Source organism: Mytilus edulis, chromosome 9 (genome assembly GCF_963676685.1).
Source record: "Mytilus edulis chromosome 9, xbMytEdul2.2, whole genome shotgun sequence".
NCBI lineage: Eukaryota > Metazoa > Mollusca > Bivalvia > Mytilida > Mytilidae > Mytilus > Mytilus edulis.
The window spans coordinates 86,235,237-86,347,222 of record NC_092352.1 but is presented as its reverse complement, the minus strand read 5'-3'; the positions used below and the strand labels follow the sequence as shown (position 1 = coordinate 86,347,222).

The 111,986-nt window shown below is 31.6% G+C and overlaps 5 protein-coding genes across 7 annotated transcripts; 2 read left to right on the top strand and 3 right to left on the bottom strand.

The window, feature by feature from the left end:
• Positions 1-14,078: 14,078 nt before the first annotated feature.
• LOC139489279 (pre-mRNA-splicing factor RBM22-like) lies at positions 14,079-31,985 on the bottom strand. Its single transcript, XM_071275550.1, has 9 exons — positions 31,864-31,985; positions 28,393-28,446; positions 27,898-28,060; positions 27,157-27,257; positions 26,194-26,363; positions 24,434-24,634; positions 22,854-23,104; positions 19,405-19,572; positions 14,079-14,409 (listed from the first exon to the last, which is right to left on the bottom strand). Exons 1-9 carry the CDS (start codon positions 31,915-31,917, stop codon positions 14,240-14,242), a joined length of 1,332 nt encoding a protein of 443 aa, XP_071131651.1. The 5' UTR covers positions 31,918-31,985; the 3' UTR covers positions 14,079-14,239.
• A 48-nt stretch (positions 31,986-32,033) lies between these two features.
• Positions 32,034-55,597, top strand: LOC139489280 (WD repeat domain phosphoinositide-interacting protein 4-like). Of its 2 annotated transcripts, none has more exons than XM_071275552.1 (12): positions 32,034-32,130; positions 42,764-42,867; positions 43,439-43,513; positions 43,877-43,981; positions 44,935-45,034; positions 46,623-46,717; positions 47,948-48,021; positions 48,410-48,532; positions 52,337-52,422; positions 53,189-53,290; positions 53,910-54,028; positions 54,561-55,597. In XM_071275552.1, exons 2-12 carry the CDS (start codon positions 42,822-42,824, stop codon positions 54,665-54,667), a joined length of 1,032 nt encoding a protein of 343 aa, XP_071131653.1. In that variant the 5' UTR covers positions 32,034-32,130; positions 42,764-42,821; the 3' UTR covers positions 54,668-55,597. The 2 variants fall into 2 exon arrangements, with proteins under 2 accessions (XP_071131653.1, XP_071131652.1); XM_071275551.1 differs by having other exon boundaries at positions 32,034-32,189.
• On the bottom strand, positions 37,177-42,051 carry LOC139489281 (uncharacterized). Its single transcript, XM_071275554.1, has 2 exons — positions 41,948-42,051; positions 37,177-38,236 (listed from the first exon to the last, which is right to left on the bottom strand). Exon 2 carries the CDS (start codon positions 38,225-38,227, stop codon positions 37,211-37,213), a length of 1,017 nt encoding a protein of 338 aa, XP_071131655.1. The 5' UTR covers positions 38,228-38,236; positions 41,948-42,051; the 3' UTR covers positions 37,177-37,210.
• Positions 55,598-58,067: 2,470 nt separating the features above from the next.
• LOC139489269 (dnaJ homolog subfamily B member 12-like) lies at positions 58,068-82,597 on the bottom strand. 2 transcript variants are annotated; one of them, XM_071275532.1, is made up of 11 exons: positions 82,438-82,597; positions 75,509-75,689; positions 74,713-74,858; positions 74,245-74,355; positions 73,276-73,332; positions 70,925-70,948; positions 69,621-69,700; positions 66,468-66,577; positions 65,970-66,133; positions 62,578-63,949; positions 58,068-59,848 (listed from the first exon to the last, which is right to left on the bottom strand). In XM_071275532.1, exons 1-10 carry the CDS (start codon positions 82,568-82,570, stop codon positions 63,840-63,842), a joined length of 1,116 nt encoding a protein of 371 aa, XP_071131633.1. In that variant the 5' UTR covers positions 82,571-82,597; the 3' UTR covers positions 58,068-59,848; positions 62,578-63,839. The 2 variants fall into 2 exon arrangements, with proteins under 2 accessions (XP_071131633.1, XP_071131634.1); XM_071275533.1 differs by lacking the exon at positions 70,925-70,948.
• A 6,183-nt stretch (positions 82,598-88,780) lies between these two features.
• On the top strand, positions 88,781-98,102 carry LOC139489268 (alpha-(1,3)-fucosyltransferase 10-like). Its single transcript, XM_071275531.1, has 6 exons — positions 88,781-88,908; positions 90,083-90,143; positions 94,191-94,363; positions 94,847-95,250; positions 95,906-96,080; positions 97,451-98,102. Exons 1-6 carry the CDS (start codon positions 88,825-88,827, stop codon positions 97,964-97,966), a joined length of 1,413 nt encoding a protein of 470 aa, XP_071131632.1. The 5' UTR covers positions 88,781-88,824; the 3' UTR covers positions 97,967-98,102.
• The last annotated feature ends 13,884 nt before the right edge of the window (positions 98,103-111,986 follow it).

Below are 111,986 nucleotides of genomic sequence, written 5' to 3'. Positions count from 1 at the left end.
TGTTATGACCGTCGGCAGTCTTTAGAGGTCACCTCAATTTTTTTTTAGGGAACGTCCAGTCAGTAAGTGTATGATATTTATATGTATAATGTTATAATTATATAGAAAGCAATCTCTATATAGGTTGCAATTCTGTAAATATAGATAATGCAATTTCCCATAGAAACTCACTTTGCGGCGACATCTCTCCCAATTTTACTAGAAATTTTCATACAAAATGATACGCCAGTACGGAAAATTGATATGCACTGCTATTTCATTCAAAGGTCAAAATATAGGGCTGTGTGGCATATTTTCAACATTATATGCCCTGAACTTTTAAGAGTTTAAACTTATATTAAAATTCTATACTCCCTTTACCTCCATTTTTGACCCTCTTAAGAATTAAATTTTAGGTGCTATCATTTTTTTCTATACTGGTAACATTTGCATGTTATGTCTCCATGAATTGAAACACAGAGCGCTATCTTTGAACCAGTACGAGTTAACAAATTGACATATCCTATGATTATAAAATATCTCTCCAAAAGATGCGTGGCTTGTGAAACAGCTGTATTTACAAAGTGAAAACCTGTAGAAAGTAACTTTGGCTGTGTATTTATACATACAAAACATTCGAAAAGAATACAAATTTAGTTATGTTTTAATTTGTTAATGACAAAATCGATAGTTTTGCCAATATAAAAAAATACTTAAAGATCTTATAACAAATTTGATTAGATTGACTATTAATAAGTTTGTTTAATGGTGCGATGAGTTTACACTGATCGTATACCGGTAGTGATTTCCCCGCTTAACGTACAACATTACCATAAAATTTAGGATGCGATATACCGTTTTTAATAAATACATCCAAATTTACTTATCAAATCTTTGTATCTATGAAAGAATTAAGTAAAAGTTTTAGGTAAATTATGGTAACGAAATCCCCAACTTTGGTAGTGGCCTCATGTGCAAGTACGCACGAAGAGGATTAAGTAAGTAAGTTAATCCCTGACTTAATGATTGACCAGTGATGCATTGATTGCGTTCGTTTAAACTATGACATCACTTCACACACAGGCATAACGAACGAGTTGGGATATATAAACACCGTATGATGAAGTCAATGGAACATCGCCGTCTAATAAAGAAAAATGAACAATAGGGAATAAAAAATCTTCTCTTTTATCGTACATGTCAGTATAGAGTTTATCTTTAGAAATTTAAATGTCTAAATATGGAAAAGGACAACTTCTGTTGTTTATGTTAAAAATATATAAAGTAAGTTCATTTGGGTAAATTTCAGTAGTATATTTAGAGAACTCTAGATTATTTAACGAAAATATATCATCAAAATAACGGTAGTTTTTGTGGGTTACACTTATGACTTATGACTAGTGATTGATAAAAAGGTTTTTTTTTCGTTTGGTCCTGTCATTGTCGAATTGGTCCTGCCATTGTCCTGTCATTCGGTCAAGTCATTAGTGTAAACCAAAAAGCTTTTGAAAAATAATTCTTAATTTTTTTCTTAAATCTGTGTATTAAATGATGAAATGTTATTATATTTCAAAATTTAGATTAACATATATAATTTTGAAATAAAAATGATATTAAATAGAACTCCGTGTACATCGAATATAACTTACCCTTAAAGTTCAGGAAAAGCATCAAAATACAAACCAAGCTAATGAATCAAAGATAACATGTGTATAAAAAGGAAGATGTAGTATGATTGCCAATGAGACAAATGTCCAAAAGAGACCAAAATGACACAGACATTAACAACTATAGGTCACCGTCCGGCCTTCAACAATGAGCAAAGCCCACACCGCATAGTCAGCTATAAAAGGCCCCAATAAGACAATGTAAAACAATTTAAACGAGAAAACTAACGGCCTTATTTATATAAAAAAAAATGAATGTATGTTATTTTTATTTTCACAAAACTTTTTTTTTTTTTTTAAATATTTCAAACTTATCTTTCTTAACTGAAATCCATATTTGCATGGCAGTGACAAACTATTGAGCTGAACTGAACTCGCGCACATTAAGATAGCTATATTATATCAGCTAACACTGACAACTTGCATAAATTAGCATTAGCCATAAGCAAATTGTAAACTCATGGTTCCTGTAGAATTCCTCCCTAGTTTAACTTAAATTTAGTTTTCTATTAAAGTTATATTTGTAATATATCTTACCATATATAAAGATACGAATATATAAATGTACCTAATGTAACCAATTTCAAATTAATGTCACAATATTACTAACAGTGTACGAGTATGACCATATACATATTTATTGTGATTATAGGGTGGCAGTTGATAATAACTGTACTAGTTATCATTCAGATCATTCAGATAACTATTGTATATAAATATATATTATATATTATATAATGCTGTGTTTAGAAATTTTAAAATTGTACCAGCGTCTGTGGTGTCCGCTTAAATTGTATAAACGTTCAAGATTTTGATAGTGTCTCAATTTGAATATATTGACATGATTCATTTTACATCGTGCTATTACCGAAGAAGGATATCTGTTATCCGAAATATCTAATATTTGTTCATTTTATAGTTATTTAATGGTGATGTTGTACCCTTTTTGACTTGTTATATATTATATTTTGTAGTGTACAGAATCATATTACATGATCCATCGCCCTGTAAGATTAATCGTTGACTATTTATTCAGTCATTTTATATATTATATAAATATATTGATAACAGCAATGCATCTTTATATTTATAAATCATCTTTTCAAATGTAATAGTATGATAATTAAATGTTATTTTGACTACTATTGAATGGTTGCCTCGAAATTGAACGACCACCTTTGATGATTTAAAAAAAGGAATATAAAGAACTTTAAAAAGAAAAAGTGAAGTAATGTAAAAATATGTGTTCCATTACTGACTTTTCATATCTGTCAACTTGAAGAACATGTCACGCAGAAAAGTAATTTATTTTCTTAAAATCTACTTAGTTTTGTTTCATTAAAACTTTTTGTGAAAACAAAAATAACAAACACCATGCTATCATTGGTTTATTGACTGCATGGGTTTGCTTTTTGAAACTTTTCCTGAACGTTAAGGATAAGTTTTATTCAATGTACACAGAGTTCTATTTAATATCATTTTTGCTTCAAAAATATTCATGTTAATCTACAATTTGAAATATAAGTGACGCTCAAATCCAAAAAAAAGTTAAAAAGGCCGAATAACGTATGATTTTGAAGAGCATTGAGGACCAAAATTCCTTTAAAAAAAACAAATACAGCTACGGTAATTTAGCAAAAGCATAAGGTAGAAAAATATTAGTATTTCAAAAATTCAAAATTTTTGGGAAACAGTTAATTTATAAATATAACCATATCAATGAGTATAATGTTCCTTTGCATATACATACATTGTAATAGGGTCATAATTAGTTCTTGAAGCTCAATACCAGTGATTTCAACATAACTGGAATAGATCATTTCGACGATAAATACTGTTCGTGTTCGAAGAGGGAGGAGCTAATGGAATGAGTTGTGATATTACAATATTAGTATAAAAAAACCAATTTAATTGATACCTATAGTAATTTCATGTGTTATTCATTCGAGAACGAATGCGATAGATAAGCTACTTATCATAAATTTAAGTGTTTATTCCTAAAATTATTGACACAAAATTTACCTAAATTTCATCACCAGCATTGTATATCGGTGAAAAAAGACAAAAAAATAATAAAACAAAAGTGTGTTACCATCACCAAATCCTTTCCAAAGGACGATCAGGGGGAAAACTGGGAAAAAACAATTAATGTTTAACTACAATGCGTGATTTTGAAGAAAACGACTGGACGGGAGGTTCCTGACTTGGAACAGTGTGTTAAATTTTCAAAATACGACAAAAGCATGCCATTTTCTGAAATAAACTATGTTACAGTAAAAGGGTCGTCGATTACAATACATGTAAGTACCATTGGTTTTTTTTTAATGGGTTCGTAACCTCATTAAAACGTCTTAAACTTGGTCATACGTTCTTGTTGATATATGTAAGTGAGTGATATCTGATACAGTGTTTACTGGGAATGTCTTTATTTATATACCACTCATTATCTAATCGCTGTTTTATACCTTTAAGTTCATTTCAGTATTCATTTTCTAGGTGTTTAGGGTATCAATATATTGGCAACACATCTTTCAAATTTAGTTTTAGATATATGCAGGGATATCCACGACCCTATTTATCATAGCGTATCGCCATCATAAAATGCTCCCCGCCGTCGTCCACTGATTTCCGCTATTGATTTATAACTGTTTTCTTGAAAGGTGTAGCCAAAATTTGTTTTCTTTCATTTCTGTTTTGAATTATATTCAATTGCAGGTAAATGCATTACCCCTATTGTACTATAATCAAAAGGGTCCTTCTGATAAGTCTTTTAAGGCATCGAGAGATACCCGGCTAGTAATCGCTGATCTCTTCTCTGACAAGCGATCAGAACACTTGATCAAATTATACAGGTATTTATATTATTTCATTACTTTTCAGCGAATGATGATTGAAAGTTACAGTATATAAAGTAACAATTAAATGCAATGGTTCAACAAGTCGAATATGTGCTTTTATTGGTTTATACAAACGAGTACAATATTATATTTTTAATCATAAAAAGGAACTTTATTTCATGCAACATGTGCAAATACCACGAGTACAACAGTTCGTGGGACAAAATTTAATTGACAATGTTTAATAAGGCTTCTATCTAATATTTATATAAAAATTTTCATGTCTGACAATCGATGGGTTGTTTTCAAAATAATGTAGGAGGTAGATCATAAAATGCGGAAACATTTTAATCTTATCTTTGTGTCCAAAAAAAATTGGGCCAATATACAAGTATTATTGTAAACTTTTGTTTCACATACGACTAGAATACTCGATACATACAAAAAAATAAAAACTGTTTTTTTTTATTTTGACCGATATTTTTAGAATATTTATAAGTAGAGTCCTTTTTAAAATCCAAGAAATATAAATATACAGTATACAGTACATGAATATAGTACAAGTTTATGTGTACATATTTTTTGAATACAGCTTGACATGAACTTTATAGTTTAAACGTGACCTTACCTTACAAGCCAATTTTTATAAAATACATTAATTCTTCATTTGGGCAATTTTTCTGTAGAGGACGAAAATAATACATTTGACACACAAGTACTCCCAGTCAACATTTCATGCATCGAGTTTGTAAATCCGTTATTAAAGTCTTTTTTAACTGATTTAAACCACTGTTAAACCACTGTACAATGTTAGGGGAGGGTTGGGATCCCGCTGACATGTTTAAGCCCGACATATTATGTATGTATGTGCCTGTCCCAGGTCAGGAGGGAGTCTGAAATACAGATGTTGTCGTTTATTTCTGTGTTACATAATTATTTTTCGTTAAAAAAATTCGTACATTTTGGAAGTTATCTTCTCGTTTAAATTGTTTTACATTTGTTATTTTGGGGACTTTTATAGCTGACTATGTGGTACGGGCTTTGCTCATTGTTTAAGGTCGTACGGTTACCTATAACTGTTAATTTCTGTGTAATTTGGTGTTTTGTGGAGAGTTGTCTCATTGGCAATCATACCACATCTTCTCTTTATACATTTTTTATATATCTATTAATAACCGATTTATCATACCAATTTTGTAAAAAAAAAAAAGCGGACTGAAATTGTTTAAAACATTGAAATTCTTAAAGTTCAATATTTTCATTTTTGAAAATTGAAGTCCACTTTATAGTAGATGCTTAAATTTGCGGAAATATTTTTGGTCTGGTTGTATTTTCCGACCCATGTATGCATATAGAAAAACATGACCTGCCCAGTGTCATCAATAGCAGTCAGCTGTTTTGGGCGTTGGTAGTTCGATGAAATTTTTTGTCATGTTTCCAACATCAAAAAAAAATAATGAGAATTTATTCCATTTTCTGTGTTAGGATATTCAGACTGAAATTTTATTCTAGTCATCATAGACTGTGAGAGTCCAAAAGCTTCTCTTTTATTAGAAAAAAAAAGAAATATTAAAAAGAATATCAAAAAAATGACAAATAACGTGCTTTGTTGTCTTAACTTTTTTGTAGAAGAAACGCACATCTGGTGTATATATGCCTTGTATTTCTTATAAAATTTTATAGTTGTGTTGAGGTCGCTTAAATTTAAGTATGCATGTCCTTATATTCACAATCAATTTTTCAACATTTTATAAAAAAAAATATGGACAGATTAGGTGTGTATCATTTCAATAACCTACAAATGTAGATTGCACTTTGTTAACATTTATAAATTTTGACAGAAAAATTATATTAAATGACATTCCGTGTACATCGAATAAAACTAATCCTTAACATTTAGGAAAAGCATGAAAAAGCAAACTCAACTTATAAATCAAAGATATCATGGTGTATGGTTTTCTTTTATTTTATTTTCACAAAGCATTTATGATAAACTTATTTATTTTAACTTTATAAATCAATATTTGCATTGCAGCGAAAAAGATTTTCAAAAAAAAGAGATTGAGCTGCACTGAACTCGCACACATAAAATAGCTATATCATATCAGCTAACATTGACATCTGACATAGATCACCATTAGCCATAAGCGAATTATAAATTAATGCTTCCTGAAGAGTTCCTCCCTAGTGCCAGTTTTCTATTAAAGTTATATTTGTTATATATCTTACCATAAACAGAGAACAAAAGAAGATACAAAGGTACGTATAAATGTAATCCATTTCAAATTAATGTCACAATATTACTATCAGTGTACGAGTAGGACCATATACATATTTATTGTGATCATAGGGTGGCAGTTGATAATAATTGTACTAGTTATCATTCAGTTCATTCAGATAAATATTGTATAAATTATATAAATATATTTATAAAAGCAATGCATCTTTATATTTATAAATCATCTTTTGAAATATGATAGTATAATAATTAAAGGTTGATTTGATAACCATATCAATATATGGTTTTCTGAAAATTGAAAATCGAATTAATGAAAAATAAAATATGAAGTAGTGAAATAATTGTCATTTAAATTTTGTTTCTTCCATCACCGTCTACTTGCATGAAGGGACGTCCCTTTATGTCATTTTTTTTCTAATATTGATAAAACATGGAGAAAAAATGCACAGATAAGCTACTTCTGGCGTAGGACACACATTTTGGTTTTTTTTTTTTTTTTTTTTTAAAGAAGACACTGACTTAGTAGTAGACTAACAGCCTACAAACGTTTATTGATGTTTGGTTTTTTTGCTTGTAACTTACAGAAACATTACATGTTGAATTTTCATAGTTTGCTTTTTTTCAATTTGGTGTGTCTTAGTTTTATCAATGAACCTGGAATCTTTCACTTTTGTACAGTTCCAGACAAAACATATTCATAGTGCTAAATGTTCCCTAGCACATACAACGATGTAACATGGTATGTTAAAGCTAATCCACGGACCAATTCTTCCAAAGGATTTGTACAAAGCTCATGTATTTATAGAAACTTAAGATAAAAAATAGTTTAAGATGTACTAAGATCTATCGTAATTAGTTCATGGGAAGATCAGTCCCATGGATTTCAAAATAAATGGAATTCATTAGTTCGATGTAAAATACTGCTAATTCTTGCTCGTGGAGAGACGCGCAAAGGGAATTTGTTGTTAGGTCACAACATTAGTTAAAGCCGATAGAACCGGTAGCTTGTAAATTTGATATAACAGAATTTTAGTGTTTATTTCTAAAGATGTTGAAACAATTTACCTTTTCAGAACTAGCATTTCATATTGGTGAAAATGTCGACCAATTGATGAACAAATTAAGCCATGCTACCATCACAGAATCTCCCCCAAAAGGAAAAGAGAAGAAACGGGTGATAGGGGCGGGGGTGGACAACAAAAAGGCGTGATTTTGAAAACAACGATTTGATAGGTTCCCGACTTGGAACCGTGTGTTTTATCTTTAAAATACTACAAAGGTATACCCATTTCTGTAGTTAATCTCAAAAGGGGTGTCGATTTCAAATACATGGAGTTACCACAATTTTCTGAAAATGGGTTCGTCACCTTATTAAAATGACTTAAACTTGGTCATACGTTCTTGTTGATATATGTAAGTGAGCTTTATCTGATACAGTGTAAACTGGGTATGTCTTTATTTGTTTACTACTTTTGTTGACAACTGATATAGTTACCTAATTATTATAGTTTATATCTTCAAGATCATTTCAGTATTCAACTTTTAACATGTTAAGTGTTTAAGTGTTTACAGTATTATTGGCCAGTCCTTCAGGTCACGGCGTAGTAATTACCAATACTTCTTTTCGTGATAATTAATAGACAGTTTTATTAACTTAGAAACTTGTCAAAAACTTGACTGAGGTCAAATAGATACTGATTTGTCAATCATCATACGATGGTTATCAACTGGGATAGTACTGATAAAAGATCAACATGTCATGGATGCATGTAAAGTATAATCTGAAATTTGCGGGACGCTTTAATATTTTCGTACCATTAGGTCCATTAAAATACTTTTGTTTCAAAATATATAATGACGTCAAGCGTCAATCATGTTAAAAATTTTGTGAGGAAAGTTTACAGACCCAATGAGCAGAAGTTATATTAAAAGGGCTAGTATTCATTATAGATTTTTTCATGTAAATGTTTCAATCCCTATGGTGGAATAAGAATATTACAGCCTAAACCATAATCTTAAAATAATTTAACATTTATGCATGTTTCAAATCATACAAATGTAATTATGATTTACAAGTTGCATTTTTCTTCACAGCCTCATTGTAACAATATGGCGTTAATTTTTTAATAAACTGTTATCACAGAGATATCTCCCGTTTTTTTGTAATTTTGTTTATGTAAATGTTGAAATTGAAATAGCAATACTCTAAAAAGTTACATAAATTATGCAAATATTCAAAGTCAATGAACCATGACTGAAGGACACGGCTAAACAATCTTCATGTAAATGAGATGCACCATTGCTAAAACATTGACTTTTCATAAGTCTTTCCTTTTTAACAAACCGACAACACAAACATTAACTTGTCATCTAAGGTTTCAAAGACAATGAACCATGAAAAGGGAGTGGGACTCTGTAATCTCCACAGAGTCGATACTTGTAAATGCCAATTAACTTGCATACCAAATATCATCGACTAAACATTAGTAGTTCATCTTAAAATGTTCTAACCACAAACTAATACATGTAAACTAAGCAAAAGTTTCAACGTAGATAGACCATGACTGAGGGGTTGGGCCAAATATTCTCGATGGAAATGAAATGTGCTGATGCTTAAACAACTGATTATCAATTCACATTGGCCTACCACTTTAAACTGACCTAATCACTAACTAATACATTAACTTAGCAAAATTTTCAGTCAATAGACCATGACTAAGGTGGCAGGATCAAATTATCTCCATGGAAATGAGATGTGCCAATGCTAATACACAGCATACCAAATATGATAGATCCACCACTTGTGGTTCACCACAAACCACTCACAAACTAACTTTGTTGACAGGGCGTACTGGTCCTGCTTTTTGACTCCCTCAAGGCGGGACAAAAAGACAGACAAAGGTCAAAATATCTAAAAATATATTATGCTTTCTGGTCTGTGTGTCTGACCTTTCATTCGTCTATTCTCAGGTTGTAGGTTTTTGGTTACAGTAAACTATTATGAAGTTTTTGCATATTAACTTTAAAATTACTTCGAATGTGCATTATGGCATGAGCTTTTTAGTATGCTTAATTACATTTAAGGCCCTGATTTCACGATTCACCAAACTTCATTTTCTCTTGTTAAGAGTTATGGGTTAGGGAAGTTAATCAAGAAGTTTTGGTCACATCATGTTTAAGATATCCTAAACAAAAAACTCAGCTGAAATACCAAAACCTGCCAGATACATCAAAATAGTGCTGTTTGGTAAGTGGTTGTAACAGAAAGCATACAGGACTTTGCTAACCAGCTTATGTGGTCCTTATGTAGCATGTGTTAGTTTTTTACTGATTTTTTTTTACACTTTCTAAAAAGCTGCCATTACAATATTTATAATTTTGACCCGTATCTATATGTTGAAGCCACTCTTATTCAGTTGGATGATTTAGAAAAATAAACAGCTGTGGCATGAGCACAATGAGCGCTTGATACGCCTTTCACATTTTCAAAGAATAAAGTTCAATTACTTCTCAATGTCATATTTGAAATTTATAAAAATTAAAAGGGAGCTTACATCAATGATATAAACAATTCACCAAATTTTCATGAGAATTGCTGAAAGCTTTTTGGGGTTTATGTCTAAAAACTGGAAAATCCCCCCTTTTTGTGAATAAAACCCCATGTAATGGAAATGTGAAAATCTATAAATTTATAAAATTTCAAAGGGAGCCATCAATAGATATAAACAATTCACCAAAGTCACCCTTTTTTAATGAGTAAAAGCTTATAACCGGTAAACGTAAAATCAAAAGGGAGCTCATGTCAATAGATATTAACAATTTATCAAAATATCTTGCAAGGTGGTGATAGCATTTTTTAGTTATTGTACGAAAACTGAAAAAAAAACTTTTTTAAAGAATAGAACCCCATAACTGGGAAACGTAAAATCTAAAATTTATAAAAAACGAAAGGGAGCTCACGTCAATAGATATAAACAATGTACCAAAGTGTTATGTAAATTGTTTAAAGCGTTTTATGAGTTCATGTCCGACATGTTGACAACGAACAGACTTTCAGACAGACAACTGTATACCATTATACGTCCTGCAAACGGGCAGATAAAAATTCAGGGAGGATAAACTGTAATAGATGAAGATTATGAGTGGATATTTTTATGGAAGTGATTTTCTTTTTATCTTTTAATTATAAGATTATGTCAAGTTTTTTAGGGGTTTGAATAGAATGAAGAGTGACTCTTATAGCCTATCCCTTTGCTTGTACACCAATGTTATAGGTTGAATGACAATAAAACAATTTATTGTACATTCAGTTATTTCTTTTATTACACAGTTACTTTAAAAACAACTTATATCGTCAATATTGTTTACATAAATCTTTTTTCATTCAATGTATTAAAATGACATGACAATTTCACATTGCCAAGTTCCAACATTCACTCTGAAGCAGGCAGGATTTCAGTTTTTCTGGTACTGCTCCCATTCTTGTAGGATCCTGTGATGGATAGTGGACTGGTAACTGGTGCCTCTGTTGCTGCTGCTGTTGTTGTTGTTGCTGCTGTTGGTGATGTAGGGGAGGTCTCATTGGCATCATACCAGGAGGAGGTGGAGGAAGTCTCATTCCTAGAAAAAAAATGCACATGTTATTTCTGGTGTTCAAATAGTATCTGCCAATTATATATTTGTTACTGAAAAATGAAAATTAAAACTGATAAAAGAAAATGTTTCTGACAAATGTTAAATGTTTATATGGAAAATGTAATTTTGGCAGTAAATTTTTATGGACAAAATGTAAATTGTGACTGCCAAATATTAATTGTTATTAACAAATTTAAATTATTACTGACAACATAAATTGTTATTGATAAACATAAATAATTACAGACAAATAAAATTGTTACTGAAAAGTGTAAATTGTTTCTAAAAATGTTTCTGACAAATGTAAATTGTTTCTGACAACATAAATTGTTATTGACAAACACAAATAATTACAGACAAATAAAATTGTAACTGAAAAATGTAAATTGTTTCTGAAAATGTTTCTGACAAATGTAAATTGTTTCTGACAACATAAATTGTTACGGACAAATGTGAATTGTTACTGACAAATGAAAATTGTTTCTGACAATTGTAAATTGTTACTGACAAATGAAATTTTTTTCTGACAAATGTATATTGTTACTAACAAATGTATATTGTTATCGACAAATGTTAATTGTTACTGACAAATGTAAATTGTTTCTGACAATTGTAAATTGTTACTGACAAATGAAAATTGTTTCTGACAATTGTAAATTGTTACTGACAAATGAAAATTGTTTCTGACAAATGTGAATTGTTACTGACAAATGAAAATTGTTTCTGACAAATGTGCATTGTTACTGACAAATGTGAATTGTTACTGACAAATGTAATTTTTTTCTGACAACATAAATTGTAACTGACAAATGTAAATTGTTTCTGACAAATGTAAATTGTTACTGACAAATGTATATTGTTACTGAACCATGACTGAGGTACACAGCTTGACAATCTTCATGCAAATGAGATGTGCCATTGTTAAAACAGCTGCATACCAATTATCATTGACTTATCATAAGTCTTTCCTTTAAACAAACCGAAAACACAAACATTAACTTGTCACCTGTGTAAACATATCAAAGTCAATGAATCATGAAAAGGGGTTGTGACTATACAATCTCCACAGAAACAATACTTGCAAATGCCAATTAATTTGCATACCAAATATCATCGACTAAACATTAGTAGTTCATCTTCATGTGCTGAATACCAATTATCATTGGCCTACCACTAATGGTTCCCTTTGAACTGACCTAATCACTAACTAAAACGTTAATTAAGCAAAATTTTCAGTCAATAGACCATGACTAAGGTAGCATGGCCAAGTTATCTCCATGGTAATGAGATGTGCCAATGCTAATACAAAGCATACCAAATATGATAGACCTAACACTTGTGGTTCACCACAAACTAAACTGACAAACTAACACTTTGTTGACAGGGCATACTGGTCCCGCTTTTTCACTCCCTCAAGGCAAGACAAAAAAACAGACAAGGATCAAAATATCTAAAAATATATTATGCTTTCTGGTCTGTGTGTCTGGACTTTCATTCGTCTATTCTCAGGTTGTTAGTTTTTTGGTTGCAGTGAACTATTATGAATTTTGTGCATATTAAATTTCAAATTACTTCGAATGTGCATTATGGTTTGAGCTTTTTTGTATGCTTAGTTACATTTAGACCCTGATTTCAGATTCACCAAATTTTATCTTCTTTTGTAAAAAGTTATGGGTTACCGTTAAGGATATTATCCTGAACACAAAACTCAACTGAAATACCAAAACCTGCCACATACATTAAAATAGTGCTGTTTGGTAAGTGGTTGTAACAGAAAGCATACAGGACTTCGCTAACCAGCTTATGTAGTCCTTATGTAGCATGTTATAGTTTTTTACTGATTTTTTTTTTACACTTTCTGAAAAGCTGCCATTACAATATTTATAATTTTGACCTGTATCTATATGTTGAAGCCACTCTTATTCAGTTGGATGATTTAGAAAAATAAACAGCTGTGGCAAGAGCACAAGAGCGCATGATACGCCTTTCACATTTTCAAAGAATAAAATGACTTCTCAATGTCATATTTGAAATTTATGAATTAAAAGGGAGCTTACATCAATAGATATAAACAATTCACCAAATTTTCATGAGTATTGCTGAAAGCTTTTTGGGGTTATTGTCCAAAAACTGGAAAATCCCCCCTTTTTATGAATAAAACCCCAAATCATGGAAATGTGAAATCTATAAATTTATAAAATTTCAAAGGGAGCTATCAATAGATATAAACAAATGAGTAAAAGCTTATAACTCGTAAATGTAAATTCAAAGGGAGCTCATGTCAATAGATATTAACAATTTATCAAAATATCTGGCAAGTTGGTGAAAGCATTCTTTAGTTATTGTATGAAAACTGAAAAATCCCCCTGTTTTAAAGAATAGAACTCTATAATTGGGAAATGTAAAATCTAAAATTTATAAAAAACGAAAGGGAGCTCACGTCAATAGATATAAACAATGTACCAAAGTGTTATGCAAATTGTTTAAAGCGTTTTTTTAGTTCATGTCTGACATGTTGACAACGAACAGACTTTCAGGTAGACAACTGTATACCATTATACGTCCTGCAAACAGGCGCATAAAAATTCAGGGAGGATAAACTGAAATAGATGAAGATTTTGAGTGGCTTTTTTATGGAAGTGATTGCATTTTCTTATTATCTCTTAATGCCTATCCCTTTGCTTGTACACCAATGTTATAGGTTGAATGACAATAAAACAATTTATTTTACATTCAGTTATTTCCTTTATTACACAGTTACTTTAAAAACAACTTATATCGTCAATATTGTTTACATAAATCTTTTTCCATTCAATGTATTAAAATGACATGACAATTCCACATTGCCAAGTTCCAACATTCACTCTGAAGCAGGCAGGATATCAGTTTTTCTGAACTGGTACTGCTCCCATTCTTGTAGGATCCTGTGATGGATAGTGGACTGGTAACTGGTGCCTCTGTTGCTGCTGCTGTTGTTGTTGTTGCTGCTGTTGATGATGTAGGGGAGGTCTCATTGGCATCATACCAGGAGGAGGTGGAGGAAGTCTCATTCCTAGAAAAAATAATGCACATGTTATTTCTGGTGTTCAAATAGTATCTGTCAATTATATATTTGTTGCTGAAAAATGAAAATTGAAACTGATAAAAGAAAATGTTTCTGACAAATGTTAAATGTTATGGAAAATGTAATTTTGGCAGTAAATTTTTATGGACAAAATGTAAATTGTTACTGCCAAATATTAATTGTTATTAACAAATTTAAATTATTACTGACAACATAAATTGTCATTGACAAACATAAATAATTACAGACAAATAAAATTGTTACTGAAAAATGTAAATTGTTTCTGAAAATGTTTCTGACAAATGTAAATTGTTACTTACAAATGTGAATTGTAACTGACAAATGTAACTTGTTTCTGACATATGTAAATTTTTTCTGACAAATGTGAATTGTTACTGACAAATATAAATTGTTTCTGACAAATGTAAATTGTAACTGACAAATGTAAATTGTTTCTGACAAATGTAAATTGTTTCTGACAAATGTAAATTGTTACTGACAAATGTAAATTGTTTCTGACAAATTTGAATTGTTACTGACAAATGTAAATTGTTTCTGACAAATGTAAATTGTTTCTGACAAATGTAAATTGTTACTGACAAATGTTAATTGTTACTGACAAATGTAATTGTTTCTGACAAATGTAAATTGTTTCTGACAAATATGAATTGTTACTGACAAATGTAAATTGGTTCTGACAAATGTAAATTGTTACTGACAAATGTATATTGTTACCAACAAAAGTAAAGACAATGTTCTTTCTGCAAAACAGAATTATAAATAGAAAACCAGATGCTCCACAGGGCACAGCTTTATACGACTGCAGAGCTTGAACCCTGAACAGTTGGGGCAAGTATGGACACAACATTCAAGCTGGATTCAGCTTTAAATTTGGATTGTGATTAAATAGTTGACACAGCATAGGTTTCTGACACAGTATGAATGTGGTCTAATGAACTTTAAAAAAAATGTTTGCCTTTGAGCAATTCAATATGCTGTTGAATATTAATCCTCTCAAAAAATTGTTTGAAGAAATTTTCTTTTTATTTATTTATGAAATCTGAAATGAGAAAAATTGACCCCCCCCCCCCCCCAATTTTTTTTTCACATCCCCCTTTCCCTTATTCCAAAACTGATCTCAATTCAAATTTCTAATGGAGTTTGCAACAATAACTACTCATTTAAATACATCATAAAATATTAAAATGTAAAAAAAGTGCTTGTTATCAATGAATGGTAGATTGTTTTAATTTATCAGTTGGTAGTAAAAGTGAATATATATTGTATATTGTATATAACAATGATTTAAGTTGATTCAACTTCTATTCTGGACAAAGAAAGATAACTCCAATTGAACATTTCTTGCTATTGTGCAATATTGTGCAATTAGATATTTCTTGCTATTGCACAATACTGTGCAATTGAAAATACTTGCTATTGCACAAAACTGTGCAATTGAAGATTTCTTGCTATTGCGCAATACTGTGCAAATTTTGGATCCTGATTTGGACCAACTTGAAAACTGGGCCCATAATCAAAAATCTAAGTACATGTTTAAATTCAGCATATCAAAGAAGCCCAAGAATTCAATTTTTGTTAAATCAAACTTAGTCTAATTTTGGACCCTTTGTACTTTGATGTAGACCAGTTTGAAAACAGGACCAACCAGGTGCTCCGCAGGGTGCAGCTTTATACGACCCTAGTGGTTGAATCCTGAACAGTTGGGGCAAATTTGGTCACAATATTCAAGCTTGATTCTGTCTGAATTTGGATTGTGATCAAGTTTTTGACATAATATAGGTTCTTGTCACAAAATTAATGTGGTCAAACAGGGCTCACACTACTTCAGAATTATAGGGAGAAGTGACTTCTCTTTTTGAAACTGATAGGGAGAAGTGGTGAGATTTGAAAGAGAAGTGCTCATTCGCGCGGTGCGCTACAATGTTTGCATTTTACAATAGTATAAAGGGCCATATGTAAATAATGTTCTTTTTATGTTGTTCAATTCATGAGTAAAAAATTACAATTAAAGTAACATTTGAAATTAAAAGTTGTTTAAGTTTTACTAAGGTTCTTGTGAGAAACTACCAACTAAATATCTAGCACTAAAAAAAAAATTATTTTAAAAAATGTAAAGAAATTATAATATATCAATTACAATTTAATTAAAAATTATCTTGTGTATGAAATTCAGTGTTTCTCATAAAAAAATATAAAAGTTATTAAGCTGGACTATAATATATTGATATTAGTAGAATAGTCTCAGAGTTAAGCAACTTTAATCAATAGTTTGAAACAATCCATAAAAAATATAGGGACTTATATACACCAATCAATTAGATGTAACCAAAAGTCTCTTAATGACTGTGGAATGCGTAATTTTTCCCTTTGGGATCAATATTCTTCTGTCAGCTGTTCCATCCGTGCGTCCGTAGTAATTATTGTAAAAGTACGGATTTCGGTCATAGCTGGTCCGGTTCAGATCCGTAGTTTAGAAATCGGTCAATGGCGGACGAATGCAAGAAAATTTATAAAAATAAACGATGTTTGACAAGTTATTTGGAAAGGAACATGACGGTTTTAATGCAATAAATGGATTAAACATTTACTGGAGGCAACTTTTATCACGTTTAAATGAAGCAACAAACTTATTTTGCCGCCGTAATTTAGGTTGATGTACGTTTTCGAGTAACAAGCACCGGAACTTGCGAAAATGCACGAAGTGATAAAAAGTTGTATTTTTATCAAATAACCTGCTACACACTGCGAAGACAATGCTTCAACCTCTTTTCTAAAGATAATGAATCGTTTATGTCTGAATTTCTTTAATTATCAGTAAAAAATTGATGTTTCATCAACTTAGTAAAAGTTGAAAATGTCAGATGACGGAAGCGACTGAAAGCGACTATCGTCAAGAACAGGGCGACTTGTTTTCGCTTTTGGGGGTCGGGGAAAGCGAAGTGACGGTCGGGAAGGCGACTTCTTCGCCCAAGTCGCCTGGTAGCGTGAGCCCTGGTCAAAGATCTAACAAATCTATTGCAAAATACTGTGCAATTGAAGATTTCTTCTTGAAACTTTTCAAAATTCGAAATTTGAAAAATTTTGAAAAAAAGGAAGCCCTTCAAAAAATGGTAAACAAAAAATCCCCCCCTAACTTTTTGAAACCCCCTTGGAGCAATAACCCTTAAACTCAATCCCATGCTTTCCATTGCAGTATTGAACCTTGTAGTACAATTTCAGAGAGATCCATACACTTAAACACAAGTTATTGTCATGATTGTTTGGAAACTAGAAACATGCTTCTTTTTGGCCCTTTTTTTGCCCCTAATTCCTACATATTTTGGGCGATTAACCCAAAACTTAATCCCAGCCTCCCCTTTGTTATATGGTATATTGTGGTACAATTTCAGAGGGATCCATACAATTACACATAAGTTATTGTCTTGAAACTAGAAAAATGCTTGTTTTGACCCCTTTTTGGCCCTTAATTCCTTAACTTTGGCCCCATAACCCCTAAAATGAATCCAAACCTTCTACTTGTGGTTTTAAACATTGGGGTATGATTTCAGAGCAATTGAAATACTTCTACACAAGTAATATCCTGTAACTAGAAAAATGCTTGATTTGGGTCCCTTTTGGGCCCCTAATTCCTAATCAGTTGGGACCATCATCCCCAAAATCAATCCCAACCTTCCTTTTGTGGTATTGAACCTTCTGAAAAAATTTCATGAAGATCTATTCACTTAAACTAAAGTTATAATCTGGAAACCAATGTGTCTTCGGAAGACGATGACGCAGACGACGCTGACGACGACTTCATACCATTATAGGATCCCAAAATGTTTTTGGGGTCGTATAAAAATTAAGAATCTACATACACAGTTAGATTTGGCATATCAAAGAACCCCAACTATTCAATTTTTGATGAAATTAAACAAAGTTTAATTTTGGACCCCTATTTGGACCAACTTGAAAACTGGGCCAATAATCAAAAACCTAAGTACATTTTTAGATTAAGCATATCAAAGAACCCCAAGGATTCAATTTTTGTTAAAATCAAACTAAGTTTGATTTTGGACCCTTTGGACCTTAATGTAGATCTAGACCAATTTGAAAACGGGACCAAAAATTAAGAATCTACATACACAGCTAGATTTGGCATATCAAAGAACCCCAATTATTCATTTTTTGATGAAATCAAACAAAGTTTAATTTTGGACCCTTTGGGCCCCTTATTCCTAAACTGTTGGGACCAAAACTCCCAAAATCAATCCCAACCTTCCTTTTATGGACATAAACCTTGTGTTTAAATTTCATAGATTTCTATTTACTCATACTAAAGTTTTGGTGTCAAAACCAAGAAAAATGCTTATTTGGGCCCCTTTTTGGCCCCTTATTCCTAAACTGTTGGGACCTCAACTCCCAAAAAATCCCAGCCTTCCTTTTGTGGTCATTAACCTTGTGTTTAAATTTCATTGATTTCTATTTACTTATACTAAAGTAATTGTGCGAAAACCAAGAATTATGCTTATTTGGGCCCTTTATTGGCCCCTAATTCCTAAGCTGTTGGGACCAAAACTCCCAAAATCAATCCCAACCTTCCTTTTGTGGTCATAAACCTTGTGTTAAAATTTCATAGATTTCTATTCACTTATACTAAAGTTATAGTGCGAAAACCAAATGTCTTCGGACGACAACGACAACGCAGACGATGACGCCAACGTGATACCAATATAGGACCAAAAAATTTTCAATTTTTGCGGTCATTAATTACACAGAGCAAAGTTTTGACCAATCTCGTTTACAACTAACACACAAATGTTAGTCCTTTATAACATGTTATAATGACCTTGGTTAGAAGTCACAGATTTCTTTTCCCACATTTTGTTTTTGCAGGAGGTTATAGTAAGTACATGTATTTTCTATTACAACCACTATAGAAATATTAAGTAGTGTTGTTTCCCTCTGTAAGTCCTAACTTACCTGGAGGTGGTGGTCCCCTGAAGAATGTGAATGGTACAAAGTTAGGTGGTGGCCCTCTAGGTGCCCCTGGTGGCCTTGGTGGTACAGGGGGCATCATCATGGGTGGAGGTCCATTCAAATTGAAGAAATTGTTATTGTGGACAATCTCCTCTGGAGGCAGAGGTAAAGCTGCAAATAGAAAATAAAACAACATTGTACAAATTCTAAATTAACAAATATATAAGCAAATAACATGAGGGTGTTATTTGATATTCAGCCAAGATAAACAAAAAAAAAAGTCTGAAATAAGTCTTACAGAAATCAGGTACATTTGTATTTGATCAAAAAAATGTTTGTATTAGCGTTAGGACATTTAATGCTTCAAGTTGAAAATATTCAAAATAGTATTTGTATTCAGCTGTGCATTCTAAAATTTGACCTCGAGAGTATTTGAATATTGCAGATCACAAATTAAAAAGAAGTACTTGCTGAGATCAATGCAACAAGTGAAACTATTGTTAAAAAAATTGCTTTGCTGAGGGCAGCCTGATACAACCGCAGATGTTGAACCCTAAACAGTTGGGGCAAATTTGGACACAATATTCAAGCTTGATACTTTCTGAATTTGGATTGTGATCAAATTTTTGACAAAGTATAGGTTTCTGACACAAAATAAATGTCAAAATCATACAAATCTATTGCGCAAAACCTGTGCAATTAAAGATTCTTCTTGAAAATTAAGAAAAAATTGAAATTTGACCCTCAAAAAAATTAGAACCCCTGAAACTTCTGATCCCCTCATGGAGCAATTACCCCCCACACTAATTCCAGCCTTTCCTTTATAGTATGGAAACTTGTAGTTAAATTTCAGAGAGATCCATACTCTTAAACACAAGTTATTCATTCAAAACTAGAATAAACAGCTGCGCCATGAGCGCATGATACGCCCGACGTCTTGTGTGGAAGTTTTATGCAATAATCATCAATAGTTTCTGAGAAAGTTTTAAGCAATAACCATATATTGTTTTTGAGACACGGCGGGACATGTGAAATCCCCAACCCTGTTTTTTTTTACAAAAAACTAAATTTCACTAAAATAAAATTTTGAATCAAAACCAAAAAGTATACAGATCTTTAGATTAATATAACAAAGAAGTGTGTAAAGTTTTAAGCAATAATCAAAAATTATTTTTGAGATACGGCACAACATGTAAAAAAAAAACCTCCCCTGTTTAACAAAATACTCAATAACTCCAAAATAAAGTTTTGAATCAAAACCAAAAAGTATACAGATCTTTAGATTAATATAACAAAGAAGTGTGTAAAGTTTTAAGCAATAATCATAAATGGTTTTTGAGATACGGCACAACATGTAAAAAAACCCTCCCCCTTTTTTACAAAATACTCAATAACTCAAAAATGAAATTTTGAATCATCACTAAAAAGTATACAGATCTTCAGATTAATATAACAAAGACATGTGTAAAGTTTTAAGCAATAATTATAAATCGTTTTTGAGATATGGTGCGACATGTAAAAAACTCCTCCCCCTTTTTTACAAAATACTCAATAACTCAAAAATAAAATTTTGAATCATCACCAAAAAGTATACAGATATTAAGATTAGTATAACTAAGAAGTGTTTAAAGTTTTAAGCCATAATTAAGAATCGTTTTTGAGATACGGTGCGACATGTGAAAAAAACAAACCCCTGTTTTAGTTACAAAGTGCCGTAACTCAAAAAGTTTCGAGTATTTTCACTGTTTAATTTCCGTTGATCAATAATCAGAATGCAGACAATTCAAGAGAAGAATAGTTGAACTGTCTGATTTATTCTCTCTAGCTACTTTATATTCGCTAGATTAAATGAATTTTAATAGCAGAAGATTAAGTTATTGGACAAGAAATCAGAAATTACATTTGACAATGTTGACAAAAAATCCATTGTGAAAGTGAAAAGACAAAGTTCAGATATGAAATTCTGTATCTTCTTCATGGTAATTATCATTCTTATCGAAATAAAAATCAACTTATAAAAGTGTTGTGAACTGGCTGTTTCTGTATTGGCTCTGTTATAGCTTCTTAATAAGCTGTATTAATGGTTTTTGAGATACGGCACAACATGTAAAAAAACCCTCCCCCTTTTTTACAAAATACTCAATAACTCAAAAATGAAATTTTGAATCATCACTAAAAAGTATACAGATCTTCAGATTAATATAACAAAGACATGTGTAAAGTTTTAAGCAATAATTATAAATCGTTTTTGAGATATGGTGCGACATGTAAAAAACTCCTCCCCCTTTTTTACAAAATACTCAATAACTCAAAAATAAAATTTTGAATCATCACCAAAAAGTATACAGATATTAAGATTAGTATAACTAAGAAGTGTTTAAAGTTTTAAGCCATAATTAAGAATCGTTTTTGAGATACGGTGCGACATGTGAAAAAAACAAACCCCTGTTTTAGTTACAAAGTGCCGTAACTCAAAAAGTTTTAATCTTATTTCCACCAAAAAGTATACAGATCATTTGACCATCATAAGAAACAACTATATTAAGTTTCATGAAATTTGGATAAGTCGTTCTCAAGTTACGGTGCGACATGTTTACGCCGGACAGACAGACGGACGGACAGACAGACGGACGGACACCGGACATTTGTATACCATAATACGTCCCGTCAAAATTTTGACGGGCGTATAAAAATGCTTGTTTCTGGCCCTTTTTTGGCCATTAATTCCTGCATGAATTGGGCAATTACCCCCAAACTCAATCTCAGCCTTTCTGTTGTGATATGGAACCTTGTGGTATAATATCAGAGAGATCCATAAACTTGCACACAAGTTATAGTGCAGAAATTACAAAAATGCTTGATTTGGCCCCCTTTTGGTCCTTAATTCCTAAACAGTTGGCACCATAACCCTCAAAATTTATCCAAACCTTCTACTTGTGGTATTAAACATTGTGGTACAATTTCAGGGCAATTGAAATACTTATACACAAGTCATAACAACTTATTATCCTGAAAGTAGAAAAATGCTTGTTTTGGCCCTTTTTGGGCCCCTAATTCCTAAACGGTTGGGATCATCATCCCCAACCTTCCTTTTGTGGTATTGAACCTTCTTCTTAAATGTCATAGAGATCCATTAACTTAAACTAAAGTTATTGTTCGGAAACCAAATGTGTCTTCGGACGACGCAGACAACAACATCATACCATTATACGATCCCAAAAATTTGTTTGCCATCGTATAAAAAATGGGACGATTTTTAATTCATTAATTAGTGTATTTATTTTTATTTTTCATGATTTTCTTTCTGTTATGAGGACTTCGTTTCCTATAAAGCCCTTTTATTGAATGTGAAAGGTTTTAATTTAACTGCATAAACCATCTTTAAAACATTGTACAACTACATGTACTTAATTAATATAAGATACATCATACATATCTGAATGAATACCAACCTCCAGGAAGTCCTGGGACAGGTTCTAGCTCTGCTTCATCTTCCTCGCCATCTTTCTTCACCGGAGCTCCTTGTTGAGCCTGAGATTTTCCCCATTTTATTGTCAGCCTTCTGCCTCCAAGTATCAATTTGTTAAATGATTTTTCTGCAGCTGTTTCAGCGGCTGCCCTTGTTGTAAACTGTACAAATGCACATTGTTGTTTGGTGACAATATTGACAGACCTTATCTCACCAAACTGGTAGAATTGGTCTCTGCAAAAAATACATCAAGTATTATTTTATATCAAGTTACTTTTCACTCTATTGATAAAACATGTCTTCTTATTATTGGCAGTAAAGATTTCATACCAAATGTCTTAGTCTTATATCCTCAACAGAAAAAATGAAAAATACTGCCTTAAAAATATTGCACCTCCTGGTGAACTCTAACAAAGTTCTTTAGATTATTCTTTCTTTTTTTAAACAATTTTTGAAAAGCTACATTATTTGATTGAACTTTTTCATTTTTCAATGAATGTATGAATACAATATTTGTTTTACCATTTATCAAATGATATGAACAAATCTGTCCAAATATGGATAATTTGGCATGTGCAATACTGATGATGTTTTCTTGTCAAAAAGGAGTAAATATTGCTTATCAACACAACAGGGCCAATACACAAAAAGATGCATTGACCCATGGGCTAAGCTTACTAAACTTTGGATGCATTTTTATGTATAAATACATTTGTATCATATTTTTTAACTTAATATTATACTAAAAGTTTAAAAGATGTTCACATGGTTCAGTGTATGTTCAGTGTATGAAATGTCTTGAAATGGAAATGTTTCACAGCCTTTTCAAGTATGACTTTCGAGTATTTTCACTGTTTAATTTCCGTTGATCAATAATCAGAATGCAGACAATTCAAGAGAAGAATAGTTGAACTGTCTGATTTATTCTCTCTAGCTACTTTATATTCGCTAGATTAAATGAATTTTAATAGCAGAAGATTAAGTTATTGGACAAGAAATCAGAAATTACATTTGACAATGTTGACAAAAAATCCATTGTGAAAGTGAAAAGACAAAGTTCAGATATGAAATTCTGTATCTTCTTCATGGTAATTATCATTCTTATCGAAATAAAAATCAACTTATAAAAGTGTTGTGAACTGGCTGTTTCTGTATTGGCTCTGTTATAGCTTCTTAATAAGCTGTATTAACCTTCGTCTTTTCAAGTCTAGAGTCCAATACAGCAAACCTTGAATCTATAACAGGGCTATTACAGAAACTAACAGTTCACAACACTAAAGTATTACATGCTACTGAAATGATTATCAAAATATTTGCAACACATTTTTTAAATACTGTGGATTCATTACTATTCGTTGGATATCAATTTTCGTGGTATTCGTGGGAACAGGTAAACCACGAAATTAAATGTTCAAGGAATATCATATTTTCTATAGGCTAGGAAGCAGATTTCTGCAAAACCACGAAATCAAATATCCACGAACATGCAAATTTTCCTTAATCCACGAAAATTGGTACCCACGAAAATGAATGAATCCACAGTATACTGAAAGATATTCTTACTTTAATTCTGATTCCTCTATCTTTTCTCCTAGATTGCCTACATATAATGTAGTAATAGTTTTATCATCTGGAGGGGTAAGTTTAGGCATGTCACTGTATCTTCTCATTAACTTTTCTGCCACAGGGTCATTCATACCATAAAATCTATCTTTTATGTTCTGATCAGCAAGTGGATCATCAGGGTCTGTTGGTTTGTCATGTCTGTAAAAATAAACAAATATAAAATCTATCTTTTATGTTCTGATCAGCAAGTGGATCATCAGGGTCTGTTGGTTTGTCATGTCTGTAAAAATACACAAATATAAAATCTATCCTTTATGTTCTGATCAGCAAGTGGATCATCAGGGTCTGTTGGTTTGTCATGTCTGTAAAAATACACAAATATAAAATCTATCTTTTATGTTCTGATCAGCAAGTGGATCATCAGGGTCTGTTGGTTTGTCATGTCTGTAAAAATAAACAAATATAAAATCTATCTTTTATGTTCTGATCAGCAAGTGGATCATCAGGGTCTGTTGGTTTGTCATGTCTGTAAAAATACACAAATATAAAATCTATCCTTTATGTTCTGATCAGCAAGTGGATCATCAGGGTCTGTTGGTTTGTCATGTCTGTAAAAATACACAAATATAAAATCTATCTTTTATGTTCTGATCAGCAAGTGGATCATCAGGGTCTGTTGGTTTGTCATGTCTGTAAAAATAAACAAATATAAAATCTATCTTTTATGTTCTGATCAGCAAGTGGATCATCAGGGTCTGTTGGTTTGTCATGTCTGTAAAAATACACAAAAATAAAATCTATCTTTTATGTTCTGATCAGCAAATAGATCATGAGGGTTTGTTGGTTTGTCGTATATCTGTAATTAGAAATTATATCCATTTCAGTGTAGATTTAAATGTTGCTTATAAAACTTACAACATGACAAATTACCTTGCTATAAAATATTGTGTCTGACATATATTGGATTTTTTGTGTTTTACCGCCACTTTGAGCACCACTTTTAGTCTATTTCATGGAGACCAGTTTTTATAGGTGGAGGAAGCCGTAGTGCACAGAGAAACCAACGACCTTCGATAGGAAAACTGACAATCCTAGTCAATTCATAGGAGTGGGATTCAAACTCACAACCTCAGTGTTGACTGGCTAGTGATTTCAGTAGTAACTACTTAGACCACTCGGCCACCAAGGCGCTTTTTGACATATAATGCTGTTCTATTTACTTCTAGTAAACACTTGCATATAACAACTGTAAAAGTGATGTTACCCAAACTTGAAATTGATCTGAGATTTGTGGTAATAAGCATTGAGCATAAGGTTCATAATATTTGGTAGAGACAAACTGAAGTTAGAGAACAGAATATTTTTTTTTAGCCATTTTTTTCATTTGCAAAGGGTCACAAAGTTCTCTAGAACAGTAAAAGTGATGCCAAAATAATTCAAATTTGAAACTGTGTTTTGTGGTAATTAGCATTGTGCACAATTTTTAAAATATTGAATCAAACTAAACTAACGAAAACCATTTTCTGTATGTATGTAGAAAGGACGGACATGGGTACCCCTAAAAAGGGGCCATTTATCTTAACAGAATGAAAGTCTGGAACATTTGATTTCCTCGTTATTCCAATATCACAGCTTTTGATATTTATTTTTCTTCGTAATTCTAAGAAAATCTAACCCATGAAGTGGTCACTTAGTGGTGTGCCAAACTTTTCAATAATAATGCTACAAAATTTAGAACAATTTCTGATAATACAAACCTGTATGGGCATTCTTCTCCTCTTTTACATTCACCTTTGACCCAGAATGAACAAATATGTGGTCTGTTTCTCTTGTAATAGGGTGTAGTTCTAGCTAACTTTAACAGCATATCACTAGGAGCCATGGCTTTACCTAAAGCACTTGATGAATTTAAACCATCTTGTGCCATCTGAAAAAGAACAAGATTATTCTCATCAAGTTTAATCAATGAACCATTCACATGTCGGTAACACCTACATACAAAAGGTTGTCTATTAGTTTTTTTCTTAGAAATCATTTTTTTTTTCTATATAAATGACAGTTTCAGAAATGGAAGGTTTGACTTTTAAACTGTTAACTCAGAATTATGTCTTTATAACTGCTTTGCAGCAAACATCATTAACAATTTTAGGGACCACCATCTTTCTACATGTACTTTTTAAAATATTCAATTGAAACAAGTAAAATCAACTTATTCTAAGGTTAGATAAATATATAGAGAACGTGTCCCCATGGACACAGATAATGCCCCTGCTTGCATTCAACATTATAAAGGAACATAACTCAAGAACGATAAAAGAGAGGGTACCCAAATTTGTACTTGATCTGAGTTTTGTGGTTATAAGTATTGTGTATGGGTCTCATAATGTTTGGTTGAGACAAACTTAAGTTACAGAACAGAAACTAAAGATTTTGTAATTTTTCGATTTATAAAGGCACATATAAACTCAATAATGATTAAAGTGTTGCCACCAAAATTCAACTTGATCTGTATTTTGTGGTAAAAAGCAATTTGTATAAGTTTCATAACATTTGGTTGATGCAAACTCAAGTTAGAGAAAAGAACGAAATTTTGCGACATATGTACGTTCAGACAGACAAGGGTAAAACTAAATGCATCAGTGGTGGGGGCATAAAAATGTTCAATTTTACAACACTAGTCATTATGCATGTAGAAAAAAAATCCTGTCACATTAACTTACTTTGTCCTCCATATTCTGTGTATAAAATTCCTTGTTGACATCAGATTTAGGCATGTTGTCCTGTATTTTCAATGCTGCATCTCTAACCTGTACTGGTAAACCTGTAAACAACAAACTAATATAAACTATGTTTTACATAAACCTGTAAAGAACAAACTAATATATGCTACTTTTTACATCCTGGAACTGTTATATATACTTTAAAATATAAAAATAGGTATTGGTTCTGTGTCAAACTACGATTTATTGGACGAATTCAGATGTATCAGACCAATGTTTTGTTTTAGGAAACAGTTTAAATAAACTAACAACTCATTAATAAATCTTTTTAAATGATTCAATTGTTAAACAAGTTATATGTTCAAACAAACATTTTTGAACATTGTAAAACTAGAAAAGATGTTTTTCCTGAAAATGAACGTAATTTTCATGAAATTTATGGACTATTGTTGGTAAAACCTACTTGTTACACGGGTTGATTCCAACTCTTTTACCCTATAAGTGTACAAAAGATGTTTAAAATGTTGAGACATAGGCCATCAGTGTTCTCCCCAGAACCTTCATATAGCACCATGGAAATCAACATGGCACTGGTTTTCCAAAATATGACCCCTATGCATTCTATTATAAAATCATTCAAAATAACATCATGGTAGAACATATAGCACCAGGGTACCACAGTGCTTTAAGGCCCTGAGGAGAACACTGGGCCTGTGAATTAAATGACCGCATTATAATTACCATATTCTAAATCAAGCAGACATGTCTGACAAATATTCTTAATTTTAGAACATGTCTGACAAACTTCAGTCTTCTTGTATCTCATCCTTGCTCCGGGACACCACCTGAATACTGTGAAGGGTCGGACACAAATCTTACATTCCTTTCCATACTTTTCTTTCATCTGTAAATAAGAATAAGACAGAATGCAGTTTATACAATTTTTTGCAAGAAGAATAAGATGATATCAACAAATGATCAAGGGGCAGTTAAAAATTGTGTAAAAAATGACCGACATCATTGATTTCATCACCAGAAAACAGAAACAAAACATCAATAGTCTCCATAAAACAGACAGAAAACTTAAAATTCAGCAGCTCAAACCTCACTTAACATGCTTAAACATGTTAAAGTGACCAAGTGATGGCTTTAAAGAAAGACAATGTCATTAAACACACCCATCAGTTCATTTTTTTCCATTCTATAAGTAAATGTCTATTATATTACTTTACTTACCATTCTTATGTATGGGTTATCACCAAGACATGTCTGACAAAGGATTGGGAATTCCTGCAAATAAAATATATTCATTATTGTATTAAATTTTATATATAAAACGTTAATCAACATAACATTTATTGAATACATTACTGGTTGTTCATCACCCTTTTAGATACATTGTATTAATTAATGTAACTAACTACATTTGTACCGTCTTTTGATAGAGATGAGGTGGTCTTGAATTCAACAAAGTTTCATATGATGAAAACATAATCTTTCAATCAGTTTAATTGAGGTCTGGAGCTGGCATGTCAGTAACCACTAGTAGTCTTTTGCTAATTTAAGTATCATTGTCATTTTGCCTTGTTTCCTTCATTTGTCCTTTGAATACCTATTCTGAATACCCTTAATTAAGAACTTCAAAATGTTAATACTTCAGACACTATTATCGTGTTATTCTTTCATTCTTACATGTATTTTGATTTGACAATTATTATTCAATTCCATTTAATTTTTCTATTTAGGGTCTACTCACAATCGCTACACCCCAAACTGAATGGCCAATAATATAGAAATCCATAGCTATTGAATACATCTTTATCTTTTTTTAATTTTTAATTCATTTTTGAAAATATTAAGACATGCATTTTCGTAGTTATTTGTTACAAGTAAGTTCATTTTGTTATTCGGTTGGTATTTTTTTACACTTTTTTTTTATTAATTATATGTATATATCAGTGGACTTACTTAAATGAGTGATTTTTTAAATCACTGATTCAAGTAACATTATTTCCATAAAGGTTGAAAGTAAGAGTTGTCTTTCTTTAATAATCACCTATTTAAGTAGTACAAAATAATCACTAGAAGAAGTGATTTAATTTAACTGTAGCTTTAAATATAGAATACTAATGATCCAGGGACTAATTATGTTTCTAAACTTATCAGAACCAACGTTAACATCTGTGTTGTTTAGGATGACCAGGTCATTTCAGGTGATGACCTTGTACTGAATCTAGGATAATGACATAAAAATCACTTGGTTAAGTATCATACCTCAATTTCCTTCCCAAAAATCACTCCTTTGAGTATCATTATTTTAATAACCCCCACTAATTTCAACACCCCCGAACAGTGAAATTTTTATCGCGAACAGTAGAATTTTATTACATAATCTAAAAGATAAAACCTTGAACTTTACAGGAAAAATACTTCCACTGCTGGGAAAAATCTGTTAAGAAAGTATCAGTTCATTATGTAAAGCCATTATTATAGCATTTTTTCAACTAAAATAGAATTTGCAGCTAAATGATAGCATCAAAGGCATAAATCTTGATACTTAAAAGAAGGTTAAAAATCATTTTTTTCAATTTTACTAATGGAAAGATATTTTTTAAACCTTTGTGTTTAATATTTTGGTAAAACTACAATATTACAATTTGTGACAAAACTTCGAATTTGCTACTCAAATGAGTGATTTAAAAATCACTTATTTCAGTAAGTCCCCTGACTGATCATGTATTATACAGGGCTCACGCTACCAGGCGACTTGGGCGAAGAAGTCGCCTTCCCGACCGTCACTTCGCTTTCCCCGACCACCAAAAGCGAAAACAAGTCGCCCTGTTCTTGACGATAGTCGCTTTCAGTCGCTTCCGTCATCAGACATTTTCAATTTTTACCAAGTTGATGAAACATCAATTTTTTACTGATAATTAAAGAAATTCAGACATAAACGATTCATTATCTTTAGAAAAGATGTTGAAGCATTGTCTTCGCAGTGTGTAGCCGGTTATTTGATAAAAATACAACTTTTTATCACTTCGTGCATTTCCGCAAGTCCCGGTGCTTGTTACTCGAAAACGTACATCAACCTAAATTTCGGCGGCAAAATAAGTTTGTTACTTCATTTAAACGTGATAAAAGTTGCCTCCAGTAAATGTTTGATCCATTTATTGCATTAAAACCGTCATGTTCCTTTCCAAATAACTTGTCAAACATCGTTTATTTTTGTAAATTTTCTTGCATTCGTCCGCCATTGACCGATTTCTAAACTACGGATCTGAACCGGACCAGCTATGACAGAAATCCGTACTTTTACAATAATTACTACGGACGCACGGATGGAACAGCTGACAGAAGAATATTGATCCCAAAGGGAAAAATTACGCATTCCACAGTCATTAAGAGACTTTTGGTTACATCTAATTGATTGGTGTATATAAGTCCCTATATTTTTTATGGATTGTTTCAAACTATTGATTAAAGTTGCTTAACTCTGAGACTATTCTACTAATATCAATATATTATAGTCCAGCTTAATAACTTTTATATTTTTTTATGAGAAACACTGAATTTCATACACAAGATAATTTTTAATTAAATTGTAATTGATATATTATAATTTCTTTACATTTTTTAAAATAATTTTTTTTTTAGTGCTAGATATTTAGTTGGTAGTTTCTCACAAGAACCTTAGTAAAACTTAAACAACTTTTAATTTCAAATGTTACTTTAATTGTAATTTTTTACTCATGAATTGAACAACATAAAAAGAACATTATTTACATGTGGCCCTTTATACTATTGTAAAATCCAAACATTGTAGCGCACCGCGCGAATGAGCACTTCTCTTTCAAATCTCACCACTTCTCCCTATCAGTTTCAAAAAGAGAAGTCACTTCTCCCTATAATTCTGAAGTAATGTGAGCCCTGGTATATAAATGATACATAAAACAATACAGTGCTAAGAGCTATCAAATACTTCCAAAAAGATATCTGAATCTTTGAGCATGTTGAGTTGACTAATACCATATTATAAGTGTCTCTTTTTAATTGTCAAAAAGTTCAAGTTCGATGACTGTTTTTGGATTCTTATGTTGTGTGCATTTGACAATATTTCCGATTTCTGCCAAATTTTGTATGTATTAAGAGATCGTATATGTATATGGAGCATTAACATATAGATTCTGTATTTTGAGTCCAAAAATGTTGACCATAGCATGTTCACCAACCCAATTAAAGTACCAAAATTTAATTAGATTAACCCATTTTGACACTTTCCGTAAACACCAATTAAGCAAAGAAACATGTCATTTAAAAGTTTTGACACCTAGTTAGAGTGTTCTGTGGTATTATGCGGTGTTCTGTGGTAAAAAGATGCTCCATACTTTTTCTGTAAACTACTTTTTCTACCATCTACAGATATTAAGGTTCACCTAACGGCCATATTTACACCACAAATTTTACTCTGAGTACAGACACACCTAAACCCCTGCAAAATTTTTCAGGGATGACAGGAACATGATAATTAGATTTTAAATGCATTTTATGTTTCAGAAAATTACAAACTTTTCTGGATAATATTTGCTATTCATATTTTTCATTCTTGCAGAATGTGCCAAATAAAAGTTTGGAACAAATAAACTTTTCCATAGAGGTTGTTTGTCACATGTAAAGGTAATATGCAGTGAAATAGTCTTTAAAACATACAGAATCTTCCCAGTTTTGTCGATTGTACGTATTTGCACCCTTCGATGTCGCCATTTCTTTTCTTTTAGTGAAATCTGGTCCCCTGATGTTGCGAAGTATAGTACAACACTACCTAAAACAGAACAAAAGTTTGTACCAGTTGTTTAAAATCACTAAAATGTTTGATTGTAGCAGTAATAATGACCTAGTTTTCAAGAACAAATATGACCCAGCTTTGTTTATTTTGAGAAAATTACACACACAGAGGAACTGAAGAACCAAAGAAAAGTATTCTTTTTGGATCAATTTGCTGATCATTTCTTATAAATTTACAAATATACTGTAAAGTAAACAAATGACGTATTTCTATATTTTATTTTGAAACGAATTCGTTCGAAAATACACCAGATGGTGGTCTGAACTGAAGACTGAACAGAAAATTTATGGAAAAAGAAGAAGTTATTTTTATAAATTTAATGAAGTCTGTACAGATAACTCCATCACTTTAACTTCTTCTTCTTTCAGTGAAGAACCAAATTCAATAGTTGAATGTATTTATTCCAGCGGAAACGATGCCTAGTGTCAGACACCACAAAAAGTTTTCTCTTGGCTGTTAAAGAGTCTCAGTTTTAATTGTAAATACATATAGAGAGTCTCTAAATGTATATGTATTTACAATTAAAACGGTTATGTAGGTTAAATCTCATTAGAGCTCGTGTTATGTACTCGTTTGTATACTATGCCGACTCTAAATAAAGCTGGGGTTTTTTTTAATAATAATAAAAATTACCTACATGATATTACTGTCTAGATTCATGATTGTAGCAAAACATGCCTTCAGGGCAGCTCTGAATCCTTCAACTGTGTCGGCTGTAGTCTGAGATTACTCTGATATCCAACAGCTGTTTTTCCAGACAGGACCCGGGCCGTGTCCCAGGGCCCCAGCTTGTCTGGCAAAAAAGAACTTGGGCATCAGAGTTATCTCAGGCAAGTTGGCTGTTGTTGGCATTTTAGTTCCAGTCCCTGATGGTCCTTAGGAGTAAGGAAGAATGATTGGCCAAAGGTGTCTGCTGTAGCCTTTTCTTGGTAGAATTAGTTTTTACCTCTGGTCTGCCCAGAGGTCAATGGAGTTGTAAGTTTAGATATAAAGGCTCTGTCAACGCTTAATTTCATAGAAAATAAGCTTCATTTTGTTTTAGAATATATAGCTCTCCACGATTTGAATTATCACAAAATTTATTGGGGCCTCATGATCAGTGGCCGAGTGGTCTAAGTAGATACTACTGTATTCACTAGCCAGTTAATGCTGAGGTTGTGAGTTTGAACCCTGCTTGTGCAGGTGCACTCAACTCCAATTTTAATTGACTAGGATTGTCAGTTTTCCTATCAAAGATCAACAGTTTTCTCTGGACACTCCGGACCCGGCTTCCTCCACCAATAAAAACTGGCCACCAAGAAGTAGCCCAAAAGCAGTGCGTGAAAGTTGCCTTCAAACACCAAAAATAAAATCTAATCACAAAATTTATATTTCAAAAAATTTCCAAATCTGAAAAACATTGATGACAGCTGGTGAATTAGTGAAGTTATTTGGAATTAGAAAGATCTATTTGTCCTGAAGCTGTGTTCAAGACGTTTCATGATGTTGCCTGCAAGTTAGTAATAGTATATATATATGTGCTCTAATAATTTGCAAGAAATACAAGTTTATAATGAGATTGGTCTATAGTTACCAGGATGATGCTTGTCTCCTTTTTTGAAAACAGGTCCAATCATGAGGTACTTTTCCTTGATGTTGTAAAAATTATAGTGTGTTAATGTTGTCTTTTAGCACTATTCCAGTTATGTTTTTATACGACCGCAAAAATTTTAATTTTTTGGTCGTATATTGCTATCACGTTGGCGTCGTCGTCTGCGTCGTCGTCGTCGTCCGAATACTTTTAGTTTTCGCACTCTAACCTTAGTAAAAGTGAATAGAAATCAATGAAATTTTAACACAAGGTTTATGACCACAAAAGGAAGGTTGGGATTGATTTTTGGAGTTGAGGTCACAACAGTTTATGAATTAGGGGCCAAAAAGGGGCCCAAATAAGCATTATTCTTGGTTTTCGCACACAATAACTTTAGTATAAGTAAATAGAAATCTATGAAATTTAAACACAAGGTTTATGACCATAAAAGGAAGGTTGGGTTTGATTTTGGGAGTTTTGGAATACGGGGCCCAAAGGGTCCAAAATTGAACTTTGTGTGATTTCATCAAAAATTGAATAATTGGGGTTCTTTGATATGCCGAATCTAACTATATATGTAGATTCTTAATTTTTGGTCCCGTTTTCAAATTGGTCTACATTAAGGTCCAAAGGGTCCAAAATTAAACTTAGTTTGATTTTAACAAAAATTGAATCCTTGGGGTTCTTTGATATGCTGAATTTAAAAATGTACTTAGATTTTTAATTATTGGCCTAGTTTTCAAGTTGGTCCAAATCGGGGTCCAAAATTAAACTTTGTTTGATTTCATCAAAAATTGAATAAATGGGTTCTTTGATATGCCAAATCTAACTGTGTATGTAGATTCTTAATTTTTGGTCCAGTTTTCAAATTGGTCTACATTAAGGTCCAAAGGGTCCAAAATAAACTAAGTTTGATTTCAACAAAAATTAAATTCTTGGGCTTATTTGATATGCTTTATCTAAATATGTACTTTGATTTTTGATTATGGGCCCAGTTTTCAAGTTGGTCCAAATCAGGATTCCATATCAAGTATTGTGCAATAGCAAGATATTTTCAATTGCACAGTATTGCACAATAGCAAGAAATATCTAATTGCACAATATTGTGCAATAGCAATTAATTTTCAATTGGAGTTATCTTTCTTTGTATAGAATAGTAGTTGATAATATATGTTGGAAATTTGCCAGACATGACTATGATGTCATTTTCTATTTTTATTTGCCAATAACTTTATGTAAATAACTTCATTGGAAATTTGCCAATATAAAATGTTGCTGATGAAGCTTTTTTTCCTTATCTTATCTAAAATGTTTTTAGATAGTGTATGTTGGACATTTGCCAGACATGACTATGATGTCATTTTCTATTTTTATTTGCCAATAACTTTATGTAAATAACTTCATTGGAAATTTGCCAATATAAAATGTTTCTGATGAAGTTTTTTTTATTTTTTTATACAATAAACAATGTATATTCACTTTTACTACCAACCAATCTTTACCATTTAGTGATAACAAGCACTTTATTTTACATTTTAATATTTTATGATGTATTTAAAAGAGTAGTTATTGTTGCAAACTCCATTAGAAATTTGAATTGATATCAGTTTTGGAAAAAGGGAAACAGGGATGTGAAAAAAAAGGGGGGGGGGGGTAAATTTTTCTCATTTCGGATTTCATAAATAAAAAGAAAATTTCTTCAATCATTTTTTTGAGAGGATTAATATTCAACAGCATAGTGAATTGCTCAAAGGCAAAAAAAAACCTTTTAAGTTCATTAGACCACATTCATTCTGTGTCAGAAACCTATGCTGTGTCAACTATTTAATTTTAGATTTAAAAAGTTTGAAGAAGAAATCTTTAATTGATTTGTAAAATCTTGACATTTGTTTTGTGTAAAAAAAAAACATGTATTGTCAAAATTTTGATCACAATCCAAATTCAGAGCTGTATCACGCTTGAATGTTTTGTCCATACTTGCCCCAACTGTTCAGGGTTCGACCTCTGCGGTCGTATAAAGCTGCACCCTGCGGAGCACCTGGTTTAGCTTGTCCTGTTTTAGGATATAAATGTTTTTTTTCATATTTATCATCATGATTATTAATGACTCTAACCCACATGTATAGCTGCATCAGGAATTCAGCATCCATGATAAGTTGTTAATGCATAAAAGTCATTTCTGAAAATTTGTTCATTTTGGTGAATTGAATATAAACATTTTGTATGCCCCTCCTAGGGGCATTATGATTTTTGGTCTGTGCATCTGTTTGTCTGCCCTTCTGTTCATTTGTTAATTCAACTGTCCTGCTTTAGGTTAAAGTTTTTGGTGAAGGTAGTTTTTGATAAAGTTTTAAGTCCAATCAACTTGATAAGTAGTACTTATTTTTCTATGATGTGATCTTTCTAATTTTAATGCCAAACAGTTTAACTAGAGTTTTGACCCCAATCTCACTTTCAATTCAACAATGAACATAGATAATGATAGTGTGAGTGGGGCATCTATGTACTAGTACCACATTCTTGTTTCATCAGACAGGTGTCAAATTTATAAAATGATCTAAAATGTATCCCATCATCACCAATTAAGAATACAATTTAAACTTCTTTATCAAATACACTGAGTAGGCATAATTTATTTGTTTTGACTATAAATGCCAGATGTTAAAGCCAGTTTATAGTTACAACTTTAAGACACTTTTCTAAAATATTTATTTATAAAATCAACATGTGTTTGAAAGGCAATTACATATTACTGCCAGATAATTATTTCTAGCTCTGTAGAATCAATTGAATTGTCTATGATTTGATAACAGAAACAACATATATACATGAATTTGGTTTGAAGAAAATGATTGAAAAAACTACTAAAATGCAAAATAAAATGTTGTAAATGTAAAATCTTTGATCATTTTTATAAAATAGAAAAATTAACTACCATTTTGCATTATGTGAAAGATACAATTTATTTGCATATCACTGGTACACATGGTACATGTGGTATCACAAGAATAAAATAAATCTGATATTTAAATTTCATATTATCTCAGTAAGATAAAAAAAAATATATATCATTATGGGAAAGTGTTAAAATGACTATGAATAATGAAGAAAAAAAATATAAAACAAATGAAAAATGATAAAGATTTGATCAATTTTCATGATGTAAAGTAATCATTTTAAGGAATACAATGTTTCTTTTATGATTTAATTAGTATATTGTTATAGATTTCCTATATGCATTAATTTTAGACTAAAACAATTTTAATTTCTTTCGTAAATTGAAACAGAGAATTAGCATCCTGATTCAACTTTTATAAATTCAGTGTCATTGAAATTGTCTATCTAACATGTCTTGTTCTGGTAAGATTAATCTTAATCCACATCAGATTTGGCTAGAGTGTCTGTCACATTTCTGTTGGCTGGTAATGATTTGTTAAATTTATGGTTTTCAGACGCAAGTTTGAGATACAAATAGTTCTCTCATCTTTTGTTTTTGGCAAATTCAATCAATTAACTTTATAATATCCTTTGTCTTTTTTTCTGTAGCTGTGATTTTTTTCGCTTGATGTTTATTATATCCTTTATTGTTTCGTTGGTGGTACCGATAGTTGGTGGTACCGGTAGTTTGTTCAAACTGCACATTAGTCCTTTTTGGTACATGAATAGAAAAGTTTATATTCTTCATTGAAAATTTTCCTATACACAGCCTGACTGACAATGTCTTTCTCTGGAATTTGATCTTTACATTGTTCTATATATAGTTCGTACATTCTCTTTATATTCACGTCTGCTCCAAAATACTTCCTGTTTGAAATTTTGCAAGTGTAATGGCCATCTCCTAACGGACAGGACTCTATGTGGTGTCTTACCAAATCCATTGCAGTATTGGTTGTTTTGTTGTAGGGCACATGTTTGCCACGTTTATCTTCCCCAATATAAACACCATCTTGTTCATTTTTAAATGCATGGTTTGCAAAGGCCTCACCAATCCCTAAAGTTGCCAAAAAAAAATTCTTGCATATTTTTACATGGTTCCCATCAACGTTAAATGAGTATGATCTGTGAACATTTCTCTTCTTTTGAACAGGTTCATCGTTATCATCTAAATATGTTCTAGTTTTCTTTTGTGTTGCATTAGCGATGATAAAATCTTTTTTTCTGGCGTCTGTATCTAGAGACCAAAATGTTGTGAAAATTTGCTGCCTATGCTTGTCATCTATACCTAAATTACATTTATAAGTGCATTTTGAACAGTCTACAGATTTTACTTTTTTTTCTTCAACCACTTTTCCTTTTGCTGAAATATACTCCTTTCCTGAAAGTCTCATTTTTTTCCGAATATTCTTCTTCCATGTTTCAGGGTTGGCTTTCCGATTTCTAATTAAAGACTTTTTTGGTGGTGTCATAAAATTCAAAGCTTTTCTTTGTGGTTTTCCTTTTGGTCTGCCTTTTTTCTTTCGTTTAAGTTGAGTGTTACAATACTCATTAATTCTATCCTCTTTAGGACTCTTAATATTGTTTTGGTCGTCAGTTATTTCAATTCCCCTTATTATATTTTCATCAGGAACGGTCAAACCTTCTTGTTGTTTTTGTTCATCTTCTAACTGGGGTTCACCTAGCTTTGGGTTTAGAATATGGACAATATCATTGGACGACATCTCAAGAATCTGAAGAAAAAAAAGAATATGAATGAGATTAATAATTTTTCAATTTATATTTACTTGAGATACAGTTAACACCTAAAAGCTCAAACATATTTGACAAAGCGGTACATAATACTACAGGGAGATAATGTTCTATCAATAAGGAAATATTATGCTACTCAATGATCAAAATTAGTGTTTGTCAAAACTTAAATAAATATTTTGTCAAAATTTTATGAAAATTAAACAGCCAAATCAATTTTAGTTGAGGTGTTTGGCACCACCTTAACCAATCGGGGGACTTACTGATTTTTAAATCACTGATTCAAATAACATTGTGTCCACAAATATTGGAAATAAGAGTTGTCTTTCTTAAATAATAATCACCTATTTAAGTAGTACAAATAAATCATTAGACTAAGTGATTTAATTTTGTTGAAGCTTTTAATATACAATACTAATGATTAAGGGACTAATTATGTTTCTAAACTTATCAGAACCATGGAAGTATTATACTTCCATGTCAGAACCAACATCTGTGTTGATAGGATGACAGGGTCATGTCAAGTTATGACCTTAACATGCTTAATTGTACTATACTGATACTGGGATAATAACATAACAAAAATCACTTGTTAAAGTAGCAAATATTACCTCTATTTTCATCCAAAAAAATCACTTCTTTAGGTATTTTATTTTAATTACCCCACTAATTTCAACAACCCAAAACAGTGATCCAAATTTTAATTGTGAACAGTAAAATTTTATTACATATAATCTGTATTGGTTGAAACCTTGAATTTTATAGGAAAATTACTCCCACTGCTGGGAAAAATATGTAATGATAGTATTAGTTCATTAAGTACAGCCTTTATTTTAGCATTTTTACAACAACAAAAAAGAAATAACAGCTAAATCATTGCATCAATTTATAAACCTTGCTATTTTAAAGAAGCAAAGGGTTAATTTTTTTTCCAATTTTACTATCAATAAGATATAATCTAAAACTATATGTTTAGAATTTTAATTAAAACTACAAAATCACAATTTGTGACAATATTTGGAATTTGTTACTTGAATAAGTGATTTTATTGTTATAATATTCCTAGGAGTTTGGTACTTTAATGACTTTACTTTTCATATCCCCTTCTATAAGAGAAAAATATCATATACTTTTGCTTGACCACTGATGATTAAAAATAATAATCATTCTAAGTTAACTTTTTGACAATTAGACAATATTTTATTGGCACAAACACATTTACAATAAATGGTAATGACCGAATGGATAAACAATTTGCAATACATGGTAGTAAAATACAAACATATTGTTATACGTTTACTTTTCTACATTGGCTAGAGGTATAGGGGGAGGGTTGAGATCTCACAAACATGTTTAACCCCGCCGCATTTTTGCGCCTGTCCCAAGTCAGGAGCCTCTGGCCTTTGTTAGTCTTGTATTATTTTTATTTTAGCTTCTTGTGTACAATTTGGAAATTAGTATGGCGTTCATTATCACTGAACTAGTATATATTTTTGTTTAGGGGCCAGTTGAGGGACGCCTCGGGGTGCAGGAATTTCTCGCTACATTGAAGACCTGTTGGTGACCTTCTGCTGTTGTTTTTTTCTATGGTCGGGTTGTTGTCTCTTTGGCACATTCCCCATTTCCATTCTCAATTTTAATTATATATGCATGTATATATGTGAATAAAAGATTAAAGGTATAATGAAAATTTATTGCAATAGATTACTTCTTGCATTTAAACAATTTGTTACGAAAGAGGAAGATAATTTTAGTGCCCTATAAGATGTTTTGTTGCGTATAAGATTTATTTTATTTTTATCGCACGATGTGGTTATATTTTTTCCTGTAATTTTGAACATTTTTAATACAAAAGTCTCTGTAATAATGGAGTAACCTCTGCAGTGTAGCAGCATGTGCTGTCCTTTTTCAATTTTGCAACTTTTACAGATTTCACAATTTTTTTTATATCTGGGCACTTTTAAATATCTTCCTCTTTCAATGGCAAGGTTATGAGCACTAACTCTTAATTTGCACAATGATGATCGATCTGATCTATTTCTTAAAGCATCAACATAACCTGCCCGTTCACTCATTTTGTAAACACTCTGGAAAAATGTTAATTTTGGAGATGCTGAAATATTTGCATGTTCCTGAAAACCCTGGTCATTTATTCTGTGTTTTATAATGCCAAAATGGGATTTAATAGTAAGGTTTTCATTTGACAAATATGATAAACCTTTTTAAATAATAGTATTTTACCTTTTAACTTTTTAAAAGGAATCGAAAAGTTTTTCCAGAAGTTTACAAGGGTTCTCTAATCCTATTGTTTCTTTATTTTGAAATATGCTTTCCTAGCTTTTTCCATAAGCGAAGTGATGGCGACATCAAAACTGCCATTATATCTAATATTAATACCCAAGTAACAATAAGTACTAACTTTCTCTAAGGTTTTGCCATTATAATAAAATTTGTTTAGAAAAGACTTTCCGTTTGAATTAAAAACCATTACTTTTGATTTCTCTGTATTGACTTGTAATTTCCAAGAAGAACAATAATTACTTAATGTATTGAGACAATTTTACAAACCCTCTTTGCTATCTGATAATAATACAATATCATCAGCATACAATAGTGCATTTATTCATAAAATTTATTAATGTCTTGCTCAAAGCAAAATTAAAAAGCATATCACATCAAATAAATATAAAGGAGTAGGTCCGGTATGGGCCGATTTTGGCCTCAAATTTCAGGTTCATCGAACGAAAGTTTTTGGATACTTTTTAAACACTGAAGTGTCTATTTCAATTGATTCGATTCGATCTGTGAAAGATTTGAACTGATTTAGTCATTTAGAACGCTCTGATTCAAGCTTAAATATGAAAAATGTATCAAATATGCCAAAAAAACGTCACTTTTCAGATTGTTTTTGTCAAAAATGAAAGTGGCCACATCCATGTTCATCCTCAACCTTTATATATGTTTTGTATTATCATCAAATACAACTTACATTTCAATATAATGAATGAACACGAATGCGGCCACTTTCATTTTAGACGGAAACCGTCTAAAAATTAAGCAAAATGCTTAAATTTTGAAGATTTCAGTAATTTAGCATGACTTAATGATGCTAGTACGCGATATGTGTGCATTGTATTGTCAAAAACAGCTCATATTTATGTAGCAGAAGCATTTTACTTTCCAAAATATAGCTTAAAGATTACGTTTTCACAATTTTGTAAAACTGCTATATTTTGGGGCCAAAAAGGGGTCTTACTGAACCTTCTCCTTTACATTGTATCATAAACATAGGCGGATCCATGGGGGGGGCCCTGAGGGGCCCGCCCCCCCCCCCCCCCCCCCCCCTTTTCGTGGGAAAAATTTGGTTGATTATATAGGGAATCATTGAAGCATGACTGGAGCGGGCCCCCCCTTAGGTCAGTCAGCGCCCCCCCCCCCCCCCCCCCCCCCCCTTAGGAAAAGTTCTGGATCCGCCACTGATAAAGATTGAAAAAGCAAGAAAAACAGACAATTAGAGTTGACTAGAAAATAAATCTTAATTGGATTATTCATTTGATAAAATATAATTACATAATTAAATAAAAGAATTTAAAAATAACTAAAGAAATGCATATCATTTTAAGTTCTTTTGTCAGTCATGTCAGTATTAAGATCAAGAATGTTCATTATAAATATATATCTTCAAAACTTACCACATCAGTTTCTATTTTATGTAAAATATAATTTCAGTTCTAAAACCACTCAAATCTGCTTACACTTTTTTTCACTTTACACGTGTATTTAAAATACACATCTGGAACATATCATCTGCTGATATGACCTGAAAGTTCAATTTGCATCAAAATGAATAATGTACAATGAATCATGCAGAGCCAAACACACTTATCAGTTCATACTGGTATATAGTGCAGACATCTAAGGCCAAAAAAAATAGTATGTGTGGTTCCAGTTACATCTAAAAAAAACCAAAAAGAATAGAGTAGATACTTTGGGAGCAACATTCTGACTTTTAACACTGCTTAATGTTAAATGACAAAACAATCTTTAGGATAGGCTATTATTAAGACTAATATGTAGGGTAGGTAGGGTAACTGAAACCACACATATATTTTTCTATTAGGCCTAAATTAATCAGAAATGTATTCTGAATCTTAAAAATGATTTATCTCAAAATGACTACAGTTTGGTTGATAAAAAAGTAATTTTACAATTACGTCAAGATAGTGACATCACAGTGAAAATTTAAAGAAATAAATTAGATAGATGATATTGAATGAACTAGACTTAAATCTGCAAATTTTATCATTATCATTGGTGTCATCCAGTTGCAACCTGGCCCCACCCAACCTCACCCTCGCCTGGGTTTGGAACTCCCTTTTAAAGTGGCTGGATCGGCTCCTGATTTTCTGGTGACACTATATTTATATGAAACTAAAGTTTGAATATTGAATTTATGTAATCCACAATATGTAACATTATTGAATAAAAATTAGTTTTCTTTATTCCAGGGTAGACTTATAGTTTGAAGTATAAAAACTTGGCAGTACATGGATCTGTGAAACAGTGATGTCATCCAATGGAATTCTTTCCTTACACTTTAATCAAGATCATGGTAATTATAAAATAAAAAATGAAATGAGAGCTACCATTTGATTTTTAGGGGAAGGGGTCTAGGATGAAATTTGAAAAAAATGTAGGACAGGAGTTTTGAGTAAAAAAAATGCAGGATGAGCAAATTGACAAAAAAAAAATTTAAAAGGCAGGACAGAGATTACAGTTAAAAAAAAAGGCAGGACAATTTTTTGTTATCCAAGCTTTCAATTTTAATGAGTGAAAGTAATGTGTGTCTGAATGAATTTTTAAATAAAAACAAAGATCTTCCTTTTTCACCAAATTCAAAATGGACAAAAAACTAAGATATAAACAACAACTTCTAACAATTAGTATTAATAAATTGAGACAAGTACAGAAAGATGTGAATGTTGAGGGTAGAGGGCAGATAAAAGTTTATGATTTCTTCAACAATTTTCTTTTCATTTTAGTCAGTATTCCAGTATTCCACTGACCAAACAAATAAAAAATACCCCATAAAATGCAATTAAAGTTAGTTATGACAAAAATATCAATATAACTGATAACTAAAAACCAAACAAGATTGATGAATATATCTTTTTTATTTGTAGGCTGTTTTACAGTTTCAACAGAGTCTGGTTTGAGAATTTACAATGTTGAACCATTAACACAAAAGCTCTATTTGGGTGAGATAATTGGTTTTTTTTTATTAGATTTAAAGACACCCATTGATTTATTTTAGTTTAGTGATATATAAGGTATAGGGAACAATGGAAAGTGTTCCAATGTTAAAAGAATAGCTGATGCAAGGTACAATACGATCAATATTAAATGAAAAAAAAAGTTTTACTGATATGCTGATTGAATATTCTCCTTTTCTGTGACACCATTATAATGAACAGAGTTGTTTAAATGATCCCTTGATAATCACAGAGATGTCTTGCCATTCTATCATGATTGCCAATAATTTTGGCATCTTAATTGAATTTTCATATGCTTTATGCTACAGTCTTGTAACTACATTTTGGACTGAATCATTTATTTTACAGGCCATGAACAAGTTGGGAGTGTTGCCCATGTGGAAATGTTATATAGAACAAACCTCCTGGCAATCATAGGAGGAGGTAGTCTTCCAAGGTTTGATGAAAAAGCAGGTAAAGGAATATCGTGATAATGATTTTACATCCACTTGTTTTTTTTAATTTGGAAATGGAGACAACTTTATAGTTTGGAAATATCAATTCTGTGTTGACTAGATGTGTATCAAAATTTTTCACTGTCATGACACCTGCCAAAATTTAAAATTTCAAAGTGACTTCCCTTGGTCTGTCTACAAAGGTAGACAAAGTACTGGTTTAGCATTTTGTCTGTGGTCTAGATTTTCCTTACCACAAAGGACAGTTTGTATCTTAAAACTCAGGGTCTCGCACCATCATTTTTACAGACCTGTCTATTGATATAACTTGCTGAGTAAAGAATAAAAACTACTATTGTTGTCTTCACAGAAGTCACTTACAAGCTGGTTTGGATTACAGATAAAACATTGTATACTTATTGACTGGGTATGAGTTGAATAGTAAGTTTATTGTCCCTGAGGTGCAATTATTGCCATTAGGGGTAGCCAAGGGCAATAGTTGTATCTGAGGGGACAATAAACTTACTATTCAACGAATATCCAGTCAGTAAGTGTTTTTTATTATATCGAAAAAGACAATATACCATTAAAGGCGGAGAAAAATTAACTATCGTAATATAAAAAACAGACACCCAACCATACTGTTAAACTTCATAAATAATTCTGAAATACTAAGGCTACGTCCTGCAACCCTAGATATAACAGGTAAAATGTGACATCATAACTCCCGCGGTATTTCCTTAATCATCCAATCCAGTAACTGCATTTGAAATTCCGTGAACTTTATCGACACTTGCGGTCAAATAGTTTCATCATGTTCCAATAGTTGGAAACTATTGATCATGTTGATCGGTCCAATAGTTCAACGCTTGCAATTTGAAAAAAATAGTCAAAATATTGTGAACTTGTTTTATATAGAAAATGATGACTGAGGTAAAAGTATTCATTAGTTTGTATTTATATTTATTGTAGTTTTAATATGGGATGAATCACAGAAAGATGTACAGAAGAAAGCGGTAATGGATATCACTTTCTCACAACCTGTTGTAAATGTTAAAATGAAAACAGACAGGTAAAATATAGTGAAAAAGAAAGAATACATTTACAGGGCCGTAACTACCTATGAGGCAGGCGAGGCAGTTGCCTCCCCTGAATTTTCTACACCAAAATTTATTTTTGAAGTAATAAAATGAAATATTGACAATATGTACACGAAGAACTTGAATTTATGTTATAAACAACACAAGTTTACAGTTTTAACAGTTTTAACCAGAGACATATAATATATTAATATTATATGTCTCTGGTTTTAACAGTGTTATCGATACGTGATATCTGTCATTTTCCGGATCTTTTATCGAAAGTGGACCGTTTCAGTATTTATTTATTTTTCTGTGTCGCTACGATAACACATATGATTGAAACTTTACTTTCGACAATTTTGAATAAAACTTAACTATTCACATTTATTTAGGGGCTCAATTAAGTAGAGGAAGTTCCCTTATATATAATGTATTGTGAATCTTTTATGATATCGGAAATTCATTACCGACTGAATCAGCTGTTGGGTCAATTTTTTAACGTCTTCCGATTGTACGAGAACATTATGGTCAATGCCTTAGTAGTTTTAAAAACACTCCTAAATGTTGTAGCAGGGACTTTCTATACTAAGTATATACTAGTATAGAAAGTCCCTGGTTGTTGTTATATACATGTCTGTTCAGATAACTGTCCTCGATAAAAAAAAAATATCTTGAGTTCTATGAACTTGCTTTACCTTTATTTTTAAGTTACCAGTTTGATTTCTAACAAAAATGTCTTTAAAAACAGATAATAATTGTTTGCATAAAAATTTCTTCCAGGATCCAGCAATACTGATATGTTTCTTAAAGTAAGGAAATCGAAGGAAAACGGGTGATTTTTAGCCATATTGAGAGAAAAATCCGTGGTCACAATGTATTTAATGTTTACAATTATAGGTTAAATTACGGTCTTCAAGACGGAGCCTTGGCTAACCCCGAACAACAATCTCAGCTTGTTTTTGCATAAAAAAATGCTTCTAGGTTCAAGCAATACTGATGTTTCTTAAAGTAAGGAAATCGAAGGAAAACGGGTCATTTTTAGCCATTCTACTGAGAGAAAAAAATATTTTGGGGGCGACCCCAAACCCCTGCCTCCCATGAATTCGAACCCTAGTTACGGCCCTGATTTACAACCACATTCCAAATGTAGACAAAAAACCAATACATGAACTTGTCTTTTGTTTCATTAAAAAAAAAATCTCTATTTATATCACTGACTTTTGCAACCATATATATTCCTAATGTTCATTCCTACAATTATATCAAGAAATAACTTCATTATTATCAAATGAAAAAACAAGAGCATTGCCATTGAAAGTATATATCAACAATTATCTCCCCTTAATTTGCATTATCTCCCCTTAATAAGAATTTATATGGCAGTACACATATATAAATCAATAATTCATGCCTGCTTATGACCTTAAATATTAATTCAACCATTGGAAATATACATTTCTTGGCCTAATTTTAGATGTCTTTATTCCAGTTCAATTTGTTAAATCATATAAACAATGTGCTACAGTAAAATTTTGTTGACCAACTGGGTCTTGGACTAACAAAATACCTTTATTGTAGGTTAATAGTGGTGCTGAGGAACCAAGTTCATGTGTTTACTTTTCCTAACAATCCTCATAAACTGGATTCTTTTGATACCAGAGATAATCCTAAAGGTTTGTACTTTAAATTAATATTGAGTAGACAGAATAATATTAGAAATACTTAGAAGTTTTACCCACTTTAACAAGAATGTTACTCTTAGTTCTGCATTTATTATGTATTAAATTGAACTGAATTTGTGCCTCAACAGACTGAGCTTATAAAGCTTTATTCAATTGAAGTCAAAATAATTCAGAGATCAATCTTGATGAAGGTAATGGGTCAAACCATAGACACAATGTTCATGTATGTATGTAGGGAACTTTCGTGGTTTATTAAATAGATGTGGTTTAAAGTTATCATTTTATAATATTTCAAACCTAATCCTTTCTAAAAATACTATAGTTATATTAAACTTTTATTGATTCACATCATTTAAAAGTTTTACTTTTTTAATTCATTGTAATTAGATGTAATCATGATTACTTTGCCAATGTAATCATTAATTTAATCAGATACTTTCAGAAATGATGTAATCGTTAATTTAATTTAATCGCACAAATGACAAAGTAATTGTAATTTAATCAATTACATTGAAAGTAATCGGACCCATCTCTGTCAACAGTACTATGTTATGCTCAGAAGCCGCTAAACAGGAGTTTCTGTCATTCTAATAACAATCATGATTATCATACTTTAATAGACTCAGAAATCAACCAACCAAATATTGGATTTGGTGTTACAAGCACAAATTGTATGCTCTGAGTACTGAGTAAAGTTTAAAGACATATAGTCTATTCCTGCTAAAAACACAAGCTCTCATTGGTAAGGTTTTTCATCACAATTTATTTTTATTGTATTTTATTTAAAAGAATTTTTGCACAAGTCTAACCATCAAACTTCCAATATCCTTGATTAGTGACCATTAACACTTGCAATTATTGAATTGGCAAAAAGTTTACAATTGTTTTTCATAGTATGCTTAAGGTTAGTCCTTCAAAGTATGTAGACCTAAATAACATACAGGTTCATTTGATGTAACATAACATGCATTGGCAAATGTAACATGAATATTGAAGATGAAAATAGATGTGTGACGATGAGATGACAGACAATTATACATTTTCTATCCCAATGATTTGTATAAGTTAAAAACACATGGATATAAACTATAATTTACAAAAATTTAACAGTTAAATATGGGCATTACCATCATTTATAGATAAGGTATATATGGTAACCATGGTAACTGAATTGCAATATTCTTGTGTGTGAAAACCTCATTTTATTATGTTCTATTATAGGTCTGTGTGAAGTTAGTTCATTAGGCCAGACTCTTGCATTTCCTGGACCAAAATGTGGCAGTGTTCAAATTGTGGTTTGTACTATAGATACAAAAATGTATTCAGATAATTATATCCACTCTTTAAAGAAGTGTGGTTTTCCCATAGATACCTTTTATGTACAAGATTTAAATGTTGTTTTAATATACAAACTGTTTCCATGCTTAATATAAAAATAAGAAGATGTGATATGATTGCCAAATGAAACAACTCTGCACTAGAGACCAAGTGACACAGAAATTAAGGACTATTGCTAATGATATGGCCTTCAACAATGAGTAAAACCCATAAGTAAAGTATCTATTGTTTCTATCAGAATTCAAATCAAGCAGGAATTGCAACCATGTGAATTTCCATGTTTGTAGTATTGTTTTTTTTCAATAGAAATTTTTGTTCAGATTAGATCTTTGATTATATTTTCAGAATCTAGACACAGCCCAGCCAGGTCAGTCTACAGCACCTGTTATCATCAGTACCCATCAAACAGAACTGGCATGTTTGGCTCTCAATCAGAGAGGAACGTTATTGGCAACAGCTTCTAAGAAGGTATTTAAAGGGAACCTATGCTTAAGGTGGTACCTAACACTTTAACTAAAATTAATTTGGCTCGTTTAATTTTCTTAAAATTTTGACAAAGTATTTACTTTGACCCTTTGACATAAATATAAAAATTTCAAAAAATTTGAACCAACCGTTTTATCAGAAAAATTACACTGGTTATATAGCAGTTTGAAAAACACTTATTTTGATCATTGAGAAGCTTAATATCCCCTTATGAACACTACGTCATTAAAACGTTCTGCTGAGTTTACAGAGTTATCTCCCTGTAGTGTTAGGTACCACCTTAAGTTAATCAAACAATATTTAGTATGTTTCATATCTGTTTGTTTTCAAAAATTGTCCATATAATGTATAGCATCATTTGACATCTAATGCTTTAATCAGCATTAAGGGCATCCGATACAGTTTCAAGGGAGTTAACTCTTGGCACGATGTTAATTGTTTGAATTCCCGCAAAACGTCACTTTTTGCGGGACGTAATGCGTGTCATTTTCCGTAATACGAAACGTAATGTGGAATTTCCATGCTCCAATTTCTGATTCTCTCGCATGCTAATTTCTACGCCATTAATATTAGTCAGTGCATTTGATTATACCAGGATAACAGTCTTAATAACATAATAAGAAATAAATCACATTACTGTTTCTTTGAGATCTTTAACAAATATCGTATGGTGAGCAATCTCAAGACGACTGACCCTTTTGGTGTTACTAATATCATGCATGTCAATTAAAATTTTATTATCATGCATCATCCACGATTTGGTCCGGAATCCGATTTTTCATTACAACACAGAAAACCAATGATATTTAAAAACTAATACCGAAAATGTATGTACACGAAGAAGTCAATTTCCTTACTGAACAATTTATTTAATTTATTTATGTAAACAAAAAATAATGGTATGCCGCTAATACAAACAATGATAGAACTTTTATAAAAGAACAAAGTTTCTATTTCCTCCATGTTGCACATAGTTTATCTAACAAAAGGCAATAGCAAACAATATGTTTATACACCCGTGAAATTTTTTACGGGACGTAAAACAGTATAGAAATGCCCGCGTCCGTCTGTCCGTCGTAAATATGGTACAGCATATTATCATTAAACTGAACATGGTTGTTTTTTCAGTCATGATGGTCAAACGGTCTGTATCATTTTTGGTGAACTTTATAAGTTACAGGACTTTGTAACTAGAACAGTTTTTTTTTACAGTTCGCGCTGCATCTAGAAAACGTTTTATGACTTTTGCTCAAAACTTTACGCACTTCTTAGTTATATAATTCTGAAGAACTTGTATATACTTTTGAGAATGATTCAGAATTTGATTTTAGAGTTATTGAGTTTATGCCAAAAAGGGGCTGGGGGTTCACATGTCGCGTCATATCTCAGAAACTATCTATAATAATTGCATAGAACTTCACATACTTTTTAGTTAAAATATTCTTAAGATCTGTATACTTTTTCGTGATGATTCTTTAATTCATTTTTGAGTTCTTAAATTTTTATTGAGCTTCAATTTGGGGATCATATAAAACATGTTGTGATATATAAACTTATTATTGAGCAAGAATAATGAATGAGTCAGGATATACCTAGCATGACTTCCGTACAACCCCCGTGTTATTTTAAAAACATATATTATGTTGGTTTTTTTTTTCATGAGACGAAGGGCGTATCAGGCGCTCGAAGCGCAGTTGTTTATTTTTTCTTTATTTTTTTTATAGATATATTAGAGAAATGACGGAATGACAGAAAACACAATGCAATTTTCAATATAATTTATATTTCCAAATGGCATAACTCTTTTAAAGAATAGTTGATATGCACTGATTTTTGAACGTGTCCATACGATATCAGTTTTATAGAAAGTTGGCAAGAATTGTACACTTGAAAAATCTAATTAACCAGAAGTCCGGACGGACAGACAGGGGAATGGACATGCGGTATTTTATGTACGCGCTGTGGTGAAAAAAATATATAGTTATTTACCAATAAAATTACGCTATAAGAGAATTATATTAATTGCAACTAATCGTAATATATCCAGTCCTCTCGCTATTAATTCGATCGTTTTTTTGCCAAATCAAAAATTTCAAAATTATAGTTTCTCTGTCTGGACAAAAGCATCCATTAGCAAATTGAAGATTCTCCTTTGTAAGATTTTGCTTCTTTTTTCTGACCACATAAAACAGAAGATGTGGTATAATTGCCAATTAGACAACTCTCATCAAGAGACAAACATGACACAGAAATTAACAACTATAGGTCTTCAACAATGAGCAAAGCCCATACCGCATATTCAGCTATAAAAGGTCCCGAAATGACAATGTAAAACAACTCAAACGAGAAAAGTAATGGCAAATTTGATTACTGTCCAAACGACGCTAACTTTTTTAAAATTCGTATCAACAAAAACGGATTTTCTCAGTGATAAAAACGTGAATTAAAGGATATTAAGGAATATGTGTAATGAAACAGCAGCCAACCAAACAAAACAAAACAAAGAACAACATCTAGAGGTCATCATACAGTATGAAATAATATACGAGTGTGTACAGTAAATGTACCTGCACATTGTGTATGTCATGTTCTAAATTGACGAGTCTTAAATTTTTGAAAGTCGTAAAAATTATTCAGTCCGTAATAACTTTTCTTGAGAAGTTTCTCACTTAGACCACAAACACAGAGAGGTATTTGTTATTCACATGATTTTACTTCCGAAAACAATGTTACCAATTTATAGATAGTACTTTACAAGTAATATTTATACATCTGAAAAATGTCGCCGGTAATTTGAAGCGATAACGTCGAAATTGTCTGCCAGCAACGTCGTGCATTTTAGCGCTAACGTTGAGGTTACAAAGGGGTGACGCAATTTTTTAGGATAAATCGTGATTATCATGGAATCCAGCACGGTGACCTATATTTTTTATCTGAGATTTGGAGAAAGCATGACAAAATGCAGTTTATGCAGAAAAATGATAAAAATGACATTTTCAGAAACAGTTTTTTTCCATTTTTTTAGGTTTAGAAAAATACCACTTTGAGCATCTGGTCCGCAATGTCAAGCAAGACTTGAATAATTTTATAGTTATTCGTATAGTGAATTATTTTTTTCCTTATTACCACTTATCACAGCTTCAGATTGAACCCGATCTTAATAATTTACGACGAAGAATATCTGCTCCAAAAATTTTATAACATTGCCTAATTTTTTTACAAAATTGCACAAATCCCCAATTTTCAGCCTCACTTTTCTCGAAAACAAGCACGGTGACCTATGTTTTATTTTGTGTTTTATTTAATAACTCGCAAAGGCCTACAACATAATTCAAAATTATAAAAATGACATTACATCGAGAAACTGTATCGGATGCCCTTAAGGATCAAGGATACAGGCCTAGTTTACCCTTTTTTCCATATGTCTGTCTGTCAGTCTATTATTTGTGCACACCAAATACTCTGAAACTGTGGGTAGGGTACCAAAGAAATTTTGCTTATTTTATTTATTGAAAAATTAGCAAACTAGTTTTAGAAGTAAATAGTTTAGGTTAAAAAATCATAAACTTTAGAGTATAATTTTTAGGTTTTTCTGCAACCTTTTTGGTGTTGTTTAATAAATGTCACTCATATAATCTGCTTCTCTGAAATGGAAAATTATTTATTTGCTTTATATACTGTCAAAAAGAATTTGAATTTGAAATGCATACATTAAAATTTGATTATACAAGATGATTGAATCAATTAGTAAAGTATATTGTTATTTTGATGGTGTTTAACTCACAGGGTACATTGATAAGAGTGTTTGATATCAATTCAAAGAAGAAGATAGCTGAGTTCAGGAGGGGAGCTGATCCTGCTGTTGTATATTGGTTTGTAACATATTCTTCTATTGTAATCAGTGTGTAATAAGACAGTTTTTTATTTTTCATAGTTAAATTTTTTTTTATTTCTCTTCTTCTTTGATTTGTCCTTTTCCTGACATGTTGATTATTGTTATTAAATGAACAAGTATTTCATATGATCTCAGTTCAGTGTAAGTCAAAAGTTTATGACGTCAAATTTTCTTGCTCTCCTAAAAAATTCCCATTGTAAGTTCATTCAAAAAGGAAACCATGTGTCATGATGTTATATAGAAAGAATACATCGTTTTGCAGATAATTTGAAAAGAAGAATTAAATGTGTCTGTATATTGTCTAAAAATCATTAGAGAAACTACAATGCCATATTCCTCCACTCTTGACACTGAAAATATGAAAATTTCTTGAGCAGTGGTAGAATAAGTATTTATACAACTTTATTTGTGACCAATTTGTGTTTAAATCTTTTTCATTGATTGATGATCCTGCCATGGACTTTGCATATCTATTACAGTTTTTGAGATGAAACAGATACATCTTAAACAAATTATTTATTATTATATTGAGCTTCATGTGATTATCACTAGCAGCATGCTTCAATCACCTGATTCAGATATCTGACAGTTTCAAAAGTATACAAGGCTTAAGGAACCGAAAAACAGCCCTTTTTCAATTTTTAACTGATTTGGAATTTTTTTCCGATATTCAAGAATTTTTATAACTGTGAAATATGAAAAATATTCTTGATTATTAATGAGAACAATTTGTTTTTTTTCAGTATAAATTTCAGTCATGATTCGGAGTTTCTTTGTGCATCGAGTGATAAAGGAACTGTTCATATATTTGCTGTACAAGACATGGAGCTTAACAGAAGATCAACGTAAGTTGAAAAAAAAAGATATTTAAGACAAGAAAATCAAGTTTATATAGATGATTTTTAAAACTATTGATTGGTAATCTTGAAATGCCTTGGGCTGTTTTCTGCTATGTAATCAGGTTGTTGTCTCTTTGACACACTCCCTGTTTCCATTCTCAATTGTATTTATTAATGTTTGCTAAATGTCCAAGGGTATATCTCATGCATATTCAGGATTATGTATAAATCTTATAAAACTTCCTTTTCTAAACTCCATGTGTGGCGAGCATAGTTGAATGAGACTCAGACTGTAAAGTAACCTGAAAATGATAATAAACCACACCTATGACTAATAAAATGATTTTATTGATAAGAAGGCTTTTTAATCCATATGTGTTTTGATATTGTTATGAATTGGACAATTCATATGATGATGTCATGTTCATGGCGGCAGCTTTTTACCCCATTATGCTTCATTTTCTCTTTAAAATGTAACTTTGAATAGATGAGAAAAAGACATATATGTGTGCAGTGCCTATAAAAAATGAATATAGTATTTAAGTAACATTCTTGAAAAGGTACAACAAGTGTATTATCAATGTTGAATATTTGTAAGTTAATATTTTTCCTTTATCTCTTGTAGATTTAAGACAATGGGTTTTCTGGGGACATATGTGGAGTCACAATGGGGGTTGGCTAACTTCACTGTAGCTGCTGAATGTGCATGTATTTGTGCATTTGGGCCAAGCCATTCTGTGATAGGTAAGTTTTTTAATTCGTTTAAAATGGGTCAGTGTAATATTAAATGGCCTATAGTATTATATTGAAATCTGAATAGAAGGAGATGTTCGTCCTCATTGTAAGTTATAAGTCAACGAGGCGGCAACCAAATTACATAAGGATGGGGAAAAAATTGGTAGGTCAATATATAACCCTCAAATATGGTCAAATGTGTGTACCATATATCAAGCATATAACATGTCATATTTAACATGGTCATTTTGGGGAAGATTTAATTATGAGCACCATCAATAACGAGAAATATATATTTTATTCTCATTAACATGTTTGTATAAAACATCTTGTTTTTCAAAAAATAATTTGACCAACTTCTCATAATGAGTCTTTATTTATTCATTTTTTGGGGAAATACAGATATCAGACAAATTGTAAATTTAATTTTGAAGGATGATATTTGCTTTATAATAATTTTAATCTTTCTATATTGATAATAATTGCATTCAAAGATTTGATTTATTATAATTTCTATAATTATATGACATGTTATTTTCAGCGATTTGTGTGGATGGGACATTTCATAAATATGTGTTCACGACAGGCGGCAATTGTAACAGAGAGGCTTATGACAATTTCCTGGAGATGGGAGACGATTTGGAATAGTCGATTGTTGTTAATGCAGTCAGATTTTATGTTTATGTTTTTGAATATGTGATTTGTTATATTATGTTTTATTTCTTAGTAAAAGTTTTCATTATGTTTATCTGACTCAGAATGCTACATGAGCCATTGTTATCAGGATTTTACCCCTTATAGTTTAGAAATGTATAGGTCTATAGGAAACCTATCTGTTTGTAAATTATATAAGTTCAAATCTTCTGATAGTTGCAGAACTTATGTAAATCATACATTTTGAAGGGGGGATGACTTAACATCATTTGAAAGATAATTTTGAATGAGGAGTGATAATTTTAAGCTTGGTCAAAGCTATTTTATTTAGGTCTTTTCCATTAAAATTGAAGTTTGAGGGTAGAAAGATACTTCTAAAGTAGTCCCACAATCAGCATACCTTCTGTGAGTTATTTTGCATACATTAAATTGACACACAACCATAAATGACCCACATCTCATGTCCAAAAATAAAACTTCCCTTCCTACCCTCAAAATTCATTTTGAAGGATTAGCCATCATTATTATTATCATTGTTTCCCATTTTCCCAGATGATTGTTCTTTTTAGTTTGAATTGTTGTTATATGTGTTCCATTGATAAGTAAAATTATCTATTTTATTTTTCAGTGTTTATTTCTTACAATTAGTTTTTTACTTAAAGGTAACACATGTATTTGACTATCTGGTTTAATGCTGAATTTTTATTTAAGCTTGAGGTTATTTATATTTTGACATATTTGATGAGTTACCTACATTGAGGATTGTATACTGACCTTTAGATTATGTAAATTGCTTTTTCAGTGATATTTGCCTCACATTTATTCTCATCATAAAAGAAGTTTATAAAGTTCATCATATTTATAGTATAATCATATTGTTGCCATTTCATATTTTAAGAATGGAATAAAAATTTAAATAAGTTATATGTTTGTTTTATATGTTTTGTATCAACATAAACGTATTCTCTAATTTTTGTGCTATTTTCACCTTTCTGGAGCAGTGTGAGAAATATTTTTCATCAATAGTGAACAATCTGTTCTCAGAAAATGTTTGGTCAAAATTTAATTGTGACGTTCAATTTTCTTGATTTCTTCTGAATTTCCTGTTGTGATGTTCTGACAAAAAAGGCAACCATTCCTGATGACATCACATATAAAGAACACAACTCTTTGGTGTATCACGATATTTCTTCACTTCAGACAGTTAAATTTTAGTATATAAAGCCCTCATTTCTACAGCATTAAATTGGGGAGATAGGCAACTTATGATTTAGAACAGATATTAACTCATTGATTCACCTAATTAATCTTTCATTAGACATAGTTAAGATTTTTAAATTTTATTTCCATGAACATTTTGTATGCACTGCACACACACAATCCAGAAGACAAGAACAGATAAAAACTAGCTTTTCAGTTCTGTTGCATTAAAAAAGTTACCAGTAGTCCTTTTTACAAAGAATGAGAAATGCTTGACATAAGGATGCTTATTCTAAGCTTTGTGTTGAAGACCGTACCTTGACCTAAATGGTTTGCTTTTTGTCGAGCCTGCGACTATTGTCGAGCCTGCGCCTATTGTCACAGAAAGCTCAACATAGGGATAGTGATCCAGTGGCGGCGGCTACGGCGGCAGTAACGTCGGAGTTAGCTAACTTCTTGAAAGCTTTATGTTTTAGAAGCTGGAAGATCTGGATGCTTCATACTTTGTATATGGATGCCTCATGTTACGAAGTTTCCATCAGTCACATGTCCAATGTCCTTGACTTCATTTTCATGGTTCAGTGACTACTTGGAAAAAAGTTAAGATTTTTTGTAACATTAAATTCTCTCTTATTAAAAGTAATAGGATAACTATATTTGGTATGTGTGTACCTTGCAAGGTCCTCATGCCCGTCAGACAGTTTTCACGTGACCTTGACCAGACCATATCTCAGATACTATAAGCAATAGGTCTAGTATATTTGGTGTATGAAAGGACTGCAAGGTGTGCATGTCCAACTGGCAGGTGTCATCTGACCTTGACCCCATTTTCATGGTTCAGTGGTTATAATTAAGTTTTTGTGTTTTGGTCTGGTTTTCTTATACTCTATGAAATAGGTCTACTCTATTTGATGTATGGTTTAGTTTTCTTGGTTAATGTTAAGTTTATGTGACAGTTGTAATAAAGCTTTATATTTAGGACTATCAACATAATATCAATGATTAGTAAAGAAGGTGAGACATTTCAGCTTATGCACTCTTGTTTAAATTGTGACTTGGATGGAGAGTTGTCTCATTGTCAATCATATCACATCTTCCTTTATCTAATATCCTGTGAAAGCAGTGTTTCCTTTCCATAAAGTTTCATATCCCTTTTTGTTTTAGCAAATAAGAATATGGCATTTAAAGTTGATATATAGAATCATTGATGGTATACACATCTGTCAGACAGTGGGCACTTAACCTGGCCTTATTTTATGGTTCAGCGGTCGGTGCTATTTTTCAATGTCCATAGTTTGAAAGCTATCAATTCATCAGCAGCTGCAAAAGCTATGTTTCAGCATGTGCACTATTGTTGATGGATAAAAATTAGGGGGATACAGGATATGGGGTATCAATTTCATATTAAAAAAAAAGGTGCAAAAAAACACTCATTTGCTGTTAATATTAATGTCGAACTCGCAATGTTTCTTTTTTTGCAGAATTAACTTTTTAATTTTTGAAATCTTGAGAACAAATTGTGGTATAATTTCAGAGAGATCCATACACAATTCCACAAGTTATTGTTTGGAAACCTTGAAAAATGCTCATTTGGGCCCTTTTTCCTAAACTGGTGGGACCATAAACCCCAAAATCAATACAAACCCGACTTTTATGGTCATAAACTTTGTGTTTAAATTTCATAGATTTCTATTTACTTATACTAAAGTTATTGTCCAGAAATCAAAGGTATTCGAACGACTTCAACAATGACGACATGATACCAATACATGACCGCAATTTTTTTTTGCAGTCATATAAAAACAGACCAAAACACAGAAACTTAACACTGGGCAATGAACCGTAAAAATAAGGTCACGGTCAAATAAAACCTGCTAGACTGACATGTACATCTTAAAATGTTTCCATACACGAAATAAAGTAGACCTATTGTATATAAAGGTATTGTATAAGAAAATCAGACAAACTGTAACCACTGAATCATTAAAACGAGGTCATGGTCAAGTGATGCCTGCCTGTTGGACATGTATACCTTACAATCCTTCCATACACCAAATATAGCATGAGTAGACCGTTTGCTTATAGTATCAGAGATATGGACTTGACTACCAATTAAATGTGTGTGTGGTGGTTCACATGACCCAGAGCAGCTGAGCTAAATATCGTATTTATGCTGTAATAAGTAAGAATAAGACAACATGGTGAGATTGTTTATTTACAGTTGCTATCAAAGGAATAAAAACTTTCCAAAATCTGCTGAACACATTACAACTTCAATACAGAAGAATTTGGAGAATAAATTGTTTTTGTTTCAATATAATTAAAATCATTTGTTTCCTTATACAGAAGTATACACAAAAATCTGTTTATAAATATGCAACAAGAAAATTTATACATTTGTATCTTTCTTGAAAAAAATTAAAGATTTTCCCGTCACATATATTTCATCACCATGAAAATCTAAGACAAAGTAATGATTTTTTTTATGGACACACATGACTCCCAGAGCCAACATTATATGTCTCCTCATTTTAAGAAGTTATCGTACATATATCATAAATACAACAAAACAATGTAACATTCATATGACGTGTTCACTTGTTTATCATAAAAGGTGAGGTAATAATATTACACATCATATGATACATATTATAGCAAAGGTCACTCATGCGTGACAGAGAGGTTTGAAATTCTATTCAAATTGTTAATAATATTATTGAAATCAAAATTTTTATGTAGAACAATTTTATTAATATTCAATTAAATTTATCTTTAGATATGTATTACTTGACACTACAGCAATCAATTAGTCTTGTATGTTTGAAAAATTAAATTTCATGTGTAATGCCAATTTCTGATTTTGCATCAGCCAGCCTTGATAATATTGATATAGGTCATGGTTGCCAACTTTATTAAAGGCCTAATTTGTATTACTGTGGATTCATTATTATTCGTGGGATACCAATTTTTGGTGGATTTTGTTGGTACAGGCAAAATTAACTGTTCAATGAATGACAGATTTTACATAGGCTTGTATGCAGATTTCAGCAAAATCATAAAATTAAATATCCAGATATATTTAAGTTTTCCTGAATTCATGAAAATTGGTCCCCACGATAATAAATGAATCCACAGTATGTTAGGTCACATTAAAATTCAAAGTAGGTATATGGTAAAGTGTATATGATATATATTTTTTAGTATTTAACAATGCATCAACCCTCAATATAATTCCTCAAGCAGGTTGATACAGGCACCATATTCAAAAGCCATAAATATCCCCTATATAATATTCTTTGAAACAAACAAAAAACAAGTGACCACTTGCAAGACAATTGGTAAATGGTGAGTGACCCCTGCTATAAACTTCTATAAATTGCTGAATGCATACATATATAAATATACAATTTAACAATATGTCGCACACTATTTCATCCATCGTATGCTTTAAAACATTTACATCTATACACATCATATAAAAACACACGCTTCACAACATACATACAATTACAAAATACACAACAATCCTTGGAATCAGAAATCAAGGAATAAATTATCATATTTATCCTTCTCTTTTATAAATAAGACCTGTTTATTTGTAAATGAAGAAATTTAATGATTTAGTTAAGCACAATAGCCACACAAATTTTTACTTAAAAGTTATTCATACAAAATATTGTTTTTTTTATTTTTTATCATAATAAGACTATTTTACATTTTCATAAATGACAAATTAATTTACTAACATTTATTTGTGATTTTTAAAACTGTTTTTAAATAATAACTTTTTTTTGTGAATTAGGATTTCCTCCTCAGGTAACTGCTTTCATGTACAGACCAACTGCAGTTATGAAAGTCTGATGTTTCTCAATAGCTTCCACAACATTAAATACTTTATAAGTTACTGTGAGGTCAAGGTTTATATTTACATTCTTGTATAATGACAAGATGTCTGTAGGTTTTTAGGCAGTTAAGCTGCCTTATGTGAGCACCCTGGTTTTATGTGCTACCCAATAAATGCTGAAATACGTGCCATTGTTATCATCTAGCTGGCTACTATATTATTTATAACTTATTGGACAGTTTTTTCATACTTTTCATTCTGGATTACAAAAAATATGACCAGAAAAACCTTAAATGATCGTCGATTTTCCCAAAAGTTTTGAAGTTGCACATAGGAAGTAGAGCACATTAGGAATCCTTATGTAGTTTATTATCCCCTGAGCTTTTGGCTAAGATGTCAAACAACAAATGTATGCAATATTTAATCGCCGAAAATCTCTAAAGACAAGTAGTTAAGATTTCCCAAATTGCAAAAGTCGTAGGAATATTGTTTGTCGTCAATACGTAGTCAACTACGTATATATACGTCAGTATAAGTTCAACTGATCACGCTGTTGGCGGCAATTTTGAATTAGAAGACGAAGTTTTCGTATCTTTTCAATTTGGACGCAGGGGTTCAAATTAGCGGTGGTCCGAAGTCTGCGACCTTCCACTTTTGCAGTCGGACTTTCTACTTGGTTACTAGCTACGCCCGACATGCCCGACGGAAAAACAATAACTTTGCAAACATTTTTACCAGTTTCCTAATAAACAATCTCAAACTTATTTTCATCATTACTATTCATGACAGCGATGTTCAATTTGTTCAACCGCTAGCTTTATACAGAAAATCGCCGATAAATAATGTGTTAATCCGAGCAATATCGTATCTCACTATCTGTCAAAAACAACATTGAAAATAAAATGGCTGCCGCGAGAAGACATTACAATATCGGATCCGATTCCGGAAGCGGATAAGGGTAATCTCGGGTTTTGGCTTTCAACTAAAAAAATCCAGACAGGTGACAAAATACATTTATGAATGGTAAATAAATATAAACACTAGAATTGAAAACCAAAAGAAAGAAAAAGCAGAAAATATTTTGTACACCAATTTTAATGTCAAAATCCAATGTGACAGCTGGGAACAGTTTATCTAACAATATATATGTTCCTGGTAACAGTATAAATTTTCTTTATCAGTGATAAATGTTGGTAATGCATGTTAAATGCTTTTCAAGTTAAACATATTTCTGCAATTTCAAGGGGTATTTTTATCTTCTCAATTTTGATAGGTCAGTTAAAATAGCTGGAAGTTTCTAATACAAAAAAAAAGATGTGGTATGATTGCCAATGAGACAACTATCCACAAGAGACCAAAATGACCAAAACTTGGTAACGGTCAAGATCCCCCACCCTAAACCATATATATTCATGTATGGGACAATATAACAAATCATATGAAATATAGGTGGAGGTCGTGGGAGAATTTATAACGGTCCAGATCCACAATCTTAAACAATATATATTTATGTATGGGACAATATTACAAATCAAATGAATTATAAGGGGTCCCTATGGTCACTGTACACCCTCCTGTTTGAGAACTTGGAAAAATTCCAGATCATCACCCCTTGACCATATATACTCATGTATAAGACTATATATATAATAAATCAAATGAAATATAGGGGAAGTCCCTGTGGTCACCCTACCCCTCATGTTTAAAAACTTTGAAACAGATGGGATCCCCAACTCTAAATTAAATGAAATATAGGGGGAGTCCCTGCAGTCACCCTACCCCTCCTGATTGAGAAATTGGAAACAGTCGAGCTCCCACCTTTTAATTAAACCATATATATTCATGTATGAGAACTAATCAAATGAAATATAGGGAGAGTCCTTAGGGTCACCCTACCCACTCCTGTTTGATAACTTAGAAACAGATGAGATCCCCACCCCTCAACCATACATTTACGTATTGGACAATATAACAAATCAAATGAAATATAGGGGAAGTCACTGGGCCCCCACCCCTCCTGTTTGAAAACTTGATAACGGTCGAGATCCCCACCCATAAACCATACATATTCATGTATGGGACAATATAAAAAATCAAATGAAAAATAGGGGTAGTCCCTAGGATCACCCCACACCCTCTTGTGTGTGTTTTGAGAACTTGTAAAAGATTGAGATACCAACGCCTAAACCATATTCATTCCTGTTTGTCATTTCAGAAAAGATTGAAGGACATACAAGGTCAATCTCATAGGCGACACATATGCATATCACTTTGCTAGACCCTAACACCTGTCATTTTATTCCAAACTTAGACATTATGGACTTGGGGTGAAGGTGGGAGTCATTTACATTTACTATGGACAGGTCAGTCAGACCTCACCGTTGATCCCTGTAGTAGTAAACATTTGTCTGATTTGTGTCTCATAACTTTTGTACTGTACAACACAAACTTAGTTTCTTTCCAGGGAAGCAAGTCTATTCATACTTTTACAAGCTCGTACTAACGTCAACTTGAACTACTAACATGTACTAACAGTCAACTAATAAGAACAATTACGATCAACTAGAAGAACTGCAATCATTGCAAATTTGTACCACTGCTGACTCATGAAAGACGCATGACCATTCATGGTCATGTGCGTTGCTATTGAAAACCTTGATAAAATATGAATTATTTACCTTAATGATTAATTCATTAAATGAACATAAATGTACAATTATATATGAATGTTTAATGTTTGTTCTTTTAAATCTTTAAAAAAAAGTTGAAGCAACATTGCCACAGTTTTCATAATTATGTTTGCCTTGGTTTTTGGTTAACTGCCTACAGTGCTTACAGCGCTTTGATTTTGTTAAGTTGCTGTCTCATTGATATATACACATTTCCTTCTATTTAAATACAATATTTCAATTTTGATATCAAAATTTCAACTTAGTCTTTGAGGTTGACCAGGATATTTTACAATGTTACATATATACATAATTTCTTTCCTGAAACTTCAAGTTTTGTGACATTTCTACTTTGCGATCAAGATGGTTACTTTACCAGAAAATCTCTCTAGTCACAGTTTAAAAGCATACTACAACAAATAGGATAAATGCTGTGGAAAATGTTTTCAAATCATGAAATATTTAAAGAATTTAAATTAGTCTTATAAATTAAAACTTAGATTTATCTATATAGCTTCATCTTTCAAAACAGGCTTAGATTTCTAAAAAAATAACTTGAAAGTCAAAATCCTACTTTTTTGTTCATATTATGAACAGTTGTTTGTTTTTGCTTGAAAACATAAGCTCAATATTGTTCACAACATGAAAACAAGATATGGAACTAATCCCAATGTATTTTCTACACAATTCTGTTATAAATCAAACAGCTATAAAGTACAGATTAAAATCTAACCAAAAGACAATACAAATCACACTAACATTTATAATATTAATGTTTTCTTTTAAGTTTATTTCGAAAAATCATATGCAATATATAAACATGATTGATGTCTTTATGAAAATGGATATACAAATAGAAATGAAGAAAACAAAATAATGACTTCTCAATATCATACATCATCATCACATTTGTTCAACAAAAACAGCACTACATTTACGTTAAATATCTGAGAATTAACAAATTATATTAAAAACAATTCTGTCAAATTATATCGCAAAAATTACTAAGCTACAGAAAAAAAACTTGTTTATGAAGTAACTTATCTAACAAAAGACCATATGTTAAAATGAAGTTATAATCTCAAAGTATCATTCATTTTGTAATACCTTTGAGCATAGAAATATCAAGGAATGAAAAATATGAAAAACTTGAATTAACAGATTCAAATTAACTATCAAAATGCAGAATGCAAAAAGTTTGATTAAAGTGTGGATGCACAAATTTCAAAAAGATTTCCATAGTTCATTTTCAGAAATGTTTATAATAATGTCAGACGAATTTGCAAGTGTTAGTACCTTTAAAATAGGAAAGCTAGAAGCTTCTTTAATATAACTTTTATTTGTGCTTGAATCAATTTAAATCAGCTACATAAGCTTTGACAGGCAATTAGAAAAATTATAAATAAAAGATTGATATCACATAATAATTAAACAACTATTAATCCAATTATAATCATGCATATATCTCTTGTAGTCTGTCACATGAAGGTGTCTCCATTTTTGAAGCTTTATCATATAATCTAGCATCTGCATAATTTCTGGCTTTCCACAACATATTTTCTTCTGCAAATAGAAAGAATATTCAAATTAGACAAAACTCTAAGAAACATTAAATTGCCTCGGCAGTAATCACTTGTTAAAGATTCATTTGAAATTCAAACGGCATTAAAGTAAAATTTGGCAAACCATTGTAAAACTCTTTCAAATACTAAACAAGAGGCGGTCACAACGACAGCAAACCGGATTTATTAACATTTATTTGTATCCTGCCAATATCACAAGAGCCATAACTGATGAACGGTGAAAGTGAAAATAGTCAATATCAAATTTGACCTCCATTTTGTCATCAGTATCAACATATTAAAATTTGAAAAGCTTAGGTTGAATGGTTCATGAGTAAATGCACGGACACGACTGGAAAAGCCATTTTTCAATCTTTCAAGAACCATAACTCCTGAACAGTAAAAGTCAAAATCGTCATTATTGAACTTGACCTCCATTTTGTCATCAGTAACAACATATTAAAATTTGGGAAGCTTTGGTTGAACAGTTCATGCGTAAATGCACGGACACAACTGGAAATGCCATTTTCCAATCTTTCAAGAACCATAACTCCTGAACGGTCAAAATCAAAATAGTCATTCTTGAACTTGACCTCCATTTTGTCATCAGTAACAACATATTAAAATTTGAAAAGCTTTGGTTGAACAGTTCATGAGTAAATGCACGGACACGACTGGAAAAGCCATTTTTCAATCTTTCAAGAACCATAACTCCTGAACAGTAAAAGTCAAAATCGTCATTATTGAACTTGACCTCTATTTTGTTATCAGTAACAACATATTAAAATTTGGGAAGCTTTGGTTGAAGAGTTCATGCGTAAATGCACGGACACCACTGGAAATGCCATTTTTCAATCTTTCAAGAACCATAACTCCTGAACGGTAAAAGTCAAAATCATCATTATTGAACTTGACCTTCATTTTGTTGTCTGTAACAACATATTAAAATTTGAAAAGCTTTGGTTGAACGGTTCATGAGTAAATGCACAGACAACATTTAGATACCGCCCGCCCGCCCGCCGTATATTCCCAAATTAATAACCGACATTTCTGTCACAAAAATCCGTTTAATATATCATTTGTAAAGACATGAGCTTCATCCAATAGAAATGAACCTTATGCAAATGAATATCAATACATCTGCTATCCTATTTCAAGGTGAACAATCTCATAGCAAAGTGTGTAATGCTTAGGGCTATCCCAGAAAAAAATGTATGGGGGGGGTTGGAAGGCAGTTTTTGTCAGCACCCACCACCCAGACAATTGTAATTGAGAATTATAGTGCATTATAGTGTGAAAAGTTGCTCTGATACCCATCACCCATGTATTATTAATATAATGTGCCTTCCAACCCCCCCCCCCCCCCCCCCCTACATTTTTTTCTGGAATAGCCCTTATGAAAATTTAGGTGCTTTAAGAAACATATAAAACGGACCAAATTTCATCTTTTAAATGTTCCAGAATCAATCAATTTTTTTTTTATGTACATGTATATCTGCAAATGTATAAGGTTGATTTAATGTATTTCTGGCGGAAATATCTTATACAAGGTCAATAAATTTTCTATTTTAAGATGAAGAAAATACTGTGAGAACTTAAATGTAATAACATAAAAACATATTGAAATTCTAGTAGCCTGTTTTCATACAGGGTGAATTGATTAATTAATTTCTTCTGCAAACAAAATTTAAGCATTGCCTGGCTGAAGAGTGGTTAAAAAATTCTACAAATATGTACATGTAATGATACAAGTGAGAGGTTTAGCTAGCTCTAAAACCAGGTTTAATCCACCATTTTCAACATAAGAAAATGCCTGTACCAAGTCAGGAATATTACAGTTGTTATCCATTTGTTTGATGTGTTTGAGCTTTTGATTTTGCCATTTGATGAGAGACTTTCCGTTTTGAATTTTCTTCTGAGATCAGTATTTTTGTGATTTTATTTTATATTTTTTTCACTTCACAGATGTTCTGATACTTATGTTGTAAAACACTAAGTTAGACAGACCCTTATAAACTTACTATAACTCCTTTCTCTCCAACAACTGTTACGTAAATTTGAAATATATTCTTCCTCTACTTGTCGTTCTATCCTCCGTAACTCTGCTCGACTTTCCATTTGATAGTCTTTTTTAAGGAAATATGGAACATTTAAATTACTTGTTTTTCTACTGATTGGATGTTTACTGAAATATAAGAAATACAACTTGTTATTTATATTGATTTCTAAGGTAAAACAGTCAAAATGAATTATTTCTAAGGATTAATCTCATTCAAGATTCTATAACAAATTGAATTATTTATATTATCAAGATTTCATTTGAAAATTTCCAGAAATAAATAAAGAGGGGGTCAGAAGACATTTTGTATCTTACACTACCCTGATTCTTAAGTTGAAATGTTTTTTACTGACCTAAATAAGATTAATCAGAATTTACAACTTATAAGATCTCGGCTAACTAAAGAAAGGTTTTTCTATTTGCTACAAAAAAATAACGATGATCCATAATTACAACTTACTCTGACTGTTGTAAACTGTACAAAGGTTCTCCAACCAGGAAACTACTCAGTACTGAGAGAAAGACTAATAGTAAAATTGGTGCAAGCTGTAGTAACAATGTATAACTGGCCTGGAATATAATCAAAACAAACGTAATGTTAATCAGTACTCAACATGAATTTTTGTTTTCACAGAATGAACCAGATGCTCCGCAGGGCACAGCTTTTACGACCGCAGAGGTTGAACCCTGAACGGTTGGGGCAAGTATGGACACAACATTCAAGCTGGATTCAGCTCTAAATTTGGATTGTGATTAAATAGTTGACACAGCATAGGTTTCTGACACAGAATGAATGTGGTCTAATGAACTTTAAAAAAAATGTTTGCCTTTGAGCAATTCACTATGCTGTTGAATATTAATCCTCTCAAAAAAATGTTTGAAGAAATTTTCTTTTTATTTATGAAATCTGAAATGAAAAAAATTGACCCTCCAATATTTTTTCACATCCCCCTTTCCCTTATTTCAAAACTGATCTCAATTCAAATTTCTAATGAAGTTTGCAACAATAACTACTCATTTAAATACATCATAAAATATTAAAATGTAAAAAAAGTGCTTGTTATCACTGAATTGTAAAGATTGTTTTAATCTATCAGTTGGTAGTAAAAGTGAATATACATTGTATATTGTATAAAACAATGATTTAAGTTGATTCAACTACTATTCTGGACAAAGAAAGATAACTCCAATTGAAATCCAATTGGAATTTCTTGCTATTGCACAATATTGTGCAATTAGATATTTCTTGCTATTGTGGAATACTGTGCAATTGAAAATATTTGCTATTGCACAATACTGTGCAATTGAAGATTTCTTGCTATTGCACAATACTGTGCAATTAAAGATTTCTTGCTATTGCTGAATACTGTACAATTGAAAATTTCTTGCCATTGCACAATACTTAATATAATAATTTTGGATCCTGATTTTGACCAACTTGAAAACTGGGCCCATAATCAAAAATCTAAGTACATGTTTAGATTCAGCATATCACAGAGGCCCAATAATTCAATTTTTGTTAAAATCAAACTTAGTTTAATTTTGGACCCTTTGGACGTTAATGTAAACCAATTTTAAAACGGGACCAAAAATTAAGAATCTACATACACAGTTAGATTTGGCATATCAAAGAACCCCAATTATTCAATTTTTGATGAAATCAAACAAAGTTTAATTTTGGACCCCGATTTGGACCAACTTGAAAACTGGGCCAATAATAAAAAATCTAAGTACATTTTTAGATTCAGCATATCAAAGAACCCCAAGGATTCAATTTTTGTTAAAATCAAACTAAGTTTAATTTTGGACCCTTTGGACCTTAATGTAGACCAATTTGAAAGCGGGACCAAAAATTAAGAATCTACATACACAGTTAGATTCGGCATATCAAAGAACCCCAATTATTCAATTTTTGATAAAATCAAACAAAGTTTAAATCTGGACCCTTTGGGCCCTTTATTCCTAAACTGTTGGGACCAAAACTCACAAAATCAATACCAACCTTCCTTTTATGGTCATAAACCTTGTGTTTAAATTTCATAGATTTCTATTTACTTATACTAAAGTTATGGTGCGAAAACCAAAAAAAAATGCTTATTTGGGTCCCTTTTTGGCCCCTAATTCCTAAACTGTTGGGACCTAAACTCCCAAAATCAATACCAACCTTCCTTTTGTGATCATAAACATTGTGTTTAAATTTCATTGATTTCTATTTACTTAAACTAAAGTTATTGTGCGAAAACCAAGAATAATGCTTATTTGGGCCCTTTTTTGGCCCCTAATTCCTAAACTGTTGGGACCTAAACTCCCAAAATCAATACCAACCTTCCTTTTGTGGTCATAAACCTTATGTCAAAATTTCATAGATTTCTATTTACTTAAACTAAAGTTATAGTGCGAAAACCAAGAAAATGCTTATTTGGGCCCTTTTTGGGCCCTAATTCCTAAAATGTTGGGACTAAAACTCCCAAAATCAATCCCAACCTTCCTTTTGTGGTCATAAACCTTGTGTTAAAATTTCATAGATTTCTATTCACTTTTACTAAAGTTAGAGTGCAAAAACTAAAAGTATTCGGACGACGACGACGACGACGACGCCAACGTGATAGCAATATACGACGAAAATTTTTTCAAATTTTGCGGTCGTATAAAAAAACTTTTGAACCATTTTAGGTATATTTTTTTTTACTTTCCACAAAAATTGAATTGATTCATTTGTTAGTAATGATTTGATGCAGAACTTGATGCAGAAGTTGGTGCATGAATTTTTGTTTTCACTTGATGATATGTATGGAACCAGTGAGGACAATTTAATTGAAAGAATTAGCAAAATTGAACATATATATAACCTGAGAATCACCCATGTAAAGATTTATCTATATGCATACAGTGTTTTGGGGGAGAAAATTTCTTTAGAAAATGGCAAAAGACTGATACTAAAATAAATCCGGGTTAATATGGGAAGGAGGTCGATATTCTAGTATCAGATCAATGTATTTAGATGTCATGGTCTTTCATTATTATAATAACATTATTCTTACTTAATCAATTGTTTCAGTTACAATTTTTTCCTATGGCTTTTATCCGAGAGAGTAATTTTCAAGCGATAGTTTCGTTATTCAGGTCGTTTATAGTTGACAAAATTGTTTATTCTCGGATACAAGAGATTTAGAAAATTTAGATTTCTCTTCATTTTGTTTTATCTCACTCTTTCTTTTCAAACAGTAAAAAGATTTTAAAATTTGAAAAGCATTGGTTGATTGGTTCATAAGTTAATGCAATGACACGACTGGAAATGCCATTTTTCACTCTATCATGAACCATAACTCCTGAACGGTAAAAGTCAAAATCGTCATTATAGAACTTGACCTCCATTTTGTTGTCAATAACAACATATTAAAATTATAAATGCTTTTGATGAATGGTTCATGAGAAAATGCACGGACAACATTTGATTGCTGCCCGCCAGACAGTCTGCCTGGCGCCCTGGCCAACTGCCTTAAGTCCCCAAATCAATAACTGATATTTACTTCATAAATCCAGTTAAAAATGAATGAAATGAAACCCCATCTTCTCTTATGCTGAGCCTCTATACAATGCATTGTGTACTTACATCATTACTGACATTTTCCTGTCTCTGGAAATGATAGGCATTTCTGTTGTGGTGATGGTGGTGATGTCTGTATACATTATCTATAGAAAAAGAAAGTAATCACTATTGTGAAAAGTATTTAAATTACATAGAAAATTGTTTTGCCTTGGTTTGTGTGGTATACAATAAATCAGAATATGTTCATGTGTGCCTAAACTTCCTTTTATTACCATTTGTAAGAAACAAATATATAATTTTTTTTAAATGCATTATACAGTTTCATTAACTAAGGCTCTTTCAAAACAACATTTACTTTCTCAAAACATTTATAAAGATCTATGAACATGTCAGAAACAAAAACACCTTCTAGGAAGTTATAATGTTCACTGTTATACTACAAAAGTACTTCCCCTCTTACTGAATCATCAAATCTGAAATCTACTTAACAAATAAGTAGCTTCATATAAAACCAAATTTTCATAAATTTGTAAAAGCAGACAAGTAAAAATACAGACAGAGAAAGAGCTGATAATTTAAGACATTCTACTGACACTCTTATGTGTTGTGAATCCAAGTTGGTTTGAAAGAACAAGATGAAAATAATATTTTACACACAAATAAAATCTATTATTAGTTCTAAAATGTTCAGAAACTGCTAAATGTCATAGATAGTTTTAAGTGAACAGTACAGAAAGTTTTTATGGGTAATAAAATAACAGAAGTATGTCCCCACTCAAGCTTTGCAATTAAAATAAAATTGAACGAGACAAAAATCTAGAATGCTAAGTGACCCACTGCCTTAATTCAAACACTGTCTGCTTTTTTTTAGCTCTTAGATTTCAAAAAAATTGGATGATAAAAATTTAAATTAGAGTGTGAAAACAAAAATGGGACTGACTGTCAAGGGTAACACTTAATGATACCTTGCCTATGGTAGGGGAATAAAAATTAACCACATCATAAGTTGCTTTCCATAAATATTTACTAGCAGGAATCCTTCTTCTTAAATAATCTTATTTGTCAACAGAAAAGGGGAAAAGATATACTGGTAACTAAGGTCTGAAACATATGAAGTAATTCCCTATAGATACTTATCTTTTTAACCTATTTAAGCATGATGAATGTTTTATCTTAATTAATTAGATTAGGGATAATTAAATTAAGCTTCATATAAAAACCTAAGGATTGAAAAGACTGAATCACTGATGACAAAATATAACTTAAGAGCATTACGATGATTCTGTTGTGTAGGAGGTTAATCATCCCAACTAACTTATGTTAAAAAATGTTATTTGGGTAGCTATAGTTTCTACATAAATGCTAACCTCGATGAGTTCTGTATACATTATCTGAAAAACAGAGAAAGAAAGGTCTATACTTCAACAATTTTTCCCAGATGAGAATTCAAACTTCTAGAGAAAACTAGATAACTGACATGCTAGAAAGGGCCCCCTTCATGCATTATGGAATTTTAGTGTAAGGCATAGAAATAGCAAGCATTCTGAGAGTATTGCATGGCAATACATAGTTCCTAACTGGTAACAATTTTTTGTACTGGAACAAAATGCTTACTTGTTCATCACTTGTCATGTCATGAACTATATATCAAATTTCAAATCAATATGTTCAAGCATGACGAAAAAATTGAGGAAAACTGATTGTTTAAGTGAATTTTTAAAGTGGAAGGACCATAACTCTGCACAAAATCATCAGACTGATACAAAATTTGAACTTGGTCTGTAACTTGCATGATAAAACTTTAGAACAATTATCAAATCAATATTTTCAAGGATGTGGAAAACTGAATACTTGAGTTAATTTACAAAGTCCAAGGACCATAACTCTGCACAAAATTATCAGACCGGAACAAAATTCACAATTCAAAAAAAAAATGGTCATGATAAAACAATTTACCAATTATCAAATCAATATGATCCAGCATGAAGAAAAAAAGTGTGGACAAATTATTTGTCAGACTGACCGGTGGACAACTAAAACTAAAGTCTGTTGAGAGCTAATACTCAAAACTGATGCACATTTTGCACACATAAAAATTTGTTTAATTGGGGTAATATTTTTCATGAATTTCATGCTATAAGCAAAACATGCAATTAAAAGTAAGTGTCTAATGAAATAATATGTTCTCATTAGTTCTAACAGGTCTGTCTTTTGATAGCAATGAAATTTGACAACTGACAGATAATTTTAGACACCAGGAATCAATGTATGATCTTGCAATGGTGACAGCATGTTATGGCTGAACATCAATAATTTTTTTACGTCATAGCACAAAAAGATGTTTGCCTTCTGCTGTTGTCTACTCTATGGGCGGGATGTTGTCCCTTTGACACATTCCTCATTTCCTTTCTCAATTTTATTCTTCAAATTTCAAGATTTTTTTCACAAAAAGAACACTTTTAGTATAAAAAGCACAACAAAATTGAGATTTTATCATACCTGAGATAACTAAGTTTCTTTTTTTACGAAAACAAATTAATCATTTTTTGTAGACATCAAAATACACACAGTTTGACATTGTGAGTAAATTTGAAATAGCATATTCTATACTTGAACTTACTTGTACTGACATGTCAACTTTGCTTAAACCCTAGCATACAATAAAGAGTAATTTTGTTTTTAACAAGTAAAATCCCCCTATTTATGCAAATTACTAATTAAAACACCTATGTATGATGGATTAAAACTGTACAAAATTTCAACTGTTCCTATCTAGAGTTCAGAGTTTCTACATTTACATAAAGAATTTCTCAAATTTGTGATATTTTAAACAAAAATTAAGTTTTTACCAGGATTAATTTGCCAATTTTTAACATATTTTGCTTGTGCAAAAATTTCATCAGCATCCTATCTATCAAGAGATTTTGCATTAACGAATTGTTTTTGAAGGTCATACAGCTGTTATTACTATGGACACACATTTTAATATTTTTCTACTTCCCTGAACAATGATTTTATGTAAAGAATTTTGCCATAGTACTTCGTCTTGAAGTTGTGTATTAATGATTGTCAAATTTTTTGTTTATTGTCCTATTGAATTTTATGAAAACAAGGTGCATGTGACACAAAAATAATATCCACTCCTGTGCATTAGGTTTTTCAGAACTTTAATTTTAGTACTTTGTCTTGAAGTTGTCATTAATGATTGTTGACTTTTTGTTTATTGTCATATTATGTTGGATGAAAACAAAGTTGTATGCGACACAACAAAAATATTCATTCCTGTGCATTAGATTTTTCAGAACTTTAATTTTGGTATACACATGCAATGAATAGTGCTGGATTTACTTTTGTGTATGGAAAGATAACACACTAATAACTACTGGAAATTATTGTACAATGTTTAAGAGCGCTTTAAACAAAGTCATGAATTTTTCATCAACAATGATTTGATAAAATGACACAAGGTAATTATCCACATATAGGATTTTTTACAAATACTATTTAAAGTGCTATTTGATGCTTTTTCAGACCATTTCTTTTCCTTTCTGTGGAGATCTCTTTTCGTTTGATTTCTGTAGATGCGTCTCCTTTATTTCTTGTCTGAATACATCTTTTTTCATTTCACAAGTGTAGGAACAAATTTACAGATACCGACTTTCCAAAACTCATACATTTTGCTTCTCTTGAACACCAAAATATCTATATTTGTACTTACTCGTAGGAAAACCACCGCCAAAGAACATGTTAAATAATTCTTCTGGTGATACTTCAGCTGAAATTAAAATATTAATTATTATCATCTTGATATAAAAGAGTGATAAATTGCACTTTGCTGCACAAAAAACGACAAAATAGAATAAATGTTTTAAGTATCCTGACTATAAACAAGAGGCTCATATATAAATGCCTGAAACTCTCCGGAGTACCCAGTCAAAATTATCAAAAATCTTGATCAAACCATACAAGTGTGTGACAGATGGCTGCCACTATTGCTAAAATTTCAATGTTACATGAAAGTGATGTTATTACTTTCCGATTTTCTCTCTGACAGAAGATTTGACCAACTCTGCAGCTGAACACTTGGCTGTTAACTTCTTCAACAGATTTTGGAAAGCTTTTAAGAAGAAAGTTTCTAAATTTTAAGATATAAATTATTTTTTTTCCAATTTTTTTTTTTTATCATATTTGAAATAACAGTTTGATCATCTCATAATCCATCTGAGTTTACATTCATGTTGAAAATTTGGCTCTATGTGTTGGTCTAGCAAGGTTTGTACTTAGTTCACTTTAAATCCTGAGTATGCACTGAAATAATTGCCACTTGATCGTAGATATTCATCAATCCAACTATCTTAAGATGATAATTCAATTTTCAACATGTAAAGTTTACTAAAACTGAACAAAAAAATCCATTATTGTTGTTTTCTTAATCTTTCCCTTTTTTATGTGAGAAATACAAATTAAAAAGTTAATAAGCCACAAATGCTCATTTTTTTTTAATTTTCCATTTTTAATATACAGGTACAGGCAAAATTATATAGATGCATGCATCAAGCCTCATGTCGGAACTTTTTTCAATAAATTTAATTAATTTTTACAGGAAATCAACAGTGAACACACAGTTTTGCCATATTTTGAATTAGAATGGAAGAAAAATTATCTGTGGTTTAGCAATGGTACTTACTTTCATAATATTGTTGATGATTATGTTGACTAGATTCTTCCTCTGGTCCATGTACATCATATTTCCTTCTTTTATCTGCATCACTCAGGACAGCAAATGCTTTACCAATAGCTGAAAATTATAACATACAGCTGTCTTATTATGTCAAATGAATACTGTACATGGGTAAATTCAGAAATCATTGCATGCATAAAATTTATCATTTGGATTTTTGAATAATGGACAAAATGAAAAATTATCATTTCCATTTCAGGAATGCCTGCATAAAGATATTTGCATCTGATATCAGAATTAACATTAACATGAGAAACAAGATGAACAATATTTTAAGGATTATAGGCATGGCTTTTTTTAATGTTTCAATTGAAAGAAACTCTAATATCCTATCAATAAAACAAAAAAACATCAGATTATATGTTTAAATGTAATATCGTCATACAGGCTTCTGAAAACTTTGTCTTTCCCTACCTTTAAAAGCTTCTGTGGCTCCTGGAGCTTTGTTTTTGTCAGGATGCATCTGTAATGCCAACCTTCTGTAGGCTTTCTTCAGATCATTCTCTGTTGCATCTTTTTCAACATTGAGGATCTCATAGTAACATTTAACCTTTTTTATTCTAAAAATTGAAAAATGCAACTTGGTATTAAATTTTATCTACATTTTATAGGATTTTGTCGAAATCATTGTGTACAAACTGTCACTACAAGTACAACAATGTGCATTGAGTACCAACTTAATAATCACATACAAATTACATCATGTGTACATGTGAAATCTGGAAAGGGGTACATAGTCTACATGTTCAATGCAGAATATATTCTACAAACAAGTGTTTGTATTATCACTGAAATACAAGGGAATCAGCATTTATAAAAAGAAAGTACATTTTGGGTTTTTTTTTTTTTTTGTGGCAAATAATATGGTTACTGATACCATTTTGACTGGGACACTTGTCTCATTGTTACTCAAACTGACACATCTTCTTGTTTTCACATTAGGTTAAATTAAGGGTTATGTCATATTGATGATTTATCTTATTTAAGAAAATAATGCAATATTATGTTGAAGCCCACAGATTCAAGATAATGGCAACTTCTCCTTTAAAGGAAGTAAGAATCCATTTCTAAATACAACTTTATTCCATTTCTATCTGTTTAAATATGTTACATTTCTTTTTAAAAAGAGTCAAATTGATTGTCAGAATCAATTCAGGTAATGAAGAATCACACCTAAAAATAACTACAAATCACACAATATGCCACACACCTTTTGACTGCTTCTAGATTTTCTTTTGTGTATTCTATTTCTTTCTTTTCTGGTTCATTTTTTTCCTCTTTTACCCTGCTTTGGCTGCCTTTTCTTTGACGGACACCTTCAGTGTTATTTGGTTCACTTTGATTATCTTTTTCAGCTGTATCATTTATTTCAGTTAAACTTTCAATTAAATCTGTGAATTACAAATTTGTATATTTTCATTACTTCTAATAATTTTTTTTTAGAAAAATGGAAATAGGAAATTGACTTTTAAATTACAATACATACTAATTTAAATCTTTTTTTCTCCTTTCATACGTGTGATTACAAATTTAAGAAAACAATGTACCATATATATTTATTTCCAAATTGTTACCATTTGAATCACTAATAGTACAGTAGACTCAACCTAATCGGATATCAGCTAAACGAATAAATAGGCTATTGTAATATTATTTCAAAACACCAAACCCTTCCCCATATGTTTAGTGTTAAAGGGAAAATTCACGATTTTTTACTTATGGTTTAAATATGTTCATTATGACATAATATATATATTCACAAAGTTTTATCGCTATATGTGCAGTAATAAAGGAGAAATTCAATAATTAATGAAAAAATATTAACTACTTCCTGTAGGTCGTGACCGTTTTCTCCTGGTTTTTGCATGCCGGGATTTAAAATACAATCATTAAAAGTCTTGGTGTTTAACTATATTTTAACGTAATCGTAAGCGCGCCGATGACTTATGCTATATCTAATAACCATCCGATAATAAGAAAATAAAACGCACAGACGTGCAGTTTGTACACGTTCATGAGATAATTTTTCTATATTTCCCTAAATATTTCGATTTATTTTTGTAGACATCACAAGATATTTTTATTATTATTATTTTGCTTTAATATATGCTTTTTCATACTCATAAAGTGAATAAATTGAAGTATATAACTTTAAACTGTTAAGACAATATATAGGTTACGCTTATTGACCTTTTACTATCTACGTTATTATCTAGGTTGATGCGATGTGTGTATTATTCTCCGACAATACTTGTGAAGGTAAAAGGTTATTTGCAGATTGTTAATTAGCTTGGCCTCTAGGGCACTCCGTGCCAGGTGCGACTGTCTATTCGGATCAGTGGATTATAAGACTGTGCATGGAGGTCGCGTTTAATACACAAATTTAAAATACATTTTCAAGGTGTTGACAAATACAAGCGAATCGCCGTGGAATTATTTAATTATATTTGATGCTATTATTTGATTTGAATTCAAATAAGTAACTAAAGTAAAAAAATGAACCGGTTAAAGTATGGAAATTAAATTTAGTTTTCGGAATAAAATTATATACACTCTTATGATTTATTTATGTTTTTTAAAAAGGGAAAATAGAACTAGTTTTACAAAAGCATTTTAATTGTCTTATAAAGAAATGAACGGGAACACTTAAATTTAGACATTTGAAAGCCATGATCAAAGAAAGGTGTACCTGTATTACATTTTTACTTCTAGCGTTTGGCATTAGATTTTAGCTGAGACTACTATAACACAGTCTCAGATTTAAGTGAGGTCGGAAGGGTTAATCTTATGAAAAATAATTATCTGATATCATTTGGATTATGGAAGGAGCTATACTATAAAAAATACATACATTTATTACCAATACACTCGAGATCAAAGGTTGTTAATTTTGCTGTTCAAGTTAACTTTTACTCACATATTTTTATATTTTGATTTGAGCGTGCTTGTTTTTATATGACAGTTTTTTCAGTTCTCTTATCTCGTTAGACGAAAGCAAACCTGCACAGTATATTCTGCATTTGTATAGTCCGAAGTTTACAAATTGATATTCTTATTTCACATGTAAAATGAATGAACAGTTATTAAAATAAAAGGGCATTCATTTCAAAATATACCACTGTTTTCTAGAGTGAAAATGAAGTCACATATGTGAGGATAAAAACTAGACGAATTACTTATATAAAATAACGGGACCAAAAATTATATATAAAAACGGAAGAATAGGTGCTGAAATATAAATAAAAGTAAAATTGAAATTAAATAACATTGGGATAATCTATACGTATTCTTACAATCACTCTTAAAAATTGTTAGATTTTGTACACAGGCCGTATATCACGTACAGTTTTATATTGCTATGGTATATTTTATAAATTTTACCTGTGCACACCTGGTTCACTCGCGATCACGCAAGTGATTCATTGACCTTGTTCATTGTGTATTAAATTAAACAAGCCTCCCAGGAAGTCGACCGTTAGAATACCCGAATATGTCACATTTACAATACCCCGGTAATTACCTGAATTAAGCCATGCTGATTACAAGAAGACAAGTTTTTGAACGAGGGTCAAGTTAGGTAAAAACCCAAAATAAACTAAAAATATACGTTAGAAAAAAAAGCATTTAAAAAAACTTTTACATAGGAGATAAATCTCAGTTTATAATAAGTATCGGCGGACTTTTTTTTCACTTTTATTGAGACTACTTTAACATTATTATAGCATAATTCATACAATACTTGATACTGTATCTGGGTGCCAAAAATGTAAATTTATTGACCAGCTAAAACCATTGTACGATATTATGTCATTTACAGCTTTTTAACCTGACCTCAGCATTGTACGTTGAATATTTTAAAACCCTCTTAAAAAATTAAGATGTTTTTTAAAGTATTTTTTAAATTATTCTTATCAATCTTAGTGAAGCATTACTTGATTTGATGATCTTGAAAACTATGTAGACTTCTTCAGCTTACATTACTTGGTCGGGTAGAAAATCCATCAGCTTGACAAGTCATATTAACACTGATTAACGGACATGTCATGCCGTGTACTAGGACTTTGTGGTAATTAGATATCCGTGGTCATTAGTTTTCAAGATGGCGTCTTGCCGAGAATCTAGAGTCGATTTTAAAAATCTAATAACTCACTTATCTAGACAAATAAAGCTTTAATATTTTGAGAATATGCTTATTTATTTAGGATGAACATAATATCAAATTTTTATTTTTTTGCGAATTTTCCCTTTAATTTCATCGTGTAATCGAATATCGGATAAGAATAGTCAGGTAAATTTGTTCAAAACCATGCCCAATCGGATATTTTCAATGTTTTTCTGACAGGAAAAGGACCTGGAAGTTGCAAATTTACAATCTTGCAGGCAACAAGATTTTGTTTTTACTGAATAACTCAAGTCTCTCGAGAGCCTGTGTCGCTCACCTTGGTGCATATTAAACAATGGACACAGATAAATTCATGACAAAATTGTGTGTTTTGGTGATCGTGATGTGTTTGTAGATCGTACTTTACTGAACATTCTTGTTGCTACAATTATCTTTATCTATAATGATCTTGGCCCAGTAATTACTGTGTAAAATATTTTCTAAAAACTTATGAAAATTTTTAAAAGATTACTATATAGGGCAATAACTCCTTAAGGGGTCAACTGACAATTTTGGTCATGTTGACTTATTTGTAGATCTTACTTTGCTGAACAAACATTATTGCTTTTTTACAGTTTATCTCTATCTATAATAATATTCAAGATAATAACCAAAAACTGCAAAATTCCCTTAAAATTACTAATTCTGTGGCAGCAACCCAACAACAGTTTGTCTGTTTTGTCTGAAAATTTCAGGGCAGATAGATCTTGACCTGATACACAATTTAACCCTGACAGATTTGCTCAGAGTTATAAGCCAAAATCTACATTTTACCCCTATGTTCTATAATTAGCCATGGAGGCCATCTTGGTTGGTTGGCAGGGTCACGCCACACATTTTTTAAACTAGATACCACAATGATGATTGTGGCCAAGTTTGGTTAAATTTGGCCTGGTAGTTTCAGAGAAAAATGTTTTTTAAAAGAATACTAAAATTTTAGAAAAATGGTTAAAAATTGACTATAAAGGGCAATAACTCCTTAATGAGTCACTTGACAAAATTTCCTTAAAATTACTAATTTGGGGCAGCAACCCAACAACGGGTTGTCCGATTTGTCGGGAAATTTTAGAGCAGATAGATCTTGACCTAATAGACAAATATATTCGATGTCAGATTTGCTCTAAATGCTTTGGTTTCCAAGATATAAGCCAAAATCTACATTTTACCCCTATGTTCTATTTTTAGCCATGGCGGCCATCTTGGTTGGTTGGCGTGTCACCGGACACATTTTTAAAACTAGATAGCCCAAATGATGATTGTGGCCAAGTTTGGTTAAATTTGGCACAGTAGTTTAAGAGGAGAAGATTTTTTAAAAAGTTTACAGACGACGGACGACAAGTGATGAGAAAAGCTCACTCGACCTTTCAGGTCAGGTGAGCTAAAAAGGAACTATTTCTCGATAAATTGTTGTGTTTATTTATTATCTATCTTCCTTTATCATGAGAATTAGATGCCCTTATATTCAAATGGTTCGAATTTACAAGACTCAATTGACAAGATCAGTACCAGTACAATGCTGTTAAGAGAATTTGATAAAACTCAAAATGCTCACAGAATCAGAAATATAATCTCAACTGAATGTACATGTACCTCCTTCTGAATATTTTTTTTTGAAAATTGGACTACATAGCACTAAGGTGTATCATCATTCCTGAAAATCATATAAAACAACAACCATTGGCAGGGGTCACCACACCAGGCGAAGTGAGCGACAAAGTCGCTCTAGGTCTCCCCACTTCGCTCTAGAGAAGCTCCAGGGAGAAGTTTATGTCACCCTCGATTTTCAGTAAAATTCCCCAATGTCGCCTCATGATTTTTGATAAATTCTCGATTCAAACGTAAATGACCGATAGGTATTGAAATACAAAACATGTTTCCCCAAAGTCAGAACTGATTTCTCCGCGATAGTATCATACATCAACGTAAAAATTGCATGCCCGGGTGTACTATAAGCAAGAAAAAAGAAAAATCTCGATTTTGTTATGATTGTTTATTGTCCGCCATCTTTGTTATTGAAAATTGTAGATGGCGCCATTTCATCTTTTCATCTCTCATCATTTACCTTATCCATATTAAAATGCACTATTAATTTTGATGTTCTTATATTTACTGACAAAATGTGATGTCCCATAAAAAATTTCAGATTTCTTTTAAAAAACGGAATATTATCAACTGGTATTCGCTTGTATTTTTACTACGTATGTAGTTTAGTACACTGCCGGGAACCAGCACAACAATTATAAACTACAAAACGCAGTCGGTTTTTTGTTCAGGATTTTGTTTTACAGACTGATACATGTGCTTTGTTTCAGCTAAAGGTCCTTTAAACAGTATTTTAATGAATATCTGCTCATTAATTTGATAAGGAACGGAAATATTTACTTCCAAAGTCGTATATTTTTAAAAAATATAAAGTTAGAATTAATGACGTGGATCGCACCGTATTTGTTTTCGATTTACAAGTACCTATTCAATTCCGGTTATGAAAAATACGACTTTTCCGGTGTTACTTTTTGTGATTTAGTTATATTTAAACACTCGTGAAGTGTTTTAGAATCAATAACATACATTTCTAACGGCAACTTGATTTTGGAAATCGGCATTTCCATGAAAATACCGCAAATGTGTGCGATTACATGTACACGATTTGAAATTAACAGTTTTACTTTACGTTTTCAACACATGTATGTCAAACAGTTTTCTCTCTGAATTCTTATTAAATATTATTTTAAGAACACATGCATATTGAATCATGATCTTAGCTATGAAACCGTATTTTAACTTTTCTTAATTGATTATCATTTTTGTTTTAAAAGGTTCTTGGACTTGGTTTAATTTTAAAATCTTTGAAATGCAGCATAATTTGATCCAGGTCAAATCTTCAATTCATTCAGACCTATCAGAATAAACATAGCTCTTATGCCACTAACTTATGGTCCTTATGTCATGATATTTTTTGACAATTTGCATAGGACCACATGTAAATAAAAAAGTATTTCTTTCATGGCAAGACAAGGACTTACAAAATGTACTTCCTTAGCAATTGTCATGAAAAAATTATTAGAAAAGTGACAAAAAGTTTTATTCATAAAAAGTATAAACGTGATCTGTCGATTTTCCCTGAAGTCTCTCTGTTGGGCCTTCACTTCTCCCTGAAGTCTCCCTATTGGGTCTTCACTTCTCCCTGTTTGGCTGCCAGGGAGAAGTGACTTCTCCCTATAATTTTGAAGTGTGGTGACCCCTGATTGGCAACAGTGCTTAATAAGAATATGCCAAATTGTTGTATAAAGAGAAAATATTCAAATTAAGGATCATTTGAAATATGTTAAGTTGAATGGCCAGAAAGGAAGAACTACATTGTGTTCTAGTACATGTACTACTATAGATATATGTCATTCCTTCGTTAGACATGTAACAGATGCTTTCATGAGTTGGTGGAACATTAAGGAATGTTTGTGGCAGACATGACAGATCATGAGATGACCACTTACTTATAGTTACTTATAGTACTGGTACCGCCAAGCCAGATTGGTTCCGGCCAGATGAACGAAAAGCAAATGGGACCCCCCCCTTTTTTTATACATTGCTTTATTATTTTGTTATTTTTTTCTGTTATTCTTTATACTCCCTTGTATATTCAAGATATTCTTTGGTTATCTTACAAAATTTCTCTTTTTCTTGCACCCACTGGAAGCGTTGAGTATTGGTCAAGTTTGACAGATCAATGTAGAATGTAGACACAACTTATGACACACATAAAACAGGATATGCAAACCCTTCCAGAGCACTTAATATCTTCATGTTATTTCTTCTTCTTCCGAATATGGGAGTAGACTCCTGAGGGGGGATAGGACCTATATCGGGACTCCAGGATCGCTGATCGTTTTTTATTTGTCAAAAAATATAATTTTGGTATCTTCGGACTCGGTCTCTTTTTTTATTTGTAATTTCGTATACACTTCATTTTATTTTTGTACCTTTCGCTTTTTGGGAAGGATATAAACGTTCAGCTTTGTTTAAAAATTTCAGGGCCTTTTCTCTGTCTCCTAGCTTGGAATATTTAATTGCAAGCGATATACATCGCTCGCTTTCGTCTTTATTTCCATCCATTTTGTTTTTGTCATTCCGAAGTCGATTTGAGAAAAACATTCCGATTGGACAATAGTGGAAGAGGTCTCAAGTGTATTTTAATCAGTAAGTAGTGAATTTTGATTTAAGAAAACACTGAATACCACACAACTTGTTATAAAATTAAAATATTTTATCTAAAAAAAATCGGTTTAATGTTTTAAAAAACCTGTAACTTTCCTTATACCAAAAAGGGAACGAAATGCAGACGAAATGATAATAGCCAATCGAAACATCGTTTACATATAAAACAAGGATGACGTTTACATTAAAAGATTGCAAAGCAATCACTTAATCACGTCCCCCCTTTTTAGCTCACCTCAGCTTTTCTCGTCACTTGGCGTCCGTCGTCGTCCGTCGTCTTTAACTGTAACATAAATCTTCTCCTCTGAAACTACCGGGCCAAATTAAACCAAACTTGGCCACAATCATCATTGAGGTATATAGTTTAAAAGATGTGTCCGGTGACCCGGCCAACCAACCAAGATGGCCGCCATGGGTATAAATAGAACATAGGGGTAAAATGAATATTTTGGCTTAGGGGACGACCATTTGATATTCTGGGGGAGGGGGGGCAGGAGGATTTTGAAAATAGATAACTTGGCCTTCATAATCACAAAAATAAATGGTTTGTTCTGTACACGTGGTAGTTTGAAAATAAATTACCTGACTTGCAATGTTTTGAAAATAAATAACTCAGCAGGTATAATCGAAAGTATGAGATGGCACCAGATTCTTCATAAATTCATCTTTTTTCCCCAAAAAATCGGGAAACTCTTCCCAATTTTTTTAATAATAAAAGTATAAATATTATTTAAATATACTTGAAATGTCTGAAAATTGGTTTCATTTATCTTGAGGTTTATTGTCTCAGGAAACCTTACCTCACTTTTATTTTATTACAGGGCCGTCACTACATTGAGGCAAAATGAATGCCTCGTGTAGGAAATTTCAAAACCAAAAGCTTGTCTCCATATCAAATTGTGTTCACGGCGAGTGCCTTGCATGAAGCAAGTTCTGTTTTCCCTCAGACGTAGCCCTGATCTTTCGGGATCAATGTTTCTTATTTATTTGTCGTTTGTTCATTGATTGCCCTTCTGTATTCTGTTAGTGTTGCATTCCTTTTGTAATCTAGTAATTTTGTTATGAACTTGATCATGAGTTTAAAAAAACAGTAACCACAGACTTAACTATGTGAATTACATTTTTGCTTTATCATGCACATTGTCTTTTGATGTTGTCCCTAGAAACTTAAGTCTTACACTGAATTTATACATCTTGCTTTGAGACCAAAATCATTGTCAAAAAATTATTAAAAACTTGCATTTTCAGATTATAAAAGGGTCTTCGGAACACCCAGAAAGCATGATTTTGCATCATTTGTTCTATAGCTTCTTGGGCTTGCAGTTGCTCCAAAACCCTTCAAAAAAAAATTTTCCTCGCTCCGCTCGGCGAAATAATTTGCCAATACTTTTAAAACAGGCTAGTAACAACAAAACTTGAATAATATGTATGTATGCAATACATGTATATGCAGTTGGGGATATAAAGAGGTTCCTTTCTGCAGAGGAAGATGATTAATTCTGATTAAATGGTACATAATGACTTTACTATACATGTATCATTTAAAAACTGTTAGTTTAGCCCCCCCGAATATCAAATGGTCGTCCCCTTATATCTCTGAAACCGTATTTAGAGCAAATCTGACATGGGGTCAAATTGGTTATCAGGTCAATATTATTATAGATAGACGGATAACTGTAAACAGCAATAATGTACAGCAAAGTAGGAGCTCTACAAATAAGTCAACATGACCAAAGTGGTCAATTGATCCCATAAGGAGTTATTGCCCTTTATAGTCATTTTTTTACAATAATTTTGTAATTTTTGTAAATTTTTAAAACATATTTTTCACTTGGCCAATTTCATTATAGATAGAGATAATTGTAAGCAGGAAGATTGTTCAGTAAAGTAAGATCTACAAACACCTCACCATTACTAAACACAATTTTGTCATGAATTCGTCTGTGTCTTTTGTACAATATGAACCAAGGGGAGCGACACAAGCTCTTTAGAACCTTTAGTTTTATTTGTCATCCCTTATTTTATATGTAATATTCTTTCTAGATTGTCTACTAAAGTAATTTTTATTTAGTATAAACGTATTTTGCTATAATACAAGTGATTCACACTTAACATACGAAAAGAAAAGAAAAACAGAAAAAGGGGTTCCATTCTCCAACCATCATGACTATGTTGATGATTAGGATTTATCTAACTATATATCAAACAATCAGGTTAAATACTCTCAAAAATGCAGGTTGAATCACGCAAATTTGTATAAATGTGTATCTTAATGTTATCAATTTGATATCCTTAACTCTTGTCTTTTAATCTTCGGGTTGATATATCCTGGAAAACTGCACCTGATTTCATATAAATTCATAGCACTGATGTGTGGTTCATATTTTATATGTATAATTAAATGATGTTATGCCCAAAAAGGCGCAAGTCAGGGTCGACCGTGCAAGGATTGTATAGCCAGTCCAGGTCGTTAAAAACTTCCATTTGTTGTTGGTTCATATTTTATAATCGTATGTAAGGGAGCTATACCATTTGATTTTCTAGAGGGGATAGAATTAAAAATGTTGTCCTGCCTTTTAATATTTTACTCTATTCGATCCTGCCCTTCTTTTTATCAGTTTATCCTGACTTTTTTTTTAACATAAATTGTTATCCTGCGGCCTTTTATTTGCAAAGTGTCTCATCTTGCCTTATATTTACTCAAAAGTACTTTGTCCTGTCTTACATAATTTCAAATTTCATCCTAGCCCCCCTCTAGAAATCAAATGGTAGCTCCCTAAGTGAACGACCATATAATTTAAAGGGTTGGGATGGGTTTTTTCTTTAAAAAATATTCTGATCCCAACTTGGTCAATCAGAAGACAAAAAAAATATATATTTGGACTCTATACCCACCCACCTTTTTGCGGTAGAATGTCTTTGAGTTATGATAGCAAGGTCTCCTACAAATTAGAAAAATCTACAACAATCTCCGCTAACACCCCTAACTAAGAGATTCATATTGCATATGTATGAGTTTATAAAGCTACAGTTATAAAGCTTCAGCTCAAAAAACAGAAGCTGGAGATCATGCGAACATTTTATTTTGATTCTGTGTTCCTATGCAAACCAACCTATAACCAGAACACCTCAACAAAATATCTCAACCAATCATTGAAATACATGGTGCTGGTAGTTGTGACAAAAATCAATACAGAAACGTCACAAAAATAAATAACCCTTGTTTCCAGATCGTCAATGTGTCTAAGCCAATTGTACATGTTTTCAATAATCTGAAATGAAACCGGTTCACTTAATAATTACTTCAACACTCCAAACAACAGCCCGACGGAAGCAAAGTGAAACGAGACAGATCACAACAGTTCACCTGACCAATACTAGTATTAGATTTTGCAAACGAAAATGTCTACTTTCTACGTGATTTTTAATTGTCCTTTCATTATATCTGTTTTTACTTTTATCTGATTTTCGGAGGTAGTGCCCAGTTGCGGATTTACCGGTGGCACAGGGGGCACGTGTCCCCTCCCAAGTTCAGGTCACCAAAATTTGTTTCTAACATAATTTTATTGCTACTGAAACTTCTTATCTAGCGAGGAAATTGTCACAGCTTGACTAGACTTCTTAAACTGGCTGTCAATTAGTACCAGTGTCCACATGCGTGATTTATGACAACTTATCACACCTGTGTGTCATTATGTCTCTATGCAAAAGTTTTTATGTAAAATACATTTACATGTTGATTGGAATAGCTCAAATTTGTATTGGTTTATAATATAATACCGATTAAGATCGATTACCAGGAGAAACTTCTATGTGTATTTGAAGAATAGGTACACATATATGTGTAATGTCGATAATGTTGGTATACATCTATTTTTGGGTATCTCTTCATTCCAAAATACAGTACTCACAATAACATTTCCTGTAAATGTACGTTTTTTTTTCAAAACTGTCTTTTTGTGAATTTATTCAGCAACTAATTAAACTATCTATTGGTTGATAACATACAAGATATGTTTTTTTAACGGAATGTCATATTTCATTCCCCTCTTATTTTCAAGGGAAGTCAACAATTTGTTTTACCCTTTCCCCTAATGCTTTCCCCCGGTCCAGGAGAAATGTATTGACATTTCCTAATAATTAATTATAGATAAAATGCTATTGATTTTCGTTAAAATTTTCTTTGTAACAGAATCTAGGACTTATACATTTCTCTAAAAGCCCAAGCATGCAGTCATATTTGTTTTCATTTTTTAGATATTAGAATAATGTGCAAAAAAGCAAGTCTGGAAGCGAGGCCAAATAAATATAGATTATAGTATTAATGAATGGGTGTTTTTATAATGGCCCTGTTATATGTCCAATGTCAGTCATAATGGTCGAGCCGGGAAGTCTATAATGGCCCGAGGCAACGCCGAGGGCAGGGGCGGATGCAGGAATTTTCGAAAGGGGGGTGCTAACCCAGGGCACCCAGGGCAAAGGGGGGGTGCAAAACATATGTCCCGATACAAATGCATTGATCGGCAAAAATAAAGGGGGGGGTGCGCACCCCCGGAACCCCCCCCCCCCTGGATCCGCCACTGGAGGGCTATTACAGAGATCCGAGGCCATTATTACTGACCTAGGGCATATAACAGGGCCATTATAAAAACACCCATTTCTTAATACATTTATTAACCAATTGAACAAAAGTGTATGTGTTGCTGCTAACTTGATGTACTGTCTTACTCTTTTAATGACAGTACAGTTTAGTTTGAACAAAGTAATTTGCACTTCACCATTATAAAGCTTTAGGTATACCAAATATCCAAAATATTAAGTTGAAAGAGATATGTGTTAAAAAACAGGATGAACAGTGATCCCTTTATATGGTTCTTTAATGTTGGTTGCTGGTTACTAAATTAAATAAAATACTAAAAGGTATTATACTCTTTACAACTTAGTTTTATCAACTTTATTAAAAACCCTAACAGGACTTAATACAGACAAACTGGGCATTAATACAGGGCCATTACAGAAAAACAAGGCCATTACAGAAAAAACAGGGACATTACAGAAAAACAGGGCCATTACAGAAAAAAAACAGAGTCATTACAGAAAAAACAGGGACATTACAGAAAAACAGGGCCATTACAGAAAAAAAACAGAGTCATTACAGAAAAACAGGGCCATTACAGAAAATATGTAATTTTTAATAAACAGTCACTTTTGGCAATAATGCACTTATAGTTGGTTAATAAAATAGAATATAGAGGACTTTCAGAGGTGATGAAATATAAAGAAAATATTGATTGATTGTTGTATTGTTGTTAAACGTCCAGTGGCAAATATTTGAAGCATGTTTAGGTCGAATATAATAAAGATCAATTGGCAGGAAAATAAAGAATAAAGTGAAAAAGAAAAAAAAAATAACATAGAGAAATATAGAAACGTTGATTTTCAGGTTGCAAGTAAGCAATATATAAAGACACAGAGTTACAAATCATCATAAACTAACCTTTCGCTTGAAACAGTGTTTCTATATCTTAGAAAGAATCTCACCTGGACGTTTTCTTAGCCGTGCCATGATGAAATTGTGAAAGTGAGTAAGGGTAAGGGTAAGGGATGTTTTGGAACTTCGATTATCAAGAAATTGATTATAAAAACCAGAAATACAATGTAATGTAACAATTGTTTGTACTTTAACTGCTAAAAACCTATTATATTTTTCTTCAAACGCAGCTTCGCGTTTGACACCTTCCTTTGAAGTATATAAGGCAGTCTATAATATTTATGGAACTTGAATAAACCGTAGGTCAGTCCGTAAATTAATCACGTTGATTCTGTTAAACTGACTGTTTTATATACTTTCAATGTTAAAAAAGATGGAATGGTCTCTTTTGATACTCAAATAAGTTGAAGACAACCCATGCTTTGCACATTTTAGGGGGTTGCACGCCTACCACGCCCGCGCCTAAATCCGCCCCTGGACTAGGAAATAACAGAAAATGATAAAAGTAAGCATGCAGAGGTATTTAGAGAAAACAGTACGTCAGTGTTTTGATTTTATTGTACATTGTTGTGCGTTGTTACCATGAGGTAATTGGCTGATTGAAATAGTCTCTAGACTTTTCTTAAAGTCCGAAATCTTACGAAAATTTGTCAACAAAAACATGCGAAAGTTGTTCAGATGCTTCCTTATTTTGTTTTTGCTGTTATTTTGCACAATTTTATTGTTTTTGCTGATAATGAATGATGTAAGTATGTCCAAGAGACACGTAATTATTCCTCATCGGACAGCACCCAACATGTGACATACTGTCATATTTGCCGGCTTGTTTCATTTTTTCGATCTGATAATTTTACCTAGAGTAGTCTAAGATCTGTGTCGATCAGCCCATAAAAAGAGTCGTTTCATCCCAATTTTTAAAAAAAATATTACAAATTTTAATATTTTCCAAAATGTTTAAAAAAAAGTTTGAATTCAGTTTTTCTGACATATTGAAGTCAACACAATGGTCAAGGTACATATGTATTCACTAAGAATAAAGATAAATGGTATTTAAACCAATCTTGAGTTTTTAGCTCACCTTCCCCATAGGGCCAATTGAGCTTTATTTTTAGCTCACCTGGTCCATAGGGTTATGTTAGTCCGAGATTACTCTGACATCCAACGGCTGTTTTGCTGGCAGAGCTCGTCCCATATCAAAAGGTGGATATTTCCCCATCAAAAATGGATGCGCTGCTTTGTTGCTTCTGGGGCCGCCTGACGACATTGGAATTATATAAATCTGACATCAATATGTTCATTTTTTTTTCACTAATCTCTTCATTTTTTTTTAAAGTTTCATCTACCTGCCACCCTTTATTTTCTCATATTCAGACAGTTTTTAAATAAGAACAATGTCTATTTATTCACACACGTCTTTAATGTAGAACAATGACCACGGTCATCTGTAATGAAACATAAAACATTATAAGCATTAATAGGCACAGTTCAGTCCATAGTTATAAGTAGCAAATGTACATAGGCAATTATAACCCTCTAGTTTTCACAGTGACCCATTGATTCAGACATTTTTATTTTCATTTTCAAAAGTTACAAGAGACTTTGCTGCCTCCAGACGGAAGTATGCAAATATTTATGCTAATTTCAGCATTCTGTATATTTCTTCAAACCCTTATTAGGAGATCGGTATTGAACATTTAGTAGCCAACCATGATAACAATCAGAAACACTCAAACATTTATCTTACTTGCATCGTAAATGAACAAGGTGTTATGTATGTATTCATATTGACCATGGGTAATTTGCATAAATCAGCTCCCATAATCCATTGTGCTTAACTTTTTCTTGTTGATCAAATGACAATCTTTCAAAATGACCTATGTATAGCTACTTTATATAAATTTATTAATTTTCTTTTGCAGACATTTGAAGATGTAAGAGATGATTTTCTACTGAATGATTATTTGAATAATAATGATGAGGGTAAGTTTACATATATATACAAATACAGTCTTGCTCCCATATAAAGCAATCTGTAATATGGATATTTCTTTCTAGGTAACAGTTGATTTTGGGGTCCTCTTCTCTGTTCACGTTTCAAGTATGTCAAAATCATTTGGCAAGCCACACTTTTCCTCCTGTTTCTAAATTTCGTACAAATAATTTATATTTTCTGACAATGTACATATATTATAATATGTAGAGACAACAACATCTGGGTTACCGCAAGGTGATAGTTTTATTGAGTCGACATGTTTCGCCGCTAATGCGGCATCATCAGGACAATATTACAGAGTTTACATGTTCATAAAGTGTATATAATGCGGTTGTATTAATTATGACGTAAAAGAATAAAAGTGAAAGTGAAAATGTAAAATAGTGTTCATAATGTAGCAAGAATAAAAGTTAAAAATAGAAATAAAAACAAATGTTTATCTTGACTGATATGTTCCGTAGTCACTGTGATTGAGGTTCATATATAAATAGACTAACTTTCATTTTTAACTATACTAGATTCTTATTTTAATTTCACTTTCACTTTCTATTTATATATGAACCTCAATCACAGTGACTACGGAACATATCAGTCAAGATAAACATTTGTTTTTATTTCTATTTTTAACTTTTATTCTTGCTACATTATGAACACTATTTTACATTTTCACTTTCACTTTTATTCTTTTACGTCATAATTAATACAACCGCATTATATACACTTTATGAACATGTAAACTCTGTAATATTGTCCTGATGATGCCGCATTAGCGGCGAAACATGTCGACTCAATAAAACTATCACCTTGCGGTAACCCAGATGTTGTTGTCTCTACATATTATATTTCCATGAGGTTTTAAGACAACCGCAGCATACTTCGGTATCCATCTTGGTTACTCTACCAGCTTTTCCGTTAGAAGGTGTTGGTTCACTCGTCATATATTATTTATTTTTCTGTGTACCCCTGCATCCGCACACGATCCACCTTAGCCGTCCTGCGTTGTAGTTACAACCGTCAGCCTCATGTCTACCGACCAGTTCCATTCTACCACCAACCTCACTGAAGAAACAGCCCATACCTCGAAGAAAAGAAAAACCCGCGACGAAGATATGGAAGATAATACAACCGCACCCGCAACCGCACCCGCTCCTACTACGATAACCATCCAAGAGAAAAACTTAGCCCACTTTAGAACCTTACGGAAATTGAACATTAAATTCATCCGCAGCATACCTAAGTACACAAAGTCAAAGTAATTCGGAATACCAGGCATTTTACTTAAAGAAAAAGGGAAGGAACCAGAACCAGGATGAACCACATAAACCACAAACCTAATTTACAAAGAAAAGCCTGATCCACGGACATTTTATTATCAAAGTTAATTTTTATGAACATATCTACCAAGATTTACAATTCCCAAAATTGCGGCAATCATACACTTCACCCTTTACTACCTCAATGGAAGCAGTACCTCCCTCGGAGCGAAGCCAGTTGAATTGGTACGGGATGGCCAATGGGGTGTTGTCCTATTTGGAAATGAACTGACATTTTATAAACCACTATGAGGACCTCTACACAGACGTGCAAGAATAGCAGCTAACCACATCGTTAATAACTTTATTGACTAACTTTCATTTTTAACTATACTAGATTCTTATTTTAATTTCACTTTCACTTTCTATTTATATATGAACCTCAATCACAGTGACTACGGAACATATCAGTCAAGATAAACATTTGTTTTTATTTCTATTTTTAACTTTTATTCTTGCTACATTATGAACACTATTTTACATTTTCACTTTCACTTTTATTCTTTTACGTCATAATTAATACAACCGCATTATATACACTTTATGAACATGTAAACTCTGTAATATTGTCCTGATGATGCCGCATTAGCGGCGAAACATGTCGACTCAATAAAACTATCACCTTGCGGTAACCCAGATGTTGTTGTCTCTACATATTATATTTCCATGAGGTTTTAAGACAACCGCAGCATACTTCGGTATCCATCTTGGTTACTGTACCAGCTTTTCCGTTAGAAGGTGTTGGTTCACTCGTCATATAATGTACATATATTGTTAATATATAGTCTAACACATATTGGTCATGTATACATTGCATTTCTAGGGAACTACATATGTAGGAGAGGAATCCATGACAAGTCGCCCCACTGGCAAGTCGCCCCACTCCTAGTCGCCCCACTTTTTCACCAACTCGCCCCACTTTAAAAAAAAACCGACCCAACCTGGATCACCAACTCGCCCCACTTTTTAAAAAATAGCCCCACTTGTGAAATGTGTTAAATCCCGTTAATATTACTCCTGAAAACTCGCCCCACTGAATGGAAAACGATAAAATCTAGATTATTACATATTATTAACCAGGATGAATGTAGTAAAGCCAACTCGCCCCACTCATGGAAAAAGATGTTATCCCGTTGTATATAACTTTTAAATTCCGTATATATTACTCCTGCCAACTCGCCCCACTTATAGAAAACGATAATATCTAGATTAATATATTATTAACCAGGATTAATGTATTAATGCCAACTCGCCCCACTTATGGAAAAAGATGTTATTCCGTGAATATTACTCCTACCAACTCGCCCCACTTGAAAGAAAACGATAATATCTAGATTTAGATTATATTATTAACCAGGATGAATGTAGTAATGCCAACTCGCCCCACTTATGGAAAAAGATGTTATCCCGTTGTATATAAGTTAAATTCCGTAAATATTACTCCTGCCAACTCGCCCCACTTATGGAAAAAGATGTTATCCCGTTGTATATAAGTTAAATATCGTAAATATTACTCCTGCCAACTCGCCCCACTTATTTGCTATCCCATTGAAAACCTTATAGAAACTTCTTATATTATTCCTTTTTTTTAATATAGCAGTAAGAAGTGAGTATTAATATTTCGGTAACGTGAATGTCAACTAGCCCCACTTATGAATAGTACAAGTATGAATAGAGTTAAAGGCTACAAACTAGCCCCACTTACGAATAAAATGATTAAACTTAAACTAAAATTTTTAAGTGGGGCGAGTTTTTATATTTTAATTTTATATCTAAATATTACCGTTTTCCATTAAGTGGGGCGAGTAGGCAGGAGTAATATTAAACATGATTTAACATGTGGGGCGATTTTTTAAAAAGTGGGGCGACTAGGTGTGGGGCGACTTGCCAGTGGGGCGACTTGTCCTGCTTCCGTAGGAGAGCTTTCTGAAATAAGTTGTCAGATTTCATGTGAACATATTTTTTTGTATGTGGTGTGTTATACATTAATGGATCATCAATTTCTTTTTACCAAAAGAAATATATATATTTTCTAACGCATAATGGTCAAGAGACTTGAGAATAAAATTGAGATTGAGAATGGAAATGAGGAATGTGTCAAAGAGACAACAACCCGCCCAAATAAAAAACAACAGCAGAGGGTCACCAACAGGTCTTCAATGTAGCGAGAAATTCCCGCACCCGGAGGCGTCCTTCAGCTGGCCCCTAAACAAATATATACTAGTCCAGTGATAATGAACGCCATACTAATTTCCAAATGTACACAAGAAACTAAAATTAAAATAATACAAGACTAACAAAGGCCAGAGGCTCCTGACTTGGGACAGGCGCAAAAATGCAGCGGGGTTAAACATGTTTGTGAGATCTCAACCCTCCCCCTATACCTCTAACCAATGTAGAAAAGTAAACGCATAACAATACGCACATTAAAATTCAGTTCAAGAGAAGTCCGAGTCTTAAGAAAGAATATTTTGTGCTTTTTCTAAAGAACTACTGAAATTTCTTGTCAGTATGAATAGTATACAACTATGATGCTTTACTTAGTGAAAAAATTTCAGATTCATCCTTCAACTTCCTGTTTGGTTAGTGAACAGTAGCTAACAGTTTCACTAGTTTTGTAAATTATTAGCCTGCACGATCCACTTATTTTGCTTTTGATATTTGAGACTTAAGATGAAATTGTAGACAAACCTGGTACCTATATTATTTATCAACTTCCAGAAAGTAAACCTAAATATGAACAGAAAGATTCCATTTCAAATGAAACTGTAACAGAGCCAATTATCCTGTGGTGGACCCCATTTACTGGGGATGCAGGAAGTTACAAAAAATGTGGGGATGTTAAATGTTTCTTTACAAATAACAGACTTTATAAAGATCATGATAAATTACAGGTATGTATTAATTATTGATAATGATTGTCACATAAAATGCTGAGAGTAGCCTACCCTAAATAGCTCAGAGCATCCTCCTAAGAATAAATCTATGATCTCTTTTAAAACTACAAAGACCTTGATAAATGACAGGTAAGAATTAATTATGAAACATAATAATGATTTCTCATAAAAAGCAGATGGGAGCAACATCCAAGCATGCTTAGAATTCCTCGTAAGAATAAAGATATGGTTCCTTTTAAAATTGTATAAAGAACTTGATAAACCTTGAACTAGTTCAACAATCAGAAAATATTAAATGGTAAACATTTTTTTTTCTGTAAGTGGGGAGGGGGATTGTAAGTAAACATGTTCTATACTTATTCGTTCTGGCTGGATAGCTCTTTTAATTATAACCCAATAGTGCTGAAAGTGGAGTTAAACACAAATTATTCAATCATTATTAACATTATCTATCTTTGTTATTTCATTTTAATTTTTCAGGCATTTATATTTTATGGAACAGACTTCAAGCCATTCGACCTACCTGTTCCTCGGAAACCCAACCATGACTGGGGACTGCTACATGAAGAATCTCCGAAAAACAATTACTTATTCTCCCATGAAGAAATCATGGAGTTATTTAATTACACGTCAACATTCCGTAGAGAATCATCCTATCCAATATCTACACAATATGTAGATAGTATCAAATGGTTAGAAGATCAAACATACATTGTACCAATTAAAGAGAAGAATAAATTCCTATCCGAGTTATCTCCCCTTATTTATACACAAAGTGACTGTGAGGTTCCATCAGGGAGAGACCAGTACACTAAGATGTTGATGGAGTATATAAATGTTGATTCTTATGGCAACTGTCTGCACAATAAAGATTTACCAACAAAGTAAGAATCACTTCAAGAGTTAGAAACAAAAACATATGATATAATTTCTGAACACACTCTTCATATTTTTAGGTTGACTTCATCAGATTCATTTCCGACACAAAAAAAAGGAAAGATATAGACATAAAAAATACACTTGGAGCAGTATAACCAAATGGAAATAACAAAAAAACACAGGGATATAACAAAAGTGTTCAAAATCTTCACCATTTGCTTAAAAACTTTGTAGCTCAATCCTTGCTAAGCAAGTATATGCACAGGTTGTGACTCTGTATTTTGTAATAGTCAACACACTGACAAAAATTATTTTAGGCTATGTTTTTGCTGGTTATGATTTTTACCAAATTTCCGCAAAATGTTCATAAAACATGTCTCGCTGGTGCTCTGTTCTGCCAAATCTTCTTTATTACTTTAACTGTCTCATATGATCATGGAGTCATGAATTATGTTAAAATTTTCTTAAAGAATTTCTTCAGATTTTCAAATGTATGATTTTAAATGATATCATACAATTTTATTTTTATTTGAACTTGCAGGGTCAGATAAACCCAAATCATTTTTTTTTTATATAACTGTCACCTTAATACACAAACAAAAATCTTTTGAATTATATTTGAAAAAATGATGTGCTTCAGTTTATAGGATTCCATTTTAGCTTAAGAGACCCTATTGAAGGAATGGATCACAAAGAATTCTACAAGCTCAATGCTAAATATAAATTTTCTCTGGCCATGGAGAATGGTTTGTGTCCAGACTACATGACAGAAAAATTATGGAGGCCATTTCATATAGGATCTGTACCAATTATTTTAGGATCACCTAAAGTTAAAGTAAGTTATTTCAAAAGAAAAAAATCTTCTCATTTGATGTCATGAAATACTTTTTTGTCTTATTTGATGTTGATATACATTTCATCAATTTTTGTACACATTAAAAATTTAATTCAAAAATGTTAGGTCACCATTCTTATTTATAGCTCACACGTGAGCTTTTGTTATGTGACTTTTTCTTAGGTTCTTTGTCCATTGTTAACTTTTACAAAAATCTTTTCCTCTGAAACCACTGAACAAAATTATAACAAAACTAGGCCACAATCATCATTGGTGTATCTTTTTTTTAAGATATGTCTGGTGACCCCAAAAACTGTAATAGATAGAGAAAAACTTCAGGTTGCAAAATTTATCATCAAGACAAGTTCTATGAATAAGTATGGCATGGTCAAATTGTCAGTTGACTCCTAATTAGAGTTATTGCCCTTGGATGACAATTTAACCAGGTTTATTTTGGTACTTTTGCCTTTCATCTTACAAATTATATATTGAGAGATAGATAGAAGCTTATATTTTGGTAGATACATGTATTTGAATTTATATTGTTGCCAAATTCAACATAAAAGCCTATACAAAATTTTAAGTCACATTAGTAAATCTCACACAATGTTATTTTATTTTAAAAACTCCTTTTTATCTGCCATAATTATGATAGAAAATGAAAAGAACTTCTAAGTCTTCCTGTCAACTTAATATAGGAAGCAGAAAAATACTGTCTAAGCTATTCTAATTACTTAATTGAATAAAGTGCAATCTTTTAGGCTTTGATAGGATTGAATGTAATGGTATAAAAAAACAGCAGAAGACTTATTGCTTCAGATAATTAAACATTTTATTTTTATCTTTTTTACATCAAATTTAAGTTTACTTTTTTTCTACAATTTGAAGAGAGATAATATTTTCACAGAAGGATCTTTTTCTTTTAAATACTGGTGAAATTTTAATATCTGTCTGGCTCGATTGTATAATCTTGATCTCATTTTAATGATTCATGGTCAGTGCTAAGGTTTCTTGGTCTGGTCAATTTTAGCTAAAGATAAACTTTTGGTAAGAAATAACTATATGTTGTGCATAGTGTACATCTGCATCTGGCAATGTTCATCTGATCTTGATCTTATTTCCATGGTCTAGTTAGGTTTTCATGGTTAGGTCCTTTGTCATACACTCAGTGACTGTAAGCAGGAGGTCAGCTATATTTGTTGTATGGAATGATTGTAAGTTACACATGTTTACTTCTTAAGTTTCATCTAACCTTTAGTCCATTTTCTTGCATCACCAATAATGCTTATATTTATGTACCTGTAGTTAAAAATATTGGTTATTGCTAACACTGGACATTTTTAATGATGTAGTCTTTGTTATTTTTATAGGAGTTTTTGCCATCAAATCATTCAGCAATAGTTGTAGAGGATTTCAAAACAGTCAAAGAACTAGCAGATTTTATAAAATACTTGAACGACAATGATAAGGAATATGCCAAATATCTAGACTGGAAGTCCAAGGGTGTCTCAAATCAGTATTTAAAGAATTTATTATCAGAACGAGAGTGGTCAGTTCAAAGTAACTGGGAAGAGGAGACAATCAATTTCATCGAAGGTTTTCAGTGCTACGTTTGTAAAAAGATTCACGAAAAAAACAAGCGAGTGAGAAATAAAAAGGAACCTGTGAAATATCAGGCAACGAAAGATCATTACGGTTGCCCAGGTCCTGTTAGTTACCATGATGATGGCAGGCGTAAGGAAGGAGGAAGCTCTTCCTGGGACTATGAATTTAAGAAATCAAAATATTTAGCATTAGCTGTGAACAGACTTATAAAATTAGGACAAAAGTTCTCAAAAAAAGACCTTTTTCAATTAGCTAAAACAATTAAAGATGAATTAAGATGACGTCAACCAAATTAGATCACATATACAGTCTAGTCTTTTTAGTGAGTCCTTCAAGTAACACATTACCGAATTCATTTGGGAAAAGTTGAAAATATTCCCCATTCAGAAAATACTATATTTTGTTGAGCTTTATGATAAATACTTTACATTTGGGCAAGTTGACCTTGAATTTTACAAACCGGTATTGGCTGGGTTTTTTTTTTTTATAAATTCAAATATTGTTATTCTGCTGCCTTTCTAAGCATCGGAATTTCCTTTTTATTATAAGAACTGAGCTACTTACCATTGTATGAAGATAATTTGTCAAAGGCTGTAACTTTTTATTGTAAATGATGTTTTAACCTAAAAATACACAATATGACAATATTCAACTAACACACAAGTCACAAGCTTGATATGTTGACATCGCGATTGATAACCGTTAATTAGACACAATAAGCAGTTCAAACATTCGTTAAATAATAATGTGCATATCACTTACACATTGAAGGCCTATATCATATCAATCATTTGCTATTAACTTTTAGGTTTTCCAGAATGAACAAAGAAGTTCAAAAACCATTTCGTGTTAATCGAGAAAGGGGAAAGAAACGAGTCTGTATACAGTACTTTTCTACTCATGATAATACCTCCATAATTTGGAGCACCATTTCTTTAACGTATACTGTACTTTATCACATCAACAATTCAGGATAAATCCGTCATAAAATCAATACTAATATCGGAAACGTTTAGATTAAATTAATCACCATACAATCCAAAATTAATTATCAATCAAAGTTATAATGTTTATCGATCCGATACAACCATGACTAAAATCTTTGAAATGTATGTAAGAAGGACAATTCGTATGTAAATGTCTCAACTTTAATGTCTCTAACTTATGGTTTCTTTTTCTGTTGTCACTTTTGATATATCATTTTTATGCATAGATGAATTTTATTGAGAGATCATGGAAAAACTCAGGAATTTTTTGTTGCAAAAAGAGTTAGAACCATGTAGCTTTCTTATTATACATGTTATACATATGGCTGTTTGGTGACCTGTTGTTGTTATATCCTTGTTCTTTAGTCCTTGGTGGGTATTTGTCTTATCGACATGCATCCACTTGGCCTTTATTCTTATACATTGTATAAAAAACCCATAAAAATATTTTTTATGATGTTTAGGGAAATTTCATTTTTATTTTAATTTGAGACTGAAAATTCTATCAGTATAAATATATCAGTATTTTTTATACATATTTTTATTATCTTTTTATTTAATTCCTGCAAAATTGCCATGTGTCTTTCGGTGAGTGCTATATTTTCTATCAACGGTTCTATGGAGAGAAGTCCTTCAACTAGTTATATATCAATTTAACAACCAATGCATGAAATACTACATAAGATTGTATATTTCTGTGTCGTTGAAAAACAAGAGAGGTTAGTTTGTGATTTAATGATTTATTACGATAAGTCCTGTTGTCAATTGACAACAAAAGAGAGCAATCACAACTGACATTTGTCTTTTATTTTTTTACCTATGTTTACCATTTTGATATAAGGATAGGAATTACCATTCTGAATTTCGAGATATGTTCCCATCTAGTCCCAACTGAATTAAGGATCTCTTAATATACAGTACTTTTATTCCTAACTTACTCTGTCTTTTTTTGCTGAGATGGATTTCAGGTATATCTTATGTCATATCCTACCAGGTAGTTTATCTAGCCTGAATCAATATGTTTATTCTGGGCATTGTTAATTCTAAAACCTAACAATTCTTTATATTCTTGCTGAAATTTTAACAGTTGAACTCATGAATCTTTTGTGCTGATTTATTTATTCTATGGCCAAAGTGTTATATATACATTGTACGTGTTCCCTTGTCTCCTGGCAGCAAACAATTAGAGAGACAGGTACATTGCTAGTGTATCAACATAAGTATTTGTCGTGTAGATTGTTCTGTAAAACTACAAAAAACAATAGATTTATATGAAATAATGTAACTGACCAAAATATTAGTCCTGAACTGTAAGTTAAGGTGGTACCTTACACTACAGGGAGATAACTCTGTAAAGTCAGCTAAACGTTTTGATTACGTTATGTTGTAAAGGGAATATAAAGCTTCTCAATGATAAAAATTGGTGTTTGTCAAACTGCTATATAACCATTGTAATATTTCTGACAAAACGGTTGGTTCAAAATTTTTGAAATTTTTATATTTTTGTTTAATGGTCAAAAAGTACTTTGACAAAATTTTTTAGTGTACTATACATTGAAATATTCTGTACTAATTTTTCAAGTCAGACTTATTCTAAATCAAAATTAGTGTATTTTGTCTATTTTTCATGATATAATATTTATGTTTTTTAAATAGTTATATATTTTGTTATTTTTTATTGATTGTAATTCCAATAAGTTAATCATGATTCAATATGCATTAATTAGAAGAAATCCATGTATACTATGACTTATTTATATATGTATATTTGTATTTGTTACTTGATATTTTAAAATGTGTTAAAATTGTTATAATTTGGTGCAAATGCATGATTTAGAAATATTTTGTGTATACTAGTGAGAACACAATCATATTCTTAACTAAAATCAAACACCTGTCTTATTAGCTTTTACATTACAAAGTTAAAGTTTATTGATACTGTGGATATATATTATCATTTGTTGGGTACCAATTTTTAGTGGATGTTATGTGTTAAGATAAACCACCAATTTTAAAATTTCTTATAGGATTACACTTGAGTAAGCAAACTTTGGCAAAACCACGAAATCATGTATCAACAGAAATATATTTTTTCTTAAATCCATGAAAATGAATTAATCAAAAGTATGACTTCTACAATATCATGAGAAGGACATTTTTATAATGGATAACAAATATTTTAACTAGTGCTGTAATTTTTATTTTTTTACAAGTTCATAGTTGAAAACTTAAATTTTCATTTTTGTTTAGTCTTGATAATAATCAGAGCTATTGGGTATGATGTTTGCAAATAATTTATTTGATCCTGTATGAATGTGTAACATTTATAGTTCATGTTATGTTCAACTTTACATTTATTCATTCTATTTATTACTGCTCTGTTTATGGAAATAAACAATATGAATATTAAAAACATAATCTGAAATAAATTCCCATGTGAAATAAAATTTAAAAGAAAAATAGAGTTATCCCTCTTTGCTTATATGTAGCTTCATCATGACTATGTTACTATAAAGTGTGGTACACTCAAAAATACTGTAATAAATTTAATTTTAAACTAGGTTTTCTATAAGTTCTATTATTATTAGTCCCCTACCGACGAAGTTGAAGTGGACTTAAGGTTTGCTCTCTGTCACTCTGTCCATCGGTCAGTCAGGCAAATCAGTTTTCCACACTTTTTTCTCCATTCTTGAAGATATTGATATGAAAATTGGTTTATATAGTTTTATCATGATAAGTTACAGATCAAGTCCGAATGTTGTTCCAGTCTTATGATTTTGTGCAGAGTTATGGTCCTTGGACTTCGAAAATTTCACTAAATAATCAGCTTTCAACACTTTTTGTTCGTCTTGCTTGAAGATGTTGAATTGATATTTGTTATATAGTTTACACCATGACAAGTTATAGATCATGTTAGAATTTTGTTCCAATACAAAGAACGCTTAATCAGTGGAGGACTATGTAATGCCATGCAATACTCACAAAATGCTTGTTGATCTGGGTTGTATGTCAGGTGGTTGGGCTAGTAGCTGAGTCATTCCTGTGTAATAAACTGTCCGACCAATGCTTGTCAAATATTTTATATGTTTTTTATTGATTATCAAAATGGAGATCAAGTCAGATATTTTAACATTTTTTTCCCCCATTCAGGAGTAATAGTTCTTGATTGTTTGAAAAAATGACACTGTATGTTGTTTAAATTCACAAATTTAAGAACTCTTCAATCAATGGGTTTTAAACTTTGATATGTTGTTGCTTATGACAGAATGAAGGTCTTGTTGGATATTGACGATTTTTACTTCTACCTTTCCGGAGTTCAGGTCCAAAAATGCCCCTTTATGTTGTTTCCATCAAATAAGTTGAGAATATTTTAACATTTTTTCCTTTAAACTGTTTACCTTTCATTGCTTTAACAATGACACTTATAATTCCCTCGTTTGTTTTGGTTAACAAATATAGAAAGAAGATGTAGTATAATGTCAATGAGACAACTCTCCAGAAAAGACAAAATGACACAGAAACTAACAACTATAGGTCGCTGTGCCACCTTCAACAATGAACAAAGCCCATACTGCATAGGTGATTTCTTGTGTATTAATGTTAATAAACATCTAGTTAATAGGCACATGTTGTGTTGTTACACTATTGTTTCAGGATGGGTGAAGGTTGGCTCCTATCAAAGCATTTTAAACCCAATCCATTTGTTTGCACCTGTCTTATTTACGAACCTGATGTTCAGTGGTTATCCTTTGTTGATATGGTGCACAAGTGTTTCTTGTTTCTCGATTCTTATATAGATTAGATCGTTGGTTTTACCTGTTTGAATGGTTTTACACAAGTCATTTTTAAGCCCTTCAATTGTAGACCCCAGTACTGCCTCAAACATGAAAAAAACTCATACAGAATAAAACTTATAAAAGTCCCAGACATAAAAAATGTGAAACAATTCCAACAAGAAAACAAATTTCCTAATTTTATAACAATACAATGAACGAAAAAAATCTGCCAGACATGCATTAATCTATATGTGCACAGACCGCTCCTGTCTAGTCTGAACAACCTCACTGTAACTTTCAAAAACTTTCTGATAATTTATGAAAAAAATGTACCATATTTGCTCTATATGGATCTGCAAATGACATTACAAAGGTGTTCCTCATCAATCTATTATCACATCTCTCAGACAGACCTTCCTTTGACCTTGAACCTCATTGACAAAGGTCACATTTCTCTTTGGTCTATTAAATAACAACTGTGTGCATTGACATTTGTCTGGATAGTATAAATGAATTTGGAAATGATAAGGTCAAATATAACATATGGTTGATCGAAATCAATTCTCATTGTTCATTTTTGGAGGCAAAACCAGATGTTTCCAGCATGGGAATACATCACACCACACCGCAATGCAGATAGATTTAAAAAAAAAAAAAAAGTTGATTTGACAATTGGTTCAAATTGAAATGCCAACTGTGTTCATGTCTTTATGTATTTCTTGGTTGTTTATAGGCAACTTAAAACTGTTAATTGAAGTACAATTAGACTTTTATAAAAGGTATCTGGTAAACTTTATTTAAAATATACAATGGATATTGTCTTGATTTCATTGTTTGTCGAAAGAATTGCATTTGAAGGTTGTTGCTTCACTGATATTGAAATTGAGATAATTTTTGCTAAAAATTGTTTTTGAAATTTGTTAAAAAGTCATGTGCATAAGAAATCTAAACCTAAACATCCATTTTCTGAGTGTTCCAAAAAATATTAAATTTATGTCTGTTCATGTTTGATTATTGAAGTAAAATATTTTTACAAAAATGTTTATCTGTTATAAGATTTTTATGTTTTATGCCCACCTATGATAGTAAATATGCATCAATTTTTACAAGCTGTTTCTGTTTCTTATAATATATTTCATTTGGTGTAGGTTACAGATGGTTAAAGGAAGGTTCTTTGTTTTGTGTAGTTTGTGGTCCCTCGTACCCTTTTTGCAAATTGTTACCATCTTTCTTAGTCCCCTACCCACAAAGTCCATCTCATCTGTCTATCTGCCTGTCTGTCCATTCGTCAAATCTGTTTTCCACACTTTTTTTTGTCTGAAGATATTGATTTTATAATTGGTATATAGTGTTATCATGACAATTACAGATCAAGTTTGAATTTTGTTCCAATTTAATGATTTTGTGCAGAGTTATGGTCCTTGGACTTAGAATATTCACCCCGAAAAAATCTGTTTTCCACTTTTTGGTCCTGCTTGAAGATATTGATTTTATAATTGAAATGTAGTTTTATAATGACAAGTTAATACAGATCAAAAGTAATTTTATTTTCGTCAGAAGTTTTTGTGCAGAGTAATTATTGTCCTTGGACCTTGGAAAATTCACTCAAAGAATCCACTCCTTTTTTCATCATGCTTGAAGATATTGCCTTGTTGTAAAGTTTACACCATGACAAATTATTTACAAGTATAGCATTTTGTTCCATGTTGTTTTTGGTGGAAGAAGACGTCAAGTCTTCTGAAGACCCATGGGACCGACTTTAAACTCATTGAGCCTCCGTATGCCGCATTTGTTTCTGTGTATTACAATTTCATAACAACTAAGATTCCTGACACCGATTTTTACACATGATTAAGCATCTGAATCATTTAATTTGTAAATTAGGATTGAAAAACAATCACTATCGTAAATATGACCTTTTTATTTATGTAAATTAATAGATTTCATCTCATTCACATGAAATCCATGAACGTTATTTGTTTACTTGTAACCGGATGTTTTGACTAGATATTTGTAGTACGCATGCGTGAATTTGGTATCGGGACAACTCGCCCTGTTTACAAGTTCGCCCTTGAAGTTAAGAATTTGCAATTTTGCAGACAAGAAGATTTTGTTTTTAATAAATAAAAAGGATCTATTTCTTATTAGATTGGTGTCTTTATTCATTGTTTTCCTTGTCATGTGAATTAGATGCCTTTCTACTTCAAATGGTTTGAATCTATTTATAAAATTATTCAAGACTCAGTTGACAAGAGCAGTATGTTACTGTTGGGAGAATTTGATTAAACTTTAAATGCTCATAGAATAAGAAATATAATTGAAACTGAATGTACCTCCTTCTGAATAATTTATTGCAATATAAATATAAATCCCTTTTGACAAGAGAAATCTGACTTTTGTCAGAAATATTTTTTTCACATGTGCAAAGGTAATCACGTGTGGCGGCCATATTGGTTTGTTTACAAATATGAAGAAGCCTGTAGAACCATGACCTAAACATAAATAGTCTCTGAAAGCGTAAACTTTATGCAATACTATTTTATCAATCATGATTATTTTCATAAATTTAAATTTGATTATTTAAAGAAATAAAATTATAACAATTACGATTTTAGATAAGAGATTCTACTCAGACATGCTGTGATCTATTTATAGCCAAATTAGTTTACCTGTGTGAAAATGTAAATAATTTGTTTACTAAACAAGTAAAGACAAACTATGGATGGAAGATAATAATTTACATAAATATTTCAGGACATTTGATTGATTTTAATAAATATAGGATTTAAAAACTGCAAGTGGAAACAAATTTAATCATTAGCTACATAATCAGCTGATAATTTTTCTCGCAAACATCGTGGTGATGTAACTGATAAAAATCACTCCATCAATCCTCCAGCCCTTTCACATATTAAGCAATAGATCTACTTATTATTGTAGAATATTCATTGAATATACATTCATCGTCTAATTGAATATATCGGGTAATCGGATATTTTTAGCTGACATTTTTGGGTATCCGATTGTCCGGAGTCTACTGTACTACCATAAACATGATAAAGATAGTAAATAGTATTTTTTTTCACTAATTTATTGACATAATACTGGTTGTAACATATTTTATTTTTGTATTCAGGTTGGGACCCCCCCCCCCCCAATTATGAGTGGTGTCCCTTAAATAAGAGACTGTTCATAAAACAAGGGGTCATTTTACTGTTGAAAAAAAAGAAAGAACATTTTTAAGATTTTTATTAAATTCAAAAGTGGGAAAATTCTTATATTTGGAACAACTTTTCTAAATGAGGGGTCAACATGTTCAAGTTAATAAAGAAGATATAAGTTTAGAAACAACAGAAAATTCTTTTGACATATTTTGACCATTTAGTACTTAATAGATGCATAGTTCTTAGGGGAAAGTTTCATCAAATAATATGAATAAAAATGTGCTCATTTTTTACAGTGGGTTGTAATGTTCTTCCAATAAGGTTAACCCCCCCCCCCCCCCCCCCATTTGGAGTGTTGTTCCCAACCTGTTAAAGGTCCATCTTTGTGTGCATAATTCAAAATTGGAAATTTCAACAAGCATCTAATATTCTTACGCAAGTAAATAAACACTGATCTGCTAGCTTCATCTCTTCTACCGATTTAATAACTAGAATCATGCAAACAGACTTAAGAAAAAGGCATGTAAGTTCATCATACAAATATGACACTTTTTCTAGACAATCCAGATCGTGCAAAATACATCGCTTAAAATTGTAAGCTTAAAATTGTAACCTTAAAATTGTTGTTGTGCACTAAAAACCCCTATGGGAACTTTCAAAAGTTGGCGGGTATGTAACAAGCCTTACTATTTTTATGCTCCATTTATGGGCATTATGTTTTCTGGTCTGTCCGTTCGTCCTGCTTCTGGTTATAAAGTTTAGGTAGTTTTTGATGAAGTTGAAATCCAATCAACTTGAAACTTAGTGCACATGTGTTCCTTATGATATGATCTTCTTAATTTTACTGCCAATTTAAAGATTTTACCTAATTTTCACAGTCCACTGAACATAGAAAATGATTATACGGATGGGAAATCCATGTACTTATGACCTTTTCTTGTTTGAAGAAAAAAAAATACATCATAAAGATAACGGATCAAAGCAGCCTTGGTAAGTGAGGCTGCTTTTGTGGTAATTCAGGTTACCTTTTATTCACCTTCTTCCACCTCAGAGCTATCAGCTCTTTGATTCTCTGTCTAGAGTTTGTTGGTCTTTCTGTAGAGGCTTATGTATTGCCATACAATAATCTCAGAATGCTTGTTGAAATATAATGATCCATCAATATGTCAAACATTTAGATTTAGTTCATAAAAAAAGTTTTTTTCTACATTAATAACTTTGTCAATATTTGATGAAAGTATTTGAAACTTTGACAGAAGTATCTTCATATTCAAAGACATTTTCCAAGGCAATTTTTTTTCTGATAAATAGACCTTTTTGTATGTTTCTTTTAGACTCTAGATTACAATCAGAAATTAAAGTGTGCAACTGTAACTTTGCAAAACATTCATGAAAATATTTTCAACTTGGACAGAAACGTTTTCATGGTCAAGAATTTTTTTTATTAAAATTTCCATATTATGCTGATATTTGCATGGACTTTTTAAAAAAAAAATCAATCTAGGGTTTTATCAATAATCTTTGAAATTCGGTAAACTTTTTACAAGAGCTTCTTTATAACTTAATCTAGAGAAATTTTTAATTTTTCCATAATTTAATAAGAAATTGACCTAGTTTTGGTTCTGCAATCAACATTTTTAGTTCTTTCTGATGTTAAAGATTATAAAATCTTATATAAACTATGTCAAAGCTGGACAAAAGCTTGCATTCATAGTCATTATATAGAAACTGGAGCAAAATTTATAACTATTTACACTGAGAGCAGCTATTACTGGGACAATTTTCTTTCATTTCTGAAAACTGTTTTTGTGTAGGGATTTTACTTCATACATTCAAATATGTTTTTTTTTTTTGGTTATGCCTACATAGGAGATACAGTAAAGTTTTTCCATGTTCCATTAAATCATGTATGTCATATACCACCAATATATAAAAGAAGATGTGGTGTGATTGCCTGTGAGCCAACTCTTCACAAGAAACCAAATGACACAGAAAATAATAACTATAGCTCACTGTACGACCTTTAAAAAAGAGCAAATCCCATTCCGCATAGTCAGCTTTATAAGGCCCTGAAAAGAACTGGTACAAAGGTCATCTCTAAAAATGTGAAAAAAATGTCTTTTATCAGGCCACCATCTTGTCCTAATCTAATAGTAACTTTGCATTTTGAACCTAAATTCAAAGTTCAGCTCACTTATGAGGTCAGTTTTCTTTCGTCTTGAGGGTGACTTTTTTTTATACAGGTTTGACTGATTGGTATTTTTGAAAATTGAGCATGCACTTTGAATAGAATTTGAAGTGAATAAAACTTTAATGATTGAAAAAAAACATCAAAAGGTGATAGTGTAAGGATTACTACAAACAGGTGTTTCTTAAACCTTTTAAAAGGAGGAATCTGTTTACAGTCTGTGATGTTAAAATTCAAAGTTATCATCCAGTTGTAAATAGACTTGATTAAATGAGATATTTTGTGATGAGAATAAAACACTCTGCATGTAATGTAATCAGAAGTATTCCTTATCAACAGCTGTAATGGAATCAGATCAAAGACATTGCAAACGTCTCCACCCTGTCCTTTATCTATTCATAATCAAAGCATATGTGTCCTTGAACTTTGATAAATGACCTTAAATTTAAACATGTTCTATTTTTTTATGTGCAATCTTCAGTTTTTGATATATTTCAAAGCCTTAGTATACAAGCTTTTTCTGTACTGCATTCAAATGACCTTGACTTTTAAATTTTGACATTAGCAGAAAATATGCTTCTTCTTCTGACCAAGTTTGAAGAGCAAGTATTTAAAGACAAGATTAGTACTATAATGCTGAACAGCTTTTTTCATAACAAAACTAGGATGTTGAACTATGACCTTGATAATATGAAATAGGACAATGATTTCACTGTACTAAGCATGAAAACAACATTGAATGAAAACACAGGCTCTATAGTACCTACACATTTTCACTTAGCCAAAGTTTGGAAAATGAATCACTGAGTAATATTTTATGGTCAAATCTGAGGTGTTTTTTCAATTGGGTTGGCCAAATAAAGGTACTTCGAAAAATAATATTTTTACATTTTTTGCGAGTTTTTTCATTCTTAAACTGATGTAACATTTACTATTTGATTGTACATTAACATGATTAAGGAGTTACAAATCTTATCCGAGATTCTTTTCTAGTTTCTGACATATTGACTACTTTTGGACTACCAGAATTTCGTGGAATATCAACATTTTCTTCTGTTGTTAGTAAAACTTGCAGATACATAATCAATATTTGGTTCTTCTGTTGTTAGTAAAACTTACAGATACATAATCAATATTTGGTTCTTCTGTTGTCAGTAAAACTTACAGATACATAATCAATATTTGGTTCTTCTGTTGTTAGTAAAACTTACAGATACATAATCAATATTTGGTTCTTCTGTTGTCAGTAAAACTTGCAGATACATAATCAATATTTGGTTCTCTTGTTGTCAGTAAAACTTGTATCAGAGGATTATAGAAACATATGATAAATATTTACTGAACTTAGGACTTAGTTCAGATTTTGATCTGTGATTGCATAGCACAATTTAATATATGATGAATGTTAACGTTGTAGATAATCATTTCTAACAGACTTGTGGAAATATGCTGATATCAGATAATGGATAATTTATGTGCATGTTTTTTTTTTGTCTGCAGTATTAATGCAGTATTCAGGTTTGAATCACCTTGTAAAATCAAAGCTCTTAGGAGTACTGAGGAATCTTTTTTCATTGTCAACTGTATTGAATTGAGCAAAGGGAAGAATTAAGGTAAAATTTTGAATTATCTTCCTTTGTCCATAACTATAACAGATAAGATTCATATGCAGCTGTGCCATAAACCAAACTTTCTGCATTCTGCAACATGTGTAATTTTTAAGAACCTAGATTTCCTATTAATGTATGTTTAGACATACACATCAATTTGTAACTTAAATATCTGAGGATATATTTATAAATTGAGTGATAACAAAATAATTTTATTTTTGAAATTCTGCTTTGCAATTAGATAAATTTCTGCACTATGTATGGTAAGGTAAAGATCAGGCCTGGAACATAGCTGATAAGCCAGTGACTTGACCCCCATTAAAATTTCTTTTAACTACCCGAGTCATAATTTAATCCATATTGAGCCTAATTATTCCTTGGGTCTGTATTGAGATATACGGTAGTCCAATAAAAAATTTAAGCTGATTCAATCCTCCGATTACAATAATTTTTCATTTGTACGTCTGTCTGTCCAGAGATAGGTTAAAGTTTTAGTTCAAGGCAGTTTTTGATGAAGTTGAATTACACGTTTTATACAATATGATCATTCTAATTTTAATGTCAAATAAGAGTTTTGACCCCAATATCACGGTTCACTGAACATAGAAAGTGAGTGGAGCATTGGTATACTATGGTGATATTCTTGTTTGTCATATAATGATAACACTTGCTCTAAACAATTTTAACCTTGCTACATTCTTTAAGACTGCAAAGTGACCTAGCTAGCTATTATTAATAACATTCACATCATTTGAACATTGGAGGATAGTTGTTTCATTGGCAATCATACCACCTCTTCTTATAAATTTATTAATAATATACATTGTACATGTATATATATCTTCGCCCTATATCTTTGCTAACAAGATGTGTTTAATAAAACTTTTCAAGCAATTTAAACAAGAATGTGTTCATAGTACACGGATGCCCCACTAGCACTATCATTTTGTATGTTCAGTGAACCGTAAAATTGGGGTCAAAACTCTAATTTGGCATTAAAATTAGAAAGCTCATATCATAGGGCACATGTGTACTTAGTTTCAAATTGATTGGACTTCAACTTCTTCAAATAAAATTGAGAATGGAAATGGGGAATGTGTCAAAGAGACAACAACCCGACCAAATAAAAAACAACAGCAGAGGGTCACCAACAGGTCTTCAATGTAGCAAGAAATTCCCGCACCCGGAGGCGTCCTTCAACAAATATTTACTAGTCCAGTGATAATGAACGCCATACTAATTTCCAAATTGTACACAAGAAACTAAAATTAAAATAATACAAGACTAACAAAGGCCAGAGGCTCCTGACTTGGGACAGGCGCAAAAAAAACTACCTTGACCAAATCTTTAACCTGAAGCGGAACAGACGGAGGAACGGATGAATGAACGGACGGACAGGCGAACAGACGCACAGACTTGAAAACATAATGCCCCTCTGCTATTGTAGGTGGGGCATAAAAAAAACCACATAAATCAAACAAACATTGTTTTTAATATTTTAATTTCCTTCAATACTTCCATCTGTAACTGACGTAACAAAAACAGACTTTTGTGTTCTCTCCAAAATATCACATTCAGTAATAGAGATAAATTGTTGCATAGCATATACTTTTAAAACAACAACTTGCTTGAACCTGACAATTAACAAAATAAATTAATATGATCACATAATCTTGTACAACTATAAAATGCATTATTAAGCTTCTTCAAGCATGATTTATCTATCATAAAAAGAGTTTTAATAAATAGGAATCTAGTATATACAAATAAGAAAAGGAATGTCAAGATTATATACAATAAAAAAGAATGAAAATATAACAGTTCACATATAACTAACATCTAGAATAAATCTATGAACAATATGAGGATGAACATCATGAACAAGCACTAGCTGTTAACTGAAATGGAGATATGGGTTTATATTTACTAATGTTTCAATCTTGAGTCTGACTAGAAATTTTGTTGATATATAATATGCTACAATGGCTTAAAATGATTATAAATAAAAAGATGTTTTTAAAAGTCAATTAAAAAACAAATCCTTTTTAATAAAGCTAGCCAGAGCTATATTTGGCCATTTTCATCAACTGGTATTTTTAGATATTTTCAAGTCACAAGGAAATGGAGTTGTATACTTGATGGATCCAGATCTTGGTATATCCAATCAGATTAGATCTAATGTGATTTTTTTACTGTTACCATGGCCAATAAAACTGATCACCATCATTATTAAAATGCAAGCATCATCAGACAAAAACAAACACACTAAATCTTTTAAACACTTGTATAAAAAGGGGGAGCAGTGGTAGGGGTGAACATTTGAGACACATAGAATAAAGGCAATTTTGTATTTGAGACTGACTTTATCAGCAAGACTATCAAGCAAACCTTAGGGGATAAACTTGAGTGTGACATTGCTGCACTTATACTAACGTCATTGCCCAATATTTTAGAGTCTCTAGTCTTGTCCATGATCTTTTAAATATATGGCAGTAAGATCAAAGGTAAAATGTACAAATTATAGATAAATCCAGTACCTAACCCTTCCATGTTTTTTAATAACAAAAAGATACACTC

Excerpts from the sequence above, each read along its gene's own strand:
- LOC139489279 (XM_071275550.1), bottom strand. The coding sequence starts at position 31,917 with ATGGCGACATCGAAGGGTGCAAATACGTACAATCGACAAAACTGGGAA. Across the intron at positions 19,573-22,853 it reads TGTCCCAGGACTTCCTGGAG|CTTTACCTCTGCCTCCAGAG; the intron begins GTTGGTATTCAT and ends TTCTATTTGCAG. Across the intron at positions 14,410-19,404 it reads CAGGGGACCACCACCTCCAG|GAATGAGACTTCCTCCACCT; the intron begins GTAAGTTAGGAC and ends TATTTTTTCTAG.
- LOC139489281 (XM_071275554.1), bottom strand. The coding sequence starts at position 38,227 with ATGTCGTCCAATGATATTGTCCATATTCTAAACCCAAAGCTAGGTGAA.
- LOC139489280 (XM_071275552.1), top strand. The coding sequence starts at position 42,822 with ATGTCATCCAATGGAATTCTTTCCTTACACTTTAATCAAGATCATG. Across the intron at positions 52,423-53,188 it reads GATCCTGCTGTTGTATATTG|TATAAATTTCAGTCATGATT; the intron begins GTTTGTAACATA and ends GTTTTTTTTCAG. Across the intron at positions 54,029-54,560 it reads GCCAAGCCATTCTGTGATAG|CGATTTGTGTGGATGGGACA; the intron begins GTAAGTTTTTTA and ends TGTTATTTTCAG.
- LOC139489269 (XM_071275532.1), bottom strand. The coding sequence starts at position 82,570 with ATGGATGGAAATAAAGACGAAAGCGAGCGATGTATATCGCTTGCAATT. Across the intron at positions 74,859-75,508 it reads AATCTAGAAGCAGTCAAAAG|AATAAAAAAGGTTAAATGTT; the intron begins GTGTGTGGCATA and ends TTCAATTTTTAG. Across the intron at positions 70,949-73,275 it reads TGGCGGTGGTTTTCCTACGA|ATAATGTATACAGAACTCAT; the intron begins GTAAGTACAAAT and ends TCTGTTTTTCAG.
- LOC139489268 (XM_071275531.1), top strand. The coding sequence starts at position 88,825 with ATGCGAAAGTTGTTCAGATGCTTCCTTATTTTGTTTTTGCTGTTATTT. Across the intron at positions 90,144-94,190 it reads TTTGAATAATAATGATGAGG|AAAGTAAACCTAAATATGAA; the intron begins GTAAGTTTACAT and ends ATCAACTTCCAG. Across the intron at positions 96,081-97,450 it reads TAGGATCACCTAAAGTTAAA|GAGTTTTTGCCATCAAATCA; the intron begins GTAAGTTATTTC and ends TTATTTTTATAG.